At 32.9% G+C, this 144,179-nt stretch overlaps 1 protein-coding gene across 1 annotated transcript; it reads left to right on the forward strand.

Moving 5' to 3' along the window:
• Positions 1-132,303: 132,303 nt before the first annotated feature.
• LOC126672532 (uncharacterized) lies at positions 132,304-133,509 on the forward strand. The gene is made up of 3 exons (XM_050366487.1): positions 132,304-132,741; positions 132,819-132,895; positions 132,975-133,509. Exons 1-3 carry the CDS (start codon positions 132,304-132,306, stop codon positions 133,507-133,509), a joined length of 1,050 nt encoding a protein of 349 aa, XP_050222444.1.
• The last annotated feature ends 10,670 nt before the right edge of the window (positions 133,510-144,179 follow it).

Consider the following 144,179-nt stretch of genomic DNA (forward strand, 5'->3'; position numbering starts at 1 on the left):
ACGTTTGGCTTAAATTGCTAAAAAGGCGAAACGTTTGGATTTGGGTCGTAATGTTTGTAAACGTTTGGCTTAAAACGGTAAAAAGGCGAAAGGTTTGGATATGTTTTGTAACGTTTGTAAACGTTTGGCTTAAATCGCTAAAAAAGGGAAACGTTTGGATTTGTTTTATAACATTTTAAACGTTTGGTTTTGTTTCGTAGCGTTTGTAAACGTTTGGCTTAAATAGCTAAACACGTGAAACATTTGGATTTGTTTCGTGACGTTTGTAAACGTTTGGCTTAAATCGTTAAATAGGTGAAACGTTTCGATTTGTTTTGTAACGTTTGTAAACGTTTGGCTTAAATCGCTAAAAAGGGGACACGTTTGGTTTTGTTTCGTATCGTTTGTAATCGTTCTGCTTAAATCGCTAAAAAGATGAAACATTTGGATTTGTTTCATAACCTTTGTAAACGTTTGGCTTAAACTGCTAAAAAGTTGAAGCGCTTCGATTTATTTCGTAACTTTTGTATACGTTTGGCTTAAATTGCTAAAAAGAAGAAACGCATGGACTTGTTTCATATCCTTTGTAAACATTTGGCTTAAATTGCTTAATAGGTGAAACGTTTGGATTTGTTTCGTAGCGTTTCTAAATGTCTGGCTTAATTCGCTAAAAAGGTGAAACGTTTGGATTTGTATCGTACCATTTGTAAACATTTGGCTTAAATCGCTAAAAAGGTAAAAAGTTTGGATTTGTTTCGTAACGTTTGTAAACGTTTGGCTTAAATTGTTAAAAAGGTGGAAACGCTTGGATTTATTTCGTAACGTTTGGCTTATATTGCTAAAAAGGTGAAATGCTCGGGTTTTTTCGTAACGTTTGGCTTATATTGCTAAAAAGGTGAAGCGCTTGATTTTGTTTCGTAACGTTTGCAAACCTTTGGCTTAAATTGCTAAAAAAATGAAATGTTTGGATTTGTTTCGTAACGTTTTAAACGTTTAGCTGAAATCGCTAAAATAGGGAAACGTTTGAATTTGTTTCGTAACGTTTGGCTAAAATTGCTAAAAAGGTGAAACCTTTGATTTTGTTTCATAACGTTTGTAAACGTTAGTCTTAAATCGCTAAAAAGGTGAAACATTTTGTTTTGTTTCGTAATGTTTGTAAAACTTTGGTTTAAATTTCTAAAAAGGTGAAACGCTTGCATTTGTTTCGTAACGTTTGTAAACGTTTAGCTTAATTTGCTAAAAAGGTGAAACGCTTGGATTAGTTTCGTAACGTTTGTAAATGTTTGGCTTAAATCGCTAAAAATGTGAAACGCTTGGATTTGTATTTTAACGTTTGTAATCGTTTGGCTTAAATTGCTAAAAAGGTGAAACATTTGGTTTTGTTTCGTAACGTTTGTAACTCGCTAAAAATGTGAAACGTTTGGATTTGTTTCGTAACGTTTGTAAACGTTTGGCTTAAATTGCTAAAAAGGCGAAACGTTTGGATTTGGGTCGTAATGTTTGTAAACGTTTGGCTTAAAACGGTAAAAAGGCGAAACGTTTGGATATGTTTTGTAACGTTTGTAAACGTTTGGCTTAAATCGCTAAAAAAGGGAAACGTTTGGATTTGTTTTATAACATTTTAAACGTTTGGTTTTGTTTCGTAGCGTTTGTAAACGTTTGGCTTAAATAGCTAAACACGTGAAACATTTGGATTTGTTTCGTAACGTTTGTAAACGTTTGGCTTAAATCGTTAAAAAGGTGAAACGTTTCGATTTGTTTTGTAACGTTTGTAAACGTTTGGCTTAAATCGCTAAAAAGGGGACACGTTTGGTTTTGTTTCGTATCGTTTGTAATCGTTCTGCTTAAATCTCTAAAAAGATGAAACATTTGGATTTGTTTCATAACCTTTGTAAACGTTTGGCTTAAACTGCTAAAAAGTTGAAACGCTTCGATTTATTTCGTAACTTTTGTATACGTTTGGCTTAAATTGCTAAAAAGAAGAAACCCATGGACTTGTTTCATATCCTTTGTAAACATTTGGCTTAAATTGCTTAATAGGTGAAACGTTTGGATTTGTTTCGTAGCGTTTCTAAATGTTTGGCTTAATTCGCTAAAAAGGTGAAACGTTTGGATTTGTATCGTACCATTTGTAAACATTTGGCTTAAATCGCTAAAAAGGTAAAAAGTTTGGATTTGTTTCGTAACGTTTGTAAACGTTTGGCTTAAATTGTTAAAAAGGTGGAAACGCTTGGATTTATTTCGTAACGTTTGGCTTATATTGCTAAAAAGGTGAAATGCTCGGTTTTTTTCGTAACGTTTGGCTTATATTGCTAAAAAGGTGAAGCGCTTGATTTTGTTTCGTAACGTTTGCAAACCTTTGGCTTAAATTGCTAAAAATATGAAATGTTTGGATTTGTTTCGTAACGTTTTAACCGTTTGGCTTAAATCGCTAAAATAGGGAAACGTTTGAATTTGTTTCGTAACGTTTGTAAACGTTTGGCTAAAATTGCTAAAAAGGTGAAACCTTTGATTTTGTTTCATAACGTTTGTAAACGTTAGTCTTAAATCGCTAAAAAGGTGAAACATTTTGTTTTGTTTCGTAATGTTTGTAAAACTTTGGTTTAAATTTCTAAAAAGGTGAAACGCTTGCATTTGTTTCGTAACGTTTGTAAACGTTTAGCTTAATTTGCTAAAAAGGTGAAACGCTTGGATTAGTTTCGTAACGTTTGTAAATGTTTGGCTTAAATCGCTAAAAATGTGAAACGCTTGGATTTGTATTTTAACGTTTGTAATCGTTTGGCTTAAATTGCTAAAAAGGTGAAACACTTGGTTTTGTTTCGTAACGTTTGTAACTCGCTAAAAATGTGAAACGTTTGGATTTGTTTCGTAACGTTTGTAAACGTTTGGCTTAAATTGCTAAAAAGGCGAAACGTTTGGATTTGGGTCGTAATGTTTGTAAACGTTTGGCTTAAAACGGTAAAAAGGCGAAACGTTTGGATATGTTTTGTAACGTTTGTAAACGTTTGGCTTAAATCGCTAAAAAAGGGAAACGTTTGGATTTGTTTTATAACATTTTAAACGTTTGGTTTTGTTTCGTAGCGTTTGTAAACGTTTGGCTTAAATAGCTAAACACGTGAAACATTTGGATTTGTTTCGTAACGTTTGTAAACGTTTGGCTTAAATCGTTAAAAAGGTGAAACGTTTCGATTTGTTTTGTAACGTTTGTAAACGTTTGGCTTAAATCGCTAAAAAGGGGACACGTTTGGTTTTGTTTCGTATCGTTTGTAATCGTTCTGCTTAAATCGCTAAAAAGATGAAACATTTGGATTTGTTTCATAACCTTTGTAAACGTTTGGCTTAAACTGCTAAAAAGTTGAAACGCTTCGATTTATTTCGTAACTTTTGTATACGTTTGGCTTAAATTGCTAAAAAGAAGAAACGCATGGACTTGTTTCATATCCTTTGTAAACATTTGGCTTAAATTGCTTAATAGGTGAAACGTTTGGATTTGTTTCGTAGCGTTTCTAAATGTCTGGCTTAATTCGCTAAAAAGGTGAAACGTTTGGATTTGTATCGTACCATTTGTAAACATTTGGCTTAAATCGCTAAAAAGGTAAAAAGTTTGGATTTGTTTCGTAACGTTTGTAAACGTTTGGCTTAAATTGTTAAAAAGGTGGAAACGCTTGGATTTATTTCGTAACGTTTGGCTAATATTGCTAAAAAGGTGAAATGCTCGGTTTTTTTCGTAACGTTTGGCTTATATTGCTAAAAAGGTGAAGCGCTTGATTTTGTTTCGTAACGTTTGCAAACCTTTGGCTTAAATTGCTAAAAAAATGAAATGTTTGGATTTGTTTCGTAACGTTTTAAACGTTTGGCTTAAATCGCTAAAATAGGGAAACGTTTGAATTTGTTTCGTAACGTTTGTAAACGTTTGGCTAAAATTGCTAAAAAGGTGAAACCTTTGATTTTGTTTCATAACGTTTGTAAACGTTAGTCTTAAATCGCTAAAAAGGTGAAACATTTTGTTTTGTTTCGTAATGTTTGTAAAACTTTGGTTTAAATTTCTAAAAAGGTGAAACGCTTGCATTTGTTTCGTAACGTTTGTAAACGTTTAGCTTAATTTGCTAAAAAGGTGAAACGCTTGGATTAGTTTCGTAACGTTTGTAAATGTTTGGCTTAAATCGCTAAAAATGTGAAACGCTTGGATTTGTATTTTAACGTTTGTAATCGTTTGGCTTAAATTGCTAAAAAGGTGAAACACTTGGTTTTGTTTCGTAACGTTTGTAACTCGCTAAAAATGTGAAACGTTTGGATTTGTTTCGTAACGTTTGTAAACGTTTGGCTTAAATTGCTAAAAAGGCGAAACGTTTGGATTTGGGTCGTAATGTTTGTAAACGTTTGGCTTAAAACGGTAAAAAGGCGAAACGTTTGGATATGTTTTGTAACGTTTGTAAACGTTTGGCTTAAATCGCTAAAAAAGGGAAACGTTTGGATTTGTTTTATAACATTTTAAACGTTTGGTTTTGTTTCGTAGCGTTTGTAAACGTTTGGCTTAAATAGCTAAACACGTGAAACATTTGGATTTGTTTCGTAACGTTTGTAAACGTTTGGCTTAAATCGTTAAAAAGGTGAAACGTTTCGATTTGTTTTGTAACGTTTGTAAACGTTTGGCTTAAATCGCTAAAAAGGGGACACGTTTGGTTTTGTTTCGTATCGTTTGTAATCGTTCTGCTTAAATCGCTAAAAAGATGAAACATTTGGATTTGTTTCATAACCTTTGTAAACGTTTGGCTTAAACTGCTAAAAAGTTGAAACGCTTCGATTTATTTCGTAACTTTTGTATACGTTTGGCTTAAATTGCTAAAAAGAAGAAACGCATGGACTTGTTTCATATCCTTTGTAAACATTTGGCTTAAATTGCTTAATAGGTGAAACGTTTGGATTTGTTTCGTAGCGTTTCTAAATGTCTGGCTTAATTCGCTAAAAAGGTGAAACGTTTGGATTTGTATCGTACCATTTGTAAACATTTGGCTTAAATCGCTAAAAAGGTAAAAAGTTTGGATTTGTTTCGTAACGTTTGTAAACGTTTGGCTTAAATTGTTAAAAAGGTGGAAACGCTTGGATTTATTTCGTAACGTTTGGCTTATATTGCTAAAAAGGTGAAATGCTCGGTTTTTTTCGTAACGTTTCGCTTATATTGCTAAAAAGGTGAAGCGCTTGATTTTGTTTCGTAACGTTTGCAAACCTTTGGCTTAAATTGCTAAAAATATGAAATGTTTGGATTTGTTTCGTAACGTTTTAAACGTTTGGCTTAAATCGCTAAAATAGGGAAACGTTTGAATTTGTTTCGTAACGTTTGTAAACGTTTGGCTAAAATTGCTAAAAAGGTGAAACCTTTGATTTTGTTTCATAACGTTTGTAAACGTTAGTCTTAAATCGCTAAAAAGGTGAAACATTTTGTTTTGTTTCGTAATGTTTGTAAAACTTTGGTTTAAATTTCTAAAAAGGTGAAACGCTTGCATTTGTTTCGTAACGTTTGTAAACGTTTAGCTTAATTTGCTAAAAAGGTGAAACGCTTGGATTAGTTTCGTAACGTTTGTAAATGTTTGGCTTAAATCGCTAAAAATGTGAAACGCTTGGATTTGTATTTTAACGTTTGTAATCGTTTGGCTTAAATTGCTAAAAAGGTGAAACACTTGGTTTTGTTTCGTAACGTTTGTAACTCGCTAAAAATGTGAAACGTTTGGATTTGTTTCGTAACGTTTGTAAACGTTTGGCTTAAATTGCTAAAAAGGCGAAACGTTTGGATTTGGGTCGTAATGTTTGTAAACGTTTGGCTTAAAACGGTAAAAAGGCGAAACGTTTGGATATGTTTTGTAACGTTTGTAAACGTTTGGCTTAAATCGCTAAAAAAGGGAAACGTTTGGATTTGTTTTATAACATTTTAAACGTTTGGTTTTGTTTCGTAGCGTTTGTAAACGTTTGGCTTAAATAGCTAAACACGTGAAACATTTGGATTTGTTTCGTAACGTTTGTAAAGGTTTGGCTTAAATCGTTAAAAAGGTGAAACGTTTCGATTTGTTTTGTAACGTTTGTAAACGTTTGGCTTAAATCGCTAAAAAGGGGACACGTTTGGTTTTGTTTCGTATCGTTTGTAATCGTTCTGCTTAAATCGCTAAAAAGATGAAACATTTGGATTTGTTTCATAACCTTTGTAAACGTTTGGCTTAAACTGCTAAAAAGTTGAAACGCTTCGATTTATTTCGTAACTTTTGTATACGTTTGGCTTAAATTGCTAAAAAGAAGAAACGCATGGACTTGTTTCATATCCTTTGTAAACATTTGGCTTAAATTGCTTAATAGGTGAAACGTTTGGATTTGTTTCGTAGCGTTTCTAAATGTCTGGCTTAATTCGCTAAAAAGGTGAAACGTTTGGATTTGTATCGTACCATTTGTAAACATTTGGCTTAAATCGCTAAAAAGGTAAAAAGTTTGGATTTGTTTCGTAACGTTTGTAAACGTTTGGCTTAAATTGTTAAAAAGGTGGAAACGCTTGGATTTATTTCGTAACGTTTGGCTTATATTGCTAAAAAGGTGAAATGCTCGGTTTTTTTCGTAACGTTTGGCTTATATTGCTAAAAAGGTGAAGCGCTTGATTTTGTTTCGTAACGTTTGCAAACCTTTGGCTTAAATTGCTAAAAATATGAAATGTTTGGATTTGTTTCGTAATGTTTTAAACGTTTGGCTTAAATCGCTAAAATAGGGAAACGTTTGAATTTGTTTCGTAACGTTTGTAAACGTTTGGCTAAAATTGCTAAAAAGGTGAAACCTTTGATTTTATTTCATAACGTTTGTAAACGTTAGTCTTAAATCGCTAAAAAGGTGAAACATTTTGTTTTGTTTCGTAATGTTTGTAAAACTTTGGTTTAAATTTCTAAAAAGGTGAAACGCTTGCATTTGTTTCGTAACGTTTGTAAACGTTTAGCTTAATTTGCTAAAAAGGTGAAACGCTTGGATTAGTTTCGTAACGTTTGTAAATGTTTGGCTTAAATTGCTAAAAATGTGAAACGCTTGGATTTGTATTTTAACGTTTGTAAACGTTTGGCTTAAATTGTTAAAAAGGTGAAACACTTGGTTTTGTTTCGTAACGTTTGTAACTCGCTAAAAATGTGAAACGTTTGGATTTGTTTCGTAACGTTTGTAAACGTTTGGCTTAAATTGCTAAAAAGGCGAAACGTTTGGATTTGGGTCGTAATGTTTGTAAACGTTTGGCTTAAAACGTTAAAAAGGCGAAAGGTTTGGATATGTTTTGTAACGTTTGTAAATGTTTGGCTTAAATCGCTAAAAAAGGGAAACGTTTGGATTTGTTTTATAACATTTGAAACGTTTGGTTTTGTTTCGTAGCGTTTGTAAACGTTTGGCTTAAATAGCTAAACACGTGAAACATTTGGATTTGTTTCGTAACGTTTGTAAACGTTTGGCTTAAATCGTTAAAAAGGTGAAACGTTTCGATTTGTTTTGTAACGTTTGTAAACGTTTGGCTTAAATCGCTAAAAAGGGGACACGTTTGGTTTTGTTTCGTATCGTTTGTAATCGTTCTGCTTAAATCGCTAAAAAGATGAAACATTTGGATTTGTTTCATAACCTTTGTAAACGTTTGGCTTAAACTGCTAAAAAGTTGAAGCGCTTCGATTTATTTCGTAACTTTTGTATACGTTTGGCTTAAATTGCTAAAAAGAAGAAACGCATGGACTTGTTTCATATCCTTTGTAAACATTTGGCTTAAATTGCTTAATAGGTGAAACGTTTGGATTTGTTTCGTAGCGTTTCTAAATGTCTGGCTTAATTCGCTAAAAAGGTGAAACGTTTGGATTTGTATCGTACCATTTGTAAACATTTGGCTTAAATCGCTAAAAAGGTAAAAAGTTTGGATTTGTTTCGTAACGTTTGTAAACGTTTGGCTTAAATTGTTAAAAAGGTGGAAACGCTTGGATTTATTTCGTAACGTTTGGCTTATATTGCTAAAAAGGTGAAATGCTCGGTTTTTTTCGTAACGTTTGGCTTATATTGCTAAAAAGGTGAAGCGCTTGATTTTGTTTCGTAACGTTTGCAAACCTTTGGCTTAAATTGCTAAAAAAATGAAATGTTTGGATTTGTTTCGTAACGTTTTAAACGTTTGGCTTAAATCGCTAAAATAGGGAAACGTTTGAATTTGTTTCGTAACGTTTGTAAACGTTTGGCTAAAATTGCTAAAAAGGTGAAACCTTTGATTTTGTTTCATAACGTTTGTAAACGTTAGTCTTAAATCGCTAAAAAGGTGAAACATTTTGTTTTGTTTCGTAATGTTTGTAAAACTTTAGTTTAAATTTCTAAAAAGGTGAAACGCTTGCATTTGTTTCGTAACGTTTGTAAACGTTTAGCTTAATTTGCTAAAAAGGTGAAACGCTTGGATTAGTTTCGTAACGTTTGTAAATGTTTGGCTTAAATCGCTAAAAATGTGAAACGCTTGGATTTGTATTTTAACGTTTGTAAACGTTTGGCTTAAATTGCTAAAAAGGTGAAACACTTGGTTTTGTTTCGTAACGTTTGTAACTCGCTAAAAATGTGAAACGTTTGGATTTGTTTCGTAACGTTTGTAAACGTTTGGCTTAAATTGCTAAAAAGGCGAAACGTTTGGATTTGGGTCGTAATGTTTGTAAACGTTTGGCTTAAAACGTTAAAAAGGCGAAAGGTTTGGATATGTTTTGTAACGTTTGTAAACGTTTGGCTTAAATCGCTAAAAAGGGAAACGTTTGGATTTGTTTTATAACATTTTAAACGTTTGGTTTTGTTTCGTAGCGTTTGTAAACGTTTGGCTTAAATAGCTAAACACGTGAAACATTTGGATTTGTTTCGTAACGTTTGTAAACGTTTGGCTTAAATCGTTAAAAAGGTGAAACGTTTCGATTTGTTTTGTAACGTTTGTAAACGTTTGGCTTAAATCGCTAAAAAGGGGACACGTTTGGTTTTGTTTCGTATCGTTTGTAATCGTTCTGCTTAAATCGCTAAAAAGATGAAACATTTGGATTTGTTTCATAACCTTTGTAAACGTTTGGCTTAAACTGCTAAAAAGTTGAAACGCTTCGATTTATTTCGTAACTTTTGTATACGTTTGGCTTAAATTGCTAAAAAGAAGAAACGCATGGACTTGTTTCATATCCTTTGTAAACATTTGGCTTAAATTGCTTAATAGGTGAAACGTTTGGATTTGTTTCGTAGCGTTTCTAAATGTCTGGCTTAATTCGCTAAAAAGGTGAAACGTTTGGATTTGTATCGTACCATTTGTAAACATTTGGCTTAAATCGCTAAAAAGGTAAAAAGTTTGGATTTGTTTCGTAACGTTTGTAAACGTTTGGCTTAAATTGTTAAAAAGGTGGAAACGCTTGGATTTATTTCGTAACGTTTGGCTTATATTGCTAAAAAGGTGAAATGCTCGGTTTTTTTCGTAACGTTTGGCTTATATTGCTAAAAAGGTGAAGCGCTTGATTTTGTTTCGTAACGTTTGCAAACCTTTGGCTTAAATTGCTAAAAAAATGAAATGTTTGGATTTGTTTCGTAACGTTTTAAACGTTTGGCTTAAATCGCTAAAATAGGGAAACGTTTGAATTTGTTTCGTAACGTTTGTAAACGTTTGGCTAAAATTGCTAAAAAGGTGAAACCTTTGATTTTGTTTCATAACGTTTGTAAACGTTAGTCTTAAATCGCTAAAAAGGTGAAACATTTTGTTTTGTTTCGTAATGTTTGTAAAACTTTAGTTTAAATTTCTAAAAAGGTGAAACGCTTGCATTTGTTTCGTAACGTTTGTAAACGTTTAGCTTAATTTGCTAAAAAGGTGAAACGCTTGGATTAGTTTCGTAACGTTTGTAAATGTTTGGCTTAAATCGCTAAAAATGTGAAACGCTTGGATTTGTATTTTAACGTTTGTAAACGTTTGGCTTAAATTGCTAAAAAGGTGAAACACTTGGTTTTGTTTCGTAACGTTTGTAACTCGCTAAAAATGTGAAACGTTTGGATTTGTTTCGTAACGTTTGTAAACGTTTGGCTTAAATTGCTAAAAAGGCGAAACGTTTGGATTTGGGTCGTAATGTTTGTAAACGTTTGGCTTAAAACGTTAAAAAGGCGAAAGGTTTGGATATGTTTTGTAACGTTTGTAAACGTTTGGCTTAAATCGCTAAAAAGGGAAACGTTTGGATTTGTTTTATAACATTTTAAACGTTTGGTTTTGTTTCGTAGCGTTTGTAAACGTTTGGCTTAAATAGCTAAACACGTGAAACATTTGGATTTGTTTCGTAACGTTTGTAAACGTTTGGCTTAAATCGCTAAAAAGGTGAAACGTTTCGATTTGTTTTGTAACGTTTGTAAACGTTTGGCTTAAATCGCTAAAAAGGGGACACGTTTGGTTTTGTTTCGTATCGTTTGTAATCGTTCTGCTTAAATCGCTAAAAAGATGAAACATTTGGATTTGTTTCATAACCTTTGTAAACGTTTGGCTTAAACTGCTAAAAAGTTGAAACGCTTCGATTTATTTCGTAACTTTTGTATACGTTTGGCTTAAATTGCTAAAAAGAAGAAACGCATGGACTTGTTTCATATCCTTTGTAAACATTTGGCTTAAATTGCTTAATAGGTGAAACGTTTGGATTTGTTTCGTAGCGTTTCTAAATGTTTGGCTTAATTCGCTAAAAAGGTGAAACGTTTGGATTTGTATCGTACCATTTGTAAACATTTGGCTTAAATCGCTAAAAAGGTAAAAAGTTTGGATTTGTTTCGTAACGTTTGTAAACGTTTGGCTTAAATTGTTAAAAAGGTGGAAACGCTTGGATTTATTTCGTAACGTTTGGCTTATATTGCTAAAAAGGTGAAATGCTCGGTTTTTTTCGTAACGTTTGGCTTATATTGCTAAAAAGGTGAAGCGCTTGATTTTGTTTCGTAACGTTTGCAAACCTTTGGCTTAAATCGCTAAAATAGGGAAACGTTTGGATTTGTTTCGTAACGTTTTAAACGTTTGGCTTAAATCGCTAAAATAGGGAAACGTTTGAATTTGTTTCGTAACGTTTGTAAACGTTTGGCTAAAATTGCTAAAAAGGTGAAACCTTTGATTTTGTTTCATAACGTTTGTAAACGTTAGTCTTAAATCGCTAAAAAGGTGAAACATTTTGTTTTGTTTCGTAATGTTTGTAAAACTTTGGTTTAAATTTCTAAAAAGGTGAAACGCTTGCATTTGTTTCGTAACGTTTGTAAACGTTTAGCTTAATTTGCTAAAAAGGTGAAACGCTTGGATTAGTTTCGTAACGTTTGTAAATGTTTGGCTTAAACCGCTAAAAATGTGAAACGCTTGGATTTGTATTTTAACGTTTGTAAACGTTTGGCTTAAATTGCTAAAAAGGTGAAACACTTGGTTTTGTTTCGTAACGTTTGTAACTCGCTAAAAATGTGAAACGTTTGGATTTGTTTCGTAACGTTTGTAAACGTTTGGCTTAAATTGCTAAAAAGGCGAAACGTTTGGATTTGGGTCGTAATGTTTGTAAACGTTTGGCTTAAAACGTTAAAAAGGCGAAAGGTTTGGATATGTTTTGTAACGTTTGTAAACGTTTGGCTTAAATCGCTAAAAAGGGAAACGTTTGGATTTGTTTTATAACATTTTAAACGTTTGGTTTTGTTTCGTAGCGTTTGTAAACGTTTGGCTTAAATAGCTAAACACGTGAAACATTTGGATTTGTTTCGTAACGTTTGTAAACGTTTGGCTTAAATCGTTAAAAAGGTGAAACGTTTCGATTTGTTTTGTAACGTTTGTAAACGTTTGGCTTAAATCGCTAAAAAGGGGACACGTTTGGTTTTGTTTCGTATCGTTTGTAAACGTTCTGCTTAAATCGCTAAAAAGATGAAACATTTGGATTTGTTTCATAACCTTTGTAAACGTTTGGCTTAAACTGCTAAAAAGTTGAAACGCTTCGATTTATTTCGTAACTTTTGTATACGTTTGGCTTAAATTGCTAAAAAGAAGAAACGCATGGACTTGTTTCATATCCTTTGTAAACATTTGGCTTAAATTGCTTAATAGGTGAAACGTTTGGATTTGTTTCGTAGCGTTTCTAAATGTCTGGCTTAATTCGCTAAAAAGGTGAAACGTTTGGATTTGTATCGTACCATTTGTAAACATTTGGCTTAAATCGCTAAAAAGGTAAAAAGTTTGGATTTGTTTCGTAACGTTTGTAAACGTTTGGCTTAAATTGTTAAAAAGGTGGAAACGCTTGGATTTATTTCGTAACGTTTGGCTTATATTGCTAAAAAGGTGAAATGCTCGGTTTTTTTCGTAACGTTTGGCTTATATTGCTAAAAAGGTGAAGCGCTTGATTTTGTTTCGTAACGTTTGCAAACCTTTGGCTTAAATTGCTAAAAAAATGAAATGTTTGGATTTGTTTCGTAACGTTTTAAACGTTTGGCTTAAATCGCTAAAATAGGGAAACGTTTGAATTTGTTTCGTAACGTTTGTAAACGTTTGGCTAAAATTGCTAAAAAGGTGAAACCTTTGATTTTGTTTCATAACGTTTGTAAACGTTAGTCTTAAATCGCTAAAAAGGTGAAACATTTTGTTTTGTTTCGTAATGTTTGTAAAACTTTGGTTTAAATTTCTAAAAAGGTGAAACGCTTGCATTTGTTTCGTAACGTTTGTAAACGTTTAGCTTAATTTGCTAAAAAGGTGAAACGCTTGGATTAGTTTCGTAACGTTTGTAAATGTTTGGCTTAAACCGCTAAAAATGTGAAACGCTTGGATTTGTATTTTAACGTTTGTAAACGTTTGGCTTAAATTGCTAAAAAGGTGAAACACTTGGTTTTGTTTCGTAACGTTTGTAACTCGCTAAAAATGTGAAACGTTTGGATTTGTTTCGTAACGTTTGTAAACGTTTGGCTTAAATTGCTAAAAAGGCGAAACGTTTGGATTTGGGTCGTAATGTTTGTAAACGTTTGGCTTAAAACGTTAAAAAGGCGAAAGGTTTGGATATGTTTTGTAACGTTTGTAAACGTTTGGCTTAAATCGCTAAAAAAGGGAAACGTTTGGATTTGTTTTATAACATTTTAAACGTTTGGTTTTGTTTCGTAGCGTTTGTAAACGTTTGGCTTAAATAGCTAAACACGTGAAACATTTGGATTTGTTTCGTAACGTTTGTGAACGTTTGGCTTAAATCGTTAAAAAGGTGAAACGTTTCGATTTGTTTTGTAACGTTTGTAAACGTTTGGCTTAAATCGCTAAAAAGGGGACACGTTTGGTTTTGTTTCGTATCGTTTGTAATCGTTCTGCTTAAATCGCTAAAAAGATGAAACATTTGGATTTGTTTCATAACCTTTGTAAACGTTTGGCTTAAACTGCTAAAAAGTTGAAACGCTTCGATTTATTTCGTAACTTTTGTATACGTTTGGCTTAAATTGCTAAAAAGAAGAAACGTATGGACTTGTTTCATATCCTTTGTAAACATTTGGCTTAAATTGCTTAATAGGTGAAACGTTTGGATTTGTTTCGTAGCGTTTCTAAATGTCTGGCTTAATTCGCTAAAAAGGTGAAACGTTTGGATTTGTATCGTACCATTTGTAAACATTTGGCTTAAATCGCTAAAAAGGTAAAAAGTTTGAATTTGTTTCGTAACGTTTGTAAACGTTTGGCTTAAATTGCTAAAAAGGTGAAATGCTCGGTTTTTTTCGTAACATTTGGCTTATATTGCTAAAAAGGTGAAGCGCTTGGTTTTGTTTCGTAACGTTTGCAAACCTTTGGCTTAAATTGCTAAAAATATGAAATGTTTGGATTTGTTTCGTAACGTTTTAAACGTTTGGCTTAAATCGCTAAAATAGGGAAACGTTTGAATTTGTTTCGTAACATTTGTAAACGTTTGGCTAAAATTGCTAAAAAGGTGAAACCTTTGATTTTGTTTCATAACGTTTGTAAACCTTAGTCTTAAATCGCTAAAAAGGTGAAACATTTTGTTTTGTTTCGTAATGTTTGTAAGACTTTGGTTTAAATTTCTAAAAAGGTGAAACGCTTGCATTTGTTTCGTAACGTTTGTAAACGTTTAGCTTAATTTGCTAAAAAGGTGAAACGCTTGGATTTGTTTCGTAACGTTTGTAAATGTTTGGCTTAAATTGCTAAAAAGGTGAAACGCTAGCATTTGTTTCGTAACGTTTTTAAGCGTTTGGCTTAAATTGCTAAAAAGGTAAAACATTTGGATTTGTTTAGTAACCTTTGTAAACGTTTGGCTTAAATCGCTAAAAAGGTGAGAACGTTTAGATTTTTTTCGTAACGTTAGTAAACGTTTGGCTTAAATTGCTAAAAAGGTGAAACGCTTGGATTTGTTTCGTAACGTTTGTAACTGTTTGCCTTAAATTGCTATAAATGTGAAACACTTGGATTTTTTTGTAAAGTTTGTAAACGTTTGGCTTACATCACTAAAAAGGTGAACCGTTTGGATTTGTTTCGTAGCGTTTGTAAACGTTTGGCTGAAATCGCTAAAAAGGTGAAACGTTTGGATTTGTTTCGTAGCGTTTGTAAATGTTTGGCTTTAATCGCTAAAAAGGTAAATTGTTTGGATTTGCTTCGTAACGTTTGTAAACGTTTGGCTTAAATTTCTAAAAAGGTGAAACGCTTGGATTTTTTCGTAGCGTTTGTAAAGGTTTAGCTTAAATTGCTAAAACGGTGAAACATTTGATTTTTATTTCGTTACTTTTGTAAATGTTTTGCTTATATTGCTAAAAATTGGAAACGTTTGGATTTGTTTCGCAACATTTGTAAACATTTGGCTTCAATCGCTAAAAAGGGGAAACGTTTTGATTTGTTTCGTAAAGTTTGTAAATGTTTTGCATGAATCACTAAAAAGGTGAAACATATGGATTTGTTTCGTAACGTTTGTAACATTTGGCTTAAATCGCCAAAAGGGGGAAATGCTTGGATTTGCTTCGTAACATTTGTAAACGTTTGAGATAAATCGCTAAAAAGGTGAAACGTTTGGATTTGTTTCATAGCATTTGTAAACGTTCGGCTTAAATCGCTAAAAAGGTGAAAAGTTTGGTTTTTTTTGTAACGTTTGTAAACGTTTAGCTTAAGTTCCTATAAATGGGAAACGTTTAGAGTTGTTTCAGGACGTTTGTAAACGTTTGACTTAAATTGATAAAAATGTGGATTTGTTTTGTAACGTTTGTAAACGTTTGGTATATATTCCTAAAAAGGTGAAACTCTTGTTTTTTTTCGTATCGTTTGTAAACATTTGGCTTAAATCGCTAAAAATGTGAAACGCTTGGATTTGTATTATAACGTTTGTAAACGTTTGGCTTAAATTGCTAAAAAGGTGAAACGCTTGGTTTTGTTTCGTAACGTTTGTAAACGTTTGGCTTAAATCGCTAAAAATGTGAAACGTTTGGATTTCTTTCGCATCGTTTGTAAACGTTTGGCTTAAATTGCTAAAAAGGCGAAACGTTTGGATTAGTTATGTAAGGTTTGTAAATGTTTGGCTTAAATAGCTAAAAAAGTGAAACGTTTGGATTTGTTTCGTAACTTTTGTAAACGTTTGGCTTAAATCGCTAAAAAGGTGAAACGTTTGGATTTGTTTTGTAACGTTTGTAATCGTTCGTCTTATATCGCTAAAACGGTAAAACGTTTGGATTTGTTTCATAATCTTTTTTAAAGTTTGGCTTAAATTGCTAAAAAGGTGAAACACTTTGATTTTTTTCGTAACTTTTGTATATGTTTGGCTAAAAATGCTAAAAAGGAGAAACGCATGGATTTGTTTCTTAACGTTTGTATACGTTGGGCTTAAATTGCTAAAAATGTGAAACGCTTGGATTTGTATTTTAACGTTTGTAAACGTTTTGCTTAAATTGCTAAAAAGGTGAAACGCTTGGCTTTGTTTTGTAACGTTTGTAAACGTTTGGCATAAATCGCTAAAAATGTGAAACGTTTGGATTTGTTTCGTAACGTTTGTAAACGTTTTGTTTAAATTGTTAAAAAGGCGAAACGTTTGGATTTGGGTCGTAATGTTTGTAAACGTTTGGCTTAAAACGCTAAAAAGGTGAAACGTTTGGTTTTATTTCCTAACCTTTGTAAACGTTTGGCTTAAATCCCTAAAAAGGTGAAACGTTTAGATTTGTTTTGTAAAGTTTGTAAACGTTTGGCTTAAATTGCTAAAAAGGTGAAACGTTTGGTTTTATTTCCTAACCTTTGTTAACGTTTGACTTAAATCGCTAAAAAGGTGAAACGTTTGTATTTGTTTCGTAACGTTTGTAAACGTTTGGCTTAAATTGCTAAATAGATGGAACGCTTGGATTAGTTTAATAACATTTGTAAACGTTTGGCTTAAATCCATAAAAAGGTGAAACGTTTGGTTTTGTTTCGTAACGTTTGTAAACATTCGTCTTAAATCGCTAAAAAGGTGAAACATTTTGTTTTGTTTCGTAATGTTTGTAAACGTTTGCCTTAAATTGCTAAAAAGGTGAAATACTTGGATTTCTTTCGTAACGTTTGTAAACGTTAAGCTTAATTTGCTAGAAAGGTGAACCGCTTCGATTTGTTTCGTAACTTTTGTAAATGTTTGGCTTAAATCGCTAAAAATGTGAAACACTTGGATTTGTATTTTAACGTTTGTAAACGTTTGGCTTAAATTGCTAAAAAGGTGAAACACTTGGTTTTGTTTCGTAACGTTTGTAACTCGCTAAAAATGTGAAACGTTTGGATTTGTTTCGTAACGTTTGTAAACGTTTGGCTTAAATTGCTAAAAAGGCGAAACATTTGGATTTGGGTCGTAATGTTTGTAAACGTTTGGCTTAAAACGTTAAAAAGGCGAAACGTTTGGATATGTTTTGTAACGTTTGTAAACGTTTGGCTTAAATCACTAAAAAAGGGAAACGTTTGGATTTGTTTAATAACATTTTAAACGTTTGGTTTTGTTTCGTAGCGTTTGTAAACGTTTGACTTAAATAGCTAAACACGTGAAACATTTGGATTTTTTCGTAACGTTTGTAAACGTTTGGCTTAAATCGTTAAAAAGGTGAAACGTTTCGATTTGTTTTGTAACGTTTGTAAATGTTTGGCTTAAATCGCTAAAAAGGGGACACGTTTGGATTTGTTTCGTATCGTTTGTAATCGTTCCGCTTAAATCGCTAAAAAGATGAAACATTTGGATTTGTTTCATAACCTTTGTAAACGTTTGGCTTAAACTGCTAAAAAGGTGAAACACTTTGATTTATTTCGTAACTTTTGTATATGTTTGGCTTAAATTGCTAAAAAGAAGAAACGCATGGACTTGTTTCATATCCTTTGTAAACATTTGGCTTAAATTGCTTAATAGGTGAAACTTTTGGATTTGTTTCGTAGCGTTTCTAAATGTCTGGCTTAATTCGCTAAAAAGGAGAAACGTTTGGATTTGTATCGTACCATTTGTAAACATTTGGCTTAAATCGCTAAAAAGGTAAAAAGTTTGGATTTGTTTCGTAACGTTTGTAAACGTTTGGCTTAAATTGCTAAAAAGGTGGAAACGCTTGGATTTATTTGTAACATTTGGCTTATATTGCTAAAAAGGTGAAACGTTCGGTTTTTTTCATAAAGTTTGGCTTATATTACTAAAAAGGTGAAGCGCTTGGTTTTTTTCCGTAACGTTTGCAAACCTTTGGCTTAAATTGCTAAAAATATGAAATGTTTGGATTTGTTTCGTAACGTTTTAAACGTTTGGCTTAAATCGCTAAAATAGGGAAACGTTTGAATTTGTTTCGTAACGTTTGTAAACGTTTGGCTAAAATCGCTAAAAAGGTGAAACCTTTGGTTTTGTTTCGTAACGTTTGTAAACGTTAGGCTTAAATCGCTACAAAGGTGAAACATTTTGTTTTGTTTCGTAATGTTTGTAAAACTTTGGTTTAAATTTCTAAAAAGGTGAAACGCTTGCATTTGTTTCGTAACGTTTGTAAACGTTTAGCTTAATTTGCTAAAAAGGTGAAACGCTTGGATTTGTTTCGTAACGTTTGTAAATGTTTGACTTAAATTGCTAAAAAGGTGAAACGCTAGGATTTGTTTCGTAACGTTTTTAAGCGTTTGGCTTAAATTGCTAAAAAGGTAAAACATTTGGATTTGTTTAGTAACCTTTGTAAACGTTTGGCTTAAATCGCTAAAAAGGTGAGAACGTTTAGATTTTTTTCGTAACGTTAATAAACGTTTGGCTTAAATTGCTAAAAAGGTGAAACGCTTGGATTTGTTTCGTAACGTTTTTAAGCGTTTGGCTTAAATTGCTAAAAAGGTAAAACATTTGGATTTGTTTAGTAACCTTTGTAAACGTTTGGCTTAAATCGCTAAAAAGGTGAGAACGTTTAGATTTTTTTCGTAACGTTAGTAAACGTTTGGCTTAAATTGCTAAAAAGGTGAAACGCTTGGATTTGTTTCGTAACGTTTGTAACTGTTTGCCTTAAATTGCTATAAATGTGAAACACTTGGATTTTTTTCGTAAAGTTTGTAAACGCTTGGCTTACATCACTAAAAAGGTGAACCGTTTGGATTTGTTTCGTAGCGTTTGTAAACGTTTGGCTGAAATCGCTAAAAAGGTGAAACGTTTGGATTTGTTTCGTAGCGTTTGTAAATGTTTGGCTTTAATCGCTAAAAAGGTAAATTGTTTGGATTTGCTTCGTAACGTTTGTAAACGTTTGGCTTATATTTCTAAAAAGGTGAAACGCTTGGATTTTTTTCGTAGCGTTTGTAAAGGTTTAGCTTAAATTGCTAAAACGGTGAAACATTTGATTTTTATTTCGTTACTTTTGTAAATGTTTTGCTTATATTGCTAAAAATTGGAAACCTTTGGATTTGTTTCGCAACATTTGTAAACATTTGGCTTCAATCGCTAAAAAGGGGAAACGTTTTGATTTGTTTCGTAAAGTTTGTAAATGTTTTGCATGAATCACTAAAAAGGTGAAACATATGGATTTGTTTCGTAACGTTTATAACATTTGGCTTAAATCGCCAAAAGGGGGAAATGCTTGGATTTGCTTCGTAACATTTGTAAACGTTTGAGATAAATCGCTAAAAAGGTGAAATGTTTGGATTTGTTTCATAGCATTTGTAAACGTTCGGCTTAAATCGCTAAAAAGGTGAAAAGTTTGGTTTTTTTTGTAACGTTTGTAAACGTTTAGCTTAAGTTCCTAAAAATGGGAAACGTTTAGAGTTGTTTCAGGACGTTTGTAAACGTTTGGCTTAATTTGATAAAAATGTGGATTTGTTTTGTAACGTTTGTAAACGTTTGGTATATATTGCTAAAAAGGTGAAACTCTTGTTTTTTTTTTCCATATCGTTTGTAAACATTTGGCTTAAATCGCTAAAAATGTGAAACGCTTGGATTTGTATTTTAACGTTTGTAAACATTTAGCTTAAATTGCTAAAAAGGTGAAACACTTGGTTTTGTTTCATAACGTTTGTAAACGTTTGGCTTAAATCGCTAAAAATGTGAAACGTTTGGATTTCTTTCGCATCGTTTGTAAACGTTTGGCTTAAATTGATAAAGAGGCGAAACGTTTGGATTAGTTATGTAAGGTTTTTAAACGTTTGTCTTAAATAGCTAAAAAAGTGAAACGTTTGGATTTGTTTCGTAACTTTTGTAAACGTTTGGCTTAAATCGCTAAAAAGGTGAAACGTTTGGATTTGTTTTGTAACGTTTGTAATCTTTCGTCTTAAATCGCTAAAAAGGTAAAACGTTTAGATTTGTTTCATAATCTTTTTAAAAGTTTGGCTTAAATTGCTAAAAAGGTGAAACGCTTTGATTTTTTTCGTAACTTTTGTATACGTTTGGCTTAAATTGCTAAAAAGGAGAAACAGATGGATTTGTTTCTTAACGTTTGTAAACGTTGATCTTAAATTGCTAAAAATGTGAAACGCTTGGATTTGTATTTTAACGTTTGTAAACGTTTTGCTTAAATTGCTAAAAAGGTGAAACGCTTGGCTTTGTTTTGTAACGTTTGTAAACGTTTGGCTTAAATCGCTAAAAATGTGAAACGTTTGGATTTGTTTCGTAACGTTTGTAAACGTTTTGTTTAAATTGCTAAAAAGGCGAAACGTTTGGATTTGGATCGTAATGTTTGTAAACGTTTGGCTTAAAACGCTAAAAAGGTGAAACGTTTGGTTTTATTTCCCAACCTTTGTAAACGTTTGGCTTAAATCGCTAAAAAAGTGAAACGTTTGGATTTGTTTTGTAAAGTTTGTAAATGTTTGGCTTAAATTGCTAAAAAGGAGAAATGTTTGGTTTTATTTCCTAACCTTTGTAAACGTTTCGCTTTAATCGCTAAAAAGGTGAAACGTTTGTATTTGTTTCGTAACGTTTGTAAACGTTTGGCTTAAATTGCTAAATATATGAAACGCTTGGATTAGTTTAATAACATTTGTAAACGTTTGGCTTAAATCCATAAAAAGGTGAAACGTTTGGATTTGTTTTGTAACGTTTGTAAACGTTTGGCTTTAATCGCTAAAAAGGTGAAACGTTTGGATTTGTTACGTAACGTTTGTAATCTTTCGTCTTAAATCGCTAAAAAGGTGAAACGTTTGGATTTGTTTCATAACCATTGTTAATGTTTGGCATAAATTGATAAAAAGGTGAAACGCGTTGATTTGTTTCGTAACTTTTGTATACGTTTGGTTTAAATTCCTAAAAAGGAGAAACGCATGGATTTGTTTCAAACGTTTGTAAATATTGGGCTTAATTCGCTAAAAAAGTGAAACGTTTGGATTTGTTTCGTACCGTTTGTAAACGTTTGGCTTAAATCGCTAAAAAGGTGAAAAGTTCGGATTTCTTTCGAAACGTTTCTAAACGTTTGGGTTAAATTGATAAAAAGGTGGAAACGCTTGGATTTGTTTCGTAACGTTTGTCTTAAATTGCTAAAAAGGTGAAACGCTTGGTTTTGTTTCGTAAAGTTTGCAAACCTTTGGCTTAAATTGCTAAAAATGTGAAATGTTTGGATTTGTTTCGTAACGTTTTAAACGTTTGGCTTAAATCGCTAAAATAGGGAAACGTTTGAATTTGTTTAGTAACGTTTGTAAACGTTTGGCTAAAATAGCTAAAAAGGTGAAACGTTTGGTTTTGTTTCGTAACGTTTGTAAACGTTCGGCTTAAATCGCTAAAAAGATGAAACATTTTGTTTTGTTTCGTAGCGTTTGTAAACGTTTGGCTTAAATTGCTAAAAAGGTGAAATGCTTGGATTTGTTTCATAACGTTTGTAAGCGTTTATCTTAACTTGCTAAAAAGGTGAAACGCTTGGATTTGTTTCCTAACGTGTGTAAATGTTTGGCTTAAATTGCTAAAAAGGGGAAATGCTTGGATTTGTTTCGTAACGTTTGTAAACGTTTGGCTTAAATTGCTAAAAAGGTAAAACGCTTGGATTTTTTTCGTAACGTTTGCAAAAGTTTTGCGTAAATTGCAAAAAAAGGTGAAACGCTTGATTTTTATTTCGTCACGTTTGAAAATATTTTGCTTAAATTTCTAAAAATTGGAAACGTTTGGATTTGTTTGGCAACGCTTGTAAACGTTTGGTTTCAATCGCTAAAAAGGTGAAACGTTTTGATTTGTTTCGTTAAGTTTGTAAACGTTGGCATGAATCGCTAAAAACGTGAAACACATGGATTTGTTTTCTAACGTTGGTAACGTTTGGCTTAATTCGCTAAAAAGGGAAAACACTTGGATTTGCTTCGTAACGTTCGTAAACATTTGTCAAAAACCGCTAAAAAGGTGAAACATTTAGATTTATTTCATAACGTTTGTAAACGTTCGGCTTAAATCGCTAAAAAGTTGGAAAGTTTGGATTTGTTTTGTAACGTTTGTAAACGTTTAGCTGAAATTCCTAAAAATGTGAAACGTTTGAAGTTGTTTCGGAACGTTTGTAAACGTTTGGCTTAAATTGATAAAAAGGTAAAACGCTTGGATTTGTTTTGTAACGTTTGTACACTTTTGGTTTAAATTGCTAAAAAAGTGAAACGCTTGTTTTTTTTTCGTAACGTTTGTAAACATTTGGGTTAAATCGCTAAAACTGTGAAAAGCTTGGATTTGTATTTTAACGTTTGTAAACGTTTGGCTTAAATTGCTAAAAAGGTGAAACACTTAGTTTTGTTTCGTAACGTTTGTACACGTTTGGCTTAAATCGCTAAAAATGTGAAACTTTTGGATTTGTTTCGTAACGTTTGTAAACGTTTGGCTTAAATTGCTAAAATGGCAAAACGTTTGGATTTGTGTCATAATGTTTGTAAACTTTTGGCTTAAATCGCTAAAAAGGCGAAACGTTTGGATTTGTTTTGCAACGTTTGTAAACGTTTGGCTTAATTCGCTAAAAAGGTGAAACGTTTCGATTTGTTTTGTAACGTTTGTAAACGTTTGGCTTAAATCGCTGAAAAGGTGAAACGTTTGGATTTGTTTCGTAATGTTTGTAAACGTTTGGCTTAAATCGCTGAAAAGCTAAGACGTTTGGATTTGTTTCGTTACTTTTGTAAACGTTTGGCTTAAATTGCCAAAAAGGTGAAACTCTTGGATTTGTTTTGTAACGTTTATAAACGTTTAGCTTAAATTCCTAAAAATGTGAAACGCTTGGATTTGTTTCGTAACGTTTGTAAACGTTTGGCTTAAATTGATAAAAAGGTGAAACGCTTGGATTTGTTTTTTAACGTTTGTAAACGTTTTAATCAAATTGCTAAAAAGGTGAAACACTTGGTTTTGTTTCGTAACGTTTATAAACGTTTGGCTTAAATTGCTAAAAATATGAAACGTTTGGATTTGTTTTGTAACGTTCTAAACGTTTATTTTGCTTCGTAACGTTTGTAAACGTTTCGCTTAAAACGCTAAAAAGTTGAAATGTTTGGATTTGTTTCGTAACGTTTCTAAACGTTTGGCTAAGATTGCTAAAAAGGCGAAACGTTTGGATTTGGTTTGTAATGTTTGTAAACGATTGACTTAAATTGCTAAAAAGGTGAAACGTTTGGATTTGCTTCGTAATGTTTGTAAACGTTTGGCTTAAATCGCTAAAAAGGTGAAACGTTTGGATTTGTTTGGTAACGTTTTTAAACATTTTGCTTAAATCGCTAAAAAAGTGAAACGTTAGGATTTATTTCGTAACGTTTCTAAACGTTTGGCTTAAATCGCTAAAAAAGATAAACGTTTGGATTTGTTTCGTAGCGTTAGTAAACGTTTGGCTTAAATTGATAAAAAGATGAAACGCTTGGATTAGTTTCGTAACCTTTATAAATGTTTGACTTAAATCGCTAAAAAGGTGAAACATTTGGATTTATTTCATAATCTTTGTAAACATTTGGCTTAAATCGCTAAAAAGGGGAAACGTTTGGATTTGTTTCGTATCGTTTGTAAACGTTTGGCTTAAATCGCTAAAAAGGTGAAACGTTTGGATTTGTTTCGTAATGTTTGTAAACATTTGGCTTCAATCGCTAAAATGGTGAAACGTTTGTATTTGTTTTGTAACGTTTGTAAACGTTTGGCATAAATTGCTAAAAAGGTGTAATGTTTGGATTTGTTTCGTAATGTTTGTAAAAGCTTGGCTTAAATTGCTAAAAAGCTGAAATGTTTGGTTTTGTTTCGTAAAGTTTGTAAACGTTCGGCTTAAGTAGCTTAAAATGTGAAACGTTTGGATTTGTTTCGCATCGTTTGTAAACGTTGGTCTTAAATTGCTAAAAAGGTGAAATGCTTGGATTTTTTTTGTATCGTTTGTAAATGTTTGGCTTAAATTACTAAAAAGGTGAAACGCTTGGATTTGTTTCGAAACTTTTGTAAACGTTTGGCGTAAATCGCTAAAAAGGAGAAACGTTTGGATTTGTTTCGAAACATTTGTAAATGTTTGACTTTAATCGCTATAAGGATAAAAAAATATATTGGATTTGTTTCGTAGCGTTTGTAAACGTTTGGCTTAAATCGTTAAAAAGGTGAAAAGTTTCGCTTAAATCGCTAAAAAGGTGAAACGTTTTGATTTGTTTCGTAACTTTTTAAACATTTCACATAAATCGCTAAAATGGGGAAACATTTGGATTTGTTTCGTAACTTTTGTAAACGTTTGGCTTAAATCGCTAAAAAGGTGAAACATTTGAATTTGTTTCGTAACGTTTGTAAACGTTTGGCTTAAATCGCTAAACATGTGATACATTTTGATTTATTTCATACTTTTGTAAACTTTTGGCTTAAATTGCTAAAAAGGTGAAACACTTGATTTTTTACGAAACGTTTATAAACGTTAGGCTTAAATTGCTAAAAAGGTGAAACGCTTGGATTTGTTTCGTAACCTTTGTAAACGTTTGGCTTAAGTTGCTAAAAAGGTGAAACGATTAATTTTGTTTCGCAAATGTTTGTAAACATTTGGCTTAAATCGCAAAAAATGTAAAACATTTGGATTTGTTTCGTAACGTTTTAAACGTTTCGCGTTGTTTCGTAGCGTTTGTAAACGTTTGGCTTAAATCGTTAAAAAGGTGAAACATTTGGATTTGTTTCGTAATGTTTGTAAACGTTTGGCTTAAATCGCTAAAAAGGTGAAACGTTTGTATTTGTATCGTAGCGTTTGAGAACGTTTGGCTTAAATCTCTAAAAGGTAAAACGTTTGGACTTGTTTCGTAATGTTTGTAAACGTTTGGCTTAAATCGATAAAAGGGGAAACCTTTGGATTTGTTTCATTGTCACGACCCATTTTCATGAATCGCGACCGGCGCTAGGGTATGGGTAATGTAGTACCGAAACCCGTAGCTAGCCTCCCATAGAAATCATAAACACATAAACCTGCAGAAAACCAATGCTCGGGGCAACCGAGACTTCAGCCTAAACTAGCAGTTATAATAATCAACAGTTAATATAACATGCTTATTCAATTCTGAGTCTAAAATAGATTTGTCATAAACCAATATAATAATATAACATGCCAAAGCAATATAACCAGTCGAACCAATCCGACAAATAACTGTAATAATAGTAAAGACGTCTAGTCAACTACTGCGGTCTAAGAATAAAATAGTTTGACAGTATATCAAAATAATGGAACCTCCGAGGAAAAGTAAATGCGGAGATCACCCGACTCTCTCAGATCATAACCCTGGGAAAATTGGGAAAAACAACGGGGTCAGATATACTGAGATGAGTTCATACCACTATCTACATTTATTAAGTGGAAAACCTTTAAAACGTGTAAAACATTTAATAACGATATTACGGATAATAGTTGGAACCCTAATCCACAATTCTAAAAATAATCATAATCCAATAGGTCTGGTCCCGAGAGCTGGGCTACACCGAGTTACCACTAACCACACTTATACCAGAGTCCCGAGAGCTGAGCTACACCGAGTTACTCTACCTGGTCCCGAGAGATATGCTCACACCGAGTTACCACATTTCCATATATACCTTACCCAGATCAATACCGGTGCGCACGCAGTCCTAATGATGCCCATTAGGTAGCACGTTCCAACTAAGAGCCATAATATAAAAACAGTTCGAAATATACGTACAGTATATATATTTAATATTAAAATAACAATTTACTTAATAAAGCGGTAAATAGTAAATATAAACTCACTGCTTGCTAATCCGCGTGAAATACCGGCAAGCAACTAACTCTGGTTCGCCTCAGAAGCACGAACAGTAGACGAGTCTAGACAAATAAAATAATTATTAAAATCAGACCCTAACTCTAGAGAGTACTAGACACCACATAAGACTAGCATAATTAACACGTAGTAAATAAACAATCCAAAATAACACAAAAATATCCAAAAGTTAATAAAGCCCAATTAATATAAGTCTATTGAGTTCCCGCTTAAAATCCAATTTATAAATATTATTTAATAACTTTAAATAATAAATAATTTACAAATAGTGGGTTTGCCGAGTTACCAAATAACTACCAAGCTAACCTCACTTGTCGGATGACCCAAGTCTAATCCGACTCAAAACGTTTATCAAATATAAACCCGAGTTTATATTTATAAAACAATTTAACAAAATAATAATCCATTTTAAAAGCGGAACTCAATAACTTCAATTCTAAGTAACCCAAGTTACAAAATCAAAAACTTAATCATTTTAAGTTAATAAAAGTTTAGGGACTAAATCGTACTTTTGCCAAATAAGGACTAAATTGTACTTTTGCTAATTAGGGACTAAATTGCACTTTAGTCAATTTGATATCCGAAATCAATTTATTGCTTTTCTTTATAATTAAAACCAACAATAAAGTTATTAACCAAAAATCCACTTAATTAAGTTATAAAATAAGTTTAGGGGCTAAATTGTAATTTAGCCAACTTTTGACAAAACGACATTTGAAAACAAATATAATTACCCGAGTAAATATATTAACTTAGATTATAAATATATCGTTACAATAAATCAATTGTAAGTTATAATGAAATTTAAGTTATTATCAATTAAAAATAAACCTAAAGGACTTAATAATATCAAGCCAAATAAGATGGTGACTTAACATGGCATTTATACCATCATCTTCAACAAAAAGAAAAAGAACAGAGCCATATTCATGCCGCCATTTCTCATTTGAATTAATCAAAACCGAACTAAATCCCATTCACTATATAACTAACAACTTAAACACTTAACACAAATCCAACATTCCCAATCCAATCATACTACCTTCATTCAATAACCCAACAATTTAAACACAACCAAATCACAAAAACTAACAAGAACCATACGGCAAAACCCAAGATCATGGCATGATAATATTTAACCAAAATCTAATTAACCCATTAACAAGGATGCCAAAGGATGCCAAACCATGAAGAAGAAACAAAACCTAAGCCTAAAGCATGAAGGGACACAACGGCAGCAACCAACAATTCAATGAACAGAATTTTAACAAAACCAAGCGATAAACCGAACGGCAAAAGAACGAGATCAACGGCGTACCGTTAAGCGAAGCGAACGGATTGAATCGAAGGTAAACGAGTCTAGAACGCCTGAGATCAAACGGTTTCAGTTTCGATCACGGGCTGAGTTTGGAGCAGATTTTGGAGGTGAAAAACATGAAGGGAAAAGAGAAGGATGGTGGCTAGGGCTAGCTGAATATATAGAGAAGGAAAATAAGGAATCAAATCAGCTAAGAAGGGAAAGAAATCGGAATGGTAACGGCAGAAATTAAGCCTCCTAACTGCCGTTACCAGTCTCGAACGAGACTCAGCAAAAATGCTGAGTTCCCGTTCGGGACAGCCTGGTCTCGTACGAGACCAGTGCAAATTTTGCACAGTCCCGTACGGGACAGGCACAGTCCCGTACGGGACCGTACGGGAAAACATCAGGTCTCTTACGAGACCTGATTTAACCCTTGGTTCAACCATTTGGTTGAACCAAGACCCAAAGGAGAAGTTTATATATTTTTTTTTTAAAACCGAACCGAAGATGAATCGAACCACAATTAAATTACGAAACTTCAAATACCCCACAAAATACATCCGGAACCACGTCGGAAATTACAAAAATAAATTTAAAATTTTACGGGATATTACATTCATATCGTTTGTAAACGTCCCGCTTAAATCCCTAAAAAGAGGAAACGTTTGGATTTATTTCTTATCCTTTGTAAACGTTAGCTTAAATCGCTAAAAAGGTGAAACGCTTTGATTTGTTTCGTAACGTTTGGCTTAAATTTCTAAAAAGGAGAAACGCTTAGATTTGTTTCGTAACATTTGTAAACGTTTGGCTTAAATTGGTAAAAAGGGGAAACGTTTGGATTTGTTTCGTAGGGATTATAAATGTTTGGCTTAAATCGCTAAAAATGTTAAACATTTGGATTTTTTTCGTACTGTTTGTAAACGTTTGCCTTAAATTGCTAAAAAGATAAAAGGTTTGGATTTGTTTTGTAACGTTTGTAAACGTTGTGCTTAAATTGCCAAAAAGGTGGAAACGCTTGGATTTGTTTCATAACGTTTGGCTTAAATTGCTAAAAAGTTGAAACGCTTGGTTTTGTTTCGTAACTTTTGTAAACGTTTGGCTTAAATTGTTAAAAAGTCGAAACGTTTGGATTCGTTTCGTACCGTTTGTAAACGTTTGGCTAATATCGCTAAAAATGTGAAACGTTTGGATTTGTTTCATACTTTTATAAAAGTTTGGCTTAAATCGCTAAAAAGGTGAAACATTGTTTCGTAACGTTTGTAAACATTTGGCTTAAATTGCTAAAAAGGTGAAACACTTGATTTTGTTCGTAACGTTTATAAACGTTTGGCTTAAATTGCTAAAAGGGCGAAACACTTGGATTTGTTTCATAACGTTTGTAAACGTTTTGCTTAAATTGCTAAAAAGGTGAAACACAGGTTTTGTTTCATAATGTTCGTAAACGTTTGGCTTAAATCGCTAAAAATGGGAAACGTTTGGATTTGTTTAGTAACGTTTTAAACGCTTGGTTTTGTTTCGTAGTGTTTGTAAATTTTTGGTCTAAATCGCTAAAAAGGTGATACATTTGTATTTGTTTCGTAACGTTTGTAAAGCCAAACGTTTGCAAACGTTACGAAACAATCCAAATGTTTCACCTTTTTAGCGATTTAAGCCAAACGTTTACAAAAGTTACGAAACATATCCAAACGTTTCACCTTTTAGCGATTTAAGCCAAACGTTTATGAACGTTACGAAACATATCCAAACGTTTCCCCTTTTTAGCAATTTAAGCCAAACGTTTATAAACGTTACGAAACAAATCCAAACTTTTCACCTTTTTAACGATTTAAGACAAATGTTTCAAACTTTACGAAAGAAATCAAAAATTTCACCTTTTAAGGGATTTATGCCAAACTTATACAAACGTTACGAAAAAAATCCAAATGTTTCACCTTTTTAACGATTGAAGCCAAACGTTTACAAATATTACGAAACAAATCCAAACGTTTCACCTTTTTAGCGATTTAAGCCAAACGTTTACAAACGTTACGAAACAAATCCAAACGTTTCACCTTTTTAGCGATTTAAGCCGAACGTTTATTAACGTTACGAAACAAATCCAAATGTTTCACCTTTTTAGCGATTTAAGCCAAACGTTTACAAAGGTTAAGAAATAAAGCCAAATGTTTCACCTTTTCTGCAATATAAGCCAAACGTTTACAAACGTTACGAAACAAATCCGAGTGTTTCACCTTTTGAGCAATTTAAGCCAAACGTTTACAAACGTTACGAAACAAATCCAAGCGTTTCCCCTTTTTAGCAAATTAAGCCAAACGTTTACAAATATTGCAAAACAAATCCAAACGTTTAATCTTTTTAGCGATTTCAGATAAACGTTTACAAACGTTACGGAATTTCAATCGTTTCACCTTTTTAGCGATTAAAGCCAAACTTTTACAAACGTTATGTAACAAACCCAAACATTTCACCTTTTTAGCAATTTTAGCCAAACGTTTACAAACATTACGAAACAAATCCAAACGTTTCGCCTTTTTAGAAATTTAAGCCAAATGTTTACAAACGTCACAAAACAAATCCAAAAGTTTCACCTTTTTAGCGATTTAAGCCAAACATTTACAAAAGGTACGAAATAAAACCAAACGATTAAAACGTTACGAAACAAAACCAAACGTTTCATATTTTTAGCGATTTAAGCCAAAACCTTGCAAATGTCACGAAACTAAACCAAGCATTTCACCTTTTTAGCGATTTAACCCAAATGTTTCAACTTTTCAACAATATAAGCCAAACTTTACAAAAGTTCCGAAACAAATCCAAGCGTTTCACCTTTTTAGCAATTTAAGCCAAATGTTTACAAACTTTACGAAACAAATCAAAGTGTTTCCCATTTTTAGCAAATTAAGCCAAACGTTTACAAACATTACAAAACAAATCCAAACGTTTAACCTTTTTAGCGATTTAAGCTAAATGTTTACAAACGTTACGAAACAAAACCAAATGTTTCACCTTTTTAGCTATTTAAGCCAAACGTTTACAAACGTTACAAAACAAATCCAAAAATTTCACCTTTTTAGAGATCTAAGCCAAAGATTTACAAACGTTACGAAACAAATCCAAACGTGTCACATTTTTAGCGAAATAAGCCAAATGTTTACCAAATGTTACGAAACAAATCCAAATGTTTCGCCTTTTTAGCAATTTAAGCCAACCATTTACAAACGTTACAAAACAAATCCAAACGTTTCCCTTTTTAAGCGATTTAAGCCAAACGTTTATAAACCTTACGAAACAAAACAAAACGTTTAGAACGTTATGCAACAAATCCAAACCCTTACAAACTTTACGAAACAAAACCAGGTGTTTCACCTTTTAAGCAATTTATGCCGAACGTTTACAAACTTTACGAAACAAATCCAAACATTTTACCTTTTTAGCAATTTAAGCCAAACATTTACAAACGTTACGAAACAAATCCAATCGTTTCACCTTTTTAGAGATTTAAGCCAAACGTTTCAAGCTTTATGAAACAAATCAAAACATTTCACCTTTTTAGCGATTTAAGCCAAATGTTTACAAACTTTACGAAACAAATCCAAACTTTTCACCTTTTTAACTATTGAAGCCAAACGTTTACAAATATTACGAAACAAATCCAAACGTTGCACCTTTTTAGCGATTAGAGCCGAACGTTTACAAAGGTTAAGAAACAAATCCAAATGTTTCACCTTTTTAGCAATTTATGCCAAACGATTACAAACGTTACAAAACAGATCAAAATGTTTCACCTTTATAGCAATTGAAGCCAAACGTTTACAAACATTATGAAATAAATCCAAACGTTTCATCTTTTTAGCGATTTAAGGCAAACGTTTGCAAATGTTACGAAACAAATCCAAATGTTTCACCTTTTTAGCGATTTAAGCCAAACGTTTACAAAAGTTACGAAACAAATCCAAACGTTTCACCTTTTAGCGATTTAAGCCAAACGTTTATGAACGTTACGAAACATATCCAAACGTTTCCCCTTTTTAGCAATTTAAGCCAAACGTTTATAAACGTTACGAAACAAATCCAAACTTTTCACCTTTTTAACGAATTAAGCCAAATGTTTCAAACTTTACGAAAGAAATCAAAAAATTTCACCTTTTAAGGGATTTATGCCAATCTTATACAAACGTTACGAAAAAAATCCAAATGTTTCACCTTTTTAACGATTGAAGCCAAACGTTTACAAATATTACGAAACAAATCCAAACGTTTCACCTTTTTAGCGATTTAAGCCAAACGTTTACAAACGTTACGAAACAAATCCAAACGTTTCACCTTTTTAGCGATTTAAGCCGAACGTTTATAAACGTTACGAAACAAATCCAAACGTTTCACCTTTTTAGCGATTTAAGCCAAACGTTTACAAAGGTTAAGAAATAAAGCCAAATGTTTCACCTTTTCTGCAATATAAGCCAAACGTTTACAAACGTTACGAAACAAATCCGAGTGTTTCACCTTTTGAGCAATTTAAGCCAAACGTTTACAAACGTTACGAAACAAATCCAAGCGTTTCCCCTTTTTAGCAAATTAAGCCAAACGTTTACAAATATTGCAAAACAAATCCAAACGTTTAATCTTTTTAGCGATTTCAGATAAACGTTTACAAACGTTACGGAATTTCAATCGTTTCACCCTTTTAGCGATTAAAGCCAAACATTTACAAATGTTATGTAACAAACCCAAACATTTCACCTTTTTAGCAATTTTAGCCAAACGTTTACAAACATTACGAAACAAATCCAAACGTTTCGCCTTTTTAGAAATTTAAGCCAAATGTTTACAAAAGTCACAAAACAAATCCAAAAGTTTCACCTTTTTAGCGATTTAAGCCAAGCATTTACAAAAGGTACGAAATAAAACCAAACGATTAAAACGTTACGAAACAAAACCAAACGTTTCATATTTTTAGCGATTTAAGCCAAAACCTTGCAAATGTCACGAAACTAAACCAAGCATTTCACCTTTTTAGCGATTTAACCCAAATGTTTCAAATTTTCAACAATATAAGCCAAACGTTTACAAAAGTTCCGAAACAAATCCAAGCGTTTCACCTTTTTAGCAATTTAAGCCAAATGTTTACAAACTTTACGAAACAAATCAAAGTGTTTCCCATTTTTAGCAAATTAAGCCAAACGTTTACAAACATTACAAAACAAATCCAAACGTTTAACCTTTTTAGCGATTTAAGCTAAATGTTTACAAACGTTACGAAACAAAACCAAATGTTTCACCTTTTGGCTATTTAAGCCAAACGTTTACAAACGTTACAAAACAAATCCAAAAATTTCACCTTTTTAGAGATCTAAGCCAAAGATTTACAAACGTTACGAAACAAATCCAAATGTGTCACATTTTTAGCGAAATAAGCCAAATATTTACCAAATGTTACGAAACAAATCCAAATGTTTCGCCTTTTTAGCAATTTAAGCCAACCATTTACAAACGTTGCAAAACAAATCCAAACGTTTCCCTTTTTAAGCGATTTAATTCAAACGTTTATAAACCTTACGAAACAAAACAAAACGTTTAAAACGTTATGAAACAAATCCAAACCCTTACAAACTTTACGAAACAAAACCAGGTGTTTCACCTTTTAAGCAATTTATGCCGAACGTTTACAAACTTTACGAAACAAATCCAAACATTTTACCTTTTTAGCAATTTAAGCCAAACATTTACAAACGTTACGAAACAAATCCAATCGTTTCACCTTTTTAGAGATTTAAGCCAAACGTTTCAAGCTTTATGAAACAAATCAAAACATTTCACCTTTTTAGCGATTTGTGCCAAACTTATACAAACGTTACGAAAAAAATCCAAACTTTTCACCTTTTTAACTATTGAAGCCAAACGTTTACAAATATTACGAAACAAATCCAAACGTTGCACCTTTTTAGCAATTAGAGCCGAACGTTTACAAAGGTTAAGAAACAAATCCAAATGTTTCACCTTTTTAGCAATTTATGCCAAACGATTACAAACGTTACAAAACAGATCAAAATGTTTCACCTTTATAGCAATTGAAGCCAAACGTTTACAAACATTATGAAATAAATCCAAACGTTTCATCTTCTTAGCGATTTAAGCCAAACTTTTACAAACGATACGAAACAAATACAAACGTTGCACCTTTTTAGCGATTTAAGCCAAACGTTTACAAAGGTTATAAAACAAATGCAAATGGTTCACGTTTTTAGAAATTTAAGCCAAATGTTTACAAACCTTACGAAAGAAATCCAAGCGTGTCACCTTTTTAGCAATTCAAGCCAAATGTTTATAAACGTTACGAAACAAATCCAAGCGTTTCACCTTTTTAGCGATTTAAGCAAAACGTTTACAAACGTTATTATACAAATCCAAACGTGTCACCTTTTTAGCGATTAAAGCCAAACGTTTACAAACATTACGAAACAAATCATACGTTTCACCTTTTTAGTGATTTAAGCCAAACCTTATCAAACATAACGAAACAAATCCAAAGGTTTCACCTTTTTAGAGATATAAGCCAAACGTTTACAAAATGTTACAAAACGAATCCAAACTTTTCGCCTTTTTAGCAATTTAAGACAAACGTTTACAAACATTACGAAACAAATCTAAACGTTTTGCCTTTTTAGCGATTTAAGTCAAACGTTTACAAACATTACGAAACAAATCCAAACGTTTCCCCTTTTCAGCGATTTAAGCCAAACGTTTATAAACGTTAGGAAACATATCCAAACGTTTCACCTTTTTAGCAATTTAAGCCAATGGTTTACAAACGTTACGAAACAAATCTAAACGTTTCACCTTTTTAGTAATTTATGCCAAACGTTTACAAACATTACGAAACAAATCCAAACGTTTCCTTTTTTCAATGATTTAAGCCAAACGTTTCAAACTTTTCGAAACAAATCAAAACATTTCACCTTTTTAGCGATTTATGCCAAACTTATAAAAACATTACGAAAAAAATCCAAACGTTTCACCTTTTTAACGATTGAAGCCAAACGTTTACAAACATTATGAAACAAATCCAAACGTTTCCCCTTTTTAGCGGTTTAAGCCAAACGTTTACAAACGTTACGAAACAAATCCAAACGTTTCACCTTTTTAACAATTTAAGCCAAACGTTTACAAAGGTTAAGAAACAAAGCCAAATGTTTCACCTTTTCAGCAATATAAGCCAAACGTTTACAAACATTACGAAACAAATCCAAGCGTTTCACCTTTTTAGCAAATTAAGTCAAACGTTTACAAACATTACAAAACAAATCCAAACGTTTAACCTTTTTAGCGATTTCAGCGAAACGTTTACAAACGTTTTGAAACAAAACCAAACGTTTCACCTTTTTAGCTATTTAAGCCAAATGTTTATAAACGTTACAAAACAAATCCAAAAGTTTCACCTCTCTAGAGATTTAAGCCAAAGATTTACAAACGTTACGAAACAAATCCAAACATTCCATCTTTACAGCGAAATAAGCCAAATGTTTACCAAATGTTACGAAACAAATCCAAATGTTTCGCCTTTTTAGCAATTTAAGTCAAACTTTACAAACGTTATGAAACAAATCCGAACGTTTCACCTTTTTAGCGATTTAAGCCAAACGTTTATAAATCTTACGAAATAAAACAAAACATTTAAAACGTTATGAAACAAATCCAAACCCTTACAAACGTTGCGAAACAAAACTTGGTGTTTCACCGTTTTAGCAATTTAAGCCAAACGTTTAGAAACGTTACGAAACAAATCCACACGTTTCACCTTTTTAGCAATTTAAGTCGAACGTTTACAAATGTTCCGAAACAAATTCAAGCGTTTCACCTTTTTAGTAATTTAAGTCGAACGTTTACAAACGATACGAAACAAATCCAATTGTTTCACCTTTTTAGCAATTTAAGCCAAACGTTTACAAACGTTACGGAACAATTCCAAAAGTTTCACCATTTTAGCGATATAAGCCGAACGTATACAAACGTTACGAAACAAAACAAAGCATTTCACCTTTTTAGCAATTTAAGCCAAATGTTTATTAACGTTACGAAACAAATCCAAACGCTTTCCCACTTTAGCGATTTAAGCCAAACGTTTAAACAGTTAAGAAACAAATTTAAACATTTCACCTTCTTAGCAATTTATGCCAAACGTTTACAAACGTTAGAAAACAAATCCAAATGTTTCGCCTTTTTCGCAATTGAAGCCAAACGTTTACAAACGTTATGAAACAAATCCAAACATTTCCCCTTTTTAGCGATTGAAGCCAAACGTTTACAAACGTTACGAAAAAAATCCAAACATTTCTCCTTTTTAGTGATTTAAGCCAAACGTTTACAATGGTTATGAAACAAATGCAGATGGTTCACCTTTTTAGCAAATAAAGCCAAACCTTGGCAAACGTTACGAAATGTTACAAAACTGATCAAAACGTTTCGCCTTTTTAGTAATATAAGCTAAACGTTTACAAACATAACGAAATTTCAAACGTTTCACCATTTTAGCGATTTAAGCCAAACGTATAAAAACGTTACGAAACATATCCAAACGTTTCACCTTTTTAGCAATTTAAGCCAAACGTTTACAAAAAATCCAAATGTTTCATCTTTTTAGCAATTTAAGCCAAACGTTTACAAACGTTACGAAACAAATCCAAACGTTTCCTCTTTTTAGCGATTTAAGCCAAACGTTTCAAACTTTACAAAACAAATCAAAACATTTCACCTTTTTAGCGATTTATGCCAAACTTATACAAACGTTACGAAACAAATCCAAACGTTTCACCTTTTTAGCGATTTAAGCCAAACGTTTACAAACGTTACGAAACAAATCCAAACGTTTCACCTTTTTAGCAATTTAAGCCAAACGTTTGGATTTGTTTCGTAACGTTTGTAAACGTTTGGCTTAAATTGCTAAAAAGGTGAAACGTTTGGATTTGTTTCGTAACGTTTGTAAACGTTTGGCTTAAATCGCTAAAATGGTGAAACATTTGGATTTGTTTTGTAACGTTTGTAAACGTTTAGCCTAAATTGCAAAAGAGGTGAAACGTTGGATTTGTTTCCTAACGTTTGTAAACGCTTGGATTAAATTTCTTAAGAGTGAAACGCTTGGATTTGTTTCGTAACGTTTGTAAAAGTTTGGCTTAAATTACTAAAAAGGTGAAACATTTGGATTTTTTTTAGAAACATTTGTAAACGTTGGGCTTAAATCGCGAAAAAGGTGAAACATTTGGATTTATTTTGTAGCGTTTGTAAATGTTTGGCTTAAATTGCTAAAAAGGTGAAACGCTTGGTTTTGTTTCATAACGTTTGTAAACGTTTGGCTTAAATTGCTAAAAAGGTGAATAACTTGGTTTTGTTTCGTAAGGTTTGTAAACGTTTAGCTTAAAATTGCTAAAAAGGTGAAACGCTTGGATTTGTTTTGTAATGTTTGTACACGTTTGGCTTATATTGTTAAAAAAGTGAAACGCTTAGATTTGTTTCGTAATATTTATAAACGTTTGTCTTAAATCGCTAAAAAGGGGAAACGTTTGGATTTGTTTCATATGTTTGTAAATGTTTTGCTTAAATCCCAAAAAATGCGAAACGTTTGGATTCGTTTTGTAACGTTTGGTTTTGTTTCGTAACGTTTGTAAACGTTTGGCTTTAATCGCTAAAAAAGGGAAACGTTTGGATTTGTTTCGAAAAGTTTGTAAATGTTTGGCTTATATCGCTAAAGAGGTGAAACGTTTGGATTTGTTTCGTAACGTTTGTAAATGTTTGGCTTAAATCGCTAAAAAGGTGAATCGCTAAAAAGGTGAAACATTTGGATTTGTTTCGTAACGTTTGGCATATATCGCTAAAAAGGTGAAACGTTTGGATTTGTTTCGTAACGTTTGTAAACGTTTGGATTAAATCGCTAAAAAGGTGAAACGTTTGGATTTGTTTTGTAACGTTTGTAAACGTTTAGCTTAAATTGCAAAAGAGGTGAAACATTGGATTTGTTTCGTAACGTTTGTAAACGCTTGGATTAAATTTCTTAACAGTGAAATGCTTGGATTTCTTTCGTAACGTTTGTAAAAGTTTGGCTTAAATTACTAAAAAGGTGAAACATTTGGATTTTTTTTAGAAACTTTTGTAAACGTTGGGCTTAAATCGCAAAAAGGTGAAACGTTTTGATTTATTTTGTAGCGTTTGTAAATGTTTGGCTTAAATTGCTAAAAAGGTGAAACGCTTGGTTTTGTTTCATAATGTTTGTAAACGTTTGGCTTAAATTGCTAAAAAGGTGAAACACTTGGTTTTGTTTCGTAAGGTTTGTAAACGTTTGGCTTAAAATTGCTAAAAAGGTGAAATGCTTGGATTTGTTTTGTAATGTTTGTACACGTTTGGCTTATATTGCTAAAAAGGTGAAACGCTTAGATTTGTTTCGTAATGTTTATAAACGTTTGGCTTAAATCGCTAAAAAGGGGAAACGTTTGGATTGGTTTCATATATTTGTAAACGTTTGGCTTAAATCGCTAAAAAGGTGAATCGTTTGGATTTATTTCGTAAATATTATAAACGTTTGGCTTAAGTTGCTAAAAAGGTTAAACGCTTGGATTTGTTTCGTAACGTTTGTAAACGTTTGGCTTAAATTGCTAATAAGGGGAAACACTTAGATTTGTTTCGTAACGTTTGAAAACGTTGGGCTTAAATTGCTAAAAAAGGGAAACGCTTGGTTTTGTTTTGTAATGTTTGTAAACGTTTGGCTTAAATCGCTTAAAAGGTGAAACGTCTGGATTTGTTTCATATGTTTGTAAACGTTTGGCTTAAATCGCTAAAAAGGTCAAATGTTTGGATTTATTTCATAAGCGTTTGGCTTAAATTGCGAAAAAAGTGAAACGATTGGGTTTGTTTCGTAATGTTTGTAAACGTTTGGCTTAAATCGCTAAAAATGCAAATCGTTTGTATTTGTTTAGTAATGTTTTAAACGTTTGGTTTTGTTTCGTAACATTTCTAAACGTTTGGCTTAACTCGCTAAAAAGGGGAATCGTTTGGATTTGTTTCGTAATGTTTTGAAACATTTGGCTTATATGGCTGAAAAGGTGAAACGTATGGATTTGTTTCGTAACTTCGTATATGTTTGGCTTAAATCGCTAAAAAGGTGAAAAGTTTTATTTTGTTTTGTAATGTTTGTAAACATTTGTATTAAATCGCTAAAAAGGTGAAAGGTTTGGATTTGTTTCGTATCTTTTGTAAACATTTGGCTTAAATTGCTAAAAAGGAGAAACCCTTGGATTTGTTTCGTAACGTTTGTAAACGTTTAGCTTAAATTGCTAAAATGGAGAAACGTTTTGATTTGTTTCGTAGCGTTTATAAACGTTTGGCTTAAATCGCTTAAAAGGTGAAACGTTTGGATTTGATTGGTATTATTTGTATACGTGTTGCTTAAATAGCTAAAATGGTGAAATTTTGGATTTTTTTCGTAATATTTTTAAACGTTTGGCTAAAATCGCTAAAAAGGTGAATCGTTTGGATTTATTTCGTAAATATTATAAACGTTTGGCTTAAGTTGCTAAAAAGGTTAAACGCTTGGATTTGTTTCGTAACGTTTGTAAACGTTTGGCTTAAATTGCTAATAAGGGGAAACACTTAGATTTGTTTCGTAACGTTTGAAAACGTTTGGCTTAAATTGCTAAAAAAGGGAAACGCTTGGTTTTGTTTTGTAATGTTTGTAAACGTTTGGCTTAAATCGCTTAAAAGGTGAAACGTCTGGATTTGTTTCATATGTTTGTAAACGTTTGGCTTAAATCGCTAAAAAGGTCAAATGTTTGGATTTATTTCATAAGCGTTTGGCTTAAATTGCGAAAAAAGTGAAACGATTGGGTTTGTTTCGTAATGTTTGTAAACGTTTGGCTTAAATCGCTAAAAATGCAAATCGTTTGTATTTGTTTAGTAATGTTTTAAACGTTTGGTTTTGTTTCGTAACATTTCTAAACGTTTGGCTTAACTCGCTAAAAAGGGGAATCGTTTGGATTTGTTTCGTAATGTTTTGAAACATTTGGCTTATATGGCTGAAAAGGTGAAACGTATGGATTTGTTTCGTAACTTCGTATATGTTTGGCTTAAATCGCTAAAAAGGTGAAAAGTTTTATTTTGTTTTGTAATGTTTGTAAACATTTGTATTAAATCGCTAAAAAGGTGAAAGGTTTGGATTTGTTTCGTATCTTTTGTAAACATTTGGCTTAAATTGCTAAAAAGGTGAAACACTTGATTTTGTTCGTAACGTTTATAAACGTTTGGCTTAAATTGCTAAAAGGGCGAAACACTTGGATTTGTTTCATAACGTTTGTAAACGTTTTGCTTAAATTGCTAAAAAGGTGAAACACAGGTTTTGTTTCATAATGTTCGTAAACGTTTGGCTTAAATCGCTAAAAATGGGAAACGTTTGGATTTGTTTAGTAACGTTTTAAACGCTTGGTTTTGTTTCGTAGTGTTTGTAAATTTTTGGTCTAAATCGCTAAAAAGGTGATACATTTGTATTTGTTTCGTAACGTTTGTAAAGCCAAACGTTTGCAAACGTTACGAAACAATCCAAATGTTTCACCTTTTTAGCGATTTAAGCCAAACGTTTACAAAAGTTACGAAACATATCCAAACGTTTCACCTTTTAGCGATTTAAGCCAAACGTTTATGAACGTTACGAAACATATCCAAACGTTTCCCCTTTTTAGCAATTTAAGCCAAACGTTTATAAACGTTACGAAACAAATCCAAACTTTTCACCTTTTTAACGATTTAAGCCAAATGTTTCAAACTTTACGAAAGAAATCAAAAATTTCACCTTTTAAGGGATTTATGCCAAACTTATACAAACGTTACGAAAAAAATCCAAATGTTTCACCTTTTTAACGATTGAAGCCAAACGTTTACAAATATTACGAAACAAATCCAAACGTTTCACCTTTTTAGCGATTTAAGCCAAACGTTTACAAACGTTACGAAACAAATCCAAACGTTTCACCTTTTTAGCGATTTAAGCCGAACGTTTATTAACGTTACGAAACAAATCCAAACGTTTCACCTTTTTAGCGATTTAAGCCAAACGTTTACAAAGGTTAAGAAATAAAGCCAAATGTTTCACCTTTTCTGCAATATAAGCCAAACGTTTACAAACGTTACGAAACAAATCCGAGTGTTTCACCTTTTGAGCAATTTAAGCCAAACGTTTACAAACGTTACGAAACAAATCCAAGCGTTTCCCCTTTTTAGCAAATTAAGCCAAACGTTTACAAATATTGCAAAACAAATCCAAACGTTTAATCTTTTTAGCGATTTCAGATAAACGTTTACAAACGTTACGGAATTTCAATCGTTTCACCTTTTTAGCGATTAAAGCCAAACTTTTACAAACGTTATGTAACAAACCCAAACATTTCACCTTTTTAGCAATTTTAGCCAAACGTTTACAAACATTACGAAACAAATCCAAACGTTTCGCCTTTTTAGAAATTTAAGCCAAATGTTTACAAACGTCACAAAACAAATCCAAAAGTTTCACCTTTTTAGCGATTTAAGCCAAACATTTACAAAAGGTACGAAATAAAACCAAACGATTAAAACGTTACGAAACAAAACCAAACGTTTCATATTTTTAGCAATTTAAGCCAAAACCTTGCAAATGTCACGAAACTAAACCAAGCATTTCACCTTTTTAGCGATTTAACCCAAATGTTTCAACTTTTCAACAATATAAGCCAAACTTTACAAAAGTTCCGAAACAAATCCAAGCGTTTCACCTTTTTAGCAATTTAAGCCAAATGTTTACAAACTTTACGAAACAAATCAAAGTGTTTCCCATTTTTAGCAAATTAAGCCAAACGTTTACAAACATTACAAAACAAATCCAAACGTTTAACCTTTTTAGCGATTTAAGCTAAATGTTTACAAACGTTACGAAACAAAACCAAATGTTTCACCTTTTTAGCTATTTAAGCCAAACGTTTACAAACGTTACAAAACAAATCCAAAAATTTCACCTTTTTAGAGATCTAAGCCAAAGATTTACAAACGTTACGAAACAAATCCAAACGTGTCACATTTTTAGCGAAATAAGCCAAATGTTTACCAAATGTTACGAAACAAATCCAAATGTTTCGCCTTTTTAGCAATTTAAGCCAACCATTTACAAACGTTACAAAACAAATCCAAACGTTTCCCTTTTTAAGCGATTTAAGCCAAACGTTTATAAACCTTACGAAACAAAACAAAACGTTTAAAACGTTATGCAACAAATCCAAACCCTTACAAACTTTACGAAACAAAACCAGGTGTTTCACCTTTTAAGCAATTTATGCCGAACGTTTACAAACTTTACGAAACAAATCCAAACATTTTACCTTTTTAGCAATTTAAGCCAAACATTTACAAACGTTACGAAACAAATCCAATCGTTTCACCTTTTTAGAGATTTAAGCCAAACGTTTCAAGCTTTATGAAACAAATCAAAACATTTCACCTTTTTAGCGATTTAAGCCAAATGTTTACAAACTTTACGAAACAAATCCAAACTTTTCACCTTTTTAACTATTGAAGCCAAACGTTTACAAATATTACGAAACAAATCCAAACGTTGCACCTTTTTAGCGATTAGAGCCGAACGTTTACAAAGGTTAAGAAACAAATCCAAATGTTTCACCTTTTTAGCAATTTATGCCAAACGATTACAAACGTTACAAAACAGATCAAAATGTTTCACCTTTATAGCAATTGAAGCCAAACGTTTACAAACATTATGAAATAAATCCAAACGTTTCATCTTTTTAGCGATTTAAGGCAAACGTTTGCAAATGTTACGAAACAAATCCAAATGTTTCACCTTTTTAGCGATTTAAGCCAAACGTTTACAAAAGTTACGAAACATATCCAAACGTTTCACCTTTTAGCGATTTAAGCCAAACGTTTATGAACGTTACGAAACATATCCAAACGTTTCCCCTTTTTAGCAATTTAAGCCAAACGTTTATAAACGTTACGAAACAAATCCAAACTTTTCACCTTTTTAACGAATTAAGCCAAATGTTTCAAACTTTACGAAAGAAATCAAAAAATTTCACCTTTTAAGGGATTTATGCCAATCTTATACAAACGTTACGAAAAAAATCCAAATGTTTCACCTTTTTAACGATTGAAGCCAAACGTTTACAAATATTACGAAACAAATCCAAACGTTTCACCTTTTTAGCGATTTAAGCCAAACGTTTACAAACGTTACAAAACAAATCCAAACGTTTCACCTTTTTAGCGATTTAAGCCGAACGTTTATAAACGTTACGAAACAAATCCAAACGTTTCACCTTTTTAGCGATTTAAGCCAAACGTTTACAAAGGTTAAGAAATAAAGCCAAATGTTTCACCTTTTCTGCAATATAAGCCAAACGTTTACAAACGTTGCGAAACAAATCCGAGTGTTTCACCTTTTGAGCAATTTAAGCCAAACGTTTACAAACGTTACGAAACAAATCCAAGCGTTTCCCCTTTTTAGCAAATTAAGCCAAACGTTTACAAATATTGCAAAACAAATCCAAACGTTTAATCTTTTTAGCGATTTCAGATAAACGTTTACAAACGTTACGGAATTTCAATCGTTTCACCCTTTTAGCGATTAAAGCCAAACATTTACAAATGTTATGTAACAAACCCAAACATTTCACCTTTTTAGCAATTTTAGCCAAACGTTTACAAACATTACGAAACAAATCCAAACGTTTCGCCTTTTTAGAAATTTAAGCCAAATGTTTACAAAAGTCACAAAACAAATCCAAAAGTTTCACCTTTTTAGCGATTTAAGCCAAGCATTTACAAAAGGTACGAAATAAAACCAAACGATTAAAACGTTACGAAACAAAACCAAACGTTTCATATTTTTAGCGATTTAAGCCAAAACCTTGCAAATGTCACGAAACTAAACCAAGCATTTCACCTTTTTAGCGATTTAACCCAAATGTTTCAACTTTTCAACAATATAAGCCAAACGTTTACAAAAGTTCCGAAACAAATCCAAGCGTTTCACCTTTTTAGCAATTTAAGCCAAATGTTTACAAACTTTACGAAACAAATCAAAGTGTTTCCCATTTTTAGCAAATTAAGCCAAACGTTTACAAACATTACAAAACAAATCCAAACGTTTAACCTTTTTAGCGATTTAAGCTAAATGTTTACAAACGTTACGAAACAAAACCAAATGTTTCACCTTTTTAGCTATTTAAGCCAAACGTTTACAAACGTTACAAAACAAATCCAAAAATTTCACCTTTTTAGAGATCTAAGCCAAAGATTTACAAACGTTACGAAACAAATCCAAATGTGTCACATTTTTAGCGAAATAAGCCAAATGTTTACCAAATGTTACGAAACAAATCCAAATGTTTCGCCTTTTTAGCAATTTAAGCCAACCATTTACAAACGTTACAAAACAAATCCAAACGTTTCCCTTTTTAAGCGATTTAATTCAAACGTTTATAAACCTTACGAAACAAAACAAAACGTTTAAAACGTTATGAAACAAATCCAAACCCTTACAAACTTTACGAAACAAAACCAGGTGTTTCACCTTTTAAGCAATTTATGCCGAACGTTTACAAACTTTACGAAACAAATCCAAACATTTTACCTTTTTAGCAATTTAAGCCAAACATTTACAAACGTTACGAAACAAATCCAATCGTTTCACCTTTTTAGAGATTTAAGCCAAACATTTCAAGCTTTATGAAACAAATCAAAACATTTCACCTTTTTAGCGATTTGTGCCAAACTTATACAAACGTTACGAAAAAAATCCAAACTTTTCACCTTTTTAACTATTGAAGCCAAACGTTTACAAATATTACGAAACAAATCCAAACGTTGCACCTTTTTAGCGATTAGAGCCGAACGTTTACAAAGGTTAAGAAACAAATCCAAATGTTTCACCTTTTTAGCAATTTATGCCAAACGATTACAAACGTTACAAAACAGATCAAAATGTTTCACCTTTATAGCAATTGAAGCCAAACGTTTACAAACATTATGAAATAAATCCAAACGTTTCATCTTTTTAGCGATTTAAGGCAAACGTTTGCAAATGTTACGAAACAAATCCAAATGTTTCACCTTTTTAGCGATTTAAGCCAAACGTTTACAAAAGTTACGAAACATATCCAAACGTTTCACCTTTTAGCGATTTAAGCCAAACGTTTATGAACGTTACGAAACATATCCAAACGTTTCCCCTTTTTAGCAATTTAAGCCAAACGTTTATAAACGTTACGAAACAAATCCAAACTTTTCACCTTTTTAACGAATTAAGCCAAATGTTTCAAACTTTACGAAAGAAATCAAAAAATTTCACCTTTTAAGGGATTTATGCCAATCTTATACAAACGTTACGAAAAAAATCCAAATGTTTCACCTTTTTAGCGATTGAAGCCAAACGTTTACAAATATTACGAAACAAATCCAAACGTTTCACCTTTTTAGCGATTTAAGCCAAACGTTTACAAACGTTACGAAACAAATCCAAACGTTTCACCTTTTTAGCGATTTAAGCCGAACGTTTATAAACGTTACGAAACAAATCCAAACGTTTCACCTTTTTAGCGATTTAAGCCAAACGTTTACAAAGGTTAAGAAATAAAGCCAAATGTTTCACCTTTTCTGCAATATAAGCCAAACGTTTACAAACGTTACGAAACAAATCCGAGTGTTTCACCTTTTGAGCAATTTAAGCCAAACGTTTACAAACGTTACGAAACAAATCCAAGCGTTTCCCCTTTTTAGCAAATTAAGCCAAACGTTTACAAATATTGCAAAACAAATCCAAACGTTTAATCTTTTTAGCGATTTCAGATAAACGTTTACAAACGTTACGGAATTTCAATCGTTTCACCCTTTTAGCGATTAAAGCCAAACATTTACAAATGTTATGTAACAAACCCAAACATTTCACCTTTTTAGCAATTTTAGCCAAACGTTTACAAACATTACGAAACAAATCCAAACGTTTCGCCTTTTTAGAAATTTAAGCCAAATGTTTACAAAAGTCACAAAACAAATCCAAAAGTTTCACCTTTTTAGCGATTTAAGCCAAGCATTTACAAAAGGTACGAAATAAAACCAAACGATTAAAACGTTACGAAACAAAACCAAACGTTTCATATTTTTAGCGATTTAAGCCAAAACCTTGCAAATGTCACGAAACTAAACCAAGCATTTCACCTTTTTAGCGATTTAACCCAAATGTTTCAACTTTTCAACAATATAAGCCAAACGTTTACAAAAGTTCCGAAACAAATCCAAGCGTTTCACCTTTTTAGCAATTTAAGCCAAATGTTTACAAACTTTACGAAACAAATCAAAGTGTTTCCCATTTTTAGCAAATTAAGCCAAACGTTTACAAACATTACAAAACAAATCCAAACGTTTAACCTTTTTAGCAATTTAAGCTAAATGTTTACAAACGTTACGAAACAAAACCAAATGTTTCACCTTTTTAGCTATTTAAGCCAAACGTTTACAAACGTTACAAAACAAATCCAAAAATTTCACCTTTTTAGAGATCTAAGCCAAAGATTTACAAACGTTACGAAACAAATCCAAATGTGTCACATTTTTAGCGAAATAAGCCAAATGTTTACCAAATGTTACGAAACAAATCCAAATGTTTCGCCTTTTTAGCAATTTAAGCCAACCATTTACAAACGTTACAAAACAAATCCAAACGTTTCCCTTTATAAGCGATTTAATTCAAACGTTTATAAACCTTACGAAACAAAACAAAACGTTTAAAACGTTATGAAACAAATCCAAACCCTTACAAACTTTACGAAACAAAACCAGGTGTTTCACCTTTTAAGCAATTTATGCCGAACGTTTACAAACTTTACGAAACAAATCCAAACATTTTACCTTTTTAGCAATTTAAGCCAAACATTTACAAACGTTACGAAACAAATCCAATCGTTTCACCTTTTTAGAGATTTAAGCCAAACGTTTCAAGCTTTATGAAACAAATCAAAACATTTCACCTTTTTAGCGATTTGTGCCAAACTTATACAAACGTTACGAAAAAAATCCAAACTTTTCACCTTTTTAACTATTGAAGCCAAACGTTTACAAATATTACGAAACAAATCCAAACGTTGCACCTTTTTAGCGATTAGAGCCGAACGTTTACAAAGGTTAAGAAACAAATCCAAATGTTTCACCTTTTTAGCAATTTATGCCAAACGATTACAAACGTTACAAAACAGATCAAAATGTTTCACCTTTATAGCAATTGAAGCCAAACGTTTACAAACATTATGAAATAAATCCAAACGTTTCATCTTTTTAGCGATTTAAGCCAAACTTTTACAAACGATACGAAACAAATACAAACGTTGAACCTTTTTAGCGATTTAAGCCAAACGTTTACAAAGGTTATAAAACAAATGCAAATGGTTCACGTTTTTAGAAATTTAAGCCAAATGTTTACAAACGTTACGAAAGAAATCCAAGCGTGTCACCTTTTTAGCAATTCAAGCCAAATGTTTATAAACGTTACGAAACAAATCCAAGCGTTTCACCTTTTTTAGCGATTTAAGCAAAACGTTTACAAACGTTATTATACAAATCCAAACGTGTCACCTTTTTAGCGATTAAAGCCAAACGTTTACAAACGTTACGAAACAAATCATACGTTTCACCTTTTTAGTGATTTAAGCCAAACCTTATCAAACATAACGAAACAAATCCAAAGGTTTCACCTTTTTAGAGATATAAGCCAAACGTTTACAAAATGTTACAAAACGAATCCAAACTTTTCGCCTTTTTAGCAATATAAGACAAACGTTTACAAACATTACAAAACAAATCTAAACGTTTTGCCTTTTTAGCGATTTAAGTCAAACGTTTACAAACGTTACGAAACAAATCCAAACGTTTCCCCTTTTCAGCGATTTAAGCCAAACGTTTATAAACGTTAGGAAACATATCCAAACGTTTCACCTTTTTAGCAATTTAAGCCAAAGGTTTACAAACGTTACGAAACAAATCCAAACGTTTCACCTTTTTAGTGATTTATGCCAAACGTTTACAAACATTACGAAACAAATCCAAACGTTTCCTTTTTTCAATGATTTAAGCCAAACGTTTCAAACTTTTCGAAACAAATCAAAACATTTAACCTTTTTAGCGATTTATGCCAAACTTATAAAAACATTACGAAAAAAATCCAAACGTTTCACCTTTTTAACGATTGAAGCCAAACGTTTACAAACATTATGAAACAAATCCAAACGTTTCCCCTTTTTAGCGATTTAAGCCAAACGTTTACAAACGTTACGAAACAAATCCAAACGTTTCACCTTTTTAACAATTTAAGCCAAACGTTTACAAAGGTTAAGAAACAAAGCCAAATGTTTCACCTTTTCAGCAATATAAGCCAAACGTTTACAAACATTACGAAACAAATCCAAGCGTTTCACCTTTTTAGCAAATTAAGTCAAACGTTTACAAACATTACAAAACAAATCCAAACGTTTAACCTTTTTAGCGATTTCAGCGAAACGTTTACAAACTTTTTGAAACAAAACCAAACGTTTCACCTTTTTAGCTATTTAAGCCAAATGTTTATAAACGTTACAAAACAAATCCAAAAGTTTCACCTCTCTAGAGATTTAAGCCAAAGATTTACAAACGTTACGAAACAAATCCAAACATTCCATCTTTACAGCGAAATAAGCCAAATGTTTACCAAATGTTACGAAACAAATCCAAATGTTTCGCCTTTTTAGCAATTTAAGTCAAACATTTACAAACGTTATGAAACAAATCCGAACGTTTCACCTTTTTAGCGATTTAAGCCAAACGTTTATAAATCTTACGAAATAAAACAAAACATTTAAAACGTTATGAAACAAATCCAAACCCTTACAAACGTTGCGAAACAAAACTAGGTGTTTCACCGTTTTAGCAATTTAAGCCAAACGTTTAGAAACGTTACGAAACAAATCCACACGTTTCACCTTTTTAGCAATTTAAGTCGAACGTTTACAAATGTTCCGAAACAAATTCAAGCGTTTCACCTTTTTAGTAATTTAAGTCGAACGTTTACAAACGATACGAAACAAATCCAATTGTTTCACCTTTTTAGCAATTTAAGCCAAACGTTTACAAACGTTACGGAACAATTCCAAAAGTTTCACCATTTTAGCGATATAAGCCGAACGTATACAAACGTTACGAAACAAAACAAAGCATTTCACCTTTTTAGCAATTTAAGCCAAATGTTTATTAACGTTACGAAACAAATCCAAACGCTTTCCCACTTTAGCGATTTAAGCCAAACGTTTAAACAGTTAAGAAACAAATTTAAACATTTCACCTTCTTAGCAATTTATGCCAAACGTTTACAAACGTTAGAAAACAAATCCAAATGTTTCGCCTTTTTCGCAATTGAAGCCAAACGTTTACAAACGTTATGAAACAAATCCAAACATTTCCCCTTTTTAGCGATTGAAGCCAAACGTTTACAAACGTTACGAAAAAAATCCAAACATTTCTCCTTTTTAGTGATTTAAGCCAAACGTTTACAATGGTTATGAAACAAATGCAGATGGTTCACCTTTTTAGCAAATAAAGCCAAACGTTGGAAAACGTTACGAAATGTTACAAAACAGATCAAAACGTTTCGCCTTTTTAGTAATATAAGCTAAACGTTTACAAACATAACGAAATTTCAAACGTTTCACCATTTTAGCGATTTAAGCCAATCGTATAAAAACGTTACGAAACATATCCAAACGTTTCACCTTTTTAGCAATTTAAGCCAAACGTTTACAAAAAATCCAAATGTTTCATCTTTTTAGCAATTTAAGCCAAACGTTTACAAACGTTACGAAACAAATCCAAACGTTTCCTCTTTTTAGCGATTTAAGCCAAACGTTTCAAACTTTACAAAACAAATCAAAACATTTCACCTTTTTAGCGATTTATGCCAAACTTATACAAACGTTACGAAACAAATCCAAACGTTTCACCTTTTTAGCGATTTAAGCCAAACGTTTACAAACGTTACGAAACAAATCCAAACGTTTCACCTTTTTAGCAATTTAAGCCAAACGTTTGGATTTGTTTCGTAACGTTTGTAAACGTTTGGCTTAAATTGCTAAAAAGGTGAAACGTTTGGATTTGTTTCGTAACGTTTGTAAACGTTTGGCTTAAATCGCTAAAATGGTGAAACATTTGGATTTGTTTTGTAACGTTTGTAAACGTTTAGCCTAAATTGCAAAAGAGGTGAAACGTTGGATTTGTTTCCTAACGTTTGTAAACGCTTGGATTAAATTTCTTAAGAGTGAAACGCTTGGATTTGTTTCGTAACGTTTGTAAAAGTTTGGCTTAAATTACTAAAAAGGTGAAACATTTGGATTTTTTTTAGAAACATTTGTAAACGTTGGGCTTAAATCGCGAAAAAGGTGAAACATTTGGATTTATTTTGTAGCGTTTGTAAATGTTTGGCTTAAATTGCTAAAAAGGTGAAACGCTTGGTTTTGTTTCATAACGTTTGTAAACGTTTGGCTTAAATTGCTAAAAAGGTGAATAACTTGGTTTTGTTTCGTAAGGTTTGTAAACGTTTAGCTTAAAATTGCTAAAAAGGTGAAACGCTTGGATTTGTTTTGTAATGTTTGTACACGTTTGGCTTATATTGTTAAAAAAGTGAAACGCTTAGATTTGTTTCGTAATATTTATAAACGTTTGTCTTAAATCGCTAAAAAGGGGAAACGTTTGGATTTGTTTCATATGTTTGTAAATGTTTTGCTTAAATCCCAAAAAATGCGAAACGTTTGGATTCGTTTTGTAACGTTTGGTTTTGTTTCGTAACGTTTGTAAACGTTTGGCTTTAATCACTAAAAAAGGGAAACGTTTGGATTTGTTTCGTAAAGTTTGTAAATGTTTGGCTTATATCGCTAAAGAGGTGAAACGTTTGGATTTGTTTCGTAACGTTTGTAAATGTTTGGCTTAAATCGCTAAAAAGGTGAATCGCTAAAAAGGTGAAACATTTGGATTTGTTTCGTAACGTTTGGCATATATCGCTAAAAAGGTGAAACGTTTGGATTTGTTTCGTAACGTTTGTAAACGTTTGGATTAAATCGCTAAAAAGGTGAAACGTTTGGATTTGTTTTGTAACGTTTGTAAACGTTTAGCTTAAATTGCAAAAGAGGTGAAACATTGGATTTGTTTCGTAACGTTTGTAAACGCTTGGATTAAATTTCTTAACAGTGAAACGCTTGGATTTCTTTCGTAACGTTTGTAAAAGTTTGGCTTAAATTACTAAAAAGGTGAAACATTTGGATTTTTTTTAGAAACTTTTGTAAACGTTGGGCTTAAATCGCAAAAAGGTGAAACGTTTTGATTTATTTTGTAGCGTTTGTAAATGTTTGGCTTAAATTGCTAAAAAGGTGAAACGCTTGGTTTTGTTTCATAATGTTTGTAAACGTTTGGCTTAAATTGCTAAAAAGGTGAAACACTTGGTTTTGTTTCGTAAGGTTTGTAAACGTTTGGCTTAAAATTGCTAAAAAGGTGAAATGCTTGGATTTGTTTTGTAATGTTTGTACACGTTTGGCTTATATTGCTAAAAAGGTGAAACGCTTAGATTTGTTTCGTAATGTTTATAAACGTTTGGCTTAAATCGCTAAAAAGGGGAAACGTTTGGATTGGTTTCATATATTTGTAAACGTTTGGCTTAAATCGCTAAAAAGGTGAATCGTTTGGATTTATTTCGTAAATATTATAAACGTTTGGCTTAAGTTGCTAAAAAGGTTAAACGCTTGGATTTGTTTCGTAACGTTTGTAAACGTTTGGCTTAAATTGCTAATAAGGGAAAACACTTAGATTTGTTTCGTAACGTTTGAAAACGTTTGGCTTAAATTGCTAAAAAAGGGAAACGCTTGGTTTTGTTTTGTAATGTTTGTAAACGTTTGGCTTAAATCGCTTAAAAGGTGAAACGTCTGGATTTGTTTCATATGTTTGTAAACGTTTGGCTTAAATCACTAAAAAGGTCAAATGTTTGGATTTATTTCATAAGCGTTTGGCTTAAATTGCGAAAAAAGTGAAACGATTGGGTTTGTTTCGTAATGTTTGTAAACGTTTGGCATAAATCGCTAAAAATGCAAATCGTTTGTATTTGTTTAGTAATGTTTTAAACGTTTGGTTTTGTTTCGTAATATTTCTAAACGTTTGGCTTAACTCGCTAAAAAGGGGAATCGTTTGGATTTGTTTCGTAATGTTTTGAAACATTTGGCTTATATGGCTGAAAAGGTGAAACGTATGGATTTGTTTCGTAACTTCGTATATGTTTGGCTTAAATCGCTAAAAAGGTGAAAAGTTTTATTTTGTTTTGTAATGTTTGTAAACATTTGTATTAAATCGCTAAAAAGGTGAAAGGTTTGGATTTGTTTCGTATCTTTTGTAAACATTTGGCTTAAATTGCTAAAAAGGAGAAACCCTTGGATTTGTTTCGTAACGTTTGTAAACGTTTAGCTTAAATTGCTAAAATGGAGAAACGTTTTGATTTGTTTCGTAGCGTTTATAAACGTTTGGCTTAAATCGCTTAAAAGGTGAAACGTTTGGATTTGTTTGGTATTATTTGTATACGTGTTGCTTAAATAGCTAAAATGGTGAAATTTTGAATTTTTTTCGTAATATTTTTAAACGTTTGGCTAAAATCGCTAAAAAGGTGAAACGTTTGGATTTGTTTCGTAACGTTTGTAAAAGTTTGGCTTAAATTGAAAAAATTGTGAAACGCTTGGATTTGTTTTATAACGTTTGTAAACGTTTGGCTTAAACTGTTAAAAAGGTAAAACATTTGGATTTCTTTCATAACCTTTGTAAATGTTTGGCTTAAATCGCTAAAAAGGTGAAACGTTTGGCTTAAATTCATACGTTTATAAACGTTTGACTTAAATCACTAAAAAGGTGAAACGTTTTGATTTATTTCGTAACGTTTGTAAACGTTTGGCTTAAATTGCTAAAAAGGTGAAACACTTGGATTTGTTTCGTAACGTTTGTATACGTTTGGCTTAAATTGCTAAAAAAGTGAAACGCTTGGTTTTGTTTAGGAACGTTTGTAAACGTTTAGCTTAAATTGCAAAAAAGGTGAAACGTTTGGATTTTTTTCGTAACGTTTTTAAAGGTTTGGCTTAAATTGCTAAAATGGTGAAACGCTTGGATTTGTTTCGTAACGTTTGAAAACGTTTGGCTTAAATTGCTAAAAAGGTGAAACGCTCGGTTTTGTTTCTTAATGTTTGCAAACGTTTTGCTTAAATCGCTAAATGCAAAACGTTTGGATTTGTTTCGTAACATTTTAGACGCTTGATTTTCTTTTGTAACGTTTAACGTTTGGCTTAAATCGCTAAAAAGGTGAAACATATAGATTTGTTTTGTAACGTTTGTTAATGTTTGGATTAAATCTCTAAAAAGGGGAAACATTTGGATTTGTTTCGTAACGTTTGTAAAAGTTTGGCTTAAATCGCTAAAAAGGTAAAACGTTTGGATTTTTTTTCGTACTGTTTGTAAACGTTTTGCTTAAATCGCTAAAAAGATGAAACATTTGGATTTGTTTCGTAACATTTGTAAACGTTTGGCTTAAATCGCTAGAAAGGTAAAACAGTGAAAGAAACAAAACCAAACGTTTCACCTTTTTAGCGATTTAAGCCAAACGTTTACATACGTTACAAAACAAATCCAAACGTTTCACCTTTTTAGTGATTTAAGCCAAACGTTTAAAACTTTACGAAACACATCCAAACGTTTCACATTTTTTGCAATTTAAGCCAAACGTTTACGAACATTACCAAACAAATCAAAACATTTCACCCTTTTATTGATTTAAGCCAAACGTTTACAAACGTTACAAAACAAATCCAAATGTTTCACCTTTTTAGCAAATTAAACCAAACGTTTAAAACTTTACGAAACAAATACAAATGTTTCAAATTTTAAGCAATTCAAGCCAAACATTACGAAACAAATCCAAGCGTTTCCCCTTTTTAGCGATTTAAGCCAAACGTTTACAAACGTTATGAAACAAATCCAAGCGTTTCACCTTTTTAGCGATTTAAGCCAAACGTTTAAAATTTACGAAACACATCCAAACATTTCACATTTTTTGCAATTTAAGCCAAACGTTTACAAACATTATGAAACAAATCAAAACGTTTCACCCTTTTATCGATTTAAGCCAAACGTTTACAGAAATTACAAAACAAATCAAAAAGTTTCACCTTTTTAGCAATTTAAACCAAACGTTTAAAATTTTACGAAACGAATCCAAATGTTTCAAATTTTAAGCAATTCAAGCCAAACATTTACAAACGTTACGAAACAAATCCAAACGTTTCACCTTTTTAGCGATTTAAGCCAAACGTTTACAAACTTTACGAAACAAATCCAAGCGTTTCAACTTTTTAGCAATTTAAGCCAAACGTTTACAAACGTTACAAAATAAATTCAAGCGTTTAACCTTTTTAGCAATTTAAACCTAACGTTTAAAACTTTACGAAACAAATTCAAGCGTTTTACATTTTTTGCAATTTAAGCCAAATGTTTACAAACGTTACGAAACAAATCCAAACATTTCACCTTTTTAGCAATTTAAGCCAAACGTTTACAAACGTTAAAAATCAAATCCAAATGTTTCACCTTTTAGCGATTTAAGTCAAACGTTTGCAAACGTTACGAAACAAAACCAAACGTTTCCCCTTTTTTGCGATTTAAGCCAAACGTTTTCAAATGTTACGGAACAAATCCAAACGTTTCATCTTTTTGGTGATTTAAGCCAAACGTTTACAAACATAACGAATCAGATTCAAACGTTTAAGCCAAACAATTACAAAAGTTAGGAAACAAATGCGAACGTTTCAACTTTTAAGCGATATAAGCCAGACGTTTGCAAGCTTTACGAAACAAAATCAAAGGTTTCCCCTTTTTTAGCGATTTAAGCCAAACGTTTAGAACTTTACTAAACACATCCAAACGTTTCACATTTTTTTCAATTTAGGCCAAACGTTTACAAAAATTACGAAACAAATCAAAACGTTTCGCTCTTTTATCGATTTAAGCCAAACGTTTACAAACGTTGCAAAACAAATCAAAACGTTTCACCTTTTTAGCAATTTAAACCGAACGTTTAAAACATTACGAAACAAATCCAAATGTTTCAAATTTTAAGAATTTCAAGTCAAACATTTACAAAAGTTACGAAACAAATCCAAACGTTTACAAACGTTATTAAACAAATCCAAGTGTTCAACTTTTTAGCTATTTAAGCCAAACGTTTACAAATGTTACAAAACAAATCCAAGCGTTTAACCTTTTTAGCAATTTAAACAAAATGTTTATAACTATACGAATCAAATCCAAGCGTTTGACATTTTTAGCAATTTAAGCCAAACGTTTACAAACTTTACGAAACAAATCCAAACGTGTCACCTTTTTAGCAATTTAAGCCAAACGTTTACAAACATTAAAAATCAAATCCAAACGTTTCACCTTTTAGCGATTTAAGCCAAACGTTTTCAAATGTTACGGAACAAATCCAAACGTTTCACCTTTTTAGTGATTTAAGCAAAACATTTACAAACGCTACGAAACAGACTCAAACATTTAATCCAAACGATTACAAAGGTTATGAAACAAATGCAAACGTTTAAACTCTTTAGCGATATAAGCCAGACGTTTACAAACGTTACGAAACAAAACCAAACGTTTCCCCTTTTTCAGCGATTTAAGCCAAACGTCTACAAATGTTACGAAACAAAACCAAATGTTTTACCTTTTTAGCGATTAAAGCCAAACGTTTACAAACGTTACAAAATAAATCTAAACATTTCACCATTTTCACGATTCAAGTCAAACGTTAACAAACGTTACGAAACAAAACTAAACGTTCCACCTGTTTAGTGATTTAAGCCAAACGTTTATAAACAATACGAAACAAAACCAAACGTTTAAAACGTTACGAAACAAAAATCCAAATGTTCCACATTTTTAGCGATTTAAGCCAAACGTTTACAAAGGTCACGAAACAAATCTAAACGCTTCCCAATTTTAGAGATTTAAGCCAAACGTTTGGTTTTGTTTCGTATCCAATCCAAATGTTTACCATTTCAAAATCTAATTCCATATACGATTCAATTACGATGCTGAGAATGAAATAAAGATTTTGCTTAAATTGCTAAAAAGGTGAATCGTTTGGATTTGTTTCGTAACGCTTGTAAACGTGTGGCTTAAATCGCTAAAAAAGGTGAAACGTTCAGATCTGTTTTGTAAAGTTTGTAAACGTTTGGCTGAAATCACTGGAACGTTTGGATTTGTTCCGTAAAGTTTGTAAACGTTTGGCTTCAATCGCTAAAAAGGTGAAACGCTTGGATTTGTTTCGTAACGTTTGTAAACGTTTGGCTTAAATAGCTAAAAGGTGAAATTCTTGGATTTGTTTCGTAATATTTGTAAACGTTTGGCTTAAATATCTAAAAAGATAAAACACTTGGATTTGTTTCGTATCGTTTGTAAACGTTTGGCTTAAATCACTAAAAAGGTGAAACATTTGGTTTTATTTCGTAACCTTTGTAAACGTTCGGCTTAAATCGCTAAAAAGGTGAAACAGTTTGATTTGTTTTGTAACTTTTTATACATTTGGATCTGCTTCGAAACGTTTGGATTTGTTTTGTAACATTTGTAAACGTTTGGCTTCAATCACTAAAAAGGTGAAACGTTCGGATTTGTTTCGTTACGTTTGTAAACGTTTGGCTTATATCGTTAAAAAGAGGAGACGTTTGGATTTGTTTCGTAACGTTTTGCATAAATCCCTAAAAAGGGGAAAAGTTTGGAATTGTTTCGTAACGTTTGTAAACATTTGGCTCAAATTGCTAAAAAGGCGAATCGTTTGGATTTGTTTCGTAATGTTTGTAAACGTTTGTCTTAAATCCCTAAAAAGGTGAAACATTTGGTTTTGTTTCATAACCTTCGTAAACGTTTGGCTTAAATCGCTAAAAAGGTGAAAACGTTTGGATTTGTTTCGTAACGTTGTAAACGTTTGGTTTTGTTTTGTAGCATTTACAAACGATACGAAAGAAATCCAAACGTTTCACCTTTTTAGCTATTTAAGCCAAACGTTTACAAACGTTACGAAACAAATCCAAACGTTACGAAACAAAACTAAACGTTTAAAATATTACGAAATAAATCCAAACGTTTCACCTTTTTTTGCGATTTAAGTCAAACGTTTACAAAGGATATGAAACAAAACCAAACATTTAAAATTTTACTAAACAAATCCAAACTCTTTACCATTTTAGTGATTCAAGCAAAATGTTTACAAACGTAACAAAACTAAATTGAACGTTTCACCTTTTTAGTAATTTAAGCCAAACATTTACAAATGTTCTGAAACAAATCCAAACGTTTCCCCATTTTAGTGATTTAAGCTAAACGTTTAAAACATCACGAAACGAATCTAAACGTTTCCCCATTTTAGCGATTTAAGTCAATTATTTACAAACGTTACGAAACAAATCCAAACGTAACCTTTTTATCAATTTAAGCCAAACGTTTACAAACATTACAAAAAAAATCCAAACGTTTCACTTTTTTAGCAATTTAAGCCAAACATTTACAAACGTTACGAAACAAAACCGAACGTTTCACCTTTTTAGCAATTTAAGACAAATGTTTACATACGTTACGAAACAAAGCCACACGTTTAGAAACGTTCCGAAACATTTTCAAGCGTTTCACTTTTTTAGCGATTAAGTTAAACGATTATTAACGTTACGAAACAAAACGGAACGTTACAAAGCAAATCCAAACGCTTAACACTTTTAGCGATTTAAGTCAAACGTTTATAAACGTTACGAAACAAAACCAAATGTTCACCTTTTTAGAGATTGAACCGAAACGTTTAAAAACGTTACGAAACAAAACCAAGCATTTCACGTTATTAGCAAATTAATCTAAACGTTTAGAAACGTTACTAACAAAACCAAATGTTTTACCTTTTTAGCTATATAAGTCAAACGTTTACAAACATTACGAAACAAATCCAAACGTGTCACCTTTTTAGCGATTTAAGCCAAACGTTTACAAACGTTACGAAACAAATCCAAACGTTTCAACTTTTTAGCAATTTAAGCCAAACGTTTACAAACGGTACGAAACAAATCCAAACGTTTCACCTTTTTAGCAATTTATGCCAAACGTTTACAAACATTACGAAACAAATCCAAACGTTTCACCTTTTTAGCAATTTAAGCCAAACGTTTACAAACGTTGCGAAACAAATCCAAACATTTCACCTTCTTAGCGATTTAAGCCAAACATTTACAAGCGTTACTAAACAATTCCAAACTTTTCGAAACAAAACCAAACGTTTCACTTTTTTAGCTATTTAAGCCAAAGTTTACAAACGTTACAAAACAAATCCAAACATTTCACCTTTTTAGCTGTCACGACCCATTTTCATGAATCGCGACCGGCGCTAGGGTATGGGTATGGTTGTACCAAAACCCGTAGCTAGCCTTGCGGATAACCAACAAATACATAAGCCTGCAAGAAAACCAATGCTCGGGGGCAACCGAGACTTCAGCCTAGTTCTAGCAGTTCATAATATACAACATTTATTATAAAGTGCTTAGCCAACTCTGAGTCTTAAACATGGCAGAAGTATATATTAACCCAAGTTAATACAAGAATGCCAACATAGCAATAATTCATTGAATAAATTTATAACAAGTATTCGACATAAGACTTCTATTTACTACTGCGGTCTAAGAATAAAATCAATTTAATAAACTTTATAAAATAAAGTAAAACCTCCGAGGAAATAAAGAATCAGAGAGCAGTTGACTCGCTCATATCATAACCCTGGAAAAATTGGGAAAACAACGGGGTCAGATATACTGAGATGAGTTCATACCACTATTTACATTTATCAAGTGGAAAACCTTTAAAACCGTTTAAAACATTTAATAAAAACATTACGTTTAATAGTTGGAACCCTAATCCACAATACTAAATTTAACCATAATCCAATAGGCCTGGTCCCGAGAGCTGAGCTACACCGAGTTACCACCGACCACTCTTTATCAATAACCAGAGTCCCGAGAGCTGAGCTATGCCGAGTTACTCTACCGGTCCCGAGAGCTATACTCACACCGAGTTACCACCATATATCACATACCTTGTCTAGATCAATACCGGTGTGCACGCAGTCCTAATGATGCCCATTAGGTAGCATGTTCCAACTACAAGCCATAATGAAAAAACAGTTCGAAATATACATACAGTATATATTTATATATTAAAATAACAGTTTACTTAATAAAGCGGTAAATAGTAAGTACAAACTCACTGCTTGCTAATCCACGTGATAACCTGGCAAGTAACTAAACATGGTTTGACTCCGACGCACGAACAGTCGAGGAGTCAAAGAAAACATAAATCAGAATTAAAACATGTCCTAACTCTAGGGAGTACTAGACACCACATAGGACTAGCACAAACATCAACAAGCCAAGACATACATCAAACACACTTAATTAATCCATAGCCAAAGCATAAACAAAAGTAGAGTAATCATACTTACTCAACATAAACAAAGTTATATAATAGTCAAGTCAAATTAAGTTCCCACTTTTAAAACATTAACCGGAAAACAATTTCAATAACTTAGTTAAAATCATAAAACCAAGTTTAAACCAAAGTGGTGAGTTAGCCGAGTTATCAAAACTGCCAAGCCTATACTCACAAATTGGGCGACCCAAGTCTAACCCAAACCAAACATCCAACCAAAGTAAAACAATTCGTTTAAAGTTCGAAAATACTTTAGCAAATCAATGTCTTAATTTAGAAAGCAAGGGAACTCAATAAGAACTCAATAACCAAAATATCATAATGCTCATAAGGTTCTCGACAAAAGTCCTCAATGGATAAACATGCTCAAACGGCCAGCATAAAATATACAATCACCTTAGCATGCCCTCTAACATTAAACATGCCCAAGCAAGATTAACAATAATTTATACATCATACTGACATGCTAACAACAATCCAACATTAAACAATAATGTTAAACAACCCAACTAACTTGTTTAAACAATCAATACATTACATGGAAACAAATTCAACATTTAGCCAAAATCGGAAAAACTAGCCAACCTCAAAACAATCATGCCATGACACTTTAATGAATCCAATTCATCTCAAAAGCTTAAACCAATTACATTTACAGTTTCAAAACCTCCAACCAAAACATACCAATTGATCATGATTATCAAGCCAAATAACAAACAATTTGATATGCTCAACCCAAACTAATCCAACTCAGTCAATTTGATTTTTAATCACCAAACACATGTTAATTCAATTATTTACAGCCCTATAACAAAATCAAACTAAAATAATTTATAGCAATCTAATTCTTTAAACAACAACATCATGTCAATGAAATTATGGGCAGCCCTAGCATTCCACTTTTATGAAATCCATACAACGCATGAATGAATCGAATTCAAGAGAGCATAAACGACTACAACGAATGCCCAACAAGTATTGACAATGAATTTGATACACTAATAAGAAAACAAAATCAAAACAGCCCATATAATTACATGCCACAACAACTAACATTTTAAATTGAAATCTAACAACAACCATCACACCAACGATTCAAATTAAAAGGGTAAAGCAAGGATTAATTACCTTAGCAATCCAAAAAAGCAAGGAAAACTCAGAAAAATAGTGGAATAATGGCTACAACAATGAAAAACCAAAGGACCAATGAATACCCAAATAATTTGATTACATAAACCATGAATTGAATGATGGAATGAATGTTAGAACACTTACCAAGTGTCTTGAGGCACCAAAATGTGATTGGGAATCGTTTATAAATGTTTAGAAATCAGTTACGAAACAAATCGCTAAAAATATGAAACGTTTGGATCGTGAAACATTTGGCTTCGTTATTTGACCTTTGTAAACGTTTTGCATAAATCGCTAAAAAGGTGAACGTTTGGATTTGTCTCGTAATGTTTGTAAACGTTTGGCTTAAAACGCTAAAAAGGTGAAACGTTTGGATTTGTTTCGTAACGTTTGTAAACGTTTGGCTTAAATCGCAAAAAAGGACAAACATCTGGATTTGTGTCGTAATGTTTGTAAAAGTTTGGCTTCAATCGTTAAAAAGGTGAAACGTTTGGATTTTTTTCGTAACGTTTGTATAAGTTTGGCATAAATGTCTAAAAAGGTGAAATGTTTTGATTTGTTTCGTAAAGTTTGAAACATTTGGCTTAAATCGCTAAAAAGGTGAAACGTTTGGATTTGTTTCGTAACGTTTGTAAACGTTTGGCTTAAATTGCTAAAAAGGTGAAACGTTTGGATTTGTTTCGTAACGTTTGTAAACGATTGGCTTAAATTGTTAAAAAGGGGAAACGTTTGGATATGTTTCATAACGTTTATAAACATTTGGTTTAAATCACTAAAAAGGTGACACGTTTGGATTTTTTTTGTAACGTTTGGCTTAAATCGCTAAAAAAGCAAAACGTTTGGATTTGTTTCATAATGTTTGCAAATGTTTGGCTTAAATTGCTAAAAATGCGAAACGTTTGGATTTTGTTTTGTAACATTTTGTAAACGTTTGGCTTAAATCTCTAAAAAGGTGAAACATTTGGATTTGTTTCGTGACGTTTGATAAGGTTTGGCATAAATCGCTAAAAAGGTGAAACGTATGGATTTGTTTCGTAACGTTTGTAAACGTTTGGCTTAAATCGCAAAAAAGGTGACACGTTTGGATTTGTATCGTAGCGTTTGCAAACTTTTTGCTTAAATTGCTAAAAAGGTGAAACGCTTGGATTTGTTTCATAACGTTTATAAATATTTGCTTGAATTGCTAAAAAAGTGAAACGCTTGGATTTGTTTCGTAACGTTTGTAAACATTTGGCTTAAATTGCTTAAAAGGTGAACCATTTGCATTTGTTTCATAACCTTTGTAAATTTTTAAGGTGAAACGTTTGGATTTGTTTCGTATCGTTTGTAAAAGTTTGGCTTAAATCGCTAAAAAGGTGAAACGTTTGGATTTGTTTCATAATGTTTGTAAACGTTTGGTTTCAATTGCTAAACGTTTGGATTTGTTTTGTAACTTTTGTAAACGTTTGGCGTAAATTGCTAAAAAGGTGAAATATTTGGATTTATTTCTTAACCTTTGTAAACGTTTGGCTTAAATCGCTAAAAAGGTGAAACGTTTGGATTTGTTTCGTAACGCTTGTAAACGTTTGGCTTAAATCGCTAAAAATGTGAAACGTTTGGATTTGTTTCGTAATATTTGTAAACGTTTGGCTTCAATAGTTAAAAAGGTGAAACTTTTGGATTTGTTTTGTAACGTTTGTATAAGTTTGCCATAAATCGCTAAAAAGGTGAAATGTTTTAATTTGCTTCGTAAATTTTGAAATGTTTGGCTTTAATCGCTAAAAACATGAAACGATTGGATTTCTTTCTTAACGTTTGTAAACGTTTGGCTTGAATTGCTAAAAAGGTGAAACGTTTGGATTTGTTTCATAACGTTTGTAAACGTTTGGCATAAATTGCTAAAAAGGTGAAACTCCTGGTTTTGTTTCGTGACGTTTGTAAGGGTTTGGATTTGTTTCATAACGTTTTAAACGTTTTGTTTTGTTTCGTAAGGGTTATAAACGTTTGGCTTAAATTGCTAAAAAGGTGAAACGTTTGGATATGTTTCATAACGTTTATAAACGGTTGGCTTAAATCGCTAAAAAGGTGAAACGTTTGGATTTGTTTTGTAACGTTTGTAAACGTTTGGCTTAAATCGCTAAAAAGGCAAAACGTTTGGATTTGTTTCGTAATGTTTGCACATGTTTGGCTTAAATTGCTAAAAATGCGAAATGTTTGGATTTGTTTTGTAACATTTTGTAAACGTTTGGCTTAAATCTCTAAAAAGGTGAGACGTTTGGATTTGTTTCGTGACGTTTGATAAGGTTTGGCATAAATCGCTAAAAAGGTGAAACGTATGGATTTGTTTCGTAACGTTTGTAAATGTTTGGCTTAAATCGCAAAAAAGGTGACACGTTTGGATTTGTATCGTAACGTCTGCAAACGTTTTGTTTAAATCGCTAAAAAGGTGAAACGCTTGGATTTGTTTCATAACGTTTATAAATGTTTGGCTTGAATTGCTAAAAAGGTGAAACGCTTGGATTTGTTTCGTAACGTTTGTAAACATTTGGCATAAATTGCTAAAAAGGTGAACCATTTGCATTTGTTTCATAACCTTTGTAAATGTTTAAGGTGAAACGTTTGGATTTGTTTCGTATCGTTTGTAAAGGTTTGGCTTAAATCGCTAAAAAGGTGAAACGTTTGGATTTGTTTCATAATGTTTGTAAACGTTTGGCTTCAATTGCTAAACGTTTGGATTTGTTTTGTAACTTTTGTAAACGTTTGGCGTAAATTGCTAAAAAGGTGAAACATTTGGATTTATTTCTTAACCTTTGTAAACGTTTGGCTTAAATCGCTAAAAAGGTGAAACGTTTGGATTTGTTTCGTAACGTTTGTAAACGTTTGGATTAAATCGCTAAAAATGTGAAACGTTTGGATTTGTTTCGTAATATTTGTAAACGTTTGGCTTCAATAGTTAAAAAGGTGAAACGTTTGGATTTGTTTTGTAACTTTTGTATAAGTTTGGCATAAATCGCTAAAAAGGTGAAATGTTTTGATTTGTTTCGTAAATTTTGAAACATTTGGCTTAAATCACTAAAAAAGTGAAACTATTGCATTTTTTTCGTAACGTTTGTAAACGTTTAGCTTGAATTGCTAAAAAGGTGAAACGTTTGGATTTGTTTCGTAACGTTCGTAAACGTTTGGCATAAATTGCTAAAAAGGTGAAACACCTTATTTTGTTTCGTAACGTTTGTAAGGGTTTGGATTTGTTTCATAACGTTTTAAACGTTTTGTTTTGTTTCGTAAGTTTATAAAGGTTTGGCTTAAATCGCTTAAAAGGTGAAACGTTTGTAAATGTTTGGCTTAAATTATTAAAAAGGGGAAACGTTTGGATTTGTTTCGTAACATTTCGTAACCTTTGAAATCTTTGGCATAAATCTCTAAAAAGGTGAAACTTTTGGATTTGTTTTGTAACGTTTGTAAACGTTTGGCTTAAATAGCGAAAAAGGGGAAACGTTTGGTTTTGTTTCGTAACGTTTGTAAACGTTTAGCTTAAATTGCTAAAAAGGTGAAAAGTTTGGATTTGTTACATAATGTTTGTAAATGTTTGGCTTAATTTGCTAAAAAGGGGAACCGCTTGGATTTGTTTCGTAACGTTTGTAAACGATTGGCTTAAATTACTAAAAAGGTGAAATGTTTGGATTTGTTTCGTAATGTTTGTAAACGTTTGGCATAAATTGCTAAAAAGGTGAAACACCTTACTTTGTTTCGTAACGTTTGTAAGGGTTTGGATTTGTTTCATAACGTTTTAAATGTTTTGTTTTGTTTCGTAAGGTTTATAAACGTTTGGCTTAAATCGCTTAAAAGGTGAAACGTTTGGATTTGTTTCGAAACGTTTGTAAATGTTCGGCTTAAATTGCTAAAAAGGTGAAACATTTGGATTTGTTTCGTAACATTTGGTAAGCATTTGGCTTATTTCGCTAAAAAGGTGAAACGTTTGGAATTGTTTCGTAGCGTTTGTAAATCTTTGGCTTAAATCTCTAAAAAAGTTAAATATTTGGATTTGTTTTGTAACGTTTTTAAACGTTTGGCTTAAATTGCTAAAAAGGTGAAACGTTTGGTTTTGTTTCGTAACGTTTGTAAACGTTTAGCTTAAATCGCTAAAAAGGTGAAAAGTTTGGATTTGTTTCGTAATGTTTGTAAACGTTTGGCTTAATTTGCTAAAAAGGGGAAATGCTTGGATTTATTTCGTAACGTTTGTAAACGTTTGGCTTAAATTGCAAAAAAGGTGAAACGCTTTGATTTGTTTATAAACGCTTGTAATCGTTTGTCTTAAATTGCTAAATAGGTGAAACGCTTGGATTTTTTTCGTAGCATTTGTAAACGTTTGGCTTAAATCGCTAAAAAGGTAAAACGTTTGGATTTGTTTTGTAACGTTTGTAAACGTTTGGCTTAAATCGCTGAAAAGGTGAAATGTTTGGATTTGTTTTGTAATGTTTGTAATCGTTTGGCTTCAATCGTTAAAAAGGTGAAACGTTTGGATTTGTTTCGTAACGTTTGTATAAGTTTGGCGTAAATCGCTAAAAAGGTGAAATGTTTTGATTTGTTTTCGTAACGTTTATAAACGTTTTGCTTAAATCGCTAAAAAGGTAAAACGTTTGAAATTTCGTAACGTTTGTAAACGTTTGGCTTAAATTGCTAAAAAGGTGAAATGATTGGATTTGTTTCGTAACTTTTGAAAATGTTTGGCTTAAATCGCTAAAAAGGTGAAACTTTAGGGTTTGTTTCGTGATGTTTGTAAGCGTTTGACTTAAATCGCTAAAAATTTGAAACGTTTGAATTTATTTCGTAACGTTTCTAAACGTTTGGCTTAAATCGCTACAAAGGTGAAACGTTTTAAATTTCTTAACGTTTGTAAACGTTTGGCTTAAATTGCTAAAATGGGGAAACGCTTGGATTTGTTTCGCAACGTTTGTAAATATTTGGCTTATATTGCTAAAAAGGTGAAACGTTTGGAATTGTTTCGTAACGTTTGTAAACGTTTGGCTTAAATTGCTAAAAAGGCGACAAGTTTTTATTTGTTTCGTAACCTTTGTAAACTTTTGCCTCAAATCGCTAAAAAAGTGAAACGTTTGGTTTTGTTTCATAACCTTTGTAAAAGTTTGCCTTAAATCGCTAAAAGGTGAAACGTTTGCATTTGTTTTGTAACGTTTGTAAACGTGTTGTTTAAATTGCTAAAAAAGTGAAACGTTTGGATTTTTGTGGTAACGTTTGTAAATGCTTGGCTTAAATCACTAAAAAGGTGAAACGTTTGGATTTATTGCATAACGTTTGTAAACGTTTGGCTTAAATCGATAAAAAGTTGAAACGTTTGGATTTGTTCCGTAAGGTTTGAAAATATTTGGCTTATGTCGCAAAAAAGGTGAAATGTTTGGTTTTGTTTCGTAACGTTTGTAAACGTTCGGCTTAAATCGCTAAAAAGGTGAAACGTTTGGATTTGTTTTGTAACGTTTGTAAACGTTTGGCTTAAATCGCTAAAAACGTGCAACGTTTAGATTTATTTCGTAACGTTTGTAAACATTTGGCAAAAATCGCCAAAAAGGTGAAACATTTGGATTTGTTTTGTAACATTTGTAAACGTTTGGCATAAATCGCTAAAAGGTGAAATGTTTGGATTTGTTTCGTAACGTTTGTAAACGTTTGGCTTAAATTACTTCAAAGGTTAAACACTTGAATTTGTTCCGCAACGTTTGTAAACGTTTGGCTCAAATTGCTAAAAAGGTGAAACGCTTGGATTTATTTCGTAACGTTTGGCTTAAATTGCTAAAAAGATGAAACAATTGGTTTTGTTTTGTAGCGTTTGTAAGGTTTTGGCTTAAATCGCTAAAAATATGAAATGTTTGGATTTGTTTCTTAATGTTTTAAATGTTTGGTTTTGTTTTGTAACGTTTGAAAATGTTTGGCTTAAATTGCTAAAAAGGTGAAACGTTTGGATTTGTTTCGTAAAGTTTGTAAACGTTTAGCTTAAATTGCTAAAAAGGTGAAACGTTTGGATTTGTTTCGTAACGTTTGTAAACGTTTGGCTTAAATCGCTAAAAAGGTGAAAAGTTTGGATTTGTTTCGTAATGTTTGTAAACATTTGGCTTAAATCGCTAAAAAGGTGAAAAGTTTGAAATTTTTAACGTTTGTAAACATTTGGCTTAAATTACTAAAAAGCTGAAACGCTTGGATTTGTTTCGCAACGTTTGTAAATAATTTGCTTAAATTGCTAAAAAGGTGAAACGTTTGGATTTGTTTCGTGACGTTTTAAATGTTACGTTTTGTTTCGTAACGTTTGTAAACGTTCAGCTTAAATCGCTAAAAATGGAAAACGTTTGTATTTATTTCGTAACATTTGTAAACGTTTGGCTTAAATCGCTAAAAAGGTGAAACATTTGGATTTGTTTCGTAACGTTTGTAAACGTTTGGCTTAAATTGCTAAAAAGGTAACACGTTTTGATTTGTTTCGTAACCTTTGTAAAAGTTTGGCGTAAATCGCTAAAAAGGTGAAACGTTTGATTTTGTTTCCTAACCTTTGTAAACGTTTGGCTTAAATCGCTAAAAAGGTGATACGTTTGGATTTGTTCCGTAACGTTTGTAAATGTTTTGCTTAAATTGCTAAAAAAGTGAAATGTTGGGATTTGTTTTGAATGTTTGTAAACGTTTGGCTTAAATCGCTAAAAAGATGAAACGTTTAGATATGTTTCGTAACGTTTGTAAATGTTTGGCTTAAATCACTAAAAAGATGAAACGTTTGGATTTGTTCCGTAACATTTGAAAATGTTTGGTTTAAATTGCAAAAAAGGTGAAACGTTTGGTTTTGTTTCGTAATGTTCAGCTTAAATCGCTAAAAAGGTGAAACGTTTGGATTTGTTTGTAACGTTTGTAAACGTTTGGCTTAAATCGCTAAAAAGGTGAAACGTTTCGATTTGTTTCCTAACGTTTGCAAACGTTTGGCTTAAGTTTCTAAAAATGTGAAACATTTGTATTTGTTTCGTAACGTTTTAAACGTTTGGTTTATATTGCTAAAAAGTTGAAATGCTTTGATTTGTTTCGTAACGTTTGTAAACGTTTGGCTTCAATTGCTAAAAAGGTGAAACACTTGGATTTGTTTCGTAATGTTTGTAAACATTTGGCATAAGCTAAAAAGCTGAAACGCTTGGATTCGTTTCGTAACATTTGTAAACGTTTGGCATAAATCGCTAAAAAGGTGAAACGTTTGGATTTGTTTCGTAACGTTTTAAACGTTTGGCTTAAATAGCTAAAAAGGTGAAATGTTTGGATTTTTTTTGTAACGTTTTTAACGTTCGACTTAAATCACTAAAACGGTTAAACGCTTGGATTTGTTTCGTAACGTCTGTAAACGTTTGGCTTAAATTGCTAAATAGCTGAAACGCTTGGATTTGTTTCGTAACCTTGGTAAACGTTTGGCTTAAATTACTAAAAAGGTGAAACGCTTGAATTTTTTTCGGAACGTTTGTAAACGTTTGGCTTAAATTGCTAAAAAGGGGAAACGTTTCGATTTGTTTCGTAACGTTTGTAAACGTTTGGCTTCAATCGCTAAAATGGGGAAACGTTTAGATTTGTTTCGTAACGTTTGTAAATATTTGGCATAAATTGCTAAAAAGGCGAAACGTTTGTAATAGTTTCGAAACGTTTTAAACGTTTGGCTTAAATCGCTAAAAAGGGGAAACGTTTGGATTTGTTTCGTAACGCTTAAATTGCTAAAAAGGTGAAACGTTTGGTTTTGTTTTGTAACGTTTGTACATGTTCGGCTTAAATCGCTAAATAGGTGAAATTTTTGGATTTGTTTCGTAACGTTTGTAAACGATTGGCTTAAATTGCTAAGAAGGTGAAACGCTTGGATTTGTTTTCTAACGTTTGTAAACGTTTGGCTTAAATTCATAAAAATGTGAAACGCTTGGATTTGTTTCAAAACGTTTGTTAACATTTGGCTTAAATTGCTAAAAAGGTGAAACGCTAGGATTTGATTTGTAGCGTTTGTAAAAGTTTGGCTTAAATTACTAAAAAGGTGAAACGCTATGTTTTTCCTCGTAACATTTGTAAAGGTTTGGCTTAAATCGTTTAAAATGTGAATCGTTTTGATTTGTTTCGTAACGTTTTAAACGTTTGGCTTTGTTTTGTAACGTTTGTAAACTTTTGGCTTAAATTGCTAAAAAGGTGAAACGTTTGGATATGTTTGGTAACGTTTGTAAACGTTTGGCTTAAATTGCTAAAAAGGGAAAACGTTTGGATTTGTTTCGTAATGTTTGTAAACGATTGGCTTAAATCGCTAAAAAGGTGAAACGTTTGGATTTGTTTCGTAACGTTTGTGAATGTTGGGCTTAAATCGCAAAAAAGGTGAAACATTTTTATTTGTTTTGTAACGTTTGGCTTAAATCGCTAAAAAGGTGAAACAAACGTTCGGCTTAAATCGATAAAAAGGTGAAACGGTTGGATTTGTTTCGTATCGTTCGTAAACGTTCTTAAATTGTTATAAATGTGAAACGCTTATATTTTTTTCGTAACGTTTGATAATGTTTGGCTTAAATTGCTAAAATGGTGAAACATTTGGATTTGTTTCATAACCTTTGTAAACGTTTGGCTTAAATTTCTAAAAAGGTGAAACATTTGGATTTGTTTCGTAACCTTTGTAAACGTTTGGCTTAAATCGCTAAAAAGGGGAAACGTTTGGATTTTTTTCGTAACGTTTGTAAACGTTTGCCTTTAGTTGCTAAAAAGGTCAAACTCTTGGATTTGTTTCGTAGCGTTAGTAAATGATTGGCTTAAATTGATAAAAGGGTGAAACGCTTGGATTTAATTTGTAACGTTTGTAAACATTTGGCTTAAATTCCTAAAAATGTGAAACGCTTGGATTTGTTTCAAAACGTTTGTTAACGTTCGGCTTAAATTGCTAATAAGGTGAAACACTTGGATTTGTTTTATAACATTTGTAAACGTTTGGCTTAAATTGCTAAAAAGGTGAAACGCTAGGTTTTTTTTCGTAACATTTGTAAAGGTTTGGCTTAAATCGTTAAAAATGTGAAACGTTTGGATTTGTTTAGTAACGTTTTAAACGTTTGGCTTTGTTTCATAACGTTTGTAAACGTTTGGCTTTGTTTTGTAACGTTTGTAAACGTTTGGCTTAAATTGCTAAAACGGTGAAACGTTTGGATATGTTATGTAACGTTTGTAAACGTTTGGCTTAAATTGCTAAAAAGGCAAAACGTTTGGATTTGTTTCGTAATGTTTGTAAACGATTGGCTTAATTCGCTAAAAAGGTGAAACGTTTGGATTTGTTTCGTAACGTTTGTAAACGTTTGGTTTAAATTGCTAAATAGGTGAAACACTTGGTATAAATCGCTAAAAAGGTGAAACGTTTGGATTAGTTTCGTAACGTTTTAAACGTTTGGCTTAAATCGCTAAAAAGGGGAAACGTTTGGATTTGTTTTGTAAAGTTTGTAAATGTTTGGCTTAAATCGCTAATAAGGGGAAACATTTTGATTTGTTTTATAACGTTTGTAAATATTTGGCCTAAATCGCTAAAAAGGTGAAACATTTGAATTTGTTCGTAATGTTTGCAAACGTTTGGATTAAATCACTAAAAGGGTGAAATGTTTGGATTGATTTCGTAACGTTTGTAAACGTTTGGCTTAAATCGCTAAAAAGGTGAAACATTTGGATTTGTTTCGTAGCGTTTGTAAACGTTTAGCTTAAATCGCTAAAAAGGTGAAATGTTTGTATTTGTTTCGTACCGTTTGTAAACGTTTGGCTTAATTTTGCTAAAAAAGTGAAACATTAGGATTTGTTTCCTAACCTTTGTAAACGTTTGGCTTAAATCGCTTAAAAGGGAAAAAGTTTGGATTTTTTTCATAACGTTTGTAAATGTTTGGCTTAAATTGCTAAAAAGGTGAAACGGTTCGATTTGTTTCATAACGTTTGTAAATGTTTGGCTTAAATTTCTAAAAAGGTGAAACGCTTGGATTTGTTTCGTTACGTTTATAAACGTTTGGTTTAAATTGCTAAAAAGATGAAACGCTTGGTTTTTGTTTCGTAACGTTTGTAAACGTTTGACGTAAAATTGCTAAAAATGTGAAACGTTTGGATTTGTTTCGTAACGTTTGTAAACGTTTGGCTTCAATAGCTAAAAAGGGGAAACGTTTAGATTTGTTTCGCAACGTTTGTAAACGTTAGGCATAAATTGCTAAAAAGGTGAGACGTTTGTATTAGTTTCATAACGTTTTATACGTTTGGCTTAAATCGCAAAAAAGGGGAAACTTTTGGATTGGTTTCGTAACGTTTGTAAACGTTCGCTTAAATTGCTAAAAAGGTAAAACGTTTGGTTTTGTTTGGTAACGTTTGTACACGTTCGGCTTAAATCGCTAAATAGGTGAAATTTTTGGACTTGTTTCGTAACGTTTATAAATGATTGGCTTAAATTGCTAAAAAGGTGAAACGCTTGGATTTGTTTTGTAACGTTTGTAAACGTTTTGCTTAAATTCCTAAAAATGTGAAATGCTTGGATTTGTTTCAAAAGGTTTGTTAACATTCGGCTTAAATTGCCAATAAGGTGAAACGCTTGGATTTGTTTTGTATCGTTTGTAAACGTTTGGCTTAAATTGCTAAAAAGGTGAAACGCTAGGTTTTTTTCGTAACATTTGTAAAGGTTTGGCTTAAATCGTTAAAAATGTGAAACGTTTGGATTTGTTTCGTAATGTTTTAAACGTTTGGATTTGTTTCGTAATGTTTGCAAACGATTGGCTTAATTTGCTAAAAAGGTGAAACATTTGGATTTATTTCGTAACGTTTGTAAATGTTTGGATTAAATCGCTAAAAAGGTGAAACGTTTTGATTTGTTTCGTAACCTTTGTAAACGTTTGACTTAAATCGCTAAAAAGGTGAAACACTTGGATTTTTTCGCAATATTTGTAAACGTTCGGCTTAAATAGATAAAAAGGTGAACAGTTGGATTTGTTTCGAATCGTTCATAAACGTTCTTAAATTGCTAAAAAGGTGAAACGCTTGGATTTGTTCCGTAACGTTTGTTAACGTTTGGCTTAAATTGCTAAAAAGGTGAAACATTTGGATTTGTTTCGTAACCTTTGTAAACATTTGGCTTAAATTGCTAAAAAGGTGAAACATTTGGATTTGTTTCGTAATCTTTGTAAACGTTTGGCTTAAATTGCTAAAAAGGGGAAACGTTTGGATTTTTTTCGTAACGTTTGTAAACGTTTGCCTTAAGTTGCTAAAAAGGTCAAACGCTTGGATTTGTTTCGTAACGTTTGTAATTGTTTGGCTTAAATTACTAAAAAGGTGAACCGCTTGGATTTGTTTCATTACGTTTTTAAACGTTTGGCTTAAATTGCTAAAAAGGTGAAACGCTTGGTTTTTGTTTCGTAACGTTTGTAAACGTTTGGCTTAAATTGCTAAAAATGTGAAACGTTTGGATTTGTTTCGTAGCGTTTGTAAATGTTTGGCTTCAATCGCTAATAAGGTAAAACGTTTAAATTTGTTTCGTAACTTTTGTAAACGTTTGGATTAGTTTCGTAAAGTTTTAAACGTTTGGCTTAAATCTCTAAAAAGGTTAAACGTTTGGATTTGTTTTGTAACGTTTGTAAATGTTTGGCTTAAATCGGTAATAAGGTGAAACATTTGGATTTCTTTCATAACGTTTGTAAACATTTGGCCTAAATCGCTAAAAAGGTGAAACGTTTGAATTTGTTTCGTAATGTTTGTAAACGTTTGGCATAAATCGCTAAAAGGTTGAAATGTTTGGATTTGTTTCGTAACGTTTGTAAACGTTTGGCTTAAATCGCTAAAAAGGTGAAACATTTGGATTTGTTTCGTAGCGTTTGTAAATGTTTAGCTTAAATCGCTAAAAAGGTGAAACGTTTGTATTTGTTTCGTACCGTTTGTAAACATTTGGCTAAAATCGCTAAAAAGGGGAAACGTTTGGATTTGTTTACTTATTTTTGTAAACGTTTGGCTTAAATTGCTAAAAAGGTGAAACACTTGGATTTGTTTTGTAACGTTTGTAAACGTTTGGCTTAAATTCCTAAAAATGTGAAACGCTTGGATTGTAAACGTTTGGCTTAAATTGCTCAAAAGGTGAAACGCTTGGATTTGTTTTATAACTTTTGTAAACGTTTGGCTTAAATTACTAAAAAGGTAAAACGCTTGGTTTTGTTTCGTAGCGTTTGTAATGGTTTGGCTTAAATAGTTAAAAATGTGAAACGTTTGGATTTGTTTCGTAACGTTTTAAGCGTTTGGTTTTGTTTCGTAACATTTGAAAATGATTGGCTTAAATTGTTAAAAAGGTGAAACATTTGGCTTTGTTTCGTAAAGTTTGTAAACGTTTGGCTTAAATTGCTAAAAATGCAAAACTTTTGGATTTGTTTCGTAATGTTTGTAAACGTTTGGCTTAAATCGATAAAAACGTGAAACATTTGGATTTGTTTCGTAACGTTTGTAAACGTTTGGCTTCATTCGCTAAAAAGGTTATACATTTAGATTTGTTTCGTAACGCTTGTAAACGTTTAGCATTACTAGCTAAAAAGGTAAAACGTTTGAATTTGTTTCGTAGCTGTTTTCAACGTTTGGCTTAAATCGCTAAAAAGGTGAAACTCTTGGATTTGTTTCAAACGTTTGTAAACGTTTGGCTTAAATTGCTAAAAAGGTGAAACGCTTGGATTTGTTTTGTAACGTTTGGCTTAAATTGCTAAAAAGGTGAAACGCTTGGTTTTGTTTCGTAACGTTTGTAAATGTTTGGCTTAAATAGTTAAAAATGTGAAACATTTTGATTTGTTTCGTAACGCTTTAAGCGTTTGGTTTTGTTTCGTAACGTTTGAAAAGGTTGGCTTAAATTGCTAAAAATGCAAAACGTTTGCATTTGTTTTGTAATGCTTGTAAACGTTTGGCTTAAACCGATAAAAAGGTGAAATGTTTGGATTTCTTTCGTAACGTTTGTAAATGTTTGGCTTAAATTGCTAAAAAGGTGAAACGCTTTGATTTTTTGGTAACGTTTGTAAACGTTTGGCTTAAACTGCTAAAAGGTGACACGTTTGATTTGTTTCGTATACTTTGTAAACGTTTGGCTTAAATCGCTAAAAAGGTTAAACGTTAGGATTTGTTTCGTAAAGTTTGTAAACGTTTGGCTTAAATCGCTAAAAAGGTGAAACGCTTGGATTTGTTTCGTATCGTTTGTAAACGTTTGGATTAAATTGCTAAATAGGTGAAACGCTTGGATTTGTTTCGTAGCGTTTATATATGTCTGGCTTAAATTGCTAAAAAGGTGAAACGCTTGGATTTGTTTTGCAACATTTGTTAACATTTGGCTTAAATTGCTAAAAAGGTGAAACATTTGGATTTTTTTTGTAACCTTTGTAAACATTTGACTTAAATCGCTAAAAAGGTGAAACATTTGGACTTGTTTCGTAATGTGTGTAAACGTTTGGCTTAAATCGCTAAAAATGTGAAACGTTTGGATTTGTTTCGAAACGTCTGTAAACGCTTGGCTTCAATCGCTAAAAAGGTGAAACGTTTGGATTTGCTTCCTAACGTTTGTAAACACTTGGCATATATCGATTAAAACATGAAATTATTGGATTTGTTGCGTAACGTTTTAAATGTTTGGCTTAAATCGCTAAAATGGGGAAACAATTGGATTTGTTTCATAATGTTTGTAAACATTTTGCATGAATCGCAAAAAAGGTGAAATGTTTGGTTTTGTTTCGTAACGTTTGTAAACGTTCAACTTAAGTCGCTAAAAAGGTGAAAAGTTTAGATTTGTTTTGTAACGTTTGTATACATTCGGCTTACATAGCTAAAAAGGTGAAATACTTGGGTTTCTTTTGGAACGTTTGTAAAAGTTTGGCTTAAATTGCTAAAAAGGTGAAACGCATGGATTTGTTTCGGAACGTTTGTAAACGTTTGGCTTAAATTGCTAAAAAGGTGAAACGCTTGGTTTTGTTTCGAAACATTTGTAATGGTTTAGCTTGAATCACAAAAAATGCAAAACGTTTGGATTTGTTTCGTAACGTTTGTAAATGTTTGGCTTAAATCGCTAAAAAGGTGAAACGTTCGAATTTGTTTCGTAACGTTTGTAAATGTTTGGCTTAAATCGCTAAAAAGGTGAAATGTTTGGATTTGTTTCGTAACGTTTGTAAAAGTTTGGCTTAAATTGCTAAACAGGTGAAATGTTTGGATTTGTTTGGTAACGTTTGTAAACGTTTGGCTTAAATTGCTAAAAAAGGTGAAACACTTGGATTTGTTTCGTAATGTTTGTCAACGTTTGGCTTAAATTGCGAAAAAAGTGAAACGCTTGGTTTTGTTTCGTAACGTTTGTAAACGTTTGGCTTAAATCGCTAAAAAAAAACGTTTGAATTTGTGTCGTAATGTTTTCAACGTTTGGTTTTGTTTCGTAACATTTGTAAACGTTTGGCTTTAATCGCTAAAAGGGTGAAACGTTTGGATTTGTTTCGTAATGTTTGTAAACGTTTGGCTTAATTCGCTAAAAAGGTGAAATGTTTGGATTTGTTTCGTAACGTTTGTAAACGTTGGCTTAAATTGCTAAACAGGTGAAATGTTTGGATTTGTTTGGTAACGTTTGTAAACGTTTGGCTTAAATCGCTAAAAATGTGAAACGTTTGGATTTGTTTCGTAACGTCTGTAAACGTTTGGCTTCAATCGCTAAAAAGGTGAAATGTTTGGATTTGTTTCCTAACGTTTGTAAACATTTGGCAGAAATCGATTAAAACGTGAAATGATTGGATTTGTTTCGTAACGTTTTAAACGTTTAGCTTAAATCGCTAAAATGGGGAAACAATTGGATTTGTTTCGTAATGTTTGTAAACATTTTGCATAAATCGCTAAAAATGTAAAATCTTTGGTTTTGTTTCGTAACGTGTGTAAACATTCGACTTAAGTCGCTAAAAAGGTAAAAAGTTTAGATTTGGTTTGAAACGTTTGTATACATTTGGCTTACATAGCTAAAAAGGTGAAACGCTTGGATTTGTTTCAGAACGTTGGTAAATGTTTGGCTTAAATTGCTAAAAAGGTGAAACGCTTGGATTTGTTTCGGAACATTTGTAAACGTTTGGATTAAATTGCTAAAAAAGTGAAATGCTTGGTTTTGTTTCGAAACATTTGTAAAGGTTTGGCTTAAATCGCTAAAAATGTGAAACATTTGGATTTGTTGTGTAACGTTTAAAACGTTTGGTTTTGTTTCTTAACGTTTGTACATGTTTGGCTTAAATCGCAAAAAAATTGAAACGTTTGGATTTGTTTTGTAACGTTTGTAATGTTTTGGCTTAAATTGCTAAAAAGGCAAAACGTTTGGAATTGTTTCGTAACGTTTGTAAACGTTTGGCTTAAATCGCTGAAAAGATGAAACGTTTAGATTTGTTTCAGGGGAAACACTTGGATTTATTTTGTAACGTTTGTAAACGTTTGGCATAAGTCGCTAAAAAGGCGGAACGTTTGGATTTGTTTCGTAACGTTTGTAAACGTTTGGTATAAATCGCTAAAAAGGTGAAACTTTTGGATTTATTACGTAACGTTTGTAAATGCTTGGCTTAAATTGCTAAAAAGGTGAAACTCTTGGATTTGTTTCGTAAAGTTTGTAAACTTTTTGCTTAAATTGCTAAAAAGGTGAAACGCTTGTATTTGTTTTGTAACGTTTGGCTTAAATTGCAAAAAAAGGTGAAACACTTGGATTTGTTTCGTAACGTTTGTAAACGTTTCGATTAAATTGATAAAAATGTGAAACGCTTGGATTTGTTTCGTAACTATAATATCCCGGAAAATTTTTAAAATTTTCTAATTATGTTTTCTGTAATAAAATTAAATTTTTAGGGGGGCGGTTCAATTCGTAGTTTAATTTTTGGTCTGGTTCAATTTCAGAAATTGCGTAGTCCTTTTTATTTTTGGTGGTTCAACCAAAATGGTTGAACCACCACATGTGAATCAGGTCTCGAAAGAGACCTGAACCAGAAGTGAGAATTCTCGTTCGAGAATTGTGATTCTCGAACGAGACCTCAGCATTTTAGGCTGAGTCTCGTTCGAGAATCAGCATTCTCGAACGAAAATGCCTCAGATTTGCTGGTCTCGTTCGAGACCAGCCGTACCCTTGTGAGGAGGGTAGTTTGGGGCTATTTTTCACTCATTTCTGAAGCCTTAAATACGTAAAACTTTTACCCTAATCATTCTCCATACTTCAAACATACACTAGCCGTCATCAACTTCGATAATTCTCTGAAAATCGCTGCTCATAATCCCTCTTGAAGTTTGTTGAAATCATCGGTATGTATGTTCTTAAGTTTTCAGTTTTAACTTTAAACGGCACTTCCGTAATTTGGTTCGTTTGTATTCGTTTCTAGATCGAAATTGATTCTGTTTGATCCCGGAGATTCTAGACTCGAGTATCTTCGATTCCCCACCTCATTTTCATTGAACGGTACGTAATCGACCTCGTTTCAATCGCCGTACGGTTTACGTTTTTGAATTGCTTTAACTGTTTCTTGAACCATTGCCTACTGCCGATCATTTTCTTTCTTTTTGTCCATGATATTCTTGTTAATGGCTATGAATCCATTGGTATGTTTAGTAGTTAATAGTTTGAAACTTTCGGATTGAGTTGTATTATCTTCCTCGCTCGATTCGTCGTTGCGGATCCTAAACTCATGTTGATGTGACATTGAGTTGTGATATTAGTTGCTTTGTTTGTCACTAGGATTGTTGATGAATTCAAGAATGATGTTTAATGGATTAAAAACCAATAGATTGAAGTTATGATCTGGGTTCAATAACAAAGAATGGTGAATTGTTATGGATGTTTGATGGACGGGGTTTGTTTCCGTTTAAAAAGAAAATGATGGCTAAATAGCCACTTTAACCACCAAATTATTTTGCTTAAAGAAAATTAATCCTTTAAGTTTAACTTTACCTAATAACTTGGATTTTATTTTGATTTACAAATTAAATATTGAAAACGATAATTAATTATAAATTTAGTTAATATGATTACTCGGGTAATTCTATTTAATTAAGAATATCAATTTGGCATGAAATTGGCTAAATTACAATTTAGCCCCTGAACTTATTTTATAACTTAATTAAGTGGATCGTTGGTTGGTTAATTTATTTTTTGATTTAAATATAAATAAAAGTAATTAAATTGATTTTGAATATCAAATTGGCTAAAGTAGAATCTAGTCCCTAATTGGCAAAAGTACAGTTTAGTCCCTAATTGGCTAAAGTACAATTTAGTCCCTAAACTTTTATAAGTTGTATTTAATTAAGTTTTTGAGTTGTAACTTGGGTGACTTGAAATTGAAGTTATTGAGTTCCGCTTTTAAATGTTTCTTATTTTATGGAGTTATTTTATAAATATAAACTCGGGTTTATATTTGATAAACGTTTTGAGTCGGGTTAGACTTGGGTCACCCGACAAGTGAGGTTAGCTTGGTAGTTAATGATAACTCGGCTAACCCACTATTTGGAAAATTATTTATTATTTAAAGATTATTAAATAATATTTATAAATTGGATTTTAAGCGAGAACTCAATAGACTTGTATTAATTGGGCTTTATTACCTAATGGGTATTTTTGTGTGTTCTGGCTTGTGTTATTCCGACGTGTTATTTGTGCTAGTCCTATGTGGTGTCTAGTACTCTCTAGAGTTAGGGTTGGTTTTTAATAATTATTTTATTTGTCTAGACCCGTCTATTGTTCGTGCTCCAGAGGCGAACCAGGATTAGTTGTTTGCCGGTATTCACGTGGATTAGCAAGCAGTGAGTTTGTACTTACTATTTACCGCTTTATTAAGTAAATTGTTATTTTAATATTAAATATATATACTGTAAGTATATTTCGAACTATTTTATATTATGGCTTCTAGTTGGAACATGCTACCTAATGGGCATCATTAGGACTGCGTGCTCACCGGTATTGATCTGGGTAAGTTATATATGGAAATGTGGTAACTCGGTGTGAGCGTAGCTCTCGGGACCAAGTAGAGTAACTCGGTGTAGCTCAGCTCTCGGGACTCTGGTATAAGTGTGATCAGTGGTAACTCGGTATAGCTTAGCTCTCGGGACCAGACCTATTGGGTTATGATATTTATTTAGAATTGTGGATTAGGGTTCCAACTATTATTCGTAATATTGTTATTAAATGTTTTAAACAGTTTAAAGGTTTTCCACTTAATATATGTAGATAGTGGTATAAACTCATCTCAGTATATCTGACCCCGTTGTTTCCCCAATTTTCCAAGGGTTATGATCTGAGAGAGTCTGATGATCTCCGCATTTACATTTCCTCGGAGGTTCCATTTATTTTGATAAATTGTAAACTGTTTTATTCTTAGACCACAGTAGTAACTAGACGTCTTTATTATTATTATATATTTTGTCGGATTGGTTCGACTGGTTATATTGTTTTGGCATGTTATATTATTTACATTGGTTTATGATAAATCTATTTTAGACTCGGAATTGGATAAGCATGTTATATTAACTGTTGAATATTATAACTGCTAGATTTAGGCTGAAGTCTCGGTTGCCCCCGAGCACTGGTTTTATGCAGGTTTATGTGTTTATATGTTTATTGAAAGGCTAGCTACGTGTTTTGGTACTACATTACCCATACCCTAGCGCCGGTCGCGATTCATGAAAATGGGTCGTGACAAACTTGGTATCAGAGGTTTGGTTTCAAACCAAGGCCATTTGCTTGCTATGTGTTTACTCTGTTAAATATTGTGGTGTCTTAGGAACTACTGCGGATATAGGTTTCTGTCATGTCTTTAAAAACGTCATCTTTTAATTTTTAAAATATTCTGCCTACACCAATAGGATTGCGTCGAGTCAGTCATTATATGTTGATTTGATGCTGTTATTTGTTAATGCTATTTCACTTGGGTGAATATTTTAATGCTGTTGACTTCTCGGGAAATCCTAATTTGTTACTTGTTTTGTTTCATACTTTGGTATGAATTATATGTTATTTAAATTGTTTTTGTTCAATCCTTAGGATATGAATAACGTTGTTCGTACTCGTGCTCGTGCTGCGGTAGAGCAAGAAGCTGTGGCTGATGATGCGATTTCCATGGAAGTCGATCAGAACGTACCACCAGTTCCGGCCAATGCTGGACGTGGTAGAGGTAGAGATGCTGGCAGAGGTAGAAGTAGAGGCAGAGGAGCTAGTGCTGGTAGAGGTGGAGCTAGAGGACGTGGTGCAGCAGGTGTTCAGGCACCGAATGTGCAGCAGGCACCGGGGGTGCAACAGGCACCGAATATGCAGACATTCGACTTCACTACTTTCTTGGCTGGGATTGTCGAAATGCAGAACAATCAGGCTCTTCTGCAGAATCAGTGTACTGTATTGGGTCAGTTATCGCAGCAACAGCAACCTCAGGCTGGTGCTGTTGCTGGTATGGGTGGACTTGCTGGTGTCGGTCACATTCCGACAGACAGAGAGATGGTGATAACCTACACGAAGTTGAATCCGACTTCTTTTGATGGTACTGGGGATGCTCTTGACTTTTTGGAAGAGTTTGAGTACAATAGTCAGAGAATTCAAGCTACTGATCGTCAATCAGTGATGCTTGTGGAGATGTCGCTGAAGGGTCCAGCTAAGGACTGGTTTCGCGATAACATCATGCCAGAGATGGCTACATTGTCTTGGGCTGATTTTGTGACAAGGTTCAGTGATTACTATCTACCCTTCTCTGTTACTGAGAATTTCAGAGAAAAACTTCTAAGTTTGAAGAAAGGGGATCGATCAGTGACACACTACACTACCGAGTTTGTCCTTTGGGGAGGTTTGCTACAGATCTACAGGGTGATCGTGGGCGAGTGAACGACCGCTATATCAGGGGTTTAGGCTCGGAATTTCTTCCTTTGCTGATAGGGGCAGACATGGAGTTTGCTCGAATAGTGGACAGTGCTCGACGGATAAAAAATTCGTTGATTAAGTTTGGGACGATCTCTGACCCTATCCAGAATCAGAAGGGAAAGAGTGATGTTCCTAGTGGGGGGCAACAGGCCCCAGTGCAGCATGGTAGTGGGAAGTACTACAATGGCTCTTCTCAGGCCAATAAGGGGAGTCGCCGTACTCACAGAAAAGGGAGGCATAGTGCTAGGAGTGCTCCGTACAGCTCTAGTAGCAGTGGGAGTAACCGTGGTTCAGGACGCGGGTACAGTGGTGGATCGAACATTCCGTTCTGCCAGAATTGCAGACGCATGCACTATGGTCAGTGTCAGTTAGCTCCTGGAGGTTGTTTCTCTTGTGGCCAGCCGGGACATTTTTCCAGGAAGTGTCCGACATCTGGGCAGCAGATGTCTAACTCCAGTGTGGCGCAATCGTCATACCAGCAGCAGAGACCTGCGTTTATACAGTCTGTAGGGTACTCTCAACCTGCAGCATCTTTTGGTGGCCAGCGGGGCCGTGGTTCTGGTGGCAGAGGTTTTGGTGGCCGTGGTAACGGCGGTAGAGGTTCCAACAGTTATGGTACTGGGCAGAGTTCGCAGCAGCAGCTGCAGGGTCAGGCCAGAGTATTTGCTCTTACTCCTCATGATGTGCGTGCATCAAATGCTGTGGTGCAAGGTACCATTCCGATTTCTTTTACTGATGCTTTGGTATTATTTGATGCGGGTGCAACCCATTCGTTTGTGTCTACATGTTTTACTGGGAAATTGGGTATGGCACCATCTGTTTTGAGTGAACCTCTAGCTGTGTCTACACCTATGTCTGAAGGTGTAGTAGTGGACGTTGTTTATCCTTCTTGTCCAGTGGTTATTCAGGGTAGAGAATTATGTGCTGATTTGATTGTACTTGACGTTCTTTCTTTTGATGTCATCTTGGGGATGGACTGGCTGTCGCGCCATTATGCTTCTATTGACTGTCGAGGGAAGTCAGTCGAGTTCAGGATTCCAGGTGATCTACCTTTTTCCTTTCAGGGAGAGAAGGCGGAGACACCTAAGAATCTGATTTCCGCCATGAAGGCGAAGCGGATGTTAGGCAAGGGTTGTCAGGGTTTTCTTGCTGTGGTTCGTGATTTGGAGTTTGATAGTGGTGATATGCATAGTGTTCCAATAGTGAATGAGTTCACTGATGTGTTTCCAGAGGAATTGCCTAGATTACCACCTGATCGTGATATTGAGTTTTGCATTGATGTGGTTTCTGGTACAGCTCCGATTTCGATACCGCCGTATCGGATGGCTCTTGCAGAGTTGAAGGAGTTGAAGGACCAGTTACAAGAGTTGTTGGATAGTGGGTTTATCTGACCGAGTACTTCTCCGTGGGGTGCTCCACTTCTGCTTGTGAAGAAGAAAGACGGTTCCTTTCGACTGTGTATCGACTACAGACAGTTGAACAAGGTTACTGTCAAGAACAGATATCCTCTTCCTCGCATCGATGATTTGTTTTACCAGTTGCAGGGTGCGAAGTGTTTTTCCAAGATTGATTTGAGGTCTGGGTATCATCAGCTTCGGATCCGTGATGCAGATGTGTCTAAGACTGCTTTTCGGACTCGTTATGGACATTTTGAGTTTCTGGTTATGTCCTTTGGTTTGACGAATGCACCAGCAGCGTTTATGGATATGATGAACAGAGTGTTCAAGCCGTTTTTGGATCAATTTGTTATCGTCTTCATTGATGACATTTTGATCTATTCTCGGAGTGAGGAGGAGCATGCTTATCATTTGAGGACTATACTACAGGCGTTGCGTGAGTATCAGTTGTATGCTAAGTTCTTAAAATGTGAGTTCTGGTTGGATCAGGTTACCTTTCTAGGACACGTGGTGTCGAAAGATGGGATCAAGGTTGATCCGAAGAAGATTGAGGCGGTTATGGATTGGCAGAGGCCGAGGTCAGTTACGGAGATCAAAAGTTTTCTGGGATTAGCTGGCTACTATCATCAGTTCGTGCAAGATTTCTCCAGAATATCTGCACCGTTGACTAAACTAACACAGAAAGGTGTTAAGTTTGAGTGGACTAACAAGTGTGAAGCGAGCTTTGAAAAGCTCAAGGGGATTTTGACTACAGCTCCGGTTTTGGCATTGCCTTCTGGCATTGATGGTTTCACATTGTATTGTGATGCGTCTCGGATTGGTTTGGGTTGCGTTCTGATGCAACATGGACAGGTGATTGCCTACGCTTCCAGACAGTTGAAGAAGCATGAGGTGAATTACCCTACTCATGACTTAGAGTTGGCAGCTGTGGTTTTTGCGCTGAAAATCTGGAGACATTATTTGTATGGTGCTACTTGTAAGATTTTCACTGATCACAAGAGTTTGAAGTATATCTTTGATCAGAGAGAGTTGAACTTGAGACAGAGAAGGTGGTTAGAGTTGCTGAAAGACTACGACTGTACTATTCAGTACCATCCTGGTAAGGCTAATGTGGTAGCCGATGCGTTGAGTCGCAAGTCTTCGGGCAGCTTGGCTCATATTTCTGAGATTGGGTGTAGACCCATGGTTAGAGAGTGGCACAGTTTGATAGCTTCGGGCTATGGTTTTCAGATTTCTCAGGCTGGTTGTTTGTTAGCACAGTTACAAGTGCAACCCTTTTTGATTGATCGGATCAAATCTTTACAAGCTAAGGATCCACAGTTGAAACGGATTATTGAGGAAATTCATCAGGACAGTAATTCTGAGTTTACTTTTGTGGATGGTGTTCTGAGACATGGTTCGAGACTGTGTGTTCCGGATTCAGATGGTTTGAGGGACCAGATTCTGGAGGACGCGCACAAGTCTGCTTATAGTGTTCATCCGGGTTCTACTAAGATGTACCATGATCTTAAGGGTACCTACTGGTTGAGCGGGATGAAGAAGGATGTCCCTAAGTATATTTCTAAGTGTCTGACGTGCCAACAGGTGAAGCTGGAGCATCAAAGACCTTTTGGCTATCTACAGCCACTACCTATTCCAGAGTGGAAGTGGGAGTGGATTTCTATGGAGTTTGTGGTTGGTTTACCACGTACTCGACAGGGGTACGATTCCATCTGGGTGATAGTTGACCGTATGACCAAGGCAGCTCATTTCCTTCTGATTAAGGTTCCGTATACTGCTTCGAGATTGGCTCAGTTGTACATCGACAGGATTGTCAGTTTGCATGGTGTACCGGTTTCTATTGTTTCAGACAGAGGTTTTGTGTTTACTTCGAGGTTCTGGAAAGCGTTACAGGAATCCTTGTGTTCTCGGTTGGATTTCAGTACAACTTTTCATCCTCAGACTGACGGTCAGTCTGAGAGGACTATTCAGACGTTGGAGGATATGCTCAGGATGTGTGTTCTCGATTTTCAGGGTAACTGGGATACTCATCTACCGTTGATTGAGTTTTCTTAGAACAATAGTTATCACGCGAGTATCGAGATGGCGCCGTATGAGGCTTTGTATGGGCGAAAGTGTAGATCTCCTATCTATTAGGAGGAGGTCGGAGAGCGTAAACTCTCGGGAGCTGAGATTATTCAGATTACCTCAGAGAAGGTACCGTTGATCAAACGGAGGTTAGAGACTGCTTTTAGTCGGCATAAGAGTTATGCTGATCCGAAGAGGAAAGACATTGAGTTTCATGTAGGTGATTTCGTGTTTCTTCGGGTTTCGCCTATGAAAGGCGTGGTTCGTTTTGGTGTCAAGGGAAAGTTTGCACCGAGGTATATTGTTCCTTATGAGATTTCAGAGAGGATTGAGGATGTGGCTTATCGTCTGGTTCTGCCGCCAGACATGTCATTAGTACATCCTGTGTTTCATGTTTCTATGTTGAGGAAGTGCATTTCTTATCCTTCGCACGTGATTGTGCCTCAGAGTGTTGAGATTGACCAAGAGTTGTCCTATGAGGAACAGCCAGTTGAGATTGTTGATACGCAAGTGCGTAAATTGCGGAACAAGGAGATTCCGATGGTCAAAGTTCTCTGGCGCAATCATTCTGTAGAGGAGTGTACTTGGGAGACCAATTCGGATATCCCTTTTCTTTTCCCGTGAGGTATGATATCTTGATTTTCTATGATTTTTATGATTTTTACTTGTGTACGTGTCATTCTGGTGTTAATTGTTATCGTGTTGAATTCGAGGACGAATTTATAATTAGTTAGAGAGAATGTAATATCCCAGAAAATTTTTAAAATTTTCTAAATATGTTTTCGGTAATAAAATTAAATTTTTCAGGGGGCGGTTCAATTCGTAGATTAACTTTTGGTCCGGTTCAATTTCAGAAATTGTGTAGTCCTTTTTATTTTTGGTGGTTCAACCAAAATGGTTGAACCACCACATGTTAATCAGGTCTCAAAAGAGACCTGAACCAAAAGTGAGAATTCCCGTTCGAGAATTGTGATTCTTGAACGAGACCTCATCATTATATGCTGAGTCTCGTTCGAGAATCAGCATTCTCGAACGAGAATGCCTCAGATTTGCTGGCTCGTTCGAGACCAGCCGGACCCTTGTGAGGAGGGTAGTTTGGGGCTATTTTTCACTCATTTCCGAAGCCTTAAATGCGTAAAACTTTTACCCTAATCATTCTCCATACTTCAAACATACACTAGTCGTCATCAACTTCGATCATTCTCTTAAAATCGCTGCTCATAATCCCTCTTGAAGTTTGCTGAAATCATCGGTATGTATGTTCTTAAGTTTTCAATTTTAACTTTAAATGGCACTTGCGTAATTTGGTTCGTTTGTATTCGTTTCTAGATCAAAATTGATTCTGTTTGATCCCGGAGATTCTAGAGTCGAGTATCTTCGATTCCCCACCTCATTTTCGTTGAACGGTACGTAATCGACCTCGTTTCAATCGCCGTACGGTTTCCGAATTTGAATTTCTTTAACTGTTTCTTGAACCATTGCCTACTGCCGATCATTTTCTTTCTTTTTGTCCATGATATTTTTGTTAATGGCTATGAATCCATTGGTATGTTTAGTAGTTAATAGTTTAAAACTTTCGGATTGAGTTGTATTATCTTCCTCGCTCGATTCGTCGTTGCCGATCCTAAACTCATGTTGCTGTGACAATGAGTTGTGATATTAGTTGCTTTGTTTGTCACTAGGAGTGTTGATGAATTCAAGAATGATGTTTAATGGATTAAAAACCGATAGATTGAAGTTATGATTTAGGTTCAGTAACAAAGAATGGTGAATTGTTATGGATGTTTGTTGGCGGGGTTTGTTTCCTTTTAAAAGGAAAATGATGGCTAAATAGCCACTTTAACCACCAAATTATTTTGCTTAATAACTTTACGAACAAACGATCACTTTACCCCCCGAACATGGCACAAAGTATCAAAAGCGTCCAAATTAGCAAAATGGGATCACTTTTACCCTAAACTTGTCAAAATCGGTACAAAAACACCCCTCCCCACTCTCACTTAAGAGAGTGAGATACACTCTCCGGTTTCTCTTCTCTTTAGGTGGTTTTTAATGAAAAAAGGGTTAAAATGATCCTAAATTTAATTTTTTTTTCAAATTAATTCATAATAATTAAAAAAATAAATTTAATTATAAAACTTTATATATCAAACATGTATTAACTAAAAATCTAAAGGGTCTTTATGTACTTTTTACAAAAAAAATCAATTTTTTTTAGAGACCGATGAGCAGCTGCCGGAGAAGAATCCGGCAGCCGCTCATCATCTCCGGCAGCAAGCAGAGACGACGAGCTCGTCTCTGAGAGAGACGAGGTCGTCGTCTCTCACTGAGACATTTCGTCTCTAATTGAAGACGAACCCAGATGGGTTCGTCTTTAACAGAGACGATCTGTTGAAGACGAACCCATCTGAGTTCGTCTTCAACAGTTGGAGACGAACCCAGTTCGTCTCCAACAGATCTCAACAGATCTGTTTGGGTTCGTCTCCAACAGGTCCGATATGTTGGAGACGAACCCAGTCGGTACTTAGCGGCTGAGGTTTTTAAGTTTTAGGTGGTTGGTCGGTTTCGGGCGGTGGCTGATCGGTTTTAGGCGGTGGACAGTGGAGGTATAGGGATGGTGGTTGGTGGTTGGAAGAAAAGAAATTGAGAAATTTTGGAAAAAAGTTCAAAAAGATTCTTAAAATTTTAATTAGAATTAATTAGTATTTAAGTGTAATTAATTAGAATTAATTATGAATTTTATACATCTCACTCTCCAATTAAGTGCCATGTAAGCATAAGGGGGGTTTTTGAGCCGGTTTAGTCAAGTTCAGGGTAAAAGTGATCCGGTTTTCTCAATTTGGACGTTTTTGATATTTTGTGCCAAGTTCGGGGGGTAAAGTGATCCTTCGTTCATAACTTAACCTAATAACTTTGATTTTATTTTGATTTACAAATTAAATATTGAAAATGATAATTAATTATAAATTTAGTTAATATAATTACTCGGGTAATTCTATTTAATTAAGAATATCAATTTGGCATGAAATTGGCTAAATTACAATTTAGCCCCTGAACTTATTTTATAACTTAATTAAGTGGATCGTTGGTTGGTTATTTTATATTTTGATTTAAATATAAATAAAAGCAATTAAATTGATTTTGGATATCAAATTGGCAAAAGTACAATTTAGTCCCTAATTGGCAAAAGTACAATTTAGTCCCTAATTGGCTAAAGTACAATTTAGTCCCTAAACTTTTATAAGATGTATTTAATTAAGTTTTTGGGTTGTAACTTGGGTTACTTGGAATTGAAGTTATTGAATTCCGCTTTTAAATGGTTATTATTTTATGGAGTTATTTTATAAATATAAACTCGGGTTTATATTTGATAAACGTTTTGAGTCGGGTTAGACTTGGGTCACCCGACAAGTGAGGTTAGCTTGGTAGTTAATGATAACTCGGCTAACCCACTATTTGGAAAATTATTTATTATTTACAGATTATTAAATAATATTTATAAATTGGATTTTAAGCGAGAACTCAATAGACTTGTATTAATTGGGCTTCATTACCTAATGGGTATTTTTGTGTGTTCTGGCTTGTGTTATTCCGACGTGTTATTTGTGCTAGTCCTATGTGGTGTCTAGTACTCTCTAGAGTTAGGGTCTGTTTTTAATAATTATTTTATTTGTCTAGACCCGTCTATTGTTCGTGCTCCAGAGGCGAACCAGGATTAGTTGTTTGCCGGTATTCACGTGGATTAGCAAGCAGTGAGTTTGTACTTACTATTTACCGCTTTATTAAGTAAATTGTTATTTTAATATTAAATATATATACTGTACGTATATTTCGAACTATTTTATATTATGGCTTCTAGTTGGAACATGCTACCTAATGGGCATCATTAGGACTGCGTGCGCACCGGCATTGATCTGGGTAAGTTATATATGGAAATGTGGTAACTCGGTGTGAGCGTAGCTCTCGGGACCAAGTAGAGTAACTCGGTGTAGCTCAGCTCTCGGGACTCTGGTATAAGTGTGATCAGTGGTAACTCGGTGTAGCTCAGCTCTCGGGACCAGACCTATTGGATTATGATATTTATTTAGAATTGTGGATTAGGGTTCCAACTATTATTTGTAACATTGTTAATAAATGTTTTAAACGGTTTTAAAGGTTTTCCACTTAATAAATGTAAATAGTGGTATAAACTCATCTCAGTATATCTGACCCCGTGGTTTTCCCAATTTTCCCAGGGTTATGATCTGAAAGAGTCTGGTGATCTCCGCATTTACTTTTCCTCGGAGGTTCCATTTATTTTGATAAATTGTAAACTGTTTTATTCTTAGACCGCAGTAGTAACTAGACGTCTTTATTATTATTATATATTTTGTCGGATTGGTTCGAATGTTTATATTGTTTTGGCATGTTATATTATTTACATTGGTTTATGATAAATCTATTTTAGACTGGGAATTGGATAAGCATGTTATATTAACTGTTGAATATTATAACTGCTAGATTTAGGCTGAAGTCTCGGTTGCCCCCGAGCACTAGTTTTTTGCAGGTTTATGTGTTTATATGTTTATTGAAAGGCTAGCTAAGGGTTTTGGTACTACATTACCCATACCCTAGCTCCGGTCGCGATTCACGAAAATGGGTCGTGACAGTAACTTTTGTAAACATTTGGCTTAAGTCGCTAAAAAGGTGAAACGTTTGGATTTGTTTCGTAACGTTTGTAAACGTTTGGCTTAAATTGCTAAAAAGGTAAAATGTTTGGATTTTTTTCGTAACAAAGGTTAAGAAATAAATCCAAACGTTTCACCTTTTTAGCGATTTAAGCTAAACGTTTACAAAGGTTAAGAAACAAATCAAAATGTTTCACCTTTTAAGCAATTTAAGCCGAACATTTACAAACGTTACGAAACAAATCCAAACATTTCACCTTTTTGGCTATTTAAACCAAAAGTTTACAAACGTTACATAACGTTTGCAAGCATTTCACCATTTTAGCGATTTAAGCCAAACGTTTACAAAGGTAATGAAACAAATCCAAACGTTTCACCTTTTTAGCAATTTAAGCCAAATGTATACAAAGGTTAAGAAACAAATTTAAATGTTTCACCTTTTTAGCCGTTTAAGCCAAACGTTTACAAACGTTACGAAACAAATCCAAGCTTTTCACCTTTTTAGCACTTTAAGCTAAACGTTTACAAATGTTACGAAACAAATCCAAACGTTTCACCTTTTTAGTGATTTACGCGAAACGTTTACAAAGGTTATGAAACGAATCCAAACGTTTTACCTTTTTAGCAATTAAAGCCAAACGTTTACAAACCTTTTTAGAGATTGAAGCCAAACATTTACAAACGTTACCAAAACAAATTTAAACGTTTCCCCTTTTTTAGCGATTGAAGCCAAACGTTTCACCTTTTTCGCGATTAAAGCCAAACGTTTACAAACGTTACGAAGCAAATCTAAACGTTTCACCTTTTTAGCGATTGAAGCCAAACGTTTACAAACGTTACTAAACAAATCCAAACATTTCACGTTTTTAGCGATTTAAGCCAAAAGTTTACAAACATTACGAAACAAATCCAAACATTTCACCTTTTCAGCGATTTAAGCCAAACATTTACAAAGATTATGAAACAAATCCAAACGTTTCACCTTTTTAGCAATTGAAGCCAAACATTTACAAAGGTTAAGAAACAAATCAAAATGTTTCACCTTTTGAGCAATTTAAGCAAAATGTTTACAAACGTTTCGAAACAAATCCAAGCGTTTCACCCTTTTAGCTGTTGAAGACAAAAGTTTATAAACGTTACGAAACAAATCCAAACATTTCACGTTTTTAGCGATTTAAGCCAAAAGTTTACAAACCTTACGAAACAAATCCAAACGTTTCCCCATTTTAGAAATTTAAGTCATACGTTTAAAACGTTATGAAACAAATCCAAACGTTTCACCTTTTGAGCAATTTAAGCCAAACGTTTACAAACGTTACGAAACAAATCCAAACGTTACACCTTTTCAGCGATTTAAGCCAAACGTTTACAAACGTTACCAAACAAATCCAAACTTTTTTCCATTTCAGCGATTGAAGCCAAACCTTTGGAAATTAAACCAAACGTTTCCCCTTTATAGTGATTTAAGTCAAACGTTTACAAACGTTACAGAACAAAAACAAACGTTTCACCTTTTTAGTGATTTAAGCCAAACGTTTAAAACGTTATGAAACAAATCAAAGCATTTCACCATTTTAGCAATTTAAGCCAAACGTTTTTAAACGTTACAAAACAAATCCAACCGTTTCACCTTTTTAGCGATTTAAGCCAAACATTTACAAATGTTACGAAACAAATCCAAACGTTTCACCTTTTTAGCGATTTAAGCCAAACGTTTACAAAGGTTAAGAAAGAAATCAAAATGTTTCACCTTTTTAACAATTTAAGCCAAACGTTTACAAACGTTAAGAAACAAATCCAAGCATTTTACCTTTTTAGAATTGAAGCCAAACGTTTACAAACGATACGAAACAAATCCAAACATTTCACATTTTTAGCGATTTAAGCCAAAAGTTTACAAACGTTACGAAACAAATCCAAACATTTCACCTTTTTAGCGATTTAAGCCAAACGTTTACAGAGGTTATGAAACAAATCTAAACGTTTCAACTTTTTAGCAATTAAAGCCAAACGTTTATAAATTTTAAGAAACAAATCAAAATGTTTCACCTATTTATCAAATTAACCCAAATATTTACAAACGTTTCGAAACAAATCCAAGCATTTCCCCTTTTTAGCGATTGAAGCCAAACGCTTACAAATGTTAAGAAACAAATCCAAACATTTCACATTTTTAGCAATTTAAGCCACAAGTTAATGAACGTTACGAAACAAATCCAAACATTTCACCTTTTTAACGATATAAGCCAAATGTTTACAAAGGTTATGAAACAAATCCAAACGTTTCACCTTTTTAGCAATTTAAGCCAAACGTTTACAAAGGTTAAGAAACAAATCAAAATGTTTCACCTTTTTATCAATTTAAGCCAAACGTTTACAAACGTTACGAAACAAATCCAAGCATTTCACCTTTTTAGAGATTGAAGCCAAACGTTTACAAACTATACGAAACAAATCCAAACATTTCAGGTTTTTAGCGATTTAAGCCAAAAGTTTACAAACGTTACGAAATAAATCCAAACATTTCACCTTTTTAGCGATTTAAGCCTAACGTTTACAAAGGTTATGAAACAAATCCAAACGTTTCAACTTTTTAGCAATAAAAGCCAAACGTTTATAAAGGTTAAGAAACAAATCAAAATGTTTCACCTTTTTAGCAAATTAAGCCAAATATTTACAAACGTTTCGAAACAAATCCAAGCGTTTCCCCTTTTTACCGATTGAAGCCAAACGTTTAGAAATGTTACGAAACAAATCCAAACATTTCACATTTTTAGCAATTTAAGCCACAAGTTAATGAACGTTACGAAACAAATCCAAACATTTCACCTTTTTAACGATTTAAGCCAAATGTTTACAAAGGTTATGAAACAAATCCAAACATTTCACCTTTTTAGCAATTTAAGCCAAACGTTTACAAAGGTTAAGAAACAAATTAAAATGTTTCACCTTTTTAGCAATTTAAGCCAAACACTTACAAACGTTACGAAACAAATCCAAACATTTCACGTTTTTAGCGAATTTAAACCAAAAGTTTACAAACGTTACTTAACGTTTGTAAACATTTCACCTTTTTAGCGATTTCAGCCAAACGTTTACAAAGGTTATGAAACAAATCCTATCGTTACACCTTTTTAGCAATTTAAGCCAAACGTATACAAACGTTACGAAACAAATCCAAGCGTTTCACCTTTTTAGCACTTTAAGCCAAACGTTTACGAAACAAATACAAACGTTTCACTTTTTTAGTGATTTACGCCAAACGTTTACAAAGGTTATGAAACGAATCCAAACGTGTTACCTATTTAGCAATTAAAGCCAAACGTTTACAAACCTTTTTAGTGATTTATGCCAAACGTTTACAAACGTTACGAAAACAAATTTAAACGTTTCCCCTTTTTTAGCGATTGAAGCCAAACGTTTCACCTTTTTCGCGATTGAAGCCAAACGTTTACAAACGTTACGAAGCAAATCCAAACGTTTCACCTTTTTAGCGATTGAAGCCAAACGTTTACAAACGTTACGAAAGAAATCCAAACATTTCACGTTTTCAGCGATTTAAGCCAAAAGTTTACAAACGTTACGAAACAAATCCAAACATTTCACCTTTTCAGCAATTTAAGCGAAACGTTTACAAAGGTTATGAAACAAATCCAAACGTTTCACCTTTTTAGCAATTCAAGCCAAAAATTTACAAAGGTTAAGAAACAAGTCAGAATGTTTCACCTTTTGAGCAATTTAAGCCAAATGTTTACAAACGTTTCGAAACAAATCCAAGCGTTTCACCTTTTTAGCGATTGAAGCCAAACATTTATAAACGTTACGAAACAAATCCAAACATTTCACGTTTTTAGCGATTTAAGCCAAAAGTTTACAAACCTTACGAAACAAATCCAAAGGTTTCCCCATTTTAGAAATTTAAGTCATACGTTTAAAACGTTATGAAACAAATCCAAACGTTTCACCTTTTGAGCAATTTAAGCCAAACGTTTACAAACGTTACGAAACAAATCCAAACGTTACACCTTTTCAGCAATTTAAGCCAAACGTTTACAAACGTTACCAAACAAATCCAAACTTTTTTCCATTTCAGCGATTGAAGCCAAACCTTTGGAAATTAAACCAAACGTTTCCCCTTTATAGTGATTTAAGTCAAACGTTTACAAACGTTACAGAACAAAAACAAACGTTTCACCTTTTTAGTGATTTAAGCCAAACGTTTAAAACGTTATGAAACAAATCAAAGCATTTCACCATTTTAGCAATTTAAGCCAAACGTTTTTAAACGTTACAAAACAAATCCAACCGTTTCACCTTTTTAGCGATTTAAGCCAAACATTTACAAACGTTACGAAACAAATCCAAACGTTTCACCTTTTTAGCGATTTAAGCCAAACGTTTACAAAGGTTAAGAAAGAAATCAAAATGTTTCACCTTTTTATCAATTTAAGCCAAACGTTTACAAACGTTATGAAACAAATCCAAGCATTTTACCTTTTTAGAATTGAAGCCAAACGTTTACAAACGATACGAAACAAATCCAAACATTTCAGGTTTTTAGCGATTTAAGCCAAAAATTACAAACGTTACGAAATAAATCCAAACATTTCACCTTTTTAGCGATTTAAGCCTAACGTTTAGAAAGGTTATGAAACAAATCCAAACGTTTCAACTTTTTAGCAATCAAAGCCAAACGTTTATAAAGGTTAAGAAACAAATCAAAATGTTTCACCTTTTTAGCAAATTAAGCCAAATATTTACAAACGTTTCGAAACAAATCCAAGCGTTTCCCCTTTTTAGCGATTGAAGCCAAACATTTAGAAATGTTACGAAACAAATCCAAACATTTCACATTTTTAGCAATTTAAGCCACAAGTTAATGAACGTTGCGAAACAAATCCAAACATTTCACCTTTTTAACGATATAAGCCAAATGTTTACAAAGGTTATGAAACAAATCCAAACGTTTCACCTTTTTAGCAATTTAAGCCAAACGTTTACAAAGGTTAAGAAACAAATCAAAATGTTTCACCTTTTTATCAATTTAAGCCAAACGTTTACAAACGTTACGAAACAAATCCAGGCATTTCACCTTTTTAGAGATTGAAGCCAAACGTTTACAAACGATACGAAACAAATCCAAACATTTCAGGTTTTTAGCGATTTAAGCCAAAAATGACAAACGTTACGAAATAAATCCAAACATTTCACCTTTTTAGCGATTTAAGCCTAACGTTTAGAAAGGTTATGAAACAAATCCAAACGTTTCAACTTTTTAGCAATCAAAGCCAAACGTTTATAAAGGTTAAGAAACAAATCAAAATGTTTCACCTTTTTAGCAAATTAAGCCAAATATTTACAAACGTTTCGAAACAAATCCAAGCGTTTCCCCTTTTTAGCGATTGAAGCCAAACGTTTAGAAATGTTACGAAACAAATCCAAACATTTCACATTTTTAGCAATTTAAGCCACAAGTTAATGAACGTTACGAAACAAATCCAAACATTTCACCTTTTTAACAATTTAAGCCAAATGTTTACAAAGGTTATGAAACAAATCCAAACGTTTCACCTTTTTAGCAATTTAAGCCAAACGTTTACAAAGGTTAAGAAACAAATTAAAATGTTTCACCTTTTTAGCAATTTAAGCCAAACATGTACAAACGTTACGAAACAAATCCAACCGTTTCACCTTTTTAGCGATATAAGCCAAATATTTACAAACGTTATGAAACAAATCCAAACGTTTCACCTTTTTAGCAATTTAAGCCAAACATTTACAAAGGTTAAGAAACAAATCAAAATGTTTCACCTTTTGAGCAATTTAAGCCAAATGTTTACAAACGTTTCGAAACAAATCCAAGCGTTTCACCTTTTTAGCGATTGAAGACAAAAGTTTATAAACGTTACGAAACAAATCTAAACATTTCACGTTTTTAGCGATTTAAGCCAAAAGTTTACAAACCTTACGAAACAAATCCAAACGTTTCCCCATTTTAGAAATTTAAGTCATACGTGTAAAACGTTATGAAACAAATCCAAACGTTTCACCTTTTGAGCAATTTAAGCCAAACGTTTACAAACGTTACGAAACAAATCCAAACGTTACACCTTTTCAGCGATTTAAGCCAAACGTTTACAAACGTTACCAAACAAATCCAAACTTTTTTCCATTTCAGCGATTGAAGCCAAACCTTTGGAAATTAAACCAAACGTTTCCCCTTTATAGTGATTTAAGTCAAACGTTTACAAACGTTACAGAACAAAAACAAACGTTTCACCTTTTTAGTGATTTAAGCCAAACGTTTAAAACGTTATGAAACAAATCAAAGCATTCCACCATTTTAGCAATTTAAGCCAAACGTTTTTAAACGTTACAAAACAAATCCAACCGTTTCACCTTTTTAGCGATATAAGCCAAACATTTACAAACGTTACGAAACAAATCCAAACGTTTCACCTTTTTAGCAATTTAAGCCAAACGTTTACAAAGGTTAAGAAAGAAATCAAAATGTTTCACCTTTTTATCAATTTAAGCCAAACGTTTACAAACGTTATGAAACAAATCCAAGCATTTTACCTTTTTAGAATTGAAGCCAAACGTTTACAAACGATACGAAACAAATCCAAACATTTCAGGTTTTTAGCGATTTAAGCCAAAAATTACAAACGTTACGAAATAAATCCAAACATTTCACCTTTTTAGCGATTTAAGCCTAACGTTTAGAAAGGTTATGAAACAAATCCAAACGTTTCAACTTTTTAGCAATCAAAGCCAAACGTTTATAAAGGTTAAGAAACAAATCAAAATGTTTCACCTTTTTAGCAAATTAAGCCAAATATTTACAAACGTTTCGAAACAAATCCAAGCGTTTCCCCTTTTTAGCGATTGAAGCCAAACGTTTAGAAATGTTACGAAACAAATCCAAACATTTCACATTTTTAGCAATTTAAGCCACAAGTTAATGAACGTTACGAAACAAATCCAAACATTTCACCTTTTTAACGATATAAGCCAAATGTTTACAAAGGTTATGAAACAAATCCAAATGTTTCACCTTTTTAGCAATTTAAGCCAAACGTTTACAAAGGTTAAGAAACAAATCAAAATGTTTCACCTTTTTATCAATTTAAGCCAAACGTTTACAAACGTTACGAAACAAATCCAAGCATTTCACCTTTTTAGAGATTGAAGCCAAACGTTTACAAACGATACGAAACAAATCCAAACATTTCAGGTTTTTAGCGATTTAAGCCAAAAGTTTACAAACGTTACGAAATAAATCCAAACATTTCACCTTTTTAGCGATTTAAGCCTAACGTTTACAAAGGATATGAAACAAATCCAAACGTTTCAACTTTTTAGCAATCAAAGCCAAACGTTTATAAAGGTTAAGAAACAAATCAAAATGTTTCACCTTTTTAGCAAATTAAGCCAAATATTTACAAACGTTTCGAAACAAATCCAAGCGTTTCCCCTTTTTAGCGATTGAAGCCAAACGTTTAGAAATGTTACGAAACAAATCCAAACATTTCACATTTTTAGCAATTTAAGCCACAAGTTAATGAACGTTACGAAACAAATCCAAACATTTCACCTTTTTAACGATTTAAGCCAAATGTTTACAAAGGTTATGAAACAAATCCAAACGTTTCACCTTTTTAGCAATTTAAGCCAAACGTTTACAAAGGTTAAGAAACAAATTAAAATGTTTCACCTTTTTAGCAATTTAAGCCAAACATTTACAACCGTTACGAAACAAATCCAAACATTTCACCTTTTTAGCGAATTTAAACCAAAAGTTTACAAACGTTACTTAACGTTTGCAAACATTTTACCTTTTTAGCGATTTCAGCCAAACGTTTACAAAGGTTATGAAACAAATCCAAACGTTTCACCTTTTTAGCAATCTAAGCCAAACGTATACAAACATTACGAAACAAATCCAAGCGTTTCACCTTTTTAGCACTTTAAGCCAAACGTTTACTAAACAAATACAAACGTTTCACCTTTTAAGTGATTTACGCCAAACGTTTACAAAGGTTATGAAACGAATCCAAACGTGTTACCTTTTTAGCAATTAAAGCCAAACGTTTACAAACCTTTTTAGTGATTTATGCCAAACGTTTACAAACGTTACGAAAACAAATTTAAACGTTTCCCGTTTTTTAGCGATTGAAGCCAAAACTTTACAAACGTTACGAAGCAAATCCAAACGTTTCACCTTTTTAGCGATTGAAGTCAAACGTTTACAAACGTTACGAAAGAAATCCAAACATTTCACGTTTTAAGCGATTTAAGCCAAAAGTTTACAAACGTTACGAAACAAATCCAAATATTTCACCTTTTCAGCAATTTAAGCCAAACGTATACAAAGGTTATGAAACAAATCCAAACGTTTCACCTTTTTAGCAATTCAAACCAAACATTTACAAAGGTTAAGAAACAAGTCAAAATGTTTCACCTTTTGAGCAATTTAAGCCAAATGTTTACAAACGTTTCGAAACAAATCCAAGCGTTTCACCTTTTTAGCGATTGAAGCCAAACGTTTATAAACGTTACGAAACAAATCCAAACATTTCACGTTTTTAGAGATTTAAGCCAAAAGTATACAAACCTTACGAAACAAATCCAAACGTTTCCCCATTTTAGCAATTTAAGTCACACGTTTAAAACGTTATGAAACAAATCCAAACGTTTCACCTTTTGAGCAATTTAAGCCAAACGTTTACAAACGTTACGAAACAAATCCAAACGTTACACCTTTTTAGAGATTTAAGCCAAACGTTTACATACGTTACCAAACAAATCCAAATGTTTTTCCATTTTAACGATTGAAGCCAAACCTTTGGAAATTAAACCAAACGTTTCCCCTTTATAGTGATTTAAGTCAAACGTTTACAAACGTTACGGAACAAAAACAAACGTTTCACGATTTAAGCCAAAATGTTACAAAGGTTAAGAAACAAATCAAAATGTTTCACCTTTTTATCTATTCAAGCCAAACGTTTACAAACGTTACGAAACAAATCCAAGCATTTCACCTTTTTAGGGATTGAAGCCAAACGTTTACGAACGATACGAAACAAATGCAAACATTTCTCGTTTTTAGCGATTTAAGCCAAAAGTTTACAAACGTTACGAAACAAATCCAAACATTTCACCTTTTGAGCGATTTAAGCCAAATGTTTACAAAGGTTATGCAACAAATCCAAACGTTTCAACTTTTTAGCAATTAAAGCCAAACGTTTATAAAGGTTAAGAAACAAATCAAAATGTTTCACCTTTTTAGAAAATTAAGCCAAATGCTTACAAACGTTTCGAAACAAATCCAAGCGTTTCACCTTTTTAGCGATTGATGCTAAACGTTTACAAACGCTACGAAACAAATCCAAACATTTCACATTTTTAGCGATTTAAGCCAAAAGTTTACGAACGTTACGAAACAAATCCAAACATTTCACCTTTTCAGCGATTTAAGCCAAACGTTTACAAAGGTTATGAAACAAATCCAAGCATTTCACCTTTTTAGCAATTAAAGCCAAACGTTTATAAAGGTTAAGAAACAAATCAAAATGTTTCACCTTTTTAGCAAATTAAGCCAAATATTTACAAACGTTTCGAAAAAAATACAAGCGTTTCACCTTTTTAGCGATTGAAGCCAAACGTTTACAAATGTTACGAAACAAATCCAAAAGTTTCACCTTTTTAGCAATTTAAGCCAAACGTTTACAAAGGTTAAGAAACAAATCAAAATGTTTCACCTTTTTAGCAATTTAAGCCAAACATTTACAAACGTTACGAAATAAATCCAAACATTTCACCTTTTTAGCTATTTAAACCAAAAGTTTACAAACGTTACTTAACATTTGCAAACATTTCACCTTTTTTGCAATTTAAGCCAAACCTTTTCAAAGGTTATGAAACAAATCCAAACGTTTCACCTTTTTAGCAATTTAAGCCAAACGTATACAAAGGTTAAGAAACAAATCTAAATTTTTCACCTTTTTAGCAGTTTAAGCCAAACGTTTACAAACGTTACGAAACAAATCCAAGAGTTTCACCTTTTTAGCACTTTAAGCCAAACGTTTACAAATGTTACGAAACAAATCCAAACGTTTCACCTTTTTAGTGATTTACGCCAAACGTTTACAAAGGTTATGAAACGAATCCAAACGTTTTACCATTTTAGCAATTGAAGCCAAATGTTTACAAACCTTTTTAGTGATTTATGCCAAACGTTTACAAACGTTACGAAAACAAATTTAAACGTTTCCCCTTTTTTAGCGATTGAAGCCAAACGTTTACAAACGTTACGAAGCAAATCCAAACGTTTCACCTTTTTAGCGATTGAAGCCAAACGTTTACAAACGTTACTAAACAAATCCAAACATTTCACATTTTTAGCAATTTAAGCCAAACGTTTACAAACGTTACGAAACAAATCCAAACATTTCACCTTTTGAGCGATTTAAGCCAAACGTTTACAAAGGTTATGCAACAAATCCAAACGTTTCAACTTTTTAGCAATTAAAGCCAAACGTTCATAAAGGTTAAGAAACAAATCAAAATGTTTCACCTTTTTAGAAAATTAAGCCAAATGTTTACAAACGTTTCGAAACAAATCCAAGCGTTTCACCTTTTTAGCGATTGATGCTAAACGTTTACAAACGCTACGAAACAAATCCAAACATTTCACATTATTAGCGATTTAAGCCAAAAGTTTACGAACGTTACGAAACAAATCCAAACATTTCACCTTTTCAGCGATTTAAGCCAAACGTTTACAAAGGTTATGAAACAAATCCAAGCATTTCACCTTTTTAGCAATTAAAGCCAAACGTTTATAAAGGTTAAGAAACAAATCAAAATGTTTCACCTTTTTAGCAAATTAAGCCAAATATTTACAAACGTTTCGAAAAAAATACAAGCGTTTCACCTTTTTAGCGATTGAAGCCAAACGTTTACAAATGTTTCGAAACAAATCCAAAAGTTTCACCTTTTTAGCAATTTAAGCCAAACGTTTACAAAGGTTAAGAAACAAATCAAAATGTTTCACCTTTTTAGCAATTTAAGCCAAACATTTACAAACGTTACGAAATAAATCCAAACATTTCACCTTTTTAGCTATTTAAACCAAAAGTTTACAAACGTTACTTAACATTTGCAAACATTTCACCTTTTTTGCAATTTAAGCCAAACCTTTTCAAAGGTTATGAAACAAATCCAAACGTTTCACCTTTTTAGCAATTTAAGCCAAACGTATACAAAGGTTAAGAAACAAATCTAAATTTTTCACCTTTTTAGCAGTTTAAGCCAAACGTTTACAAACGTTACGAAACAAATCCAAGAGTTTCACCTTTTTAGCACTTTAAGCCAAACGTTTACAAATGTTACGAAACAAATCCAAACGTTTCACCTTTTTAGTGATTTACGCCAAACGTTTACAAAGGTTATGAAACGAATCCAAACGTTTTACCATTTTAGCAATTGAAGCCAAATGTTTACAAACCTTTTTAGTGATTTATGCCAAACGTTTACAAACGTTACGAAAACAAATTTAAACGTTTCCCCTTTTTTAGTGATTGAAGCCAAACGTTTACAAACGTTACGAAGCAAATCCAAACGTTTCACCTTTTTAGCGATTGAAGCCAAACGTTTACAAACGTTACTAAACAAATCCAAACATTTCACATTTTTAGCAATTTAAGCCAAACGTTTACAAACGTTACGAAACAAATCCAAACATTTCACCTTTTCAGCGATTTAAGCCAAACATTTACAAAGGTAATGAAACAAATCCAAACGTTTCACCTTTTTAGCAATTTAAGCCAAACATTTACAAAGGTTAAGAAACAAATCAAAATGTTTCACCTTTTGAGCAATTTAAGCCAAATGTTTACAAACGTTTCGAAACAAATCCAAGCGTTTCACCTTTTTAGCGATTTAAGCCAAAAGTTTACAAACGTTACGAAACAAATCCAAACATTTCACGTTTTTAGCGATTTAAGCCAAAAGTTTACAAATCGTACAAAATAAATCCAATCGTTTCCCCATTTTAGCAATTTAAGTCATACGTTTAAAACGTTATGAATCAAATCCAAACGTTTCCCCTTTTGAGCAAATTAAGCCAAACGTTTACAAACGTTACGAAACAAATCCAAACGTTACACCTTTTCAGCGATTTAAGCTTAACGTTTTCAAACGTTACCAAACAAATCCAAACTTTTTTCCATTTCAGCGATTGAAGCCAAACCTTTGGAAATTAAACCAAACGTTTCCCCTTTATAGTGATTTAAGTCAAACATTTGCAAACGTTACGGAACAAAAACAAACGTTTCACCTTTTTAGTGATTTAAGCCAAACGTTTAAAACGTTATGAAACAAATCAAAGCATTTCACCATTTTAGCAATTTAAGCCAAACGTTTTTAAACGTTACAAAACAAATCCAACCGTTTCACCTTTTTAGAGATTTAGGCGGACGTTTACAAACTTTACGAAATAAATCCAAACGTTTCGCCTTTTTAGCAATTTAAGCCAAACGTTTACAAAGGTTAAGAAACAAATCAATATGTTTCACGTTTTTAGCTATACAAGCCAAACGTTTACAAACGTTACGAAACAAATCCAAGCATTTCACCCTTTTAGAGATTGAAGCCAAACGTTTACAAACGATACGATACAAATGCAAACATTTCACGTTTATAGCGATTTAAGCCAAAAGTTTACAAACATTACGAAACAAATCCAAACATTCCACCTTTTCAGAAATTTAAGCCAAACGTTTACAAAGGTTATGAAACAAATCCGAACGTTTCCCCTTTTTAGAAATTTAAGCCAAACGTTTACAAAGGTTAAGAAGCAAATCAAAATGTTTCACCTTTTGAGCAATTTAAGGCAAATGTTTAAAAACGTTTCGAAACAAATCCAAGTGTTTCACCTTTTTAGCGATTGAAGCCAAACGTTTACAAACGTTACGAAACAAATCCAAACATTTCACGTTTTTAGCGATTTAAGCCAAAAGTTTATAAACGTTACGAAACAAATCCAAACGTTCCCCATTTTAGCAATTTAAGCCATACGTTTAAAGCGTTATGAAACAAATGCAAACATTTCACCTTTTGAGTAATTTAAGCCAAACGTTTACAAACGTTACAAAACAAATCCAAACGTTACACCTTTTTAGCGATTTAAGCCAAACGTATACAAACGTTACCAAACAAATCCAAACTTTTTTCCATTTTACCGATTGAAGCCAAACCTTTGGAAATTAAACCAAACGTTTCCCCTTTATAGTGATTTAATTCAAACGTTATGGAACAAAAACAAACATTTCACCTTTTTAGTGATTTAAGCCAAACGTTTAAAACATTATGAAAAAAATCAATGCATTTCACCTTTTTAGCAATTTAAGCCAAACGTTTTTAAACGTTACAAAACAAATCCAACCGTTTCACCTTTTTAGCGATTTAAGCCAAACGTTTACAAACGTTACGAAACAAATCCAAACGTTTCACCTTTTTAGCAATTTAAGCCAAACGTTTACAAAGGTTAAGAAACAAATCAAAATGTTTCACCTTTTTATCAATTTAAGCCAAACGTTTACAAACGTTACGAAACAAATCCAAGCATTTCACCTTTTTAGAATTGAAGCCAAACGTTTACAAACGATACGAAACAAATCCAAACATTTCACGTTTTTAGCGATTTAAGCCAAAAGTTTACAAACGTTACGAAACAAATCCAAACATTTCACCTTTTTAGCGATTTAAGCCAAAGGTTTACGAACGTTACGAAACAAATCCAAACATTTCACCTTTTTAACGAGTTAAGCCAAACGTTTACAAAGGTTATGAAACAAATCCAAACGTTTCACCTTTTTATCAATTTAAGCCAAACGTTTACAAAGGTTAAGAAGCAAATCAAAATGTTTCACCTTTTGAGCAATTTAAGGCAAATGTTTAAAAACGTTTCGAAACAAATCCAAGCGTTTCACCTTTTTAGCGATTGAAGCCAAACGTTTACAAACGTTACGAAACAAATCCAAACATTTCACGTTTTTAGCGATTTAAGCCAAAAGTTTATAAACGTTACGAAACAAATCCAAACGTTCCCCATTTTAGCAATTTAAGCCATACGTTTAAAGCGTTATGAAACAAATGCAAACATTTCACCTTTTGAGTAATTTAAGCCAAACGTTTACAAACGTTACAAAACAAATCCAAACGTTACACCTTTTTAGCGATTTAAGCCAAACGTATACAAACGTTACCAAACAAATCCAAACTTTTTTCCATTTTACCGATTGAAGCCAAACCTTTGGAAATTAAACCAAACGTTTCCCCTTTATAGTGATTTAATTCAAACGTTATGGAACAAAAACAAACATTTCACCTTTTTAGTGATTTAAGCCAAACGTTTAAAACATTATGAAAAAAATCAATGCATTTCACCTTTTTAGCAATTTAAGCCAAACGTTTTTAAACGTTACAAAACAAATCCAACCGTTTCACCTTTTTAGCGATTTAAGCCAAACGTTTACAAACGTTACGAAACAAATCCAAACGTTTCACCTTTTTAGCAATTTAAGCCAAACGTTTACAAAGGTTAAGAAACAAATCAAAATGTTTCACCTTTTTATCAATTTAAGCCAAACGTTTACAAACGTTACGAAACAAATCCAAGCATTTCACCTTTTTAGAATTGAAGCCAAACGTTTACAAACGATACGAAACAAATCCAAACATTTCACGTTTTTAGCGATTTAAGCCAAAAGTTTACAAACGTTACGAAACAAATCCAAACATTTCACCTTTTTAGCGATTTAAGCCAAAGGTTTACGAACGTTACGAAACAAATCCAAACATTTCACCTTTTTAACGAGTTAAGCCAAACGTTTACAAAGGTTATGAAACAAATCCAAACGTTTCACCTTTTTATCAATTTAAGCCAAACGTTTACAAAGGTTAAGAAACAAATCAAAATGTTTCACCTTTTTAGCAATTTAAGCCAAACGTTTACAAACGTTACGAAACAAATCCAAACATTTCACCTTTTTAGCGATTTAAGCTAAACGTTTACAAAGGTTGTGAAACAAATCCAAACGTTTCACCTTTTTAGCAATTTAAGCCAAACGTATACAAAGGTTAAGAAACAAATCCAAATGTTTCACCTTTCTAGCAGCTTAAGCCAAATGTTTACAAACGTTTCGAAACAAATCCAAGCGTTTCACCATTTTAGCGATTTAAGCCAAAAGTTTACAAACGTTACGAAACAAATCCAAACATTTCACGTTTTTAGCGATTTAAGCCAAAAGTTTACAAATCGTACAAAATAAATCCAAACGTTTCCCCATTTTAGCAATTTAAGTCATACGTTTAAAACGTTATGAATCAAATCCAAACGTTTCCCCTTTTGAGCAAATTAAGCCAAACGTTTACAAACGTTACGAAACAAATCCAAACGTTACACCTTTTCAGCGATTTAAGCTTAACGTTTTCAAACGTTACCAAACAAATCCAAACTTTTTTCCATTTCAGCGATTAAAGCCAAACCTTTGGAAATTAAACCAAACGTTTCCCCTTTATAGCTATTTAAGTCAAACATTTGCAAACGTTACGGAACAAAAACAAACGTTTCACCTTTTTAGTGATTTAAGCCAAACGTTTAAAACGTTATGAAACAAATCAAAGCATTTCACCATTTTAGCAATTTAAGCCAAACGTTTTTAAATGTTACAAAACAAATCCAACCGTTTCACCTTTTTAGAGATTTAGGCGGACGTTTACAAACTTTACGAAATAAATCCAAACGTTTCGCCTTTTTAGCAATTTAAGCCAAACGTTTACAAAGGTTAAGAAACAAATCAATATGTTTCACGTTTTTAGCTATACAAGCCAAACGTTTACAAACGTTACGAAACAAATCCAAGCATTTCACCCTTTTAGAGATTGAAGCCAAACGTTTACAAACGATACGATACAAATGCAAACATTTCACGTTTTTAGCGATTTAAGCCAAAAGTTTACAAACGTTACGAAACAAATCCAAACATTCCACCTTTTCAGAAATTTAAGCCAAACGTTTACAAAGGTTATGAAACAAATCCAAACGTTTCCCCTTTTTAGAAATTTAAGCCAAACGTTTACAAAGGTTAAGAAGCAAATCAAAATGTTTCACCTTTTGAGCAATTTAAGGCAAATGTTTAAAAACGTTTCGAAACAAATCCAAGCGTTTCACCTTTTTAGCGATTGAAGCCAAACGTTTACAAACGTTACGAAACAAATCCAAACATTTCACGTTTTTAGCGATTTAAGCCAAAAGTTTATAAACGTTACGAAACAAATCCAAACGTTCCCCATTTTAGCAATTTAAGCCATACGTTTAAAGCGTTATGAAACAAATGCAAACATTTCACCTTTTGAGTAATTTAAGCCAAACGTTTACAAACGTTACAAAACAAATCCAAACGTTACACCTTTTTAGCGATTTAAGCCAAACGTATACAAACGTTACCAAACAAATCCAAACTTTTTTCCATTTTACCGATTGAAGCCAAACCTTTGGAAATTAAACCAAACGTTTCCCCTTTATAGTGATTTAATTCAAACGTTATGGAACAAAAACAAACATTTCACCTTTTTAGTGATTTAAGCCAAACGTTTAAAACATTATGAAAAAAATCAATGCATTTCACCTTTTTAGCAATTTAAGCCAAACGTTTTTAAACGTTACAAAACAAATCCAACCGTTTCACCTTTTTAGCGATTTAAGCCAAACGTTTACAAACGTTACGAAACAAATCCAAACGTTTCACCTTTTTAGCAATTTAAGCCAAACGTTTACAAAGGTTAAGAAACAAATCAAAATGTTTCACCTTTTTATCAATTTAAGCCAAACGTTTACAAACGTTACGAAACAAATCCAAGCATTTCACCTTTTTAGAATTGAAGCCAAACGTTTACAAACGATACGAAACAAATCCAAACATTTCACGTTTTTAGCGATTTAAGCCAAAAGTTTACAAACGTTACGAAACAAATCCAAACATTTCACCTTTTTAGCGATTTAAGCCAAAGGTTTACGAACGTTACGAAACAAATCCAAACATTTCACCTTTTTAACGAGTTAAGCCAAACGTTTACAAAGGTTATGAAACAAATCCAAACGTTTCACCTGTTTATCAATTTAAGCCAAACGTTTACAAAGGTTAAGAAACAAATCAAAATGTTTCACCTTTTTAGCAATTTAAGCCAAACGTTTACAAACGTTACGAAACAAATCCAAACATTTCACCTTTTTAGCGATTTAAGCTAAACGTTTACAAAGGTTGTGAAACAAATCCAAACGTTTCACCTTTTTAGCAATTTAAGCCAAACGTATACAAAGGTTAAGAAACAAATCCAAATGTTTCACCTTTCTAGCAGCTTAAGCCAAACGTTTACAAATGTTATGAAACAAATCCAAGCGTTTTACCTTTTTAGAAATTTAAGCCAAACGTTTACAAACGTTACGAATCAAATCCAAACGTTTTACTTTTTTAGAATTTTACGGCAAACGTTTACAAAGGTTATGAAACGAATCCAAACGTTTCTCCTTTTTAGCAATTAAAGCCAAACGTTTACAAACCTTTTTAGCGATTTATGCTAAACGTTTACAAACGTTACGAAAACAAATTTAAACGGTTCCCCTTGTTTTAGCGATTGAAGCCAAACGTTTCACCTTTTTCGCGATTGAAGCCAAACGTTTATAAATGTTACGAAGCAAATCCAAAAGTTTCACCTTTTTAGCGATTGAAGCCAAACGTTTACAAACGTTAGGAAACAAATCCAAACATTTCACGTTTTTAGCGATTTAAGCCAAAAGATTACAAACGTTACGAAACAAATCTAAACATTTCACCTTTTCAGCGATTTAAGCCAAACGTTTACAAACGTTTATAATGTTATGAAACAAATCAAAGAATTTCACCTTTTTAGCAATTTAAGACAAATGTTTTTAAACGTTACAAAACAAATACAACCGTTTCACCTTTTTAGCGATTTAAACCAAACGTTTACAAACGTTACGAAACAAATCCAAACGTTTCACCTTTTTAGCAATTTAAGCCAAACGTTTACAAAGGTTAAGAAACAAATCAAAATATTTCACCATTTTAGCAATTTAAGCCAAACGTTTACAAACGTTACGAAACAATTCCAAGCATTTCACCTTTTTAGCGATTGAAGGCAAACGTTTACAAATGATACGAAACAAACCCAAACATTTCACGTTTTTAGCGATTTAAGCTAAAAGTATACAAACGTTACAAAACAAATCCAAACATTTCACCTTTTTAGCGATTTAAGCCAAACGTTTACAAAGGTTATGAAACAAATCCAAACGTTTCAACTTTTTAGCAATTAAAGCCAAAGGTTTAGAAAGGTTAAGAAACAAATCAAAATGTTTCACCTTTTTAGCAATTTAAGCCAAATGTTTACAAACGTTTCAAAACAAATCCAAGCGTTTCACCATTTTAGCGATTGAAGCCAAACGTTTACAAACGTAAACGTTACGAAATAAATCCAAACATTTCACTTTTTTAGCGATTTAAGCCAAACGTTTACGAACGTTATGAAACAAATCCAAACATTTCACCTTTCTAACGATTTAAGCCAAACGTTTACAAAGGTTATGAATCAAATCCAAACGTTTCACCTTTTTAGCATTTAAAGCTAAACGTTAAAGGTTAAGAAACAAATCAAAATGTTTCACCTTTTTAGCAATTTAAGCCAAACGTTTACAAACGTTAGAAAACAAATCCAAACATTTCACCTTTTTAGCGATTTAAGCCAAAAGTTTACAAACGTTACTTAATGTTTGCAAACATTTCACCTTTTTAGCGATTTAAGCCAAACGTTTACAAAGGTTATGAAACAAATCCAAACGTTTCACCTTTTTAACAATTTAAGCCAAACGTATCCAAAGGTTAAGAAACAAATCCAAATGTTTCACCTTTTCAAAAATTTAAGCCAAACGTATACAAAGGTTAAGAAACAAATCCAAATGTTTTACCTTTTTAGCAGTTTAAGCCAAACGTTATGAAACAAATCCAAACGTTTCACCTTTTTAGCGATTTAAGCCAAACGTTTACAAAGGTTATGAAACGAATCCAAACGTTTCACCTTTTAAGCAATAAAGCCAAACTTTTACAAACTTTTTTAGCGATTTATGCCAAACGTATACAAACGTTATTAAACAAATTTAAACGTTTACCCTTTTTAGCGATTTATGCCAAACGTTTCATCTTTTTCGCGATTGAAGCCAAACGTTTACAAATGTTTCACCTTTTTAGCGATTGAAGCCAAACGTTTACAAACGTTACGAAACAAATCCAAACATTTCACGTTTTTAGCGATTTAAGCCAAAAGTTTACAAACCTTACGAAACAAATACAAACGTTTCCCCATTTTAGCAATTTAAGCCATACGTTTAAAATGTTACGAAACAAATCCAAACGTTTCACCTTTTGAGCAATTTAAGCCAAACGTTTACAAACGTTACGAAACAAATCCAAACATTTCACGTTATTAGCGATTTAAGCCAAAAGTTTACAAACATTACGAAACAAATCCAAACATTTCACATTTTCAGCGATTTAAGCCAAACGTTTACAAAGGTTATGAAACAAATCAAAATGTTTCACCTTTTTAGCAATTTAAGCCAAACGTTTATAAAGGTTCAGAAACAAATCAAAATGTTTCACATTTTGAGCAATTTAAGCCAAATGTTTACAAACGTTTCGAAACAAGTCCAAGCGTTTCACCTTTTTAGCGATTGAAGCCAAACGTTTACAAACGTTACGAAACAAATCGAAATATTTCCCTTTTTTAGCGATTTAAGCCAAAAATTTACAAACCTTATGAAACAAATCCAAATGTTTCCCCATTTTAGCAATTTAAGTCATATGTTTAAAACGTTACGAAACAAATTCAAACGTTTCACCTTTTGAGCAATTTAAGCCAAACGTTTACAAACATTACGAAACAAATCCAAACGTTACACCTTTTTTGCAATTTAAGCCAAACGTTTACAAACGTTACCAAACAAATCCAAACTCTTTTCCATTTTAGCGATTGAACCCAAACCTTTGGAAATTAAACTAAACGTTTCACCTTTTTAGTTATTTAAGTCAAACGTTTACAAGCGTTATGGAACAAAAACAAACGTTTCACCTTTTTAGTGATTTAAGCCAAACGTTTATAACGTTATGAAATAAATCAAAGCATTTCACCTTTTTAGCAATTTAAGCCAAATGTTTTAAAACGTTACAAAACAAATCCAACAGTTTCACCTTTTTAGCGATTTAAACCAAATGTTTACAAACGTTACGAAACAAATCCAAACGTTTCACCTTTTTAGCAATTTAAGCCAAACGTTTACAAAGGTTAAGAAACAAATCAAAATATTTCACCATTTTAGCAATTTAAGCCAAACGTTTACAAACGTTACGAAACAAATCCAAGCATTTCACCTTTTTAGCGATTGAAGCAAAACGTTTACAAATGATACGAAACAAATCCAAACATTTCACGTTTTTAGCGATTCAAGCCAAAAGTTTACAAACTTTACAAAACAAATCGAAACATTTCACCTTTTTAGTGATTTAAGCCAAACGTTTACAAAAGTTATGAAACAAATCCACACGTTTCAAATTTTAGCAATTAAAGCCAAACGTTTACAAAGGTTCAGAAACAAATCAAAATGTTTCACCTTTTTAGCAATTTAAGCCAAATGTTTACAAATGTTTCGAAACAAATCCAAGTGTTTCCCATTTTTAGCAATTGAAGCCAAACGTTTACAAACGTTACGAAATAAATGCAAACATTTCACATTTTTAGCGATTTAAGGCAAAGGTTTACGAACGTTATGAAACAAATCCAAACATTTCACCTTTTTAACGATTTAAGCCAAACGTTTACAAAGGTTATGAAACAAATCCAAATGTTTCACCTTTTTAGCAATTTAAGCCAAACGTTTACAAAGGTTATGAAACAAATCAAAACGTTTCACCTTTTTAACAATTTAAGCCAAACGTTTACAAACGTTGCAAAACAAATCAAAACATTTCACCTTTTTAGCGATTTAAGCCAAAAGTTTACAAACGTTACTTAACGTTTGCAAACATTTCACGTTTTTAGCGATTTGAGCCAAACGTTTACAAAGGTTATGAAACAAATCCAAACGTATCACCTTTTTAACAATTTAAGCCAAACGTATACAAAGGTTAAGAAACAAATCCAAATGTTTCACCTTTTTAAAAATTTAAGCCAAACGTATACAAAGGTTAAGAAACAAATCCAAATGTTTCACCTTTTTAGCAGTTTAAGCCAAACGTTATGAAACAAATCCAAACGTTTCACCTTTTTAGCGATTTAAGGCAAACGTTTACAAAGGTTATGAAACGAATACAAACGTTTCACCTTTTTAGCAATTAAAGCCAAACTTTTACAAACCTTTTTAGCGATTTATGCCAAACGTTTACAAACGTTCCGAAATAAATTTAAACGTTTCCCCTTTTTTAGCGATTTAAGTCAAACGTTTAATCTTTTTCGCAATTGAAGCCAAACGTTTACAAACGTTACGAAGCAAATCCAAACGTTTCACCTTTTTAGCGATTGAAGCCAAACGTTTATAAACGTTACGAAACAAATCCAAACGTTTCACGTTTTTAGCGATTTAAGCCAAAAGTTTACAAACGTTACGAAACAAATCCAAACGTTTCCCATTTTCAGCGATTTAAGCAAAACGTTTACAAAGGTTATGAAACAAATCCAAACATTTCACCTTATTAGCAATTTAAGCCAAACGTTTACAAAGGTTAAGAAACAAATCAAAATGTTTCACCTTTTGAGCAATTTAAGCCAAATGTTAACAAACGTTTCGAAACAAATCAAGGCGTTTCACCTTTTTAGCGATTGAAGCCAAACGTTTACAAAGGTTATTAAACAAATCAAAACGTTTCACCTTTTTAGCAATTTAAGCCAAACGTTTACAAAGGGTAAGAAACAAATCAAAATGTTTCACCTTTTGAGCAATTTAAGCCAAATGTTTACAAACGTTTCGAAACAAGTCCAAGCGTTTCACCTTTTTAGCGATTGAAGCCAAACGTTTACAAATGTTACGAAACAAATCCAAATATTTCCCGTTTTTAGCGATTTAAGCCAAAAGTTTACAAATCTTATGAAACAAATCCAAATGTTTCCCCATTTTAGCAATTTAAGCAATACGTTTAAAACGTTACGAAACAAATCCAAACGTTTCACCTTTTGAGCAATTTAAGCCAAACGTTTACAAACAATACGAAACAAATCCAAATGTTACACCTTTTTAGCGTCTTAAGCCAAACGTTTACAAATATTACCAAACAAATCCAAACTCTTTTCCATTTTAGCGATTGAAGCCAAACCTTTGGAAATTAAACTAAATGTTTCACCTTTTTAGTGATTTAAGTCAAACGTTTACAAGCGTTACGGAACAAAAACAAACGTTTCACCTTTTTAGTGATTTAAGCCAAACGTTTATAATGTTATGCAACAAATCAAAGAATTTCACCTTTTTAGCAATTTAAGACAAATGTTTTTAAACGTTACAAAACAAATACAACCGTTTCACCTTTTTAGCGATTTAAACCAAACGTTTACAAACGTTACGAAACAAATCCAAACGTTTCACCTTTTTAGCAATTTAAGCCAAACGTTTACAAAGGTTAAGAAACAAATCAAAATATTTCACCATTTTAGCAATTTAAGCCAAACGTTTACAAACGTTACGAAACAATTCCAAGCATTTCACCTTTTTAGCGATTGAAGCCAAACGTTTACAAATGATACGAAACAAACCCAAACATTTCACGTTTTTAGCGATTTAAGCTAAAAGTATACAAACGTTACAAAACAAATCCAAACATTTCACCTTTTTAGCGATTTAAGCCAAACGTTTACAAAGGTTATGAAACAAATCCAAACGTTTCAACTTTTTAGCAATTAAAGCCAAAGGTTTAGAAAGGTTAAGAAACAAATCAAAATGTTTCACCTTTTTAGCAATTTAAGCCAAATGTTTACAAACGTTTCAAAACAAATCCAAGCGTTTCACCATTTTAGCGATTGAAGCCAAACGTTTACAAACGTAAACGTTACGAAATAAATCCAAACATTTCACTTTTTTAGCGATTTAAGCCAAACGTTTACGAACGTTATGAAACAAATCCAAACATTTCACCTTTCTAACGATTTAAGCCAAACGTTTACAAAGGTTATGAATCAAATCCAAACGTTTCACCTTTTTAGCAATTTAAGCTAAACGTTAAAGGTTAAGAAACAAATCAAAATGTTTCACCTTTTTAGCAATTTAAGCCAAACGTTTACAAACGTTAGAAAACAAATCCAAACATTTCACCTTTTTAGCGATTTAAGCCAAAAGTTTACAAACGTTACTTAACTTTTGCAAACATTTCACCTTTTTAGCGATTTAAGCCAAACGTTTACAAAGGTTATGAAACAAATCCAAACGTTTCACCTTTTTAACAATTTAAGCCAAACGTATCCAAAGGTTAAGAAACAAATCCAAATGTTTCACCTTTTCAAAAATTTAAGCCAAACGTATACAAAGGTTAAGAAACAAATCCAAATGTTTTACCTTTTTAGCAGTTTAAGCCAAACGTTATGAAACAAATCCAAACGTTTCACCTTTTTAGCGATTTAAGCCAAACGTTTACAAAGGTTATGAAACGAATCCAAACGTTTCACCTTTTAAGCAATAAAACCAAACTTTTACAAACTTTTTTAGCGATTTATGCCAAACGTATACAAACGTTATTAAACAAATTTAAACGTTTACCCTTTTTTAGCGATTTATGCCAAACGTTTCATCTTTTTCGCGATTGAAGCCAAACGTTTACAAACGTTACGAAACAAATCCAAACGTTTCACCTTTTTAGCGATTGAAGCCAAACGTTTACAAACGTTACGAAACAAATCCAAACATTTCACGTTTTTAGCGATTTAAGCCAAAAGTTTACAAACGTTACGAAACAAATCCAAACGTTTTCCCTTTTCAGCAATTTAAGCAAAACGTTTACAAAGGTTATGAAACAAATCCAAACATTTCACCTTTTTAGCAATTTAAGCCAAACGTTTACAAAGGTTAAGAAACAAATCAAAATGTTTCACCTTTTGAGCAATTTAAGCCAAATGTTTACAAATGTTTCGAAACAAATCAAGGCGTTTCACCTTTTTAGCGATTGAAGCCAAACGTTTACAAACGTTACGAAACAAATCCAAACATTTCACGTTTTTAGCGATTTAAGCCAAAAGTTTACAAACCTTACGAAACAAATACAAACGTTTCCCCATTTTAGCAATTTAAGCCATACGTTTAAAATGTTACGAAACAAATCCAAACGTTTCACCTTTTGAGCACTTTAAGCCAAACGTTTACAAACGTTACGAAACAAATCCAAACATTTCACGTTTTTAGCGATTTAAGCCAAAAGTTTACAAACATTACGAAACAAATCCAAACATTTCACATTTTCAGAGATTTAAGCCAAACGTTTACAAAGGTTATGAAACAAATCAAAATGTTTCACCTTTTTAGCAATTTAAGCCAAACGTTTATAAAGGTTCAGAAACAAATCAAAATGTTTCACATTTTGAGCAATTTAAGCCAAATGTTTACAAACGTTTCGAAACAAGTCCAAGCGTTTCACCTTTTTAGCGATTGAAGCCAAATGTTTACAAACGTTACGAAACAAATCGAAATATTTCCCGTTTTTAGCGATTTAAGCCAAAAGTTTACAAACCTTATGAAACAAATCCAAATGTTTCCCCATTTTAGCAATTTAAGCCATACGTTTAAAACGTTACGAAACAAATTCAAACGTTTCACCTTTTGAGCAATTTAAGCCAAACGTTTACAAACATTACGAAACAAATCCAAACGTTACACCTTTTTAGCAATTTAAGCCAAACGTTTACAAACGTTACCAAACAAATCCAAACTCTTTTCCATTTTAGCGATTGAACCCAAACCTTTGGAAATTAAACTAAACGTTTCACCTTTTTAGTTATTTAAGTCAAACGTTTACAAGCGTTATGGAACAAAAACAAACGTTTCACCTTTTTAGTGATTTAAGCCAAACGTTTATAACGTTATGAAATAAATCAAAGCATTTCACCTTTTTAGCAATTTAAGCCAAATGTTTTAAAACGTTACAAAACAAATCCAACAGTTTCACCTTTTTAGCGATTTAAACCAAATGTTTACAAACGTTACGAAACAAATCCAAACGTTTCACCTTTTTAGCAATTTAAGCCAAACGTTTACAAAGGTTAAGAAACAAATCAAAATATTTCACCATTTTAGCAATTTAAGCCAAACGTTTACAAACGTTACGAAACAAATCCAAGCATTTCACCTTTTTAGCGATTGAAGCAAAACGTTTACAAATGATACGAAACAAATCCAAACATTTCACGTTTTTAGAGATTCAAGCCAAAAGTTTACAAACGTTACAAAACAAATCGAAACATTTCACCTTTTTAGTGATTTAAGCCAAACGTTTACAAAAGTTATGAAACAAATCCACACGTTTCAAATTTTAGCAATTAAAGCCAAACGTTTACAAAGGTTCAGAAACAAATCAAAATGTTTCACCTTTTTAGCAATTTAAGCCAAATGTTTACAAATGTTTCGAAACAAATCCAAGTGTTTCCCATTTTTAGCAATTGAAGCCAAACGTTTACAAACGTTACGAAATAAATGCAAACATTTCACATTTTTAGCGATTTAAGGCAAATGTTTACGAACGTTATGAAACAAATCCAAACATTTCACCTTTTTAACGATTTAAGCCAAACGTTTACAAAGGTTATGAAACAAATCCAAATGTTTCACCTTTTTAGCAATTTAAGCCAAACGTTTACAAAGGTTATGAAACAAATCAAAACGTTTCACCTTTTTAGCAATTTAAGCCAAACGTTTACAAACGTTGCAAAACAAATCAAAACATTTCACCTTTTTAGCGATTTAAGCCAAAAGTTTACAAACGTTACTTAACGTTTGCAAACATTTCACGTTTTTAGCGATTTGAGCCAAACGTTTACAAAGGTTATGAAACAAATCCAAACGTATCACCTTTTTAACAATTTAAGCCAAACGTATACAAAGGTTAAGAAACAAATCCAAATGTTTCACCTTTTTAAAAATTTAAGCCAAACGTATACAAAGGTTAAGAAACAAATCCAAATGTTTCACCTTTTTAGCAGTTTAAGCCAAACGTTATGAAACAAATCCAAACGTTTCACCTTTTTAGCGATTTAAGGCAAACGTTTACAAAGGTTATGAAACGAATCCAAACGTTTCACCTTTTTAGCAATTAAAGCCAAACTTTTACAAACCTTTTTAGCGATTTATGCCAAACGTTTACAAACGTTCCGAAATAAATTTAAACGTTTCCCCTTTTTTTAGCGATTTAAGTCAAACGTTTAATCTTTTTCGCGATTGAAGCCAAACGTTTACAAACGTTACGAAGCAAATCCAAACGTTTCACCTTTATAGCGATTGAAGCCAAACGTTTATAAACGTTACGAAACAAATCCAAACGTTTCACGTTTTTAGCGATTTAAGCCAAAAGTTTACAAACGTTACGAAACAAATCCAAACGTTTCCCATTTTCAGCGATTTAAGCAAAACGTTTACAAAGGTTATGAAACAAATCCAAACATTTCACCTTATTAGCAATTTAAGCCAAACGTTTACAAAGGTTAAGAAACAAATCAAAATGTTTCACCTTTTGAGCAATTTAAGCCAAATGTTAACAAACGTTTCGAAACAAATCAAGGCGTTTCACCTTTTTAGCGATTGAAGCCAAAAGTTTACAAACGTTACGAAACAAATCCAAACATTTCACGTTTTTAGCGATTTAAGCCAAAAGTTTACAAATCTTACGAAACAAATACAAACGTTTCCCCATTTTAGCAATTTAAGCCATACGTTTAAAACGTTATGAAACAAATCCAAACGTTTCACCTTTTGAGCAATTTAAGCCAAACATTTACAAACGTTACGAAACAAATCCAAACATTACACCTTTTTAGCGATTTAAGCCAAACGTTTACAAACGTTACCAAACAATTCCAAACTTTTTTCCATTTTAGCAATTAAAGCCAAACCTTTGGAAATTAAACCAAACGTTTCACCTTTTTAGTGATTTAAGCCAAAAGTTTAAAACGTTGAAACAAATCAATGCATTTCACCTTTTTAGCAATTTAAGCCAAACGTTTTTAAACGTTACAAAACAAATCCAATCGTTTCACCTTTTTAGCGATTTAAGACAAACGTTTATAAACGCTAAGAAACAAATCCAAATGTTTCCCCTTTTTAGTAATTTAAGCCAAACGTTTACAAAGGTTAAGAAACAAATCAAAATGTTTCACCTTTATAGCAATTTAAGCCAAATGTTTAAAAACATTACGAAATAAATCCAAGCATTTCACCTTTTTAGCGATTGAAGCCAAACGTTTACAAACGACACTAAACAAATCGAACCATTTCACGTTTTTAGCGATTTAAGCCAAAAGTTTACAAACGTTACGAAACAAATCCAAACATTTCATCTTTTTAGCGATTTAAGCCAAACGTTTACAAAGGTTATGAAACAAATCCAAACGTTTCAACTTTTTAGCAATTAAAGCCAAACATTTACAAAGGTTAAGAAACAAATCAAAATGTTTAACCTTTTTAGCAATTTAAGCCAAATGTTTTCAAACGTTTCGAACAAATCCAAGCGTTTCACCTTTTTAGCGATTGGAGCCGAACGTTTACAAACTTTAAGAAACAAATCCAAACATTTCACAATTTTAGCGATTTAAGACAAATGTTTAGGAACGTTTCGAAATAAATCCAAACATTTCACCTTTTTAACAATTTAAGCCAAACGTTTACAAAGGTTATGAAACAAATCCAAACGTTTCACCTTTTTAGCAATTTAAGCCAAACGTTTACAAAGGTTAAGAAACAAATCAAAATGTTTCACCTTTTTAGCAATTTAAGCCAAACGTTTACAGACGTTACGAAATAAATCCAAGCGTTACACCTTTTTAGCAATTTAAGCTAAACGTTTACAAACGTTACGAAACAAATCCAAACGTTTCACCTTTTTAGCAATTTAAGCCAAACGTTTACAAATCTTACGAAACAAATCCAAACGTTCAACCTTTTTAGCGATTTAAGCCAAACGTTTCCAAACGTTACGAAACAAATCCAAATGTTTCACCTTTTTAGCGATTTAAGCCAAACGTTTACAAACGTTATAAAACAAATCCAAATGTTTTACCTTTTTAGTATTTTAATGAAAATGTTTACAAACATTGCGAAACAAACCCAAACATTTCATCTTTTTAGTGACTTAAGCCAAATGTTTACAAACGTTACGTAACAAATTCAAACGTTGGACTGTGATATGTATCCGATTAGTGGTAAGTTAGAAAGTAAGTATCTCTTTGACGGGATGTCAAAGATCTTAAATGACGATATAAGAGAAGAAGTGGATATGAAAGATGAAGTTTATATACGAGAAGTGAATAATAGATGTGCGTGAATAGCGGAATGAAAATGATTGGACGGTGAACTAGGACGTTCATACTGTATGATATAAGTATAAAAATAGGATAGTCGAGTATAGGAATCAACTTATAGTTATGCTTTGAAGATAGAAGATTACCCTTATGATAAGATGATGTGAATATTGCGTGATATTAGAAAATCGTCAATGATGGAATGACGATACGATTATACATTTTGGAGCTAAAGATGTTAACAATTTAAGATAAATTAAAAGGTAGTATGAAAATTCGAGGACGAATTTTTATAAGGGGGGAAGAATGTAATACCCCGTAAGTTCAGGTGCCGTTTAGTGCAACGTGTCCGGCAGAGAAGGACCGGAGTTGCAAAGATAAAGATATGGGATATTAAAGAAAAAGATAATATGGAGTAAGACGTATATGTTTGAGGATTAGAATAAGAAAATAAGGAAAAATATCAAGAAAAGTTACAAACTAGAGTTCAGGGACTAAAGTGGTAATTTAACCAGTTAAGTCCGAAAATGGAATTATTTCGCCAAGGTCCGCGAAATGTTTTATAGTATTGGTGGTAAAAGTTTCAGGTCAATCGGAGACCTTTTAAAATTTGGACGCGGATTCATTTTGGGCTAAATCGTCAATTTTGAAGAGTTCAAGGACCAAAGTGCAAATTAGCCAATTTAGCCTCGAGAATAGCAATCAGAAGATTATCGACGAGAATAGTTATATTTGGAGTAGTATTATTTATTTGGATATAAATAATACGTAGATATTCGAGTTTAAGTGAATAATTAACCGTTTGGTTAAATTAGAAAGTTTAATAGAGAAATGGTTTGAGTAAAAGAAATGAGGGATCAAAGTGAACCTTTAGCCAAATATGTATATATGTTAAGAAGAGAAGAAGGATCGAGAGAATGAGAAACAGAGAAATGGTTTTTGACGAACGATTTCGATCCGCCGCGGTTTCGCCGTTTCTCGTCCGAATCGAGTGATTCTCGCGCCGTTGGATTAAGAATTCAATTCTCTATCTACCACGAGCATCAAATCGAGGTAATTTGGTGATTTTTGAGATTGAAATGATTGAATTAGGGTTATATCGTTTTAACGAATTAAACGAATTGTAATCGCGTTTCTATGGTCGTATTTGGTGAGATTCGAATTGGGTTATATGTTAAAATGAAGCGTAAGCATGTCGGGAGTGTCGGAAAGCGGCGCAGCGCCCGGAAAATGACTTTTCCGGGGGCTGTCAAGGGTGTGCGTTCGCACACATTGAGTGTGCGATCGCACACTCCTTGAATTTTGGGGTGTGCGTTCGCACACTCATTGTGTGCGTTCGCACACTCATTGTGTGCGTTCGCACACTACCTATATGTTGCCAGATTGAGAAATCCTACGGTCAGTTTATAGATTTGCCTCTTAGGAACGCCTCTGTCAAATTTCAGCTCGATCCAACGGTTCAATTGGGAGAGATCGTCGTTTTTCTAAACAGTGTCAGTGCGCAGGCAGCACCTGCGCATTGTCCTGAAAACTACTTGAAACTTCATCGGAATGAAACTAAACCCTAAAATTTAAAGGTATCATACGTATTGGAATACGATTAAGAGATATAACAAGTATCTCGACTAAGTATTAGAATACGATCAAGGTTAAAAGTCGTATTTGAACTACGATTATATTAACCTAAGTTTATAACTTAGAGTTTTGATATTAAGCCTACGTTTATGAATTAAACGTACGTATGATTTGAATAGGAAGTGGATACATCGACGAGGTACGAGATCGACGAGCTGGAATAGTTAAAGAGTGAATGACGTGTGGAGCTTACGTTTGGATATAAGGAATAGCGATCGTTGTGAGTTAAACTTTACTTTGAGTATTATTACGCAATAGATAGTTTTTATATTATAGATATAATATTAAACTACATCGCATGCTATAGTATTTTATCGATAGAAATGAATATGTACATCGTATTATCAAATATATATAGATTGTGAAAACTAGTATATGATCCGGGGGAAACAAGCTACCTATTGGGTGTCAATAGGCTGTGTGATCACCAGCGTCCGGGTAAGTCATAGATAGAGATTTCATGGGTCGTCTATCATACTTGTTTGTGCATGCGATACAGAGCCTATCTGGTTGAACTATCCCGGGGCCTGTATCTGCGAGTCGGCTGGTTGAACTATCCCGGACTCATATCGATCGATCGTTAAATGTTGTGATGGTGTTCAGTATGCATGCTAAGAGACTAGGGTTTCGATCGGATCAAATGCTTGAAGTATAATATGTTTGTATATATGTGTTTTGTTTTAAATGCGATGTTATTTTCTATAATACCTTAGTAATGTGTTATCTCACTCAGTATTTCCCCAAATACTGACCCCTCACATTGATGTTTTCCAGGTGTATAGAGTCGGATCAGACAGACCGTCTTTGGTGTGCTGGGTACAAGTCCCCTTGGTGCTGCAGTAGTATACGTGTGACGAGTCTTAGCCTAGCATAGTTAGGTCTTATAGGTTGTGTACGTATTTAATGTTTGTTTGATGTGATGTCTTTTGGTTGTCAGTTTTGTATTGATCGATAGACGGGCTAGTACGTACAAGTTACGGAAGTGAGATGCCCACTATGGTTGTATCGATGGTGTGATATATATGATGTACGTTATGATTGTAAACGTGTCTTCTTATTACATGTTTATAGGATAGTTGTGTTTGCGTTTCCGCGAAAAAGTTAGAGTGGTTTTAGGCTTGCTACGGGTTTCGGAGCTACCACTCCCATTCCCTAGCGCCGGTCTCGGCTCAATAATTTGGGTCGTGACAATTACGAAACAAAACCAAACGTTTACAAATGTTACGAAACAAATCCAAATGTTTACAAACGTTACGAAACATTTTCAAACGTTTCCCCATTATAGCAATTTAAGCCAAACGTTTACAAACGTTACGAAACAAATCCAAACGTTTCCCCTTTCTAAAGATTTAAGCCAAACGTTTACAAACGTTACCAAACAAATCCAAACGTTTCCTCATTTTATCGATTTAAGCAAAACGTATACAAACGTTACGAAACAAATCCAAACGTTTCCCCTTTTTTGCTGTTGAAGGCAAACGTTTACAAACATTACAAAACAAATCCAAATGTTTTGCCTTTTTAGCGATTTAAGCCAAACGTTTACAAACGTTACGAAACAAATCCAAGCGTTTCACCTTTTTAGCAATATAAGCCAAACGTTTACAAACGCTACGAAACAAATCCAAACATTTCCCCATTTTATCAATTTAAGCCATACCTTTAAAACGTTAACAAATCCAAACGTTTCACCTTTTGAGCGATTTAAGCCAAACGTTTACAAACGTTACGAAACAAATCCAAACGTTACACTTTTTTAGCGAATTAAGCCAAACGTTTACAAACGTTACCAAACCAATCCAAACGTTTTCCCTTTTTAGCGATTTAAGCCAAACAAATCCAAATATTTTTTTCATTTTAGCGATTGAAGCCAAACCTTTGGAAATTAAACCAAACGTTTCACCTTTTTAGTGATTTAAGTCAAACATTTACAAATGTTACGGAACAAAAACAAACATTTCACCTTTTTAGTAATTTAAGCCAAATCTTTAAAACGTTATGAAACAAATGAAAGCATTTCACCTTTTTAGCAATTTAAGTCAAACGTTTTTAAACATTATGAAACAAATCCAGCCGTTTCACCTTTTTAGGGATTTCATCCAAACGTTTACAAAAGTTGTGAAACAAATCCAAACGTTTTCCCATTTTAGCGATTTAAGTCAAACGTTTACAAACGCTACAAAACAAATCCAAACGATTCACCTTTTTAGCGATTTAAGCCAAACGTTTACAAACGATACGAAACAAAACCAAACGTTTAAAATGTTTCGAAACAAATCCAAACGTTTCACATTTTTATCAATTTAAGCCAAACGTTTACAAACGTTATGAAACAAATCCAAGCGTTTCACCTTTTTAGAAATTTATGCGAACCTTTTACAAACGTTACGAAAAGAATCCAAACATTTTCCCTTTTTTAGAAATTTAACCCAAACATATACAAACGTTTCGAAACAAATTCAAACGTTTCACCATTTTAGCAATTTAAGCCAAACATTTACATACATTCGAAACAAATCCAAGCGTTTCACCTTTTTAGCATTTTGAGCCAAACATTTACAAATGTTACGAAACAAATCCAAGTGTTTCACCTTTTTAATAATATAATCCAAATGTTTACAAACATTTATATTCGTTAATTACACGTAAAGACTTACGAGTTTCGACATTTTAACTTCGAGGTTTTATCCAAAACATTAAACTCTCCATTTAGAGTGGTATATTGATATATTAATTATCAATATATCAATTATACGACTCTTAAGAGTATTCTTAAATTTATTAGTCCCGTTCACACTCGTTTATTAAAATTTAAATTCCCAATCTAAATTTTTAAAGTCATATTATTACGATATTCTTTTATAGATACGTCTAAATTAAATTTACAATTAAATTTAATTTACATATTACGAATTTATTAAATCACTTCCGTGATTTAATTTATTAACTTTAAACAGTCAAACCTGATTATTATCCGTTGACTATTAAACTTTAATCTTTCCGAATATTTTTTTTATATATTCGAAACCTCAAAATATTAGTTTTAATATTTTGATTACTCCAATTTGACCTCGTGTCATATTCTAATTACTTAAAATTACAGGGTATTACATTCTGCCCTCCTTATAAAAATTCATCCTCGAATTTAAAATCTAAAGCCACGTACTCAAATGACTTTATTCAAACCTTTTATACGTTAATTCTTATGCTTTACGTAGCATAAGCTTAACTTCAGATATAGGTAGGCTCTAAGCCTTATCCTTACAGTAGTCGTGTATGAAGCACAAATTACTTATCACGACACTAGCTTGTCGGTTGCATGTTCATGCAATATTCTTATATGTCATGATTTATTATGACTTGGAGTTAACACTCCACATTTCATTATAACCTAGGTTATATTCTTTATCGTATTCCTCTCAACTTCTCAATTACGTTTCCTCCTTGGATCATTGTCTTTCACTGAATGTTCTTCGTCTGTCAACAAAGTGTAAGTCCTGACACTGTTCAATTGTATATACTTACACGATATCTATCTCTTTCCATTTTCCTTTCTCTCACTTTTTTTAACACAAAGAAGATCTACTTCTTTGATCGCCAAATGCTTCTTATAGCATTAGTTAGTATTTAAACGATTTCTGCAAACCAGTTGAGTATTTCTAACTTATACGTTTTTTGAGTTAATCACTTCATATTGGTCTCATACTTGGTTGAGCCAATAGAATTCTAAGGTTTGAGACCATACGTCTTATACTTGATCATACTTTGAATGATCGTTAGCACAATAGTGTAGTATGCATATAATTTCTGCAAACCTCCACACTTTCACTGCGCTACTCTGATTCACAATTCACATATTATTCTTTCACTGCGCTACTTTTAATCCGTAAGCAACTTACTCCCTGTATAATACAAGTATTGTCTCTTAACTTCTATCACAATATTTTTTATTGTCTTAAATAGTTTGCACGTCGTATTTACACTACTTGTGTCTTCCGACTTTTAGTGCAACTATAACTATTGTCAATTCCTAATCATGTATTGACAATTGACCTCGTGCTTTCTCAGTCATCGAGGAATATTTTCTATAACCCGATTATGTTATATCATAACATAGCTCTACTTGACTCTTTCAACCTTTTGTGAATAGTGCTAGTGCTTGCACTATACTCAATCACTCCTTTTTAAATTCTCACATTCAATCTTATGTTGATTTTCCCAATCAACTTTCCCACTTTCTTGGTTGATTCTTGTTTCTAGCGCAAAGATTTTTAAAAATCTTGCAGTAACATTCGCAATATTCTGCGACATCCAAGAAATCACAATTTCTTATCCATACTGGTTACTTCTACTCGTTAACCACTTTAATCTTTCTCAGATCAACTAGATATCATCTACGACTTCTAGTGTTCCCAAATTGTTACTTATATTTGGAAATCTTAACTTAATTCTGACATTCCCTTAGAATTTATAACACTGGTCGCACTTATTGTGCGTGTCCTTCCTCAATTAGTCACACATATCAATTGTCCATTGACACTACTTCCAGAAATAATCTAGAAATAACTTGACTACCTGTTCCTATATATCTCATAAGGACAATTGAAGTGTTTTCTCACTCCATGTTCACATTAGAACTAGTATTACTCATGCTACGTTATGCAAATCTACTTATCAGATTTGACTTATGCTACCTTCATAGTAGGCTTTAGTTAAACTTCTTTCTTAATCACGTTTGGCAAAAGTGTGAGACGTATTCTTATTATACTCTTGTATCCCCTTTCGTGCAATACTTTTTTGCACCCTTATGTCTTTATCTACTACTGGCATCTTTACTGTCAGCGTACCTTATTTCAATCTCAATTGATTTTACATTAGTGACTTTACTTATGTCACACTTAGGTAAAGTCAAACTCATGGTTGCTCTTATTAATAAAACATTTCTGTGTTATCCTTAATATCGATACACACTAATCGCAACTTATGTTTTCTCTTTCCATTTAATAAGCGATTTACCTTACACTAGTACGCTTATTTCATCGTAACTCGTTTCGTACGATGTTACTATCTATATCACTTCCTTATCTCCTCATATATCTTTACGATCTACTGTGTCCCTTCACGGGTCTACAGTCTTTTTCCTTTCACTATGACGGAGCTCTTATCTTGATATTCGAATATTTCTACTCTTAACAGGTCATTTACCTTAAACTATGGCTTACTTAGAATCTTTCATTCATTATGATGCATAAAATTCTCAGATCTTACATCACTGATCTGACTATCGCTATTTTTCACCTCTTAACTTTATACATATATAGCTGTCTTACTCACAGCTAAGAGTCATTCTCAATGCTGCATAGCCACTACTACATTTAATTAACTGATTATCAACTTCTCGCTCCGTTTTCAAAAATTTCATATTAAAAATATAACATTTGTTTCACATTTTCCACTTTTGGTCGGCCATACCTTACATGTATATTCCGTCACCACACAGCCAAGACTTCAAAGTCACAAGGCCCGGTTAGTGGAATTTTCAAAATTTGAGACCACTGTTTCACAACAATTTTCAAATTCATTTACAAATATACGGAGCTTACATTGATAATCCTAAGTTAATTAAACTCGATACTTCATACTTTTATCACTTGCACTTTTGGCTCACTGCCAAAATTCACGCAAGTTTCCTATTGTTAGTTTCAAAAACAACTATCGTCTACCTCTCCGTTTGACGATCGCAACAGATAATCTCTAGGTAACCGTCGTAGGAACATGATATTTCAATATTGAACCGATTCAACAGTTCAATTAAAAGTTATCTAGCTTTTACTACATCCCGTCGGTTTTCAGATATCATATGAAACTCACTTTATCAATACACTATCTTCATCCACGACACCTTGAATCGTGTGTCTTTTACTTACCTTGAGTCTTCCTAAACTCAAGTTATACTATTGCTAGTGAGAAATCGCGTATTTCTAACGGCTTAATCAACTAGTCGATTAGTAAGTTCTATTTCTCCTTTCTTACTCCTAGTGTCTCAGGGTACAATGCCATAGACATCTTGTTTAAGGATATACTTATCCTTAGCTCGTCGTAACTCGGATATATATATATCTATCTGACATAAGTTGTAATTCGTTTAACTACAACTAATTTTGTGCTTTCCTCTCCATAACTTTTATTCTCGAACTTCCATTCTCATATGCTTATGTTGCCCCCCCCCCCCCCCCCGTGAATCGCTTACTACTTGATCTCGAGTATTTACTTTTGTTACAGAGTTCTGGTATAGGTATACTTACACGAAAAACAAATCTGTTTGAAATATTTCAATCATCTTTGGGCCCTTTCAAAACAATTTGTTCAAAAACTCACTTTTTAAAACATCTGCATAATTGTGCATAGGGTGATGACGTCTCATTTCTAGACATAATTATACTTTTAAAATCATTTAAATGAATAACCATAACAGGTTATATCATTTGATTTTGTAAGTTTCCTCCTGACCCTAAACTCTATAACTAGTATGATTTCCTCCACAACTACTCCACTTCTCTGAATTCGTACTTCTTCTATCAATCGTCTCAAATGACTTCGACAGTGTCTTCACGTTAATTCCATGCTTGATATTCAAGCATCATTATCGAGTTATCTAGAAAGCACACACGCGTATATCGCAGTCTTATATCCCCAAAGGGTGGGCTGAGAACCTATGAAACATAAGAATCTATGTAGGAGACATTACTCGAATTCTATGTGTTGCAGTAGTTCCTATGAGTACCTATGACATCTACCCCATGCTTTATTTTCATGTATCAGCAATTTTTTTAAATTCTTGAGTCCGAGAACCATTGCTCTAATACCAACTTTATCACGATCCAAATTCGAAGATCGCTACCGGCGCTAGGGAATGGGAGTTGTTGCTCCGAAACCCGTAGCAAGCCTAAAAACCTTTATAAATTTTCCACGTTTTAAAACATAAAAAGGTTTGCAACCTCGTTGCAGATATACTTTAACTCCTTTATTAAAAACGCGATCGCAATTCAGGACCATACATCACGTATGATCTGTTTTCAGAAAATACAGTTAAAAACTTTTCTCGATTAACGAAAACACATTGCTGAAAAATGGATTCTTATAACCTCGATTGTATTTCAAGAAAAACAGAGCGCAAACATCAATCTCATATGATGTACTTGTTTTATTTCCAATACAATCCTAAAATGCTTTTAACACAAAACCAGTTTATCTCTCAAACATCTGGTCAAAGCATTTTAGAAAACACGCAACTTTGAAATCACACACACATATATATATATATATATATATATATATATATATATATATATATACAGTAGTTCAAATCAGAGAGTATAAAAATAGTTTGAACTGCTGTAAACAGAAAGACAGACTTCACAGTACCCAACTACTTGCAGCTCTAGAGGTATGTGTCACGACTCAAAATATTGAGCCTAGACCGGCGCTAAGGAACGGGAGTGGTATCCCCGAAACCTGTAGCAAGCCTAAAACCAATATCAATTTTTCGCAAATATAACATAAACAAAAATGGAAGCAAACATACATATATAACATATAACCAAATATTTACACTAACTGTTCAAAAACCTCGCGGGCTCTAGTTACCGTACCCTGTACGAACTAGCCTCGCGGTACTATATACACCAGTTAGCATATCAAATATATCACCGGCATCTGGTGCCGTGAATAACATATATAACACGTATCTTACAAAAATATAAACAAGACAGCAAGTAATGTGTACAATCAAAATGTACTGCTGTCTAGGCTAATACTCTGTCGACACTGGAATACTACTGCAGCACTCACAGAAGTCAGAGAACTATACATACACAGCAGACTACCGGATTCCAAATTTGGCTTCTAACTAGGCCCAGACGTTAAGCACCTGAAAGATATCAAAAGTGAGGGGTTAGTATTTTGGGAAAATAATGAGTGAGTTTGCATTTTACTAACGGTATTAATATAAAAACATAACATCACGTTTCAAGAAAACAATAATATAAAACAATATATATAAACATGTATTTGATCCATTCGAAACTAATATCCTAGCATGCGACACAACTTTCGAATAATCAAATCATACTGATCCAAATAGTCCGACCCGGGAGTGTTCACGCTCTACCTCGTCGATCGCGACCTATCTCTTAATCCCAAAGTGTGAGTCCAACTCACTAGATACGGGGACTTCGGACTACACCGTAGCCGAGTGCTCACTCGTATCGAATTCGTTGTCCGACTTCGAAATTCATATTCATATCATACATGTATATCAAATCGTTTCCCAAATGCAAACACACTAGACTGACTCGGTACTGGTGATCACACAGCCTATTAACACCCAATAGGTAGCTAGTTTCTTCGGATCGCATACTAGTTCTTCGTGTATATACTTGGTAGAAACATATAACATTTAATCAAATCATATATAATACGATGCATATAAACAATCCACGTATATATAAAATATAATATTAAATAACTTTAATATGTAATACACGAAAGTAAAGTGCAACTCACTGTGACCGCTATCCAATCAATGACGTAGTCGATGTAATGATATGCTCTCGCTATCCCACGTCTACTGACCTCTCTGCTCGCTTATGCGTCTGATACAAATCAATTAACGTTTAACAATTAGACGTAAATCATGTGTTTGTAGGTATAATACTTTTAAGTTCTAAGTTTAAGTTGATTGGATTACACTTCTAGTTTGCTCGAAAAATCGATGATCCTTAGTCGTACTTACGACTTATCGAGTACTATTCCTCATATTCGAGAATTATATAACTTTCTTAACTGATTTCTTACTTATCATATTAACATTCATTTCTATAATGTTTTATATCTATTTCAAAACATTTGACTAAGTTTCATATCCAAATCAAGCTATCGGATGCCATTTTTCTCTCACGGAAGTCCTCCGGAGATCGTCGTCGAAGTAGGGCACGTCGTGCCAGTTTGGCACATCGTGCCCTTCACTGGTGCATGTCGTGTACCCCTGTGGTGCACGTCGCGCACCAGCACGACGTGCTGAAGTGCAGCACGTCGTGCGCACTTCGGGAGCAACGTTTTTGAGGCTACTGGACCATTTCCGAAGCCCCAAATTACTCCAAATTCATTCCAAAACATACCCAATTCATATAAACATATTATACACATTTTTTTCACTTTGAAATCAATCATAAACGCTTCAATTCCGATATATACAAATCAAGTGTAACGTTTTTGCCAAAACAGCCCATATTCTTGAAGTTTAACACCAAATCTGGAGATATTTACCTTGATTTTAAGCTTAGGATTGATAGAGCTTCCAATTCCGAAGAGATTTCCGCAAAAATCGTCTGAAACGGACGCCGAACGGCGAAACTGCGAAGTGACGAAGTTAATCGATGAAATGAACTTGATTCTGGATCCTTCTCTCTATCACCATCTGATTCTTTCTTTCATAATCGACATTATATATATCGTGGCTAAATTCTCCTTTTTATTCTTTTTCTATTCTTTTGTTACAACTTATCCTTCAAACTTTTCTTTTTTTCAATTTAGTCCATGACTAAATTAATTAACCCCTTTAACCCATTCGTATGCCTATTATTTATATCTAATAAATAATACGATCCAAGAATTAAAATTTTTCCGTCAAAACTTATAAATTTTCCATTTTTGAGACGTAGTGGCTAAATTACCACTTTAGTCCCTGAACTTTATTTTGGGGCTTTTCTTGACATTTTTCCTTTTAATTTCAATTCCAACTTATAACTGAAATATAATATTAAATTCTGTATAATTACTTTCCTGAAACCGCCCTTCTTAAAATATATTTATCTTTAAATTCTTGGTAAAATTTTCCAATATCGCCACTCTGGCGACTCTAATCTGGACACGTGGTCCAATTAGATAAATAAACATTTTGGGGTATCACAGTATGGTTGACATTGATTTCCGAAATTATTACGAAAGTCCGACCTCAAACCTTGGTAACCTGAAAGGTAAACATTGGGGAGGGTTAGAAATATAAATATTTCTGAGCGAGTCTACAATTTTACAATTGAATATTCAAATCGCAAATACATAAAACATTTATATATGTTAAATATTACTAATTAGTCAATTCAGATGAAACCCTACAAGGCAGACTATTGTATGGGTCTCAACCTACACAACATGGGCCTTAGACCGTGAACTGAATCACTGCCGTCTAAGCCGTGTGTCTAGACCGTAGCCATGAAACTGCCATTACAGTATTGCCTGTGACCGTAACCGTTACTGCTGTCTCAGACTGTTAAATCCGGGTCACTAGCACTTCCAACGCCCAATGACATTAACTAACCTCTATATCAGACATAGGCTCGTATCTAGCGTACTATTGGTGATCACAAAGTCCTATTGAAAACCAACAGGAAGTTTGTTCCAATGGATCTTTCATGGTTAATTATACTAATGCGATTTGTTATATAAAAATAGTTTAAATATAAATATTCAAAAGTAAAAAAAACACAAAGTAAAGTCACAGAACCGATGTCCCCATTCTACAAACGTAAGCTCCCATCAAGCTTGTCAGTCAAACACGTTGGTGTTTGGCTCGTTAAATCGACCACTCGTCGAATCTAATTAAAATTCAAATGTCAAAACAAATCAGACATTGAATTTCTAACTCTAATCCTATCGTATAAACGATAGACTCAAATACCATTTATGCTTATAGACGACTCTATAAACATAGCGTATAAACTACCTCGATATTGAACCTCTCGTTCAATTTGTATTACTGTTATCGGTATGGACTTCTAGTCCTTTATAACATTAATCACTTTGATTAATGTAGGGCTTTATTAAAACCTAACATTGTTTTAATAAACCGAATATCTTCTACTTTACATAAACGTTTTAACCTTTTAAAACGTACTAGTTCACTTTTCAGAGTCCGATTGGACTAATATCGAACACACTGTTTGAAATAGGGCGAAAATGCTCCGTCCCTAACGTCGGCATCGATGTGCGTTCGCACAGCTGAGATATGCGTTCTCACAGCAGGGCCTGTGCGATCGCACAACCCTCACACAGGTTGTGCGTTGGCACATCATCTTTACTATGCATTTCGCACAGCCACGGGGCGAATCCCCCGGGCTAAATCCGACCTGCTTACACGCGTAAAAATACTCCAAACTACACAACGATATCCAATTCAATCATAATCCGCAATCGGAACGTCGAATCGATTCGAATCCAATCGATTCGATACGGTCGACGTCATAACTTTAATTATAACCGAAATTACTAATAACCGAATTCAAATTACTGATAACCGAATTCAAATTAACGGCTATTACCTCGAATATGTGTGGATCCTTGAAGAAATCCAAGTCGGAATCGAGAAATCGACGAAACCTAAATCGCGCGTACCGTTTTTAACTAGCAGGCACGTCAATAGAACTAGCAGGCACGTCAATAGAACTAGCAGGCACGTCAATAGAACTAGCAGGCACGTCAATAGAACTAGCAGGCAGCTGACCATAAACAAAAGAAAAAAGAGAAAATGAGTTGTGGGCATCCTCTATTTTTAGAAATCCTTAATGGCTAAAGTACCATTTGGTACAAGCTCAATCATGCACTTTAACTCTGATTTTAATTAGTCGTCTGTAGCCCTAACAGAGACTAATTCCAAAATTTGCGAAACTTTACCAAAAATTCAATAAAATATAAAACGAATAAAAATATAATTCTTATCGCATCCGACTTATATTTTATTTTTAATAAATCTCCAAAGATTTATTTGATCCAAATCAGTCCCGCCTAATTAAAATTACTATGTCCAAATTCCATAAAGATTTGACGGTAGCTTCGTCAAATTATTTCGCGAATATTAACACTAAAGTTATTCGCTCGGGACTTATAAATTATTTAATTTTAATTTGGACTAACGAATAAAACTTAATTAGTTAATAATTAAAAATTAATTGAAGCAAAAGTTTAGGGATTAAAAGAAATATTTTTCCTTTTCTTTACTTCACCTCCACTCTCTCTCCACCGCCTATAATTTATATATATATATATATATATATATATATATATATATACTTACACTGAGTCTCTTGGGGTGGTGGTCCCGGTAGTAAGACCTAGAAAAGGCAGCAACACCGTTGGTTTAACCGTCCGTTTGTAGGTGTTAAGAATAGTAAGATAAGTATAATATTAAAATTATGAGTTCACTATTTAGAATTAATTCCGTTTCTTCTTCTTCTTCTTCAATTAAAAATAAAAATCTTATTAGCAGTGAAGATATAATAATTGAAAACTTTGAAAAACATATAGATGATTGGGAAATTCCTAAAGTCCAGAAAAATCAAATATATGTTTCAGAAAAATTAAAATTCTTTAAAACTGATTATACCATAAAAACTGAAAAAAGAGATATCCAACTTTCAAAACCGTTTGAAACAATTTCTCTTCTTTCTCAAGATTCTATTAAAAAACATATATCTAAAGGTTATAACTATATTCACATAGGGCTAGTTCAAGTTGGCCTAAAACCTCTTACTAAAGAAGGATTAAACACCTCTATTTTAGCAACACTTAGAGATGCTAGATTTATCCATTTTCAGGATTCCCTGTTTGGAACGATAGAATCTAGTCTTTGCAAAGGACCAGTCTCTTTCGACTGTTATCCAAACTTTACCGTCTCTTTAAGTGACAAAAATTTATTAAAATGCTTGATCCTCCAAATTAAAACTCATAACTATGAAATGATTGAAGGATCTATACCAGTAGCTTTAATATATAAAGTTCATTATAAAGCCATGATTTCTGCGTTTAACTCTAGGCACAGATTTCAAAGTAAAAAGGGAGAAACTCTTCTTCTCCAAACCGACTTGACTAGATCTAATATAGTCATTCCAAAACCTATTCAGTGGAAAGAAATATCTCTCCCTGAAGAATGGATCCTTGAAGGATCCGTTCAGCCTTTTGCACAAAACATAGCTCCTCCAGAGCCTAATACCCAATTAAAACAAATAACTCAATACCAAGATGGTAAAGTAAAAATTAGTTTTGATAGAGTTTCCACAAGTTCTAGGTTCTCAGATGTCTCATCATCAGAATCAGCTGACTTAGGAAGAGTCTCTAGACTTCCTTATGTTATAAACTTGCCTTATAAAACTGATGATCAGGTTATTTTTCAAAACCAGCTAAATAGGGCTATTAACTTGCCTTACAACATCCCTGCTAGGTATTCCACTTCAGATATACCTTCATCATCTTTGCAAAATGTAGACTATAGTACTCAGGTACCTCAACCAGTCTACGTGGGTTCTCGCACAGAGAATCAAAACCTGTCACCCCCTGGCTCCCCGACTCCTTCAGCTATAACAGAAAATATTGCAAATGAATTAAATATTATAGAAAAGGAATTTTTCCTAAATAAAAAATTATTACGTAATGACTTTTATGCAATCGAAAATTTAGAAAAAAGGACTTGGTTCTTTAAGAATTTTCAAAATGAAAGACAAATAATTCAAGATTATTTTTATAATTTTGTAATCAAAAATAAAATTCATATTTTATTCTTTGATTGGTTTGAAATATATGCCTGTAATAACAATATTGTATACCTTTTTAAAGCCATAAAACCAATCACAATTAGAAAAAAGGTTCCATCTTGGGAAACACCTGATGGAACAATTGACTCGGAACATCCTCCTCTTAGGCAAATTAGTTATACATATGCGAACCAAAGAGTTGATGCTTGTCCGATTAAAAAACTGCAGGATACCGATTCTGTAAACATAAAAAATGTTGTTCTTCAGAATACTTTTACAAATATATGTCTAAATACTCTTGGGAAACAACTTTCTAGACTAGAAAGACAAGTTCAAAAGCCAGAATTATCCATCGAGCCTATAAGGATAGATAAAGGCAAACAAGTAAAACCTATTTTTAAACCTTATCAAAAATCTGTCAGTGCTCAAAATGAGGTAAAAACTGCTAAAAATGAATTCCTTCAGGTTATTAAGAACCAAATTAATAAAATAGAAGCCTACACTAGTATGGGTCAAACCGCCACTAGTAGAGGCCCAGTGGTTGAAGATTCACCACTGAGCATAGGGGTATTAGAAAAAATTGAAAACACATCTGATGAAGAAGCTTTTCAGGAAGAGTCTCCAAAAATTGAAAAATTACACTGGCATAACCCAAATCCTTTATCTATGATCCCTTCCAGGCATCCGGAATTAGAATTGGGCAATGAACCTAATATGCTAGTCCAGCCTAGGTACAATGCCTCCTCGGTTTACGAATGGAATATTGATGGTATGTCTTAATACCAAATCTTAAACTTATTACAGCAAATGACTATGGCATCCAATGCTTATAAAACCCAAATAGGAACCTCCGATAGGACTGTAGCTGAACTCCTTATAGCAGGATTTTCAGGACAACTCAAAGGATGGTGGGATTATTATCTTACAAAGATCCACCAATTAGATATTCTAAATGTTGTTCAGGTAAGTGATGAAGGAGGACCTGTTCCAAATGAACTAGGAAATCCTATTCAAGATGCTGTGTCAACTCTTATATTTGCTATACCATTACACTTAATAGGAGATTCCACACATCTTAAAGATAAAAACGCAGACCTTTTGTCAAACCTTAGATGTAAAAAACTTAGTGATTTCCAATGGTATAAATCAACATTTCTCTCAAGAGTCGTGCTTAGGGAAGACTCTAACCAACCATTTTGGAAAGAAAAGTTCTTGGCCGGTCTCCCAACCCTGTTAGGAGAAAAGGTTAGAAACAAAATTAGAGAAACTTTTGGTTCCCATATCATCCCTTATGACCAACTAACATATGGACAACTTATTAGTTTAACACAAAAACAAGGTCTAGAGATCTGTCAAGATCTCAAACTCCAAAAACATCTAAAATGGGAATTAAGAAAAAGTAAAAAAGAATTAGGATCTTTCTGCAAGCAATTTGATTTTACTATAGGTAAAGATTAGAACTGTGATGGTGATTGCAGCAGAGGAACAAAAAGTGTGTCTAAAAGATTTAGAGATTTTCGTCCTAGATCCAAAGATAAAAACCATGATACTCATCATAAAAAACATTATTACAAAAAACCTTACAGAAAATCTTTCAGAAAACAATATGATAAGCCTAAAACAAATAAAGCCAACTTAAAAGATATTACTTGTTACAAATGTGGTAAGAAAGGCCATATATCTAAATATTGCAGAGTATCTAGGAAAATCCAGGAACTTCATTTAGAAGGTGAAGTCCTAGATCGAATAGAAGCCTTGGTAGCATATTCTTCTGACTCTGAAACTGAAATGTCTTCAGAAGGTCAAAATCCTCAATTGTACGAACTAGTTACTACTTTTTCGTCTAGTTCTGATTCTAACTCTGATGATGATTATGAATCAAAGCATGTCAATGTTCTTATAAAGGAACAAAACCTGATCTTAGATGTAATCCAGCATATTAGTAATCCTCAAAAGCAGAAAAAATGTCTAGATCAGCTCAAAAAATCCTTAGAAGAAGAACCTAAACTGTAGAAACAAATATCTCTTCTACTAGTACAGGATTGTATGATCTTACAACTATTCTTGATTGAAAAAGGAAAGATAAAAAACCTTTAGGTACCATTCAAGACCTACAAAAGGAAATAAAAGACATAAAATCGGAAATAAAAGATATAAAAGAAAAACAGAAAAAAGATTCATAGACTATCCAGTTTTTAGTTTCCCAACTATCACAAACTTCTAGTGATAGTGAAGGAGAGGAGTCATTAGACAAACAAAATCTAGAAGAAATAGAAAAGGTTCCTGAAGATTTTCTATTTGTTCTGAGAGAAATAACCTCTAGAAAATATATTATAAAAATCTCTATTGTTTTTCCAAACAATTTTAAAATGGACACTATTGCGCTATTTGACACTGGTGCAGATCTAAATTGTATAAACACGGGATTGGTTCCAAAAAATCTTCATGAAAAAACTTCTGAAAGACTTACTTCTGCAAATAATTCTAAAATGAATTTAAAAGGGAAAACGGAAGCAAGTATTTCTAACAGTGGCTTGTTAATAAAAACAAACTTTGTATTGGTCGTAATATACACCATTCGGTGATATTAGGAACACTTTTTATCAATTTAATAACACCTTACAAGGTAGATTATGATGGAATTTATTTTAAAGAAAAGAAAGTAAAACTCAATTTTTCTTTTTTAGAAAAACCTAAAACCAGAAATCTCAATATTATAAAAGCAAGTTCTATCTATAATAATAAGATCAATCTTCTAATAAGAGGAAAACAAAACGATTTATTTCAATTAAAACAAGAAGTCCAACTTCAAAAAATCGAACACCAGTTGAAAACTGAGGTTATAAAAAACAAGATAACGGAACTCCAAAACCTTTTTGAAAAATAAGTTTGTTCGGAACTACCAAATGCTTTTTGGTCCAGAAAACAACATATGGTAGATTTACCTTATGAACCTCTTTTTGATGAGAAAAACATTCCTACTAAGGCTAGGCCAATTCAGATGAATGCTGAATTGGAACAATTTTATAGAAAAGAAATTCAAGATCTAGAATCTAAAGGGTTAATTTCTAAATCTAGATCTCCTTGGAGTTGTGCAGCTTTCTATGTAAACAAGGCCTTAGAAATAGAAAGAGGAACTCCTAGATTGGTTATTAATTATAAACCTCTAAATAAAGCATTAAACTGGATTAGGTATCCTATACCTAACAAGAAAGACCTTTTGTAAAAACTATGTTCTTCATTTGTATTTTCAAAATTCGATATGAAATCGGGATTTTGGCAAATACAAATCGACCCAAAACATAGGTATAAAACTGCATTTACAGTTCCATTTGGACAATATGAATGGAATGTAATGCGTTTTGGTTTAAAAAATGCACCTTTTGAATTTCAGAGGATTATGAATGATATTTTTAATCCTTATTCGGAATTTTGTATTGTATATATTGATGATGTTCTTATATTTTCTAACTCAATTGAGCAACATTTAAAACATTTAAAAACATTCTTTTTCATCATCAAGAAAAATGGGTTAGTAGTTTCTGCAAAAAAGATATCTCTATTTCAAACTAGAGTTAGGTTTTTGGGTCATTATATTACATGTGGCACCATAACTCCTATAGAAAGATCTTTGCAGTTTGCTAGTAAATTTCCTGATAAAATTATCGATAAAACTCAGCTTCATAGGTTTCTCGGAAGCCTCAATTATGTGTTAGATTTCTGTCAAAATATGAATAGGTTAGCTAAGCCTCTTCACAATAGGCTTAAGAAAACCCCAATTCCCTAGACTGATGAACACACTAGTATCATTAAAAAAATAAAACAACAAGTATTAGAAATCCCTTGTCTTTATCTAGCCAATCCAGATCTACCTAAGGTGGTCGAAACAGATGCTAGCGATTTAGGCTTTGGCGATATCTTAAAACAAGTTGAGAACGGCAGGGAACTAGTTGTTCAATACACTTCAGGCCATTGGAATGATTGCCAGAAGAATTATTCCACAATTAAAAAAGAAATTTTTTCTATTGTCTTATGCATAACGAAATTTCAATCTGATTTATTAAATTAAATTTTTTTACTTAGAGTCGATTGTAAATCTGCAAAGGGGATTTTACAAAAAGATGTTCAAAATATTGCATCTAAACAAATCTTTGCTAGATGGCAAGCTATTTTAAGTATTTTTGATTTTGATATTGAATATATTAAAGGCGAAGCCAACTCTCTGCCTGATTTTCTAACAAGATATTTTTTGCAGAACAGATAGAAGGATCCATGCCAAAAAAGAAAGGAAAAGAGAAGGTTCAGCCTTCTGAGAAAAAACCCGAAGATGCTCCTTCTGAAATAACCCTTTCAGGAGCAAAACCCATATTACCTTATGTCGACGTTGCGAAAGCCACAAATATAACCAGTTTGAGGACAAAACTTTGCAGGTACAGGAATGGATAGCATCCATTTCAAAACACCCAGAACTGGTAAGGGCCCTTCATAGCTTTATGCAAAATACAGAGAAATCCGGGAAAGAATTGGAAATTCTAAAATCTCTCGAGGCTTGCCGAAACTCTATAGCTTTCCAAGTTATAAATATCTCAGGTAAAACCACTAAAATCGTTGTCAAAACAGAGAAAGGAGAATCTTCATCCTCTAAAACCCTTTCTCAAAATATTTGGGTTCAAAACAGTTCTCAAAATATTTTGGCTCAACCAAAACAGAAAACAAGTTTTATTGAAAAACAGAGTTTTCAAAATATTGTTACAATCGAAAATGGATATTTTGATCAAAACCCATATTTGGTATTACAAAAAATGTTTGGAAAAAATTGGTTTTACAAACCTTGGGATTTATCCAAAACAAGAGAATATTACCAGAGCATTCTTGAAATGACTGAGTCAGTAGAATTTAAACACTTCTACTACACAGGAAATCAATCAGAGCCTTCATACTCTACCTGTAAAATTCTAAAAATCCTAAATCCTTCTGATTGGAGACAAGAGCTTGCTAAGCCAAAATCATTTCCAATAAACTTTACAACCTCCCTAAACCACTGTAAAACTTTTTCCTACTGGGATTACCAACAAGCCTGGTTCAATGTTTTCTTGATCCAAAACAATAAAAATACTCACACATGGTTATTTTATTTTAACGACCATATTAACCCAGCCTTGTTTCCATCATGGTTTTCACAATGGTGGAAATATTATGGTTCGGTCACCGATATCTTAATACCCGAAGTCCAGGAATCTTTCCAACTTTGGAAAACCTACTTTAACCTTCTGATGTAGAGAAAAGACTTGCTCCACTATGTCTTTTTTCTGCAAAATTCTTCGTCCCATGGGTAACTCAGTGGTACTTAGACGTGGACACTGAATTGGAAAATCTTATTATCAAGAGAAGATTTAAAGTCAAGTGGTGGAGTTCCTTCAAGGTTCCACAAAAACTTCTAAAACCGGAAATGGAGAAATGGTTAAAAAGAAGCCAATTACCCGTTTCAAATCCAGAGCATACACAGTTTTTTGCTCAAAAATCTAGAGCAAGCGCGCTTTTGGCATCAGCAAAAACGGAAGAACAGTACTTCACAATTATGAAGGAACTTCTTCAAACTATTCCGGGATCATCCAAAGCATCATCATCTTCATCAAATTCTGCAGCATCTTCAGAACCAACGTTCAACCTAGCAGAAGATAACGAAAACGACTGTTTCGGGATCTTCCCGTCTGTATTGTAAAATCCTGTAAAAAAAAAGGCTTATAAAGTCATATGTATGTTTAAATAAAATACCTGATGGACTGAAAACCTGTTTTTAGGAAGCCCATGCAAAAATTAATGTATATATAAAAATAAATAAAAAACCTGATGGACCGAAAACCCATTTGGGCAGTCCATGCAAAAATTAAGGTGTATTAAAAAAAAATTATTCCTCGACAATATTTCCGACAGCTCTCAATTGACAGACGGAGTATTATTCGCGGTATGATTAAAATCAGCAATAATGTGGCAGACAGAGTATTATTCATCTACAAGAATCTCGTGGCCGACAAAGTACTATTCATGCTACAGTAGTGTGGCAGACAAAGTACTATTCATCTACAGGAATCTCGTGGAAGACAAAGTACTATTCATGCTACAGTATGCACTCCAATTTCCCTATAAAAAGGACCCTCTTCTCCAAAGGAAGACACACCAAATTTTCTCAAGATTAGAAAATTTCTACTTCTTCTCTCTCCCTCCACACTTTTTTCTCCTCCTTTCCTTGTTTATATTTGTAATTTATATTTCCGCATTTTATATTTATGCAATTAAGTGGTCGGTTATACCGCCCGATATTACCATGTAAGCTTATTTTTATTTTATGTCATTTATATATTTTATTTTCTTCCTTAATCTTCTCTTCACGATGATCAAGTACCCCAGATCCTAGGATCGTCTCTTATGGTATATATATATATATATATATATATATATATATATATATATATATATATATCTTAACTTATATTCGTTAATTACACGTCAATACTTACGAGTTTCGACATTTTAACTTCGAGGTTTTATCTGAAACATTAAATTCTCCATTTAGAGTGGTATATTGATATATTAATTATCAATAATCAATTTATACGACCCTAAAGAGTATTCTCAAATTTATTAGTCTCGTTCACATTCGTTTATTAAAATTTAAATTCCCAATTTAAATTTTTAACTTCATACTATTACGATATTCTTTTACGGATACGTATAAATTAAATTTACGTTTAAATTCAATTTATTTCGAATTTATTAAATCACTTCCCGTGATTTAATTTATTAACCTTAAATAGTCAAACCTGATTATTATCCTTTAACTGTTAAATTGTAGTCTTTCAGAATATATTTTTATATAATCGAAACCTCAAAATTTTATTTTTAATATTAATTACTTAAAATTAGGGTGTATTACAAAACGTTTGGATTTGTTTTGTAACGTTTGTAAACGTTTGGCTTAAATTGCTAAAGAGGTGAAACGCTTGAATTTGTTTCGTAACGTTTGTAAACGTTTGGTTTAAATTGTTAAAAAGGTGAAACGCTTGAATATGTTTGGTAAAGTTTGAAAACATTTGGTTTAAATTGCTAAAAAGGTGAAACGTTTGGATTTGTTTTGTTACGTTTGTAAACGTTTGATTTTGTTTCGTAATGTTTGCAAACGTTTGGCTTAAATCGCTAAAAATGCGAAACGTTTAGATTTGTTTCGTATCCTTTTAAACAATTGGTTTTATTTCGTAGGGTTTGTAAACGTTTGGCTTAAATTGCTGAAAAGGTGAAACATTTGGCTTTCTTTCGTAACGTTTGTAAACGTTTGGCTTATATCGCTAAAAAGGTGAAACGTTTGGATTTGTTTCGTAACGTTTGCAAACGTTTGTCTTCAATCGCTAAAAAGGTGAAACATTTGGATTAGTTTAGTAACGTTTGTAAACGTTTGGCATAAATCGCTAAAAAACAGAAATGTTTGGTTTTGTTTCGTAACATTTTGTAAACGTTTGGCTTAAATCGTCAAAAAGGTGAAACGTTTGGATTTGTTTCGTAACGTTTGTAAATGTTTGGCTTAAATCGCTAAAAAGGTGAAACGTTTGGATTTGTTTTGTAACGTTTGTAAACATTTGGCTTAAATCGCTAAAAATGTGAAACGTTTGGCTTTGTTTCGTAACGTTCATAAACGTTTGGCTTAAATTGCTAAAAAGGTGACACGCTTGGATTTGTTTCGTAGCGTTTGTAAACGTTTGGCTTAAATTGCTAAAAAGGTGAAACGCTTGATATTTTTTTGTAACGTTTGTATACGTTTAACTTAAATCGCTAAAAATGAGAAACGTTTGGATTTGTATCGTAACGTTTTAAATGTTTGGTTTTTTTTTTCCGTAACGTTTGTAAACGTTTGGCTTAAATCGTTTAAAAGGTGAAACGTTTGAATTTGTTTCGTAATATTTGTGAACGTTTGGCTTAAATCACTAAAAAGGTGACAAGTTTGGATTTGTTTTCTAACGTTTGTAAACGTTTGGCTTAAATCGCTAAAAAGGCAAAACGTTTGGATTTGTTCCGTAACGTTTGTAAACGTTTGGCTTAAATCGCTAAAAAGGTGAAACATTTGGATTTGTTCGTAACGTTTGTAAACGTTTGGCTTAAATCGCTAAAAAGGTGAAACGTTTATATTCGTTTCGTAATGTTTGTAAACGTTTGGCTTAAATTGCTAAAAAGTTGAAACGCTTGGATTTGTTTCGTAACGTTTGTAAACATTTGGCTTAAATTTCTAAAAAGGTGACAGGCTTGGATTTGTTTCGTTACGTTTGTAAATGTTTGTCTTAAATTGCTAAAAAGGTGAAACGCTTGGTTTTTGTTTCGTAACGTTTGTAAACGCTTGACTTAAATTGCTAAAAATGGGAATTGTTTGGATTTGTTTCGTAGCGTTTGTAAACGTTTGACTTCAATCACTAAAAAGGTGAAATGTTTGGATTTGTTTCGTCACGTTTGTAAATGTTTGGCATAAATCGCTAAAAAGGTGAAACGTTTGGATTTGTTTCGTAACGTTTTAAACGTTTGGCTAAAATCGATAAAAAGGGGAAACGTTTGGATTTGTTTCATAACGTTTGTAAACGTTTTGCTTAAATTGCTAAAAAGGTGAAACGTTCGGTTTTATTTCGTAATGTTTGTAAACGTTTGGCTTAAATTGCTAAAAAGGTGAATCGCTTGTATTAATTTTTTTTTTGTAAACGTTTGGCTTAAATTCCTAAAAATATGAAACGCTTGGATTTGTTTTGGAACTTTTGTAAACGTTTGGCTTAAATTGCTAAAAAGGTGAAACGAATGGTTTTTTTCGTAACGTTTTAAATGTTTGGTTTTGTTTCGTAACGTTTGTAAACGTTTGGCTTGAATTGCTAAAAAGGCGAAACGTTTGGATTTCTTTAGTAATGTTTGTAAACGTTTGGCTTAAATTGCTAAAAATGCGAAAAGTTTGGATTTGTTTCGTAATGTTTGTAAACGTTTGGATTAAATTGCTTAAAAGGCGAAACATTTGGATTTGTTCCATAACATTTGGATTAAATCGGTTAAAAGGTGAAACGTTTCGATTCGTTCCGTAATGTTTGTAAACGTTTGGCTTAAATTGCTAAAAAGGCGAAATGTTTGGATTTGTTTTGTAACATTTGTAAATGTTAGGCTTAAATTGCTAAAAAGGTGAAGCATTTGGATTTGTTTCATAACCTTTGTAAACGTTTCCCTTAAATTGCTAAAAAGGGGAAACGTTTGGATTTGTTTCGTAACATTTGTAAACGTTTGGCTTAAATCGCTAAAAAGGTGAAATATTTTGATTTGTTTCGTAACGTTTGTAAACCTTAGCTTCAATCGCTAAAACGGTTAAACGTTCGGATTTGTTTCGTAACGTTTGTAAACGTTTGGCATAAATCGCTAAAAGGGTGAAATGTTTGGATTTGTTTCGTAACGTTTTAAAAGTTTGGCTTAAATCACTAAAATAGGGAAAGCTTTGGATTTGTTTCGTTACGTTTGTAAATATTTGGCTTAATTTGCTAAAAAGGTGAAATGTTTGGTTTTGTTTTGTAACGTTTGTAAACATTCGGCCTAAATCGCTAAAAAAGTAAAATTTTTGGATTTGTTTCGTAACGTTGGGCTTAAATTGCTAAAAAGGTGAAACGTTTGGATTTGTTTCGCAACGTTTTTAAACGTTTGGCTTAAATTGATAAAAAGGTGAAACGCTTGGATTTGTTTCGTAACGTTTGTAAACGTTTAGCTTAAATTGCTAAGAAGGTGAAACACTTGGTTTTGTTTCGTATCATTTTTAAAGGTTAGGCTTAAATCAGTAAAAATATGAAACGTTTGGATTTATTTCGTAATGTTTTAAACGTTTAGTTTGGTTTCGTAACGTTTGTAAATGTTTTGCTTAAATCGCTATAAATGTGAAAAGTTTGGATTTATTTCGTAATGTTTGTAAACGTTTGGCTTAAATTGCTAAAAAGGTGAAACGCTTGGATTTCTTTCGTAACATTTGTAAATATTTGACGTAAAATTGCTAAAAAGGTGAAACGCTTGGATTTGTTTTGTAACGTTTGTAAACGTTTGGCTTAAATTTCTAAAAAGGTGAAAGATTTGGACTTGTTTCATAACCTTTGTAAACGTTTCGCTGAAATCGCTAAAAAGGTGAAATGTTTGGATTTGTTTCGTAAGATTTGTAAACATTTGGCTTAAATCGCTAAAAAGGTGAAACGTTTGGATTTGTTTCGTAACATTTGTAAACGTTTGGCTTCAATCGCTAACAAGGTGAAATGTTTGAATTTGTTTCGTAACGTTAGTCTACATTTGGCATAAATAGCTAAAAAGGTGAAATGTTTGGATTTGTTTCGTAACGTTTTAAACGTTTGACTTAAATCGCTAAAATGGGGAATCATTTGAATTTGTTTCGTAACGTTTGTAAACGGTTGGCTTAAATTGCTAAAAAGGTGAAATATTTGGTTTTATTTCGTAACTTTTGTAAACGTTCGGCTTAAATCGCTAAAAAGGTGGAACTTTTGGATTTGTTTCGAAACATTTGTTAACACTTGGCTTAAATCGCTAAAAAGGTGAAACGCTTGGATTTGTTTCGTAACGTTTCTACATGTTTGGCTTAAATTACAAAAAAGGGGAAACACTTGGATTTGTTTTGGAACGTTTGTAAATGTTTGGCTTAGATTGCTAAAAATGGGAAGCGCTTGGATTTGTTTCGTAACATTTGTAAAGGTGTAGCTTAAATTGCTAAAAATGTGAAACGTTTGGTTTTGTTTCGTAACGTTTGTAAACGTTTGGCTTAAATCGCTAAAAAGGTGAAACGTTTGGATTTGTTTTGAAACGTTTGTAAATATTTGGCTTAAATCGCTAAAAAGGTTCAAAGTTTGGATTTGTTTTGTAACATTTCTAAATGTTTGGCTTAAATCGCTAAAAAGGAGAAACATTCCGATTTGTTTCGTAACGTTTGTAAACGTTTGGCATAAATCGTTAAAAAGGCGAAACGTTTGGATTTGCTTTATAAAGTTTGTAAATGTTTGGCTTAAATAGCTAAAAAGGTGAAACGCTTGGATTTGTTTCGTAACGTTTGTAAGCATTTGGCTTAGATTGCAAAAAAGGTGAAACGCTTGTATTTGTTTTGTAACGTTTGTAAACGTTTGGCTTAACTTGCGAAAAGGTGAAACATTTGTATTTGTTTCATAACCTTTGTAAATGTTTGGCTTAAATCGCTAAAAAGGTGAAACATTTGGATTTGTTTCGGAACGTTTGTAAACGTTTGGCTGAAATCGCTAAAAAGGTGAAACATTTGGATTTGTTTCGCAACGTTTGTAAACGTTGAGCATAAATTGCTAAAAAGGTAAAACACTTGGATTTTTTTCTTAACGTTTGTAAACGTTTGGCTTAAATTGCTAAAAAGGTGAAACGCTTCGATTTGTTTTGAAATGTTTCTAAGCGTTTGGCTTAAATTGCTAAAAAGGTGAAACGCTTGGTTTTGTTTCGTAACGTTTGTAAACGTTTGGCTTAAATCGCTAAAAATGTGAAACGTTTGAATTTGTTTCGTAACGTTCGTAAACGTTTGGCTTAAATTTCTAAAACGGTGAAACATTTGGATTTGTTTCATAATGTTTGTAAACGTTTGATTTAAATCGCTAAAAAGGTCAAACATTTGGATTTGTTTCGTAATGTTTGCAAATGTTTGGCTTAAATCGCTAAAAAGGGGAAACATTTGGATTTGTTTGGTAAAGTTTGTAAACGATTGGCTTAAACCGCTAAAAAGGCGAAACATTTGGATTTGTTTTGTAGCGTTTGAAAATGTTTTGCTTAAATCGCTAAAAAGGTGAAACGTTTAGATTTGTTTTGCAACGTTTATAAACGTTTGGTTTCAATTGCTAAAAATGTGAAACATTTGGATTTGGTTCGTAACATTTGTTAATGTTTGGCTTAAATCGCTAAAATGGTGAAACGTTTGGATTTGTTTCGCAATGTTATAAACGTTTGGCTTAAATCGATAAAATGGGTAAACGTTTGGATTTGTTTCGTAACGTTTGGTTTTGTTTCATAACGTTCGGATTTGTTTCGGAACGTTTGTAAACGTTTGGCTTAAATCGCTAAAAAAGTGAAACGTTTGGATTTGTTTCGAAACGTTTGTAAACGTTTGACTTAAATCGCTAAAAAGTTGAAAAGTTTAGATTTGTTTTGCAATGTTTATAAACGTTTGGCTTAAATTGTTAAAAAGGTGAAACACTTGGATTTGTTTCGTAACGTTTTAATCTTTTGGTTTTGTTTCGTAATATTTATAAACGTTTAACTTAAATCGCAAAAACGGTGAAACGTCCTGTTTTGTTTCGAAACGTTTGTCAACGTTTGGCATAAATTGCTAAAAACGGGAAACATTTAGATATGCTTCGTAACGTTTAGAAACGTTTGGCTTAAATCGCTAAAAAAGTGAAACGTTTGGCTTAAATCGCTAAAAAAGTGAAAATGTTTGGATTTGTTTCGTAACGTTTGGCTTAAATCGCTAAAAAGGGGAAACGTTTTGATTTGTTTCGTAACATTTGTAAACGTTTGGCTTAAATCGCTAAAAAGGCAAAGCGTTTGGATTCGTTTCGTAGCATTTGTAAACGTTTGGCTTAAATCGTTAAAAAGGCGAAACGTTTGGATTTGTT

This window comes from Mercurialis annua, linkage group LG3 (assembly GCF_937616625.2).
Source record: "Mercurialis annua linkage group LG3, ddMerAnnu1.2, whole genome shotgun sequence".
Lineage (NCBI taxonomy): Eukaryota > Viridiplantae > Streptophyta > Magnoliopsida > Malpighiales > Euphorbiaceae > Mercurialis > Mercurialis annua.

Coding starts and splice junctions, on each gene's coding strand:
- LOC126672532 (XM_050366487.1), top strand. CDS start 132,304: ATGACTATGGCATCCAATGCTTATAAAACCCAAATAGGAACCTCCGAT. Junction 132,742..132,818: donor CAACCCTGTTAGGAGAAAAG/GTTAGAAACAAA, acceptor ACAACTTATTAG/TTTAACACAAAAACAAGGTC. Junction 132,896..132,974: donor AAAATGGGAATTAAGAAAAA/GTAAAAAAGAAT, acceptor TGGTGATTGCAG/CAGAGGAACAAAAAGTGTGT.